The sequence below is a fragment of the Lynx rufus genome, unplaced genomic scaffold, assembly GCF_022079265.1.
Source record: "Lynx rufus isolate CCGP_SWC_20201006 ecotype Redwood Valley unplaced genomic scaffold, mLynRuf1.p SCAF_2, whole genome shotgun sequence".
In the NCBI taxonomy this organism is placed as follows: domain Eukaryota; kingdom Metazoa; phylum Chordata; class Mammalia; order Carnivora; family Felidae; genus Lynx; species Lynx rufus.
This window is the reverse complement of record NW_025814834.1, coordinates 135408794-135552972: the sequence shown is the minus strand read 5'-3', so window position 1 is coordinate 135552972 and position 144179 is coordinate 135408794. Positions and strand designations below refer to the sequence as shown.

Genomic DNA, 144179 nt, shown 5'->3' with positions numbered 1-144179 from the left:
AGTGGTACTTTAGAGTTCCCTCTTCGGCGCTTCCCGACTACATTTTAAATGAGGTTTCCTTTACTTATTTTCACAGTTCCTTCTGCAGCACATAAAATGTATAGTTCTGCCTACTGTTGCAATGTATACTGAGAGTTTTGGTTCTGTGTGGCTTTGAAAGTAAACAATGGGATGGGGGAGTAGCTGAGAGGAGGACAAGGTTCTGGGGTGAATGGGTTAGAATTCTAATTCAGTTGAACCAGGTCCTTTTTTATAGCAAATTTATCCCCTGCATCCCATAATTAGTGATGCTTGGCTGGAGTCACTCAGAATATTTTTTTCTAATGGTTTTTGGACCTTCTATATTCTGATGCGGTTTATGGAATATATTGAAGGCCTTGGTTTCTAATCAGTATCCATCGAGTGTTACCATTAGTAAAAATGTGGTTTGGGAAAAGTGACATTTCTCTTTTTTTATTTTTAATGTTTATTTTTGAGAGCGGGAGAGAGAGCAAGTGGGGGAGGGGCAGAAAGAGAGGAAGATAGAGGATCTGAAACAGGATTTGCTATGTCAGCACAGAGCCTGATGGGGGGATTGAACTGACAAACCATGACCTCATGACCTGAGCTGAAGTCGGATGCTTAACCCACTGAGCCACCCAGGCACCCCAAAAGTGCTGTTTCTAAAGCTTTGATGTATATTGCCATTATAGACTTCTGTCTTCTCATGTATCTTTATAGATTGTTAGTGCAGTGCCTTGCTTCTAGTCTGATATCCTGCTCACCTGGGAGATTTAATTCCCAGCCTGATGCTATATATATTTAGACTCCCTTCTTCTTAGAGGATATAAGATCTGAAGCGTGAGAGACTGTGTTTGGAGAACGATTGGATATCTGGAGTGAACAAATCTGTTGTTCATCAGTTTATCTATTTAACAATATGTCCTCTAAATCTGAAATTTCAATAGCCTTTTAAGTTGAGAGGAAGAGCATGTGCAAAGGACTGGGAAACAATCCAGCACATCGTACTGGGAATGTTGGATGTTGCTTTGAGCATGGAAAATGGGAGTACTGGGAGAGCTACCTTTGGTAAGGCTCTGGATGAAACCAGATGAGTGTTTGAAAGACTTTACCCTGTTGCAGGTGTAGAAGCAATGAAGGTCATTAGTCACCAGCATGACTGGATTCAGATTTGTGTTTTAGGAAGTCAATAACTGAGGTAGCCACGGATGAGCTGGGAAGTAGAAGGACCACAGGCAGAGATACCAGCTTGGGAACTATTATAACTTAGGTGAAAGTGAATGAGAGCCCATGGTACGATGGCAGTGATGTGGAGGTTGGAGGACAGAGGAGGAGGCAGATTTGAGAAATACTTAAGTTCTAGAACAGATGATAGATTTGATGTGGTAAGAGAAAGAACAGTAGAGGACTATACTGAGGTTCCTAGGCATGTGTTAATTCCTCATGGCATCAAGATGTGTGGAAGGAGCAGCAAGGATCTGGAGATTGGTTTTGTGACACTTAAAATTTGAGGTTTCTGAGGGATAGCCAGAGGGTAAAAGGGTTTTAATGTTTACTAACCACTTAATGTGCACCCGGCACTTGTGCGGGAAACTTAGACATACTTTCTTTTTATCCCCCCAACATCATGAAACCTAAGAATTCCATTTTACAGATACATCTGCCTGTGGTCCAGCTTCATTAAACTGTCAAATTCTTATGAATAACAAATTTACATAATTAAGGTAGTGGATCTGTCCGTGTTTCTAATTCACACACTTGGATCAATGAACGCAAGAGTTTGAGGGGTGGGGGTTAGTGGGCCCTGAGCCTGCGTGCCTGGCTTCATATCCTGCCTCTGCCAGTTTTCAGCCATGTGCCCCAAAACAAGATACTTAAACACTGTGTGTCTCCTTTTCTCTTCGATTTGGGGGGGGGTAGGGGGAGACAATAATGGTACTTACCTTATAAAGTTGGTTTTTGAAGTTTAATATGTGTGTGTCATGCGTGTTGTGCATATGTACAATTTTGGGTGTATGTCAGGTCCTAGGTAAGTGTCTGCCAATAATACTATTTTTATTAGTGCTATGACATGTGCATTTAGGGTGAAATTATTTCTTAGAGACTTAGAGGTACAGATAATGAAGCCAGGAAGAAAGGTTAAACACTATAATGTAAGTCAGAGTCACTGCACTAGAAGACACTATGTTCTTTTTGGTCTTAAAAATTATTTTGGATATATAAAAATATGTATTTCTAGAAGAACACTTTTCTAAAATGCCTTATATTTCTGATATAATTCCTCCAATAGTATATGCTTAAGAAATCTTCACTTGTGCTTTTAGTATGGTAAAACTCCCTTTGGTATCTTTGATAAATTGAGTTTATCTAGGTTTTTCTAGAAGTGCTTTTGGGACCTTCATGAGGAGGGGTGGGGGAAAGCAGTTTTTATATGTAAGCATAAAGCACAAAGCAGTCTTTTTCAGAGTAATAGGAGAGATCCATTGAAGTCTTGATGTATTCAAGCTCCAATTCTTGCACAGTACTGCAGAAGAAAATTAGAATAAAGGGAAAGCATGAGAGCCATAGATATATGAAACTGGAATTTGCTTTCAAAATGATCTTCTAGGGGTTGGAACTGGTAACCTCAATTGCCCCAGAAAGTCTAAAGCTCTGTCCAAGCTGTTACGGTAATCCTTTGAACTTGTCATTAGGTTAATTTATTCATTGATTTGTCAAATATCTCTCAATCTCCTTTTTGGCCCCAGATACTGTGTGAAGGGCTCAGATACAAGATTGACCAAGGAACAGTTCTGTATGATAAGCAATTAACAGTCACATGGGAGAGGCCGATATGCCGTGGATTACTAAGCACTTGGTATTCTGTAATACAGAGTAAGGGCTAATACTGTTGAGGGGTAAGAAAGTCTTTCTGGAGGAAATGACACTTTAGTGGAATCTTTAAGGAAATGCAGGGTCAGCCAAGTAGAATGGTGGAGAGGAGGGAATGATGCTCTTAATTAAGGTAGAGTGAAGTTAAGGTAAGAATAAAGTCCTATAGTTTAGAGGTGGCCCCACAAAGCCAGGGAACTTGTAGCCTTTCACTGTTGTTAGAGCATAAAAGGCAAGGCTTGGTGAATTCCTGGTGGGAGGAGGAGAATCTTCTTCTTTTAAGTGTATTTATTTATTTGGAGAGAGAGTGTGTGCAGGGGAGGAGCAGAGACATAGGGAGAATCCCAAGCAGGCTCTGAGCTGTCAGCACAGAGCCGGATGCATGGCTCAAACTCATGAAACTGTGAGATCATTACCTGAGCTGAAATCAAGAGTTTGGATGCTTAACCAATTGAGCCACCCAGGCACCATGATTTTTCTTTTTTCTTTTCTTTTTTTTTTTAAGGGAGAGTCTTAATTAGGCCAGTAGTAAAGATGGAGGCAACAAGTACGGACACACGTTAGAACTATGTACTATTTTAGCGAAGAAGGCTTTCTCTTCTAGACACAGAATTCAGAAGACTAAAAAAATTGCAAAACCTTAACCACATAAATACTTTCCATAAAATTTTGTTCAGCAAAAAAACATAAAGCCATGTGCAAATAACAGATAAACATCTAAATTTCTTGGTATACATAGTGCTTTTAAAAATCAATAAGGGGGGCGCCTGGGTGGCGCAGTCGGTTAAGCGTTCGACTTCAGCCAGGTCACGATCTTGCGGTCCGTGAGTTCGAGCCCCGCGTCGGGCTCTGGGCTGATGGCTCAGAGCCTGGAGCCTGTTTCCGATTCTGTGTCTCCCTCTCTCTCTGCCCCTCCCCCATTCATGCTCTGTCTCTCTGTCCCAAAAATAAATAAACGTTGAAAAAAAAATTAAAAATCAATAAGGAATGCCCATGCTAAAGAGTAGATTATTCCTGCACCTGGCAGGGAGAGCGTTTGTCCTTCTGAAGACCTAAATCCTGAAGCAGGCTTCTGTGCTTACCCTGAGTCTATGGTCTCTTACCTGCCAGTAGCTATACCATGTCATCTGGTTAAGATCATAACTTTTCAGCCTATCACAATAGAAAGCAAAGAAATAAATGGAAAGCTACTTATGTCTTAGCTTATCTTGTCCTCTAAGCTAAGTGATATGTGTGGGATGATGTATATGGTGACTGTACATTTCAATATCAACTATGGGGTGCATTAACTAAGAAATCTTGGAGATTGAAGAGTAATCATACATTAAAGGAACTATTAACTATATCTTTAACCTAGAAATATTTTTTTAAGACTTCTTATTTAAAGGAAATAAAATTCTTCCCACTGGACCAGATCTTTTCTTTTTTAGCAAATATTTCTATATTAAAACAGGAAGGTAATGTCTTTTATAGATTTAATTCCTCTTAGAACTGATATTAACTGACTTTTGAAATTTCCAAAATAAAATTTTAGTTGAAGAATTGTAGAGGTGTTTTTATTGTACCGTACCTGGTGCCTAGGCAAACTTAAACTTCATATGTATAACTCAGAAGGGAGTGAGGTATGTACCCTACCCGTAAACCTCATGCGTGGTCCAGTTTATTCATTTCTCCTCCAGACGAAATATGTAGCTTCTTCCTCCTTACTTACTCTCTAAGATGACTGAGATTAATCTTTTTGTATAGGAGCAGCTTCATAGACAGGACAGTATACTGGATTTTTCATGGCAAGGATAATTTGTCAGAATTTTTAATGTATTCACTTTGGTTTCCTTTTGTAAGACATTAGATACATTTTAATAAAGAAGATCAATTAGAATGGGATATAAAAGGAAACCATACCATTTCCCATTGCACATATTGTATAAATTTTCAATATAGTGTTGTTCTCAATAGAGAATTGAGTCCCCGGGTCCTATTAGAGAATATAGATTGGATTTATAAACTGAAAGTTTGGTTGTAGTTTGAGTTTTACTTAGTTATGAATTCTCTAAACTAGAATCATTTCTATTCTTAGTCTTACCAATGACAGAAACAAACATGTATGTGAAGACTTGCTTGCCATACTTTAGACAGGCTTGAATGAAGTGGTCCAATTCCTGTATAAAAATTGTAATCGAAAAAGAGGAAGAAAAAACAAAACCAAAACAGTCATCCTTAGCAACATTTTTTCAGCCAGATGCTGCTTGAAAATTCAAGAGACTGTCTTCAGAATACTTTTATATGTTGCTGAAAGAAAGTACTGCAGCTAATATAGCTACAAAGGAGAAACGGTTATTCTTAAATGTCCTCTATTTGCTGGACCTGAACTGGGTAAGGATTCAGGCTTGATTCATTCAATTACTGTTCCCAGCAGTGTTCTCACCAACATATTGCTTTTTTGGCTGCTCACGATAGCTGAAACAAGATTGGGCTATATGCAAGAAGAACCACAAGGAAAGAAAGAAGGTTATTGGCTTTAAAAACTACCAACAGTCCATTTTATGCCGGGTGTTACTTGAATGAATTGAAACATAAAGCTTTTTTCCCCCCAGTTTCAGAAAACAGAGCTTATAGAAAGTCATAAAATTGATATTAAGTCCAAAACATGAGGCCAGAGTGTTGTCCTTTGTGGATTTCAAAACAACCCTCTAGTTTTATGATACGTTTATATATTTTATATCATGCAGTGTAGAAAAAAAGTTAAAAACTAGTAAAGTTAGATAAACGTGTTTTCCATCACTATTATGCTCATTTTCTCTTTATACATCCAATACTTGTAAAAATTTCTCCTGCATCAAATATGTTTTATAATATTTGAAATAGTTTGCTGTGTTTCTGGAAAATTTCCTTAAGGTATTTTGTTTCTTAGCTGTAGTAGTAAGCTTTGTCTAGTGTAGTTCTAACTATGTAGTAAGTTTTCTGTCCAATTTGATGCAAATTTACTAATTTGAAAGCTTTCTGACTTTAGACATCTAGTCATATGTTAAATATAAAATTAAGACCATAGTAAAATTTTCTTGAGCTTTATTTGCAAATTAAAAAAATTACCTATTAGGAAGTTATTGACTGTGTGGATTCATTAAAGTTACACAGACAAATAATTATTGGGCACCTTTTTTCTCCCATGTACTTCATGAAATAAAGGTTTAAAAATGGTTACCTCTAACCCTAGAACTGTAAGTAGAGTATTTGTCACCAAGTGGATCTCACTGATAGTGGAATGTTCTAGCTGATTGATGACTGAAGTTATTGTACTGCTCTTTATTTTCAAGACTGTGCCAACATACCCAGAAAGTATATTTTTAAGGAAGCTGAGCCCCTTTGTGATGAGGAAGTACCTCCTGTGAGTCGTTTCCTCTTATGTTCTCCTGTAGTGAGTTTTAGAATTTTATAATTTTAATAAAGTTTATAGGAGAGTATTTCCTTAGAGGGCCATTAGTATATATAAGAATTCTGCTGTGTTTGACAAATGAGTTTAAAAAATCATGAGTAAAATGTATTTATAGCATTTTTTTTTCTGCTTGGTGATTTTTGTGGTGGCTCTTTTCTCAGTACTACAGAGTTTCTCAACACTTAGAAAATACAGATTTGGACCTTAGTCTTGTTTGTCTTATTGTACATCTTCTGATGGATTACAGACAGAATTACATCCACTAAAACATAGTGTTAAAACAAGGTTTAGTAAAAGCCCTTAGAAATCACAGGTGGATTATGAAGTGAGTATTAATCTTCCTCCACAGCCATTTTTTCAAGATGGTGCTCTGGTCTGGGAGTTAAGTAGAAAAGACTGATAATATGACTGATAGTATTTTCTCCATCAGGTTCTCAGGAAAGATGCCTGATGACCTTCAGAGAGTACCCATTACCAGCCCCGATGGAGACTAATTCTCTTTGAGGCACAGCTTCTTTGCCTTGTGCCCCAAATTAACCAGCCATCATTGATTATTTTGATAATTTCCCAACACCCCACAAGTGTATTATACTAACTCATTTTATTTTTTAATTTTTTTTACATTTATTTCTGAGAGACAGAGTGAGACAAAGTGAGAGGGGGAGAGGCAGAGAGAGAGGGAGACACAGGATTGGAAGCAGGCTCCAGGCTCTGAGCTGTCAGCACAGAGCCTGACATAGGGCTTGAACCCACAGACCTTGATATCATGACCTGAGCTGAAGTTGGATGCTCAACAGACTGAGCCACCCAGGCGCCCCTATACTAACTCATTTTAATGGAGTAGAAGAGGGGTACTTGGTTGGTACAGTGGGTTGAGTGTCAGACTCTTGATTTTTGGCTCAGATCATGATACCTGGGTCATGGAATCAAGCCCCATGTTGAGCTCTGGGCTCCTTGATGAGCGTGGAGCCTGCTTGAGATTCTCTCTTTGTCCCTCTGTCCCTTCCCTCTTCCTCTCTAATGGTTTCTCTCTCTCTAAAGAAAAAAAAAAACAGAGTAAAAGAAAACGGATTCTATTTATCTGAAAGAATTAATGAGGCTCCATAGTAAGTCACTATGGTGCCCAAAGTAAGCCAGCTTTAGGAGCCTGGGGAGTTGGTTCAGCACTTTAAGGTCTGTGTCCTAGAACTTGATATAATAATGATTGCATATCTTAATTCTACCTCTTTCCAGGGATTCCTGACACACTCGTGGAATGAACAGAAGTCCATATTAATAACCGTAGTGACTTTATGTCTGGTTTTATGAGACAGGGATGATTGCAAATATTGGATTCTTACAAATATATTCCAAATGTGTTCTGGCGTAATATTAAATGGGATTCGGAGGTCAAATAATTTTGTTTTTCATTGTGTGAATATTTACTCAGGAATTTGAGAACTTTATTATATTCATGTATATTGTGATTCTCCAAGCCTTATTTATTTGACTGTAGATCTTTTTTTATTTTTTAATTACGATTATCCACTTGGGAGGTCTATAAATATTCGACTTATGATGTGGGCAGTAGGGTGGCTGTATACATAGCACATTTTCTCAACTACAATTTCCAAGGCATTGAAAATAAAGAATTCATGATCCCACTTATTGACAAAAGCAAAGTTTGCCTATCTGTGGTTTAAGCGCTACAAACCACACTGTTAGCAATAGATTTTTCCATTTTAAAGTGTTCTAGTAATGAACTGTGTGGTACGAAATATTGCTACATAGCTGTCTTTTTAATTCTCTTACTGCTTTGGCTTCATTCTTTCCTTAAGGCCAAACATTCAACTTGAGATTTGGAAAATGTCTTCATTATGCTAGGATGTAACTATTCTTTGAGTTGTAGAAAGAGGCAATAAACATTACCAAAGATCAAGATAACTCTTTAATAGTATTATACCAGGCCATCAGAGGTCCTCTGAAGTTGATAAAATAGTTCCTGTGGGAATGGAGACCTTTGACTTCCACAGTGAGAACAGTTATAATGTCTCCAGTGAATTGACCCACTCTGTAAACTTGTTTTAAAATAAAAAGCCTAATTTTTTTATTGGAATGATGTTTTCTACCAAGTACGTAAAATTTTACGTGAGCTTAGACCCAAAACCTTATAAAACAATTGAATTTGTAATACTTTCGACTCAATGGCTAATAGCTCGCCTTTTCAGAAACTTCTGGAAACGCACATTTGCTGCATCTGCAATAAGGATGGAGCTCCACTCTGCCACATTGCAAGTGAAGCTTCTTCTCTTCCATGTGAGTGTGCCTCCTCCTTCTGTCCTCTGATTCTCTCAGAACCTTAACCAATGGTAGCATTTTTGGAACATTAAAAGGCAGGGATGGAGATACTTGGGAGCTGGAGATCTGACCAGTGTTCTGAACATCAGTACCTTTTCAATTTATTGTGAGGTGGGCCTGAACAAGGTGGGTGTTTAGTCCACTTTAAATGGATGGCCATTTATTTTTTTTTTTTTAATTTTTTTTTCAACGTTTATTTTTGGGACAGAGAGAGAGCATGAACGGGGGAGGGGCAGAGAGAGAGGGAGACACAGAATCGGAAACAGGCTCCAGGCTCTGAGCCATCAGCCCAGAGCCTGACGCGGGGCTCGAACTCACGGACCGCAAGATCGTGACCTGGCTGAAGTCGGACGCTTAACCGACTGCGCCCCCCAGGCGCCCCAATGGATGGCCATTTAAATGGATGGTCTACAAGCACCATTTTAGCAGCAGCCTTACTATTCAAGTAACTCTTATGCTAGTGATAGTTTCATTTGTGCTTTAATCTAATAAAATAAATGAGCTATTTGAGGTGTTCCACATGCATTGTATTAGCCTCGTAAGGTGGGCTGCTAAGTGAAGTAAAGGTGAATGGTGAAAGGAGGTAGGAGGAACCCAGAATGTGAAGGTAACTTTGTCAGAAAAAGGCCCAGCAGGAAAAGTAACTGTACTTACCAATTATCTCCCCCTTGTGTCTTTGGCTACCATTTATGCCACTGTATTTATAGGAGTTCTTGAGCTCTGTGCTGCTTTCTGTGCAACCCAACATGAGTGTCAGAAGATGGCATGTTAAGGTGACTCGCCTTCTCTCTTTGCCCAGCATTGAAGAATTTCTGGAATGCAGGAAACCTGGGTGTTAAACCAGGATAGTCTGGGGCAAGCTGGCCACCATAGTTAGTAAGCAACTAAATATTCTTTGACCTTAACTCCCTTTCCCACCAGCGTAGAGCTATGGTAGCCATGGTAGCACAGTGGAATGAAGAGATCCTTTAAGATCAGCAAGTTACTGCTTACTTTGTGACTAACTGAGATAGTAAAAGTTAGTGACCCTCAGTTTTTAGATATTTAAAATGAGGATGATAAAGTTTATTTCACAGGATTAAAGGAGCCAACCCTTGGGAAAAGCTTAATACACAGAAAGCACTAAATGTGAACTTCCTCTCGTTTTTGACAAGTGATGTGACCCTTGAAGCTGTAAGAGCCCCCTCCCTTTTTTTTTTTTTTTAACAAAAGACATGTAAATCATGTAAATCCAAATTTATGTAATACTGAGCCACTCTAGTCCTTAATACTGGGAAGAAGAAATAGTCTTCTTTTTGAGAGTTATTTTACAGTTCTTGAATATATCTGACCAATGGCCTGTGAGACTGTATTATATTAGGTGGACATTTTTTCCAGTGAAGTTGTTTTCATAGCATTAGATAACTTTGATCTGGTTAGCCCAGTAGGAAAAAGTTAACTACTCCTTAAATTCCCAGTAGGAAAAAGTCACTTACTGTTTTCTTGATTTTTTTTTTTTTAAACATCTAAGTTTTGTCAAAGTGGTACATCTGGTAACTCTAGGATGAATTTATAGAACAGTTCTGGGATACATATGGCACATTTCAATAAAGACAAACCATTTTATCTCCCTTCCATCCGCCTCCATTTTCCAGGAGTGAACTAGACTCCCGAAGTCTAAAAATATAGCACCATTCTGGTATAGAAAACAAAAATACATGTGCTTTGTGACCCTTAATGATACTTGGTCACATTTGCATTTTTGAAATTTGTGGATATTTTTTCCACATAGTTTTGTTGACCATGGACTTTAAGGCACATGCCTTTTGCACATCATTAGAAATCTTTAAGAACTAAAAATGGAGTTTAAGCTTTTATCACTAAAAACCAATGGACTTTATCATTCTTTAAACATCTATTTTTTTTTTTTTTTGGCTCTACACATACATTTACTTTTAAAAAGTCAGAAGTCTTATCCTCTGGAATCCAGAAATATTAAAAATTTTGTATACATATATGTAATTTGGAAAGCCATTGTGAGGACGCCTCCTATACTCCACTGACTCCAACTGTGTTCAATGTGCTGTAAAACCATAACCATCTCATGCTGGTCACTGCCTCTATGCTTTTGCTGTGCTCCCTTCCTGGAATGCCCACACTTCACACTTAGCACATTTTTATTCATCAGTCAGTACCTCGCTCAAATGATCTCCAATATAAAGCTTTCCCCAGGAAAAATGTAATGTAGTTTCTTTTGTCCACATACCTATCTCCTCAATAGACTGTGATCTCTAATGATAGCCTTATTCATTTCTAATATCCCAGATCCCAGTTTAAGTTCTAGCAATGTATATAAAAGTAAAATAAAGCTTTGCTGAAAGGAGGAGCAAATAGATGAAGACTTGAATTGTAGGTTCAATTCTGCCATTAATTTATTGTATAAACATGGGCAGGTCATTGCCCTATTCAAGCCACAGTTCCTTTGCCTATAACATGGTGGCATTGAAATAAACTTATCCTTTTGGTATATCCTATCATTGTTCCTAGTTAGTTATACCTCCTCCCCATCCCTAGAAGCAGAGTATACATCCCAGGTCACTGCCAGTTAACTCCCGGCTTTTCCTGATAGTGAGGTGTATGTACTTTCCACCCTTGTGCAAGATTCCAGTGGAAGTAACAAAGTTTCGATTTTGTGCAGATGCTTTAACAGGGATCCTAAATTTCCATTAGTGCTTTTGGTCTCACAAATGGAATGTTTGAAATCGGTGCAGCTGCTTGTCTGGATGCTGGTATAAAAGACACGTGGAGCAGAGCTAGAGCTTGAATTAGAGCATAGCTGACCTGCAGCCCTACATATATTATGATTATTAAGCACTTGTTATTATAAACTATTGAATTCCTTAAATTGCACTTTTTTCTCTATATTTTTGTAATAGTACTAGGATTCACTAGAATCTCTCTAGTGCTAATTGTTACTGCTCAGGTATTTTGCATACATTTAGATAAGATGAACTTAGGATCTGTGTGAAGCAACTTCATTAAGTATGTCTTCTAACCAGTTGGCCATTGAACTTTTGGTTAGCCTGTACCATCCATACAGATGCATTTGACGGCCAATAGAAACTTGTCACAGATGTTCCAGTACAATGCTTGGCACACATCTGTTATGGTGGACAGACCCAAAAATGGATCTCCCATGATCCTTATCTCCTGATATTCATGGCCTTGTATAATTCCATTTCCTGTAGTAATTTGCTTCTAAGCACTCTGCCTCAACATTGAGGGGATGCCACTTCTGCTATTAGATTTCAGAAAATTCTCACTTTGGTCTTGGTAGCAGACTTCTTTGCTGGCTTTGATGAAGCAAGCTATATGGAGAGTGAGTCTGACAGTCCAACGGCCTGCAAGAAATTAAGTGTTGCCAACAACCACGTGATCTTAGAAGCAGATCGTCCCCAGTCCGACTTTCAGATGAGATGACAGCCCTGGCTGCCGCCTTGACTGTCCCTGTGGGAGGGAGAGATCCTGAAGGAGCAGACCCAGTGAAGCTGTGCCTGGGCTCCTGACCCTCAGAAACCATGAGATAATAAATGTGTATTGTTTTAATCCTCTATGGTTAACTAAAATACCTCTGATTTATTCACTCAACCATCTGTTCATTCATTCCACAAATGTTGATGGACTATTTTTTATATGCTAGCAACTGTGTTGGCACTGAGGATTTAACTGTGAACAAAGAAAACATGGTTATTGTCTTTTTGGAGCTGATTTTTTTTTTAATTGAAGAAGATATACTCTCAAGTATGATACAGTAGTGGTACAGAATGGGGATTATGGGACATTTTGTGTCTATATGGCAGGAAAAAAAACTGACTAGTAATGTTGGTATTGGGAGGGTTTGTCTAAGAAAGTGACCTTTCATTTGAGGTCTGAAAAATAAGAAATCCATCAACTGAAAAATGAAGGGAATGCCTCAGGGAAGAGGAAGGTACCTAGAGATGAGAGTTTGAGGAAAGGGTAGAAATTCTCTACCTTTGGAATTGAGAGAGATGACCCCAACCTTTTAATGGGCTTATCTTGAAGGACTGATAAGCCCATTTTTCAAAAAGAGGGCTTTATCCTGAAGGAAATGGGGCATCACTGACTGATTTTAACTGGTAGAGGACACACTATGTCCTCCGAAAGAACATTTTGATTGTGCTGTGAAGAATGCTTTTTGTATTGGTCAGTGTAATTGTGGAAGCTGTGCTATGATGATTTTATAGGATTAGAGATTGGCTATAGGAAATGGGCCTTATACAAATGTGGGAGGACCAGGAACAAAATGACTGGAAAGGGAGCTTTGCAAGGCAATCTGAGAAGCTAAGCACTCCCAGCCAGTGGAGGGAACCTGAAGGGGTGGTTCATGGAAAAGTCTATGGAAAATGATTGCCTCTGTGTGGCTATTTCCTCTGGGATCCATAGAAAAGGATCTGATGATGGGCTTTGGGTGGGAAGATGAACTGGACATTTTCCTATTTTCCCCTTTTTATTTTGTTCATAGTACTCATCATCTGCTAACCTACTATATAATTTCTTTCATTATATTTATCTCCTAGTTAGAAATATCTGCTCCATGAGTATAGGGATATGTGACTGTTCTGTTTATCCTTATCTCCTAAGAAGCCTAGATGTAACCTAAAAACAGTGCCTGGCTCGTAAGAGACACATAAATAGTAAACTCATGTAATTTGTTATAAAGGTGTATATGGGTTTTTTTTGAGGAGATGATAATTCTCCAGATTCATTAATGGTCTCTACTTTGCTTAGGTAAAAATAAGTTATCCTGTAATTAGACTTTTAAAAATGTTTGGATACCAGGACTGCATACATCTTATTTTAATTCTTTACATGTCTTACTTTAGAGTTGATAATCAACCTAATTTGTCAAAAGTTTTTTACCTTCAAAAACTCAGGTAATGATTACATATATAAAAATAAAAGGAAATTATGCCTCTGAGTTAATAGTCACATGGGAACAAAGATCATTTTTCTTTTTCTGTAATATTTATCTTCAGTTTGTAACTGACCATCTATTTTGGATGATTCACTTTCAGAAAATTAAGCTCTCTCTGTGGTTCTGCATTTCCATATTATTAGACTGTTCCAACAATGGTAACTTTCCTAATCTCTAATCCTTGTAAAGTTCTTATGCTTGTTTTGCATACTGGGACTTAGATCTGGAAGTAGACGCTTTCTGTTTCCATTAGAGATGATGTCTTGCTAAAATAGAATGGATTTCAATAACTTGTTCTCCTGAGATAAAGCCACTTTGAAGTTTCTTGAATAACTTGCCATCACATTTCTCATTATTGGTGCTCAACAATTTATTCTGCCCTGGAAGTCTTTATACATATTAATGTTGCAAAGATATGCCTAGTTTTGATTCATCGATTCAGGTGTGGTGGCTCATTCCTTGCCCCCTGGGAAGCCCGAAGAAGGCTTTTTGAACATGAGCTTGTTTTCATGCATATACAGTGAGTTCCTGGGGCTGTGTTTGTGAGAATTTTGCTGGAAATGAATGCAGGCATCATGGGCAGGGGTGGGGTATCATTAAGAATGTGGATTCTACTTACATTTTAGATCTTCTTTGTTTTGCTGTTTCTCCTTCTACCTCCACTGTCATCCTAATTGATCTAGTCCTGTACCACAGCTTAGAGCTCTAGACTGGCACTGCAGGAAGAGGCTTTGTGATGAGATAGTTTGGGTTAAATTATAGCTTTGCCATTTTCAAACCACATGGCTTTGGACATTTTACTTCATTTTGTTGACTTTGTTTTCTCCTCTTTAATAGAAATAATGCCTACTTCAGTGTTGTATGAGAATTTAAATTTGTGTGTGTGTGTGTAGATATGCAAAAAATGGTACTAAGGTTAAAATAGCATTGAAAACGAAAATTGGATAAAAGCTTGTACACTGAAAACCAGCGTATTTACTAACTGTAGAAAAATCCACAAAGGATGGAATTTAAGGATGTGGGATTTTTTTTTTACTCCCCTCTTTTTAATTATAATTTTTAAGGAAACATTTCTGATTGGATTATGTGGTAAGCCCAGCTTGTTTTATTTTTAAAAAGCTGTTATGGAGCATTCTTCTCTCGATTAATTTTTTTTTTTTTTTTTTAAGACCTGGCCTTTCTCCCCCTACCTAGCAATCACCTAGTTACTAACATTGAGGCATCATTTGCAATGTGCCTAGAATTGTTGATAGTAAAAAAGTTGGCACTAATTTCTTATCAGAAAGACAATCTTATATGCTGATAAACATTGAACGAAGGGAGAACTAGGGAGGCAGATGAACTGAAACGTCTCTAATAGAGTGATGTTGAGTCTGTAACATAAATTTGATGTTGACTCACATTCAGTTTAAAAAAATATGCTGCCTTCTCCATCCCCTTTATCACCCACTTTTCCAAAAGTGATGCCTCTACAGTTGTGTTGGAATTATGTAAATTCAAAACAGGCAAATTTTAATGGTGCGGTATGACTCCCTACTAACATACCTATGTGTACAAAATTTGAAGTGATGTGAATCACTACAAATAAAATCTTAGCCAGAAATCGCTTTAATCAAAAGTTGGCATGTGGAGTTTTAAAATTTTGTGTTGCTAAGAGAGTAGATATTAAAGAGTTTTAATCACAGGAAATGGAATTATTTTTGCAATATATGCATATATCAAATCATTATGTGCACTTTAAGGCAAGGTTTTATGTCAATTATATCTCAACTGGGAAAAAATTTCCTCTGTTAAGTCACGTGTCAACACCACTTTTACCAATGCATAAATGTCTAACGTGGTTTGTCAGAAGTGCTCTTGAGTTACAGCAGTCTTGAGTTACTCAAATCTTCACAGAATTTGTTTTTTCCTTTGATGATCAACTGTGCTGTCTTCATCTCTCATCCCATTCTCTCCACATCATATCACTAAACCAGCCCTTTCTATGAATTTTATACCATTAAATCTGATGGATTTGGCATTGTTAAATGTTCTCTCTGTCTTGAAATAATATCTTTCCCAGGCTTGGGGTTTTTCTTCCCTTTCTAGCTACTTTGTTTTTATTTGCAAACACATCCTATCAAATATGACATCTATAATACAGCCAACCGTGAAATATTACAGTTTTCCTAGTTTCTGTCCTCGGCTCTCTTCTTTCACACCAAACCTTGCCTTGGGAAATCTCATTCATGTGTTTGACTTTAGTTATAATAGTCAGGCAGGAGAGTTAGAAATACAAATCTCCTATTTCTTTTTTTTTTTTAATTTTTTTTTTCAACGTTTATTTATTTTTGGGACAGAGAGAGACAGAGCATGAATGGGGGAGGGGGCAGAGAGAGAGGGAGACACAGAACTGGAAACAGGCTCCAGGCTCTGAGCCATCAGCCCAGAGCCCGACGCGGGGCTCGAACTCACGGACCGCGAGATGGTGACCTGGCTGAAGTCGGACGCTTAACCGACTGCGCCACCCAGGCGCCCCAAAATCTCCTATTTCTTATGTGCTATGATATCTTCTCATCTTCACTGATGGGTTTGTTCGCTTCTTTCCAATTCCAGCCCCACCATGGTTATCTGAGTTACCATAAACTCTCACGTGGATCATGCAGTAGGTTTTGGATTGGTCTTCTACACTTACCCTTGTTCTTTTTCCAATTCAAAACCCAGAAGCCAGAGTAATGTTTGAAGTGCGAATCTGATTTCTTCTCATGTCTCATCACCTCATTTTTTAAACTTTCCATAGCTGCCAGGATGAAGAACACAATACTTAAAATTTTCTGTACAGCCTTGTATGGTATGTCATTAAATATTTCTCCAGACCATTTTGGTGCCATACTTCCTCCTATTGTATTTGGGACAGTTACCTTAGCCTTAATTTTTTTTTTTATTTTTTCTATGTGCAGATTTTCTTGTATATGCTATTCCTTCTGCCTGTTATACTTGGCTCACCCTACTCAACCTTAGCCTAGCTAACTTTCTATCTTTGGTTCTTCTTGGTTCTTCTTTAGAAAAGTGGTTCTTGACCACCTTAGCCAGATCAGTCGTCCCTATTAAAAGTTCTTAAGTACGATGTACACCTCTGTCTTGGACTGGTGGCTATTGTCAACCAACAGTTATGCAATTTGAGTCCTTGAGAAAGTTTCTCTCTAGTTGGCAATTAAAATTTTAGGGTTAGGGTCCAGAAGAATAGGAACACTCTTCGATTTCTTATTACTGTCAAACTTCACGACTAAGCACAAAGTAGACAGCAGAAGTATTTGAATGAGTGACTGAATGCATTCATTAAGTGAGAACACTTGAGATTCTATTCTTGTTTATAGAATAGTAAGTGTAAATTCCAACTATCCCTTTTTGGCCAAAGCACATGAAAAAATAGAAGCATTGGAAGAAAGTACTAAAAAGAAAAAAAATGAATGGGTTGTAGGTCAGTTGATAAAGGTTTTGGCATTGAATCTTCAATTTACTTGTACCACTTTAAGCAAGATTATGCCTTAATATCTTTAAAATGGAAAGAATAACAATAATAATGGCAATAACAAGAGGCTAACCTCTATGAAAATTTAGTATATGTAGCACACACCAGATTGAATGATGTAAAGGCATCATCTCACTTCATCCGTAGAGTCCCTATGAGCTACATATTAATATAAAAAAGTGGCATCTAATATTCATATAGTACTGTGTGCTCAGCACTATTTTAAGCATGTTATGTACAAGTTTTTAAAAAGTTGTTTATTTCGAGAGGGGTAGAGAGAGAGGGAAAGAGAATCCAAAGGAGTGGATATCCGTGCACTGATAGTGCAGAGCCTGAGATGGGGCTCAATCTCACAAACCATAAGATCATGACTTGAGCCAAAATCAAGAGTAGGATGCTTAACCGACTGAGCCACCAGGTACCCCACATGTTACATATATTATTTAATATTATCTAACAATGTTGTTAGGATCAGATGAAATATTTATGAGAAACACTCATAATGTATATCAGAATTTGGTTTCAGATAATTATATCTGTATAATCTGGTTAAAAGTACATTTTATTACAATACGGGGATTAGTTATGCTATATTATGGCTAGTATCATACTATGTAGGTGAATTTGTTGTAAATTTCTAAAAGTTTCTTGACTAAAACTTTTTCTTTTATGCCCTCTTTTACAATGATCCATTGCTATTCAATTTTCACTTGTGAGAATTTTGGCATATTTGACATTGCATATTTAGTTTTCACTACTCTTTAATGCTGCATGGCTAGAGGGAAATGCTGTTTTACATTCTTACCATATGAGATAACTGCAGAGAGTCGATAAATTATTTTTATACCCTTGAGGCTTATAAAATTAAATTTTAAATATGTTCACAGGCTCAAAAATCAGAACTGTTGGCATATCATAAACAGGTTTCTCTTACATGTATTGAGATATTTCATTAAATTAGAAATAATTACTCATTCATTTTGCAAAACTATTTGGGATAAAAGAGACAAATGACCTATGGTCATTTTCAACTATTGCAGAAGATACTTTAAATTGTGGGGCATCTTTTCTTAGACTGCATAGGATACTACATTAAATTTACTTGTTAGGCACTAAATTGCTTTCTGTGTGAAACCTTATGGGAAATAAAAAGAATGGAGGAAAAGTATTAAAATGTTAACTTATTGCATGAAGACTGCTTTCTATTTTTAAGTTATAAGTGTATAGTTTAGAGCTTTGTTCAAGGCACAAGTTCTTTACTTACCATATTTGTGTTGGCCAGTCAGCCCATTAATAGTTAACTCCCAAGTATTTCCTAGCAAATTTTTCATACTCCCAAATAGCCAGCAGGAGTGATAATAGTCTGTCCTTATTTGGGAAGTAAACGCAGTGTGATTTTACAATCTGAGAACAGAGAGACTTGGTTTTAGTTCTGCTGTATACATAATTGAGTTTTTTATATTTCATCATGTGCGAAACAAGGAAATTGTACTAGAATTTCACTTATTAGTTAAAAAAACAGGTGATTAGTAAATGTTACTATGTGCCAGGCACTGTTTTAGATCCTGGGAAAGACAAAATTCTTCAAGCTTACTTTATCTCTAGTAGAAAGAGACCGAGAATAGCGATAACACTCTGTGATGGAACAGCATTGTTATTCCATGCGTTCTGTAGAAATATTTTTCACCTTAATTTTAATAGTACTTTGTGTTTACATCTATAATTTTGCTTCTTAAGTTTTGTCATATCACTTGTTTATAAGGAGAGTTTCTTTTGCGACTTCCTCAAAAATTGGCATCATGTGTTATTTATTTTTTATAAATTGCAGTACACAGTTACTGGACTAGTATACTTAACGAGAGTTTGTTGAGTAGATGAATACGTGGATGGATGAATTGATTAATGGAAGAGGAGGAAATGAATAACCTTTTCTGGAATAATCTCTGGCCAGTAATCTGTGTGTGTGGAGTCTTCCTATGTTTCTGAAGTCAGACATTCCTTTACCTTAGTCCCTTAAAGTGGAAGAGCGCATCCCACAGATCTCCCTTTATTAGCATTTTACTAACATTCTCGGAGGTTAAAGAATTTTGGTAAGCAGTGAGGATACATACACACAACACACACACATATAAATATATATATATATATATATATATGTATATATGTATAAATGTATGTATATATATAATGTGTGTGTGTGTGTGTGTGTGTATATATACATATATATAGTTGATATATATATATAAAATTTTAATCTCCAAAAATATATATGGAAGGCTGAAAGTCCTTATTTATTAAATTTCTTCATTTCAGATGCTGCTTAAGCTTTCTCCTCATTATACAAGAATTCCTATCTATATGCTATGTGTTTCCTCAATCTCACAGACCACCATTTTTCACATTTTTCACATCTTCACTAAGTTACTTATTCTATTTGCCCGTATTCATTGGTCATAATCGCTTTTTTGGCAATATGACAAATTTAAAAGACTACGGTATCATATAACTGTGATAAATACAAATAAGGGCCATTTAAAAGTATGTGAATTAGAAGTGGGCTTGAAGAACTTGCTTGTGGACAAATAGAATCAACATTATTAAATAGCCATTCTTTTGATCTGGTGCACCAGGAATTAAAACCTGGCAGCCTGTATCAGCCAGGCAAGAGGGCATGGTCATCTTGGTGTTCCCATTGGCAAGAGAAAGGATTATAATAAGGAGACATCAGATGAAATGCCAGAAGGCCTGGCAGCCACCTCCAGTGGATAGTGAGTCCTAAAACATATAACCTGTTTGACGTTTCCCTCTCCATTACATAGAGAAAGACTCTACTTCTCTCTTATCCACACAGTAGTCAATGCTGCCTAGGAGCAAGGGGGTTAATGTCTCAATAGTGTTAAATGATGTCAGAGGGAAAAAAATTTAAGGAGAAATGACCACTAATTAGTTTTATGAATGTATATTTTATTGTTTTTTAAAATGGCATTACTTATTTTTATCTCTTAAAAATTAGTTGGGATTAATAATTTTATGAGACCCTTATTTTGGTATGAAACTTTTATTCCAAATACCTTTTATATGTGTATGTATGTGTTTATATATATACATAACGTTTGTAATGTGTATATTTACCTCACAAATTTATAGAAAAATATACAGTAGGTATTATATTCCTACCTACTCTGAATTGTTTTCTCAAGTAGAGCAATTTGGATGTGTTTTATATCAACTTTTTAGGACTGTGATAACCATTAAAAGAATCCAGTTACACATTATTAAATTCTCACAGAAAACATAACCGTATATCTAAATGTATATCTTAGTACAGATACAGCTTTTCTGTATTCATAAACGGTTTGTAAAGGTAAAGGAGAATAAAAAATTCTTCCATGTTCTAGCACTGTTTAAATTTGGCCTTAATATCTTCCCTGAAATCTAGATTTTAGTTATATTGAAAAGTGAAATCCATAAATCACCTGGGCATTGGTAGAATCATTATCCTGGAACTAAGTTCCGAGTGTCAAATTTGAATGGCATTCTGTACAAGTCATGATGAACCATTTGTGCTTTGCTGGTGCTAGTGGGATGGGGTTTTATCTGAAGGATAGAGTCCTATAACAAATTCAGATACAAAATGGCAAAATCCAAAGTCCTTTTATAGTGAAACTGGGCTTGATTGAAGCCATGAAGAACAATTTAAAGGATTTACCTAGTTGAAGGGGATGGCAGCAGGAGATCCAGGCGATGACTGTATTCGTTTTGGCAAACTCTGGTTTTTATACTGTTTTGGCATAGGACTTTTGTAGGTGGTTAGGATATGGTTCATTATCTCCACAATGTGAGCCATCAACAACTAATCAGACATCCTGGACTCCAATCAAGTGGACTGGCTATCTTTCTTGAGTTGGTTTGTATTGTCACTATTACTTCATATTTAACTACAAATTTACTCATTCTTTTACTCTATTCCTTCTGATGTCCCCAGGTTTCCATCTTGGATTATTTTGATACTTTTCTAGTAACCTCCCTCTAATATTTTTTTTCTGTGCAGTTTTGCTTGGTGACATTGTTTCCTTTGTTTTGTTACATTTGAAAATTTCTTTATTTCATCTTGGTATTTGAAGGATATTTTGTATGTGTGCAGAAATGTAAATGGGCAAATATTTATTTTAGTACTTAAAAGATCTTGTTCAGTTGTCAATTGGGTTCCATCATTTCTATTGAGAAACCTGTAAAATCTTATTTTCAGATTTTCCCATTTGGCTTCATCTATAGAAAAATTGTTTTTATTGGGCTTAAATTTTGAAGTGCTTCTTGAATATGTGGATTGCTATCTTTCCTAGGTTCTGGAAAATTCTCACCCATTTTCTCTTCAAATTTGGCTTCTCATTTTTTTTTTCCCTAATTGCTCTTTGTATCTCTTAGTAATTTTATTCTAGCTATTTGGCCACATTGTACATCTCCTATGTTTCGTCTCAATTTTTCATTTTTTAATATATACTTTTATTTTGATTATCTGCTGTTAAGATCTGTTTAAAGCCTTAACACTGATGGGGCACCTGGGTGGCTCAGTTGTTTAAGCATCCAACTTTGGCTCAGGTCATGATCTCACAGTTTGTGGGTTCGAGCCCCTCATCGGGCTCTGTGCTGACAGTTCAGAGCCTGGAGCCTGCTTTGGATTCTATGTCTCCCTCTCTCTCTGCCCTTCCCCCACTTGCACTCTGTGTGGGTCTGTCTGTCTGTCTGTCTCTCTCTCTCTCTCTCTCAAAAAATACTAAAAAATAACGTTTTATCACTGCTTTTTTTTCATCAGACTTTCCTTTTGAGATCATTTTCTTTTTTTCATGAAGCAAAGTTTTCAAATACATTTAATAACTTTTTGATGGTATATTTTTACAGTTTTTGTCTATTGAAAAATATTTTAAAATTTGTCTTCATTCTCAAATGATTATGTTTGGTATAAAATTAAATTAAATATTGGCAATTATCTTCTCTCAGGACTTTGAAAAAAAGGACTGGAGGGGCGCCTGGGTGGCGCAGTCGGTTAAGCGTCCGACTTCAGCCAGGTCACGATCTCGCGGTCCGTGAGTTCGAGCCCCGCGTCGGGCTCTGGGCTGATGGCTCGGAGCCTGGAGCCTGTTTCTGATTCTGTGTCTCCCTCTCTCTCTGCCCCTCCCCCATTCATGCTCTGTCTCTCTCTGTCTCAAAAATAAATAAAGGTTAAAAAAAATTAAAAAAAAATATTTTAAAATTTGTCTTCATTCTCAAATGATTATGTTTGGTATAAAATTAAATATTGGCAATTATCTTCTCTCAGGACTTTGAAAATATTATTTTACTGTTTCCTGTTTTCCCTTGTTGTTGAGTATTCTTTTAATCTAGTTGGGCATTCCTTTACATATAATCTATTTTTGTTTCTCTCTGGGTATTTTTAAGACCTTCTCTTTATCTTTTTCTTCTTAAGTTTTGATATGAGGTTTCTAGATGAAAATTTTACTTTCTGTGCTTGATGATGGATATTCATTTATTCTGGAAAAGTCTAAACCTTTTAAAACATTGTACTGAAGTATAATCAGGCAGAAAAGCGCTTTTAGGTGTACAATTTAATGACTTTTTACAAACCATGTTTATTGGTCTCTATCAGCCCACAAATCAAGAAATACACCATTTATAGAACTCTACATGACCCCATCAAGTCCCTACTAGTCACCATCAAGTCCCTGCCAGTCACCATCTATTCTGAAGTATTGCCATTGTCTAGAATTCTATAACTTACAGTATAACCAGTTTTCAAACTTTACATAAATGGAATTTCACAGTACATATTCTTTTATGTATGACTTAATTTTGCCCAATATTTTTATCAATGTGTGGAAGTCCACTATACAAATCCAGTCACTGTCTTTTCAAATATTCTTATTTTCTTATGAAAACCCAACTACACATGTGTTAGACTTTCTTATTTTGGCTTCCATATATTCTATCTTAAAACTCATTCTATTTCTAGCCTGTATTATCAGTAATGTCTTCATATGTACTTTTTAATTTATTTTCCCTTGAGCTATTTATTATCTGTTTAATGTGAACATTTGTTTTAATCTAGATCTTTAATTTTAGCCTAACATTTTTATTTCTAGAATTAATATTCACTTATTTTAAAGCATGCCTTTTAAATACCTTAATGCTTTCAATTCCATTTTAACCTATTTAAATATTTTAAAATACTTTTACATTCTGAATCTAATAATTACATTGTATGACATAATAGGATATTTAATTCTGCCATTGGCTATTTCTGCTGACTTACTGATGGCATCTTATTTTCTTAAGGCGTATGTAGTCTTAAGATATTCATATGTTGCATGAATAGTTTGTCTCTGAGAATCTCCAGGGTTCTTGGCATTTTTGTGCTTCTCTCCTGAGAAGATTTGCCTTTGAGTCTTAAGAATGCTACTGTTTTAATTTTCTCTTAGACCTTGAAGGTAGAATGAAATGGAGTTACATCTTTTCAATCACATCTAAGCTTTTTTTTTTTATTTCTTTTCTTTTTTGTTGTTGTTGTTGTTTCGCATGTAGATTCTCTATAAAAGCTAACATTTTTGTTCCCTTTTTTTTTCCCTGGCGGTATTGTATTCCCCTCAGCTACAGTTTGACTAAGACTATACACTTGTGAGGCTTCCATCTTTGTGGAATGATCTCATTTCTAACACCTCACCTTATGAGACCCAAGATTCTGCTACTTGGACCATATATGGCCTAAAAACCAAAGATTCTGTTTTACTGAGATGAATAAATCCTCTTTAATCATGACTTTGGAGTGTGTATTCTTGTTTCCAGTGCTTCCTGCTTTTGCCCTCTTAGTTTAAGAATTAAACCATGTCTTTAAAATGACATTTATTATACTTTAATAAATTTATACATTTCTAATTTTTTTGTGTTGAGAGTTTGTATAGGTATCTATTTTGCCATCCAGAAATAGAGGTTTTCTTATGTCTCATTGAATATACTATTTTATTGGGTAGCTCCTCCAGTAATTAACTGGATGATTGTGGGGAAGTTACATAACTTTTTTCTACTTTGCTGGTTTTTTTTTTATCGATAAAATATATTGTCTATTTCCAATGTTTTAAGGGTCTAATGGTATATGTGAAGTTCTTTGAATATTGCCAGACACCTACCTACTAAGTTAGATGGTACTGTCTGTACCATTACTATTGACCCTTTGAAGAGGTTGGTTTTCAAATACTCAATTATTATATTGATTGATAATTACTATGTTTATGAGTATATTGATAGCCTTTCTATGCCACACCTTTCATGAGTGCTTCAATCCATGTTGCCAACTTTTATTTGCTTTTTTCAGAGTTTACAGTTATCAAAAATGTCCTCTGTTCCAAATTCCAACCTTTTATAATAATGTTAGATTACCATATAATCTGTCTTAAGACATCCATGGATGTGGAATTTAAGGAATGTGTTTGGTTTGTAGTTATCTCTTATAATCTATTACCTATCCTTCTGTATCTGGCTTACGGAAATGATACACTAAGGTAATGAGCCATATATAAAACAAAAGGATGTGATTTCTAATATTGCCCATTGGCCCCTGACACATCATTCCCTAGGAAAAGGGAGAAGAGAGCTCAGTGAAGAAATACACAGTGAACATGTTGGTCTCCTTTGTCTTTGGACTGTTTCAGGAAGCAGCTCAGAATAGTTTCTAGATCCAGTGAGACTATATGCCTGCAGCTCGTGGGCTTATAAAAGGTCAAACGAGAAAAAAGTATGCTCAAGAGTGTGTCTGTTGATTCACTTAAGATTCTTTTTTGATTTAATGTAGAGACCAGGATTAAATATCCTTTGGGATTAAGGTCATAGATATGACATGTTTTATTGACTTCTATCCTTGCTAGGCTAACACAGCAAAACTGGTGTAGTTTAAATCTGATAAGTTTAGGCCAGTTATAACAACTAATGTTTTTGCTTGTCGTTGTTTTACCCTTACCATGGCATTTTCACTGCTTTGCTTGAACATATGAGAATGAGGAGTATAGATTCTATTTTATTTCTCTGCTTCTGGCATAGTTTTAAAACCCTCATAAAATAATCAGGGAAATTGTCTCCATGAACAATTATGAAAAAAGCTATTCAAGCTGAATGCCTCTAAGTGAAGCTTCAAGAATGATGTTAATTTGTTGTAAGATACATTTCTGATGAGAATTATTATAAAGGAAGACAAGACATACCAGAACTCTAGAAGCCCTAAAGAAGTATAAGAGCACTCATATGACAACTTCCTTTTCCTTTTCCTCCTTCAAAATTTTGAATGGAAAATATGTCTCATTTTCACTTATTGTGTTTGAAATGGGCATTCTCAGATGAAGCTTGGCTCTTTTGAACTGTAAGCTCTCTACTTAACCATCGCAGCAGAGATGAAGCCTGCCACTTTTCTGACAATTCGAGCACATGGAGAGAATCTAAGTTTTTACATCAGCAATTCAAAAGTTTCTTTTCCTGGTACAATATTACGAATTTTCAAGGATTAGCAACACTTTTGGGGTGTTAAGAAAATATTTTTTTCTTCAAGGAGTACATCTCTAGTTGTACCCATCTTTTTTTCTTTTTGAGAAGTCCCATTGGTTACCATTGACTCATGAATGATTTGAATTTGTTTATGTATGTATGTATGTATATATTTATTTTGAAGAGAGCACAAATGAGGGAGAGGGGCAGAAGGAGAGAGACCATCTTTTTTTTTTTATCTTTTTTCTTTCAATGTTTATTTTTGCCTGTGCATGAGAAAGCGTGAGCAGGGGAGGGACAGAGAGAGAGGGAGACACAGAATCTGAAGCAGACTCTAGGATCTGAGCTGTCAGCACAGAGCCTGTTGACGGGGCTTGAACTCGCAGACCATGAGGTTGTGACTTGAGCTGAAGTCCCACCCTTAACTGATTGAGCCACCCAGGCACCTCTAGAGACCATCTTAAGTAGGCTTTACATTCAGTGCTGGAGGAGAGTGGGGTTGCAGGGGGAGCCTGAACTCATGACCTTGAGATCATGACCTGAGCTGAAATCAAGAGATGGTCACTGAAGTGCCTGGGTGGCTCAGTTGGTTAGGCGTTGGACTCTTGTTCTTGGCTCAGGTTGTGATCTTGCAGTTCATGGACTTGAGCCCCACATGGGGCTCTGTGCTGACTGTGCGGAGCCTGCTTGGAATTCTCCCTCTGTCTCTGCCCCTTACCCCTCTTATGCAATCTTTCTCTCTCAAAATAAGTAAACTTTAAAAAAAAATTTAAAGGAGTTGGTCACTTAACTGAGCCACCCAAGTGCCCCTAAAAATTTTTAATTTTGGAACTGCACACCTGTGTATACAATGACCTGTTTTCATCCGAATGTTACACGGGATGTAACATTCCTTGAATTCCTTGTCTTTTCCCAAACTCTTCTTCTCTTCCCATATTGGATAAATATTTCAAAGTTGGACACACTTCCACCTACAACACCTACTAAATCCTTTCTGCTTTCTTCCTCCATCATAGATCTTAACCTTGTCTCCATGCTGATCCACTTGCTGTTCCTTCTACAGGATGCACGACTTCACACCTCACTACCTCTTCACACTCTGTCTTTGCCTGGAATACAGGTCTCCTCCTGGGCCCCTTTATGTCTTTTATTCATCCTTTTGGATTCCTGACTTTCTTAGGAAATAATAACTTAAGATGCTCTTAGTTGAGAATGAGAGACAGATAAGAGTATTCTAATATAGAAAAATGTAGACACTGTCACAATAATTTGTGTATGTTTTCTTTACCTTTGAATTTTGAACTTTTTGAGCTCATGGGCTTTGTCTAATTTATTTTGTATATTTGGAGTTTAACCTAAATATCATTGTATGCTTATTGCTGAATAGGAACTCAGTAAGTACTGAGTTACTATAATTCTCATGACCTACAATTAAATATATTACTTATACAAGTGTTAGTAATGTTTCTTTTGTCATTTGTCAGCTCACTGAGAAGATTCAGATTTACATGAAGTTGTAAATTCTGAAACAGAATCCCAGGTGCTTTCCAAAATTAGCATATATATTTCAGATTCCACCACAGACCGTGCTTTTGAAATGCAAAGGTATAGATTAAACTAATAAATGAGTCATTAAAAGTGAATTTTTGTAGGAGTTACCTTTTTCTGTGAGGAAGGCAACTTTATTTCCTTAGTGGACTCTATATGAAGTTCTATTTTGCTGTTGGTTTCTAGTTCTGGCTTTTGTACATGTTAGCTATATAATATATGAAATTTGCTTTTGTGGCTCAGTTTTCTTAATTGTAAACGCGAATAATACTTGCCATGATTATCTCACATAGATATGGTGAGGCTCAAATGAACCAATGTGCATGAAAGTATTTTGTAATATATAGTTGCTGTGAAAGTGTAAAGTATTATGAATAGGCAAAATGCACTAGTTTTGCTATAATCATGAAATAGAAGAAAGTATCTTTGTGTAGAAGATAATGTGAATTTTACTGGATAAAAATTCCTATCAATGCTTGCACTAGCATTACTGGGGCACCTGGGTCACTTGGTTGGTAAAGCATCCGACTTGATTTCAGCTCAAGTCATGATCTCAGTTTGTGGGTTTGATCCCTGTATCGAGCTCTGTGCTGACAGTGCAGAGCCTGCTTAGGATTTTCTCAAGAATGAATAAATCTTAAATGAATACTAGAATTACCATAATACTAGCTGAATGTTTACATGTGTACAATGTGCTAGAACTCCTATGAATTACCTTATTTATTACAAATCTGTTACAGTAGGAATGATAGCCATCCCATAAGGATGCTGAGTATTATAGTTCACTAAATAAGGTTACTCCACACTATTGCCAAACTGTAGCATCTGTTGAAAAGAAGACCACAGGCCTGAGATGGTGTCACTTAGCTTAAAACCGAATTTAATTGCAGTTTCAACCTCCCCCAGAAATGTAGTCTTAACCAATGAGTTCAGGAATTTTTTGGTCCGCACCAGTGTCTACCACGTGGGCCTTCTCCATCTTCCAAATGAAGTTGAAATAATCTGTAGGAAGAGACCCTGTTGCTTTTTCTCCTAAGGGAAAGTGACCTTGCCTGGAACAATTCTTTGCTTTTGCTGACAACTTTCTTGCCCCGCCATCCTTGGATAAAAACCTTCCATTTTGTAACTCCTAGGAGTTTCCCCTCTACTTGCTAGATAATCAAACGATTTGTGAATTGTTTAATAAAGCCAATTAGATCTTCTAACTTAGTTGGATTTTGTTTTTTTTTTTTAACAGATTTAAAATAATTTTATGCTTTTTTTTAAGTGGTCACTGTAGGGACGCCTGAGTGGCTCAGTTGGTTAAGTGTCCGACTTTGGCTCAGGTCATTCATTGTCTTCCTGAGTTCGGGCCATGTGGCGCTCTGTGCTGACAGCTCAGAGGTTCTGTGTCTCCCTTTCTATCTCTGCCCCTCCCCTGCTCAAACTCTATCTCTCCCCACCCTCTTAAAAAAAAATAAATAAAATCTTTAAGTGGCCCTTATTGGGGGGGGGATCTCTAAATGCAAGAGTATATTCTTGCTAGTCGTGGAGTTATTTACTTTTCCCATACTTTAGCAAGCATTATTCTAAGGTGAAGATTACTTTGAGCATATTTACATATGTCTGATTAAAAGGAAAAAAAAGGATTCCAGTTATCTATTCTCAGATATAGTATTACATCAGGGAAGGGGGGGGGGGAAGTGAGAAAAAATCTGTAAGGGATGCTATAGTTTTCCTTAAAATCCTCCCCTGAGGCATTTCTTACTATATGTTTCTTAAATCAGGATGTTCCATCAAATATCTGCCCTCTTATTCAAACTAGAGCCATTGGGATTATTTTTTTTTCTCTCCCTCATCGCTACTTTCAGTCCTCATTCCATTCATCATTTGTCATATCCTGCTCTTCTACTTTGTACGTTTTTCTTTAGTTTTCTTCTGTTTCCTTTTCACTACATTAGTCCAAGCCAGAATGGTATTTTGCCTATAATGTAACAAACATATTTGAATTGGTTCCATCGAATGTACTTTTTATTCCTTCTAACCCGTTCTCTGACAGCTAGATTAACATGCTCTAATTTGCAATGTAAAAAGTTTATACATTTGCTTAAAACAGTTTGTGGATTCTAATTCTTTGAATAAAGTTCAAAGACCTTGACGTAAGCTTTGAGTCTCTGTATGATCTAATTTACTGAGCCTAATATACTATTCTTCTCTCATTGTATGATTTTTAGTCACATTGGCCTTATTTCAGTTTAGCCAATGCCCATGCGTCTTCCAGCATTGGAAACTATGTATGAAAATTCCTGTGCTTGGAATGCTTTGTCACCCCCATCCTGTCACCTGGCAAACATTCACTTGTTCTTTAGGTTGTGCTTTACGTGTCATTTTATAAGGGAGGCGTTTTTTGATCACTCTAAATTAGGTCAGATCCCTCTGTTAGCTGCTCTCACAGCATACTGTGTTTGCTTTTTTTTTTTAATAGTCTATATCACCATAGTTTTTAACTATTGGAGAAATTACCAGTGTAACTCAGGTAAAACACATTTTGTTTTCCTTGTATCCTATTTCTTAGAGCTGGGTAGTGTAAAAATATAATTGACTCTTAGAATGTGTAATAGATTATAAATGTGCTCTAAAGTTTCCTCTGTTATTCCTATGTAATGTGTTAGGCAGGATTTTGTTTATTGCTGTGTTTTAGGACTGTAACAAAGTGCCTGGCACAGAGTGGGTGTGCAATGACCATTTAGTAACTATGTGAATACATGAAGTTTCTCTATGAATCATCTAGAACTCTAGGATTCTACCTAGGATAGAATAAAATACCATGCAGGTATTCCTACTTACATTAGTGGAGACTATCCCTTATTAATTTCTTCTAAAAATTAAGGGCTCTTGTAGATATGCTAGCTAACTTCTATTAATTTGTTATTCTTGATAATTAACGTATGTATTTTCATCATTTAATTTTCGAGATCACAGTCTGAGTTGGATGTTATTTTTACAAATGAAGAAACTAAGTATAGCAGAGACTTCTTTTCACCTTCCATATCCTTTTCTCCTTCCATAAAAATAGAATTTTAGTGGGCACATGGCTAGATCACATTTCTTTGACTCTAACATTGAGATTTGGCTGTATGGCCAGTTCCCTCCAATGTCTTCTAAGAGAAGCAATGAATGCCACTACAGCCTGGAGCTCTTCAGAGAATGGATGTGTTTTCTGCATCCCTAAAAGCAGGAAATAAACATCCAATATACCTGTGCCATTGCAATTAGGAGTTCAGTTTTTCAGCAGTATAGAACTGGACTCAGAAACTTAAGTTACTCCCTGAGGCCACCAGGTGGCAACCAACCTCGACTGCTTGGCTCATAGACCATCCATCTCTTTCAAGGACCTCTCTGCTGTGGACATAATTTGGAAAGGTCTCTAGTTTGTGCACTTGTTTAACCCTGGTCATGTATCCTAGTTCTTACGTGATTTTTTTTTCCTCCAATGTACTTTTTAGGTGTTAGCATGTTTCAATTATTCATTCAGTCATTTCTTCAGTTTACTTTTAATGAATGCCTATTCTTCTGAAGTAGATTTAAAGACCAGTTAAATAGAGTCCCTACTGTTCAGGAACTCATACCTTATTCGTAGCCAGGAGGAGAGATAAAGATTGTTAAATAATGAAAACACAATTTAAAAAATATTGCAGATAGCAGAATGTGAATACAGGTTTAAATGCTATAAGAAGGAAGTGCCTGTCATGTTTCTGATGATTAATTAGGCAGTATCCTGCCTAATTTATTTTCTGCCGTACAACTCAGTAAAGCCAGAACACTTCTGACATCTCTATTTGGGATAGAGAAGGTTTAAGCTTAAAAGAGGAGGCCTGTGATGAGAATCTAACCCTTCATCTCCTTGTAACAACCATTATACATTGAGCTCTACAGGTTTCTAATGAGATCTAAATTGTGTCATTAGGCAGGTAGTTTGGTTTCATTATCACCAATTCTTTCAGTGTGGCAGGGCTAATTTTTCCAATTAACGAAGGAAAATCACTGTCAACCAATCCTATAACTGGACCAATGAGAATGGTTACTGAGAAGTGATTGGTTTAAACCACAAAAGTGTGCTCAAAAGACTTTAGAGGAAATAATTCTAAGGGACATGTCTGGACATCAGTAGTTTTAAAAATTGATCTGAATATTGCATTGCTTATTTTAGGAAAACTCACAAAATAGAATATTTTCAGAGATGTGATGAATTCTCTTGCTCTTCGAACTCTTGTATCTTTTCTGTGATTACGTGGGTATTCTTAACCATAGATTCTTATGTCCCTGCACATATTCACTTCACATGCTCACAAAACACTGATTTTATAGTGTTGTCTCTATTGTCAAGAGAGAATTAGTGCAGGTAAGCCAAGTTTTAAACACATTAGTTGTCTTTAACTGACATTATATTTAAAATTTAAACCAATTTTGTTCCATTAAAAGAGATAAAAGCAGGAATTTTATATCAATTGTCTATGGTGCAATTTCCAGTTTCCTCCTAATCTTTCACATAAGAGCATATCAATTTTGAATTAATAGAAATCTTTATAGACCCCACTTAAACTTAGCTTTAACAAAAATACATGACCTTTGATGCATCAAGTTGTAATCATATTCTAAGGCCTTCTAAAGATAATGGCTTAAGGAATGGCTCTTATTTCATGGTCTTAACTTCAGTAAGACCAATGGTTAATCATTTCAAGTAATAGAAGTACAGTTTTTATAACGGTCTGTTATTCAACCAGTTTCTCTTGTTATGAAAATGAATACCTTGCATTGCTTCAGCATTTAAGTACAGTAAGAGACCATTGAATAGCAAAAAAATAATTTATTTGGCATTAGTTTTGAGTTTTACTGTGTTTTATAAATGCAAAAAAAATTTAGATGTTGAGTCTTTTGCAAATGTAAATTGAGAGAAACAAGCTTTTCTTACTTGAAGCCCTGTGCTTTGTTTATATATGTAAGGTGAAAATGATGACAAATGTTATTACCCCATATCATCCCTTTTCAAATTTATTTTTGTTTATTTAATGCCTTAAGTTACATTCTACTTTTTTCTTTTTTTATATTGTTTTTTATTTAATATTTATACTTAATATAAATTAATGTATTTATTTATTTTTGAGAGACAGTGTGAGTGGGAGAGGGGAAGAGAGAGAGACACACAGAATCTCAGGCAGGCTCCAGGCTCTGAGCTTGTCAGCACAGAACCCAATGTGGGGCTTGAACTCACAAACCGTGAGATAATGACCTGAGCTGAAGTTGAATGCTTAACTGAATTAGCTACCCAGGTGCCCCCCCCCACTTTTTTTAAGTAGGCTCGATCCCCAATATGGAGCTTGAACTCATGACCCAAGATCAAGAGTCACATGCTCTACTGATTAAGCCAGCCAGGTGCCCCTCCACTACTACTATTTAAGATGTTGCTTGTATAATCCTCATTTTTCACATGTTCATCTATTGCAGTTATATAATAATTGTAAACCAAATCTCACATGACTATATAGTGTTAAAATTCTGTAGAAAGAAATGTTTTAGAGTGAGGTCTTGAGTACTATTTTAGACTCACTTGGGACTAACTTCTTGAGAGTCAGCAATTTGTGTGTGTGTGTGTGTGTGTGTGTGTGTGTTAGCAAAGCAAGCCAAAGGGCATGAATTACTTGTATTAAATACAATCCCTTTGGTCTTCTCTATCAGTTCATGCAAAGATTCTGTCTGTCCTATATGTTTAGGCAGAGAGTTAGAGATGATTGAGAGAAAACAAAATGTAATGGTATTAAGTGACAATTTCAATGAGGAGCCTCAGGACAGACCAAGAGATCTGATGGGAATTCCTTCCAAGAGATCTATTTAATTGGGATTTAAACATGTTTTAAAAGCTGAGATGAAGAATTCTCCTAGGAAAAATGTATCTAATAAGTAAAATTACTAATTGAACTGTAATGCTGACCTTTAAAGTAACACACATGATTAAATGCATATTGTCAGAGTGGCTTTCCTGTCTAGATATAAGGCTTTTAAGTGTTTCGTTCTTCCCTGCTTATTGACTTCGGTTAATCTATTCTGCGGATTTATACGTGATGTATTCGGAAAGTGGAAAATAATTAACCACTACTTAGGTTACTGTCAAGAATGATGAAGTAACAGATCACAAGGCTTTCATAGACTACTGGCTTCACAACATTTTAAATCTTTGGGATCTCGTCAGTATTACCTCTAGTACAGCATCTTTGAAATGAGCCTTCTACTTTATGAAAGGGATACATGATGTCTTATAAATTTAACCTAATAGGAACAAATTTCAACAAAAGTAGTGTTTGAGAGCTACATGTGACTGAATGCTAAGAAGCGAATGATTGCTAGGATACTACAGTTTTGGAAAACCAATAGGTGTAGGAGGGGAGAAAGAATCTCCTTGCTTTTGTGTAGAAAGTGAATTAACTAATGATGTTTGTAAGGCTGTGCTACATACCAGGAATACACATTTAGCAAGTAGAACTCTCACAACAACACTATGAAGTAGAGACTGTTATTTTTATTTTTATTTTTTGACAGATGTAGAATCCTGGACTTGTTGGGGGAGGTTAAATAACTTCCCTGAAGTCCTTGTGCTAGAAATCGAATACAGGTCTGTATGGCTCCAAACTGACACTCAGTTCAACACTGTTTGGAAAATGAAGCAATAGATTTTAATCTGAAAAAGAGGGAGGATTGTTACTTGATGAACAGAACCATGGAGATTAAAGGAATAACTTCTACAAGGGTAAGGTAAAGCAGGAAGGCTTCACCACGCGATCCTTTTGAGGCTCAGGGTGAAGGCTATTTTGTAAAGAAACAGACACATTTCGCATTTTCTGCTAGGCTTCATTTTAAAAATGCAGAAAATCTGAATAGCTGCTTTCATTTTCTACTTTGTTCTAAGAAGAGACCCACTTAAAATCAAGTGTCAAGTCAGATATGAATCTGTTTCTACTTGTTTTATATATATTGCCCACTTAAAATTCATTATTTCATACTCATGATTTAGCATTGTTCTTTTTTACATAATTAATATAGGATTCACTGTGGAGCTCATACAGCTACCACCTTCAGCTATTAATTAAGAAATCATTCAAGTCAGAATGGTGAAATCTTGATGCCAAGTCATTTCTCTTTTTGTAAAGATCATCAGAATCACCCATAAAGCAAACAGTAACCTATTTTAAGTTCTGCAATAAAATTATTTAGAATATGATGATAGTTTAGCATTTCAACTAAGACTGTGTCCATGTATGTGCTGGAAATTGGTTTGATTGTGACAATAACAACTCACATGGTGGTTTTCTGATGGTTTAAACATCATGATTTAACACAAATCTGTCATTTGTTTGCTGTTACTTCTTTAAGAGTAGAAAGAATCGTTGTGAACACTGCCTCAGCAATAAGTTTTACGCACGTGCTCTCAATTTACTCATATTTAAAGACCTATTTATTAGTGTAAGAAATAACAAAATGAAAAAATTCCATTTACTTTCACTTAGATCAGAAAACAGCAAACTTTTCTTGTAAACAGCCACATAGTAAATGCTTTTCACTTCCCCATGGCTGGTCTATGGACTCTCATTGGGTAGAGGCAGCCATAGACAAGACATAAACAAATGAGTGAGTCATGTTTCAATAAAACTTTATTTATAAAACCAAATTGCGGGAGCATCTGGCTTCTGATTGTAATTTTCCTGTCCGTAGATCAACAGCTAATCTACTGGAAAGATGTGGTTAATAGAAAAGAGAACTTGAGAAACAAGAAATTTTAGATGTTTTCTGGCATTTGTTACTTATTTTTAAATGAGACAACTAAGGCCTACAAAGAAGGACTGAGTTGCCTAGGACAGCATAGGTATTCAGTCACAAAAACAAAGAAGGAAAATCCTAGTCTTTCAGGTCCCTGCTCCTGCATCATTCTTACCTTGGTTGCCCAGATAGTCACAGAGGAAGACGACCCACCTGAATGTGTGGAAGGACACCTTTGGTAGTCTGGCAGTGCGTTTTTGTGCATGTCAATATATGCAAATATATGCTAATTTAAATGGGATATTTGGCAGGCTTTAGGGAACCCCATTTAGCTGCTAAGGAAGTTATTGCCAAAGAATACAAACTAGAATAAAATTGTTACAAACCTTGATTAATTTTTTGTTGTCTGCATAGAGCTGCCTGCTCATTTATCTAATTCCCTGAGCTGAGTCTCCTCTGTGGTTATTTCTTCATTTTTGCAAAGATCACACAGCAAACATGCTCAGATTCCTCTTTCATGCACACACGCACGCAGCCACAATGGCTCACTCAGGCTTTGTGGTCCCTGGTGTGGAGGCAGATGCATGCTGTAGCTCCTTTCAAGCTGAAACTTTTCATGTTTGGAGTTGAGTGATTTTTAGCTTCGAGTGAGTTCTGTGGATTAAAGGAAGTGGTTTGACTTTGGAAACCAGACTTAGAGTAGGAGACCAAAAGTGGGAGCAATTTCCTTGAAATCTGTTTTTGCAAAGAAAATGCCTTAAATACTAAAGGCAATCTCAGTGGTTTAGACATTTGAATATGAATGTGAGTAAATCAGAAAAAACTGAAAAAGAAATTCTTAAACCATAAATATGGGTCTGATAAAGATATTACAATACTTACAATACCTTATACTTATTATTAGAAGTATTGTATGTCAGACACAGTTCTAAGTGCTTTCATATATATTGCTGTATTAAGTTCTGTACAAAACCCCTCAAGTCTCTTCATTATATACAGAATAAACCCCAAATCTTTACCATGTAGGTTAATATTCATCCACATTTTTAGTATTTTCATTACTCTCTTGCATATACCATATGCCCCAGACAATAGCAAGACTTGGTATTTTTAAAAAGCTTTTTATTTTCTCCATTGGGCCAGACACTGCTTAGGTACTTCGAACACAAAAAAATATAAATTACTTTTCACTTTTGAGAAGCTTACTGTATCACTGGGGAAATAGCTATTTCTAGACTTTATCAGCCTCCATTTCTTCCAGTTGAGTTTATAAAGACCTATGTTGTACCCTCAAATAGTTAACTAGAGAATCAGAGCAATGATACTATATATTTTGATCTTTTCATTCAAATCTTACCTTTCACTTATTACTTGAATGATTTCCAAGGTACTATTAAGTAGAATACACGCTAAAAAAATTTAGTTTTTTTTTTAAGCTTGTTCATGTTAAGGGAAACAGAGGAATAAGCACATATGGAGAAGCTTTTCCAAATGTAGATGGAGTATTTGCATAAGAGAAAGGAAAGCTACTAGAATTAAAAATATGGTTAAAAAAAGACATTGAAAGGATGAAAAAGAATGAAGACTGAGAAAAAGACCCTTTAATTTGTCAAGAAAGAGATCTTCAAGAAAGCATTTTTAGCAGATTAGTAGTAATAGAAGACAGATGTCTAGTAATTACAGAGGAAACAAGTAAGCAGATTCTACCATGTAGTCATTTAAGTAGTTTACAGTGAATGGAATTAGCCCGTAGTAGCTTTAGGAACAATAGGCGCTTGTGATGTCCAGACTTCAGAGTTGCCATTAGTTACCTGCATTATCCCTAGGAGGATACTTGGCTCTGTTTATATTAGTGTATCTACACGAAACATCAGCATTTGAAAAATTTCTTATTTTGATACTGTGAAGTCACTCTGGTCAACAGACAGAGTATATTTTTAAGGAAATGAACCCTAATGGACCTTTGAAATCATTTTAATAATCCAAAAGCAACTATCTTTGGGGATATGCAAGAGCTTGAAGCAGTCCATAGAAAACCTAGAAGAAATAGTAGGATTATTTTGAAGGCCAGTCTTGGCTCCTTTTTCATGGGTTCATATACCAAAGAGTTCTTTGTACCAATTTTAAGTTACAAATATCATTTTTAATAAAAGTGTTCTCAATTCTTAAAGAATATCATAACTTTAACACTTATTTACTTACCAAACACAGAGAACATGCAGGTTTCAGATAATATCAGGTCTATAACTTGGGCCTCTTTCCTTAATTCAAGCATAGTCTGATTTAGGAGCAGAGCTGGCATGATGGCTGAAAGTTCCTTTTTCCTTTATTCTCTCATTTTTGATAGGAGTAAATTAAAATTTAGATCAGAGACCACATTTTTAACATCTGGTCTGCCTTTGTATTTTAAAATTTTGGCAGGGGGAGTTTAATGGACATGTTTGGATATTAGTGAAGAAAAGTTTGATTTTGATGTATAAATGAGAAAAAGAGCAGGCAGTATCACACTGTTTATTTTGCTTAGACAGTTAATTAACTTTGCTTAGATTTCCAAAGATTTTTATTACTACTTAGTAGGAATCATGAAATTTTACTCAATCTTAGGGCATGTAGTCTAATACAGCAATTTCTAGCTTTGAGGATTTAAGGGAATTATAATTTTTTATGAAAGTTAAGAAACTGATACAGCATTATCAAGGCATCATTTTGGCAAGACTAGTGGATAGCTGATGTTCTGTTTAACTCAAAATTATTTACCTTCTCTCTGGTAACGTATACCCTGATTTTCTTAGAGGGTCACCTCTTCCTCATGACTACTCCATTTTGTTCAGAGGGTCTGACTCTATCTTTGGGTTTATGAGCAAACGGACCATTGTTAAAATGATTATATATATGTATAAAATTTATATTTATATATATTTATATTTATATATTTGTATATATATATAAAAATATATATAGAATGTTATATATAAACACAAAATATATATATTATATATTTTTTTCTATGTGCCAATAAATTCTCTTTAGCTTAAACTAGTTAGAGTGAGGTTTTACATATGTGCAACAGAGGGAGTTTAGACAGATATAGCAAGAAAGACCATTTCGAAATACAAACAGCTACCATTTTTATCACAGTCATTTAAATTTTTTAAATAAATTTTATTTATTTTACTTTCTAGAAAGCATGCAAGTAGGGTGCAGAGGGGTGCTGAGAGAGAGAGAGAGAGAGAGAGAGAGAGAGAAGGCAAGTGAACATCTCACCACAGCACACCTAGGAATGGCTGGTCCATTAGGATGGTAACAGATCTGAGACTCGAGAGCAGGGTTAAGTTTCACTTCTGTGAGTAAGTATTGTATTTTATCAGGGAGTTACTTAAATTATCTTTATCTTTACCCCTCAGTTTTTAACGTGAGCAAGTGATTTCTGTATAGCTGCCTCATATTCTATTTGTGAGGGGAAAAGTCGGCTAATTTATAGAAGAATGTTCTAAAGTTTCTAATCCCCATAGTGCATAGTTATTACTTACCTATGATTATGACTTGAGAGCTAGAGAAGTTTTAATCTCTAGTGACTGGCAAACTAAGCTGTGTCTCTGCTTTTGTGCAGAAGTTTTCAAAGATTAAGACATTCATACCAGTCACTACAATATATGGTTTCAATTTTTTTGCTAATATTTTGGGTTCAGTTTTACTTTGATATAAAACGCACATCCATTGAGAATGTTGGAGTTAAATAAAATATTTTTCAAGAATGTTCACATTGTGTGAAGAAATGAACATCTGTTTTATAGGCTAATTATGTGATGTGGAAGGCTTTTTGTTGTTCATAGCTATGTTTTGAAGGATTGGTCAACGAGCCATATCATAAACACTGTTAAAATGGGATTTTGGTGGATGAATAAATCAAGTTCTTTTGTATATTCTCAGCAGATTTTTTAAAGAGCCCTGTTTTAAAATGAATTTTGTAACCAGAATAAAACAACTGACTTGAAATAATTTCAGCAGATTAAAAAGTCTGATTTAGTGAAGCCCAGTGCTTCTTTAAGAGGGGACTATTCTCTTTGATTTTTGTTATTTTCAGTTCTGGACAATAAACTGAGTTTCTGTGAATTTGGGGCCAATGGAGAGAGATGGGGTATGTTTCTGTGAAAGAAAACCTTCATAGTGGAAAATTTGCATCACATCCAATCACATTTGGCAGAAGAAAGAGGAGAAATAGGAAAACACACAAAGCCGTTGCTCAGAGGGGTCTCCAGGCCACCAAGCCCCCTCCTTCCCTGAAGGGACACACGGTGTGTCAGTTTACATTGTCGGCTTACTGGCAGCTTGTCATTCAGATTCGTGTTTCTCCTTCTCCTCTCAACTTGCCTTAGAAGTTGCCTATTGTAGGGACCAGAAGTAATGGGCCATTTTTGCACAGTTTATAGGAGCAAAGTGAAAGCAGCAATTTCTCCTTCAGAAAGCTACTGAAATGTCACCTGCAGTGAGCATATGTTTGGCAACAAGAAGGTCATGTACTTGGCCATTTAAACAGTTTGATCAAAACAAAAGAGTCATGGGTTTTTGGAAGGGCTACAACTTTATTGGAGGTATTATGACTCGGCCCAAATATGTCAGCACCTTTTTTAGGCTGGCAATCAGGTGGACACTACTTCAATATTTTTCCGAATTGAACTGATCCACTGATTATACCTGTGCTGAATGTCTTCCCTAGCTGTGGCTTTGCTAGATAACATCAATTTACCTGCTTCTAAAAAATACGGTAAATGAAGCACGTGGACTCTGGAGCCTGACTGTCCTGAGGCTCAAGTCCTGGTCTGTCATTAGTTAGCTGTAGGACTTTGGGAAACTTACATAACTTCCCTGTGCCCCTGTTTCCTTACGTGTAAAATAGGGGCAAAGTTTGGTTGTGAGGATTAAATAAATTAACATAGGTTTAAGTGCCTGGCATATTGTAAGCATTCTATCAGTATAATTATTACTTTAAATTATAATCATGATCCTTTTGTTTGTTTTACTAAGAGAGAGTGTGCACACTAGTGGGGGAGAAGGGTAGAGTGAGGGAGGGAGAGAGAGAATCCCAAGCAGGATCCTGTCAGCACAGAGCCCGAGATGGGGCTTGATCCGATGACACTGGGATCATGACCTGAGCCAAAATCAAGAGTTGGATGCTCAACCGACTGAGCCACCTAGGCACCCCTAAACTTTGATACTTTACTCAATCCTTTTTTTTTTGGCTGACCCAGAAAAAATAATGGTATTGCAAAATTTATTCTGAAATACTTATTGACCATTAGTTCTTGAAAATCTGTGGTGATGTCTGACATAAGGATGTGTGTGACAAAGAATAAACATTGGCAGCTTTCAAGAGACCTTTGCAATTTGTTTTGACTGGATCAGTTAACAAGCAAGCAAAACATGTATAGCACTTGATGCTATCTATATTGAAGGCACTGAGCAAGGCATTGGAAGGTCAAATAAGTTGAGTCCTTTTTGGATGATTTGAAGCACCTTGAATCTTAGGGTCACATTTCTGTGCATCTAGGTTTAACATAACATCTCGTTTCTAAGACAGTGCCTGACACATAGTAAACATTTGTTGAGTAACTATCATTTTAATTTACAAAGTAGTTTCACATATAACATCTCATCAAGAGTTTCTCAAGCTTAGAACTATTGACTCTTCTTGGCCAGATAGTTCTTTGTTGTGGAGGGCTGTCCTGTGCTTATAGGAAGTTTGGTAAAATCCCTGGTCTCTGCCCACTAGATTTACCCTTCCACTTCACCTCAACTATGATAACCAAAAATAACTGCAGACTTTATGAAACCTCCTCTGGGGGTCAAAATTACCTTCCTTTGAGAACCACTGATTGTCATTTTATCCTCAAGCTTTCTTATGGGAGCGATGATCATTATTAGGTTTCTAGTTTACAGCTAAGCAAACTAAATTTTAGTGTTCAAGTGGCTTATGCAGTATCCTTTGGCTAGTGATCTATAGAGCCACGACTTGAACTTGGAAGGGGTTTTGACTGAATCCTATGCCCTTCTGACTTAAATGATTGTACACAGCATAAAGGTAAATTCGATTGAAGCAGGTAGAGTTTACATGGTTCAGTAGCATTCAAAGGCCACCTGGCTGAGGTGGGTCTTTCTGGTGTAGGGACCATATAGCAGCTCTTCAGCTAGGTTTCCATTCTCAGGGTCATCTTTGGCAAGAATAAAAATAGCCACAGTGATTGTTGCCCTGTAGTATAAGTAAAGTAGACAGAATGTCCCCTTTGGGAGTATCCCCAGAAACAAAGTGTCTGTCTTGTTTAGAGAGTTGGGAAGAATAGCTTACTTAAGTTTTCTTGGTGATGGACACAGCTTGTTGATATGAAAGGACATTCTGATTGTTTGTATTTATAGTAGTCTAATTTCCTTTCCTTTCTCTTAGAGAACAAAATATTCAAATCTTTCCTGGGGGAGGGAGTAAGGTAAGGAAAAGAGCACCTGCTGTCTAGAGTTTGGTCTAAATCATTTGTGCTGACCAACCTGTGAAATACAATTGCTGCCTCTTCCAGGTGGGTTGTACAGACACAAGAGATCTAAATTTTACATAACTGTGAAAATAAATTAGGGCTTCTCCAGATGATGCTCCCTGAACTATAAATCTCCTTTGCAGTTTCAAATTCTATCTAAACAACTTGGCATTAAAATTCATTCATTATGATAAGCTGGGCTACAGCAGGTGTAAGCAATGATCACGATTCATATAAAGAGGCCAGAAAGAGAGAAAGTGGGAACAACAGATATGGAATGAGGAAGCTGAAGAGAGAGTTGGAGGATACCACGAAAATGAATGCATGAAAATGATTTATATGAAGAATTTAGTTAAAAAGAGAGCTCTCTGTTTTTAAAACCAGATCTGTTTATATGCATCACTGTGAACCTAAAGACACTCAAGACAGATTTTAACTAAGAAAGTAGACAGTGACAGAACATGATTCGACAGGTTTATTATTTCCAGAGTTATTAACATTATCAATAAAACATTTATTACATCAACACCAAAATCAAGATAGTTAAAGCAAAGATGGAACTCAAAGCGTTCAAACCAAGGCTTTGCCATCATGACGTATAACTTTATGAACTTAGACCAATGGTTCTCAGATTTTAGCTTAACATGAATTATATGGAGGACTTGTATAATCATATCACCAGGCTTCAACCCAGAGTTTGATTCAATAGGTCTGGGGTGATGACACAGGATTTGCCTTTATGACAACTCTCCTGTGAAGCAGATGACAAGGAGGCCATACTTTTCCAATCCTGGGCTTAGGTCGTCATTGGACCTACACAAACGTTGTTCTCCTTGCACATAGAATGTGACTGAAGACTATCTACCACCACAATATTTCTGTGTGGGGAAGTCTTATAAAAGTATAAATTAAAAACAAAATTCTTTCAGCTGCAATCTAAGACTATTCCACTGGTTTGACTTATTTTAGTGGGAACATAATCAGATTATTCTAGCACACCAAGCCTAGCAGCGATAATTTTATTTTTTAAAGTTTTAATTAATTTTGAGAGAGGCATGTGTGCAAGGAGGGGAGGGGCAGAGACAGAGGTTGAGAGGGAGAATCCCAAGCAGGATCCTTGCTGTGAGTGCAGAGCCTTATGTGGGGCTCTGTCTCACAAATCATGAGGCTATGACCTGACCCCAAATCGAGAGTCCAACACGTAACCACTGAGCCACCCAGGGACCCCCCCAAATGGATTTAAATTTATTTTGGGGGAACAGAATATTGGCTCTCAGACCTTTTAAGATAGCACACCTCTGGCTATGTTTTCCTTTTGCTTCCTGATTACTTTTGACAGTTAGAAAATGGGAAACACTTTTGTAACAGACAGAATATGGAAATAACCCTTCCACAGATTATTGATAATCCATTTTCAACTTCTCAGAATTCTAGAATTCTAGATAGCACTAGCAAGTGCTATCCCTCTATATAGTGTTAAGTTTTATACTCATATAGTAACTTATAAGCTCCCTTTACAAATGACCCACGGAGACCCCTAATTGAGAGAGAGTAGCTAACCTGAATTATATGGATTTCCAGAAGACAAATATGTTATCAATTAAAACGTAATGGTGATTTGAGTAATTTGTAATCTCCTCCATCCTTTATGTAGTTACATAAACAAGAAGAGACACTTCAGACATCTGGGAAATTAAATTATTATTCACAAATTAGGAAGAATTCCTACATGTTTAAACAAACATATTGAGTCATGCTATGTTCTAGGCACTATGCCAGTTGCTGGGGAAACACATTTAAATGAATAATTGATTCTAGTTTTTAAGAAGCTTACAATGTATGAAGAAGACAACTTACAAATAACTAATTATGTATAATAAATACAAATTGAAAACTGCTGCAATGGGAATACATACAAAAAAGTATGAGAACAGATAAAAGGGAGTAAACAATAGAGTATGAATGGGAAACTGTTTCTAGAAAAAAAAATGCCTCATAAGTTACCAAAGAAGCTTCTAAAACTGTTTAGCTGTTTAAGACCATAAAAACTATATCTTCAATAGAGCTAATTAGCAGAAATAAACTGGCAGAAATTTCTAAGATTCTTGCTTTACATATTATTCAGACCCGAATAAGTATACTCATACTCTATTATCTTTCCATACATCCTTACATATTCTGAATGGTTCTAAATGGTTCACTGTATTTGAAATAATGATCATTTGCTGATGAGTAAAAGGATATCCTGAGGCTGGTAATCATTTACTATTATGTTTTACTACTGTTCCTCAAATACATATATCAAAGTGCTTGTTTTCTTTTAATCATAGATATTTTTGAATCTGGATTTAATAAAATACTGAGGTTGGAAGAGAAAGGTTATAGTGTCACTGAATGTGAGAGCTGGGACTCAGTTTCAGATCTCTTAATATGAGTGACATTTCTGCTACATGATATTGCTTCCTTTTGAAAGCTGAAATTGAGCTGTGTTTTGAACCTACTGAAGGAGGAGTAGGTTTCAGGTGAGGAGTTTCCTCGGCTTGGAGTGGCAATTGTGTTGGTGAGTGGGTCTGGGTAGGGGTACATGGAAAAGTGGAATTTAAGTTAAACAGTGAACCCCAGAATTCCTTTTAAGAGAATAAAGATTTTAAAAAATGTTTTACATGTGTATATATGTTATGTCCTTCCTGATAAGAGTCATCCCTGTGTCTGTGGTTTCCTGGACATAGCAGTAGGGTCTTTTCTGTTTTATTGACTAAGATGGAAATTACTTGTTATTGGCTGAATTGGATCTCCTCAAAATTCATAGCTGAAGCCTTCACCTCCAATGTAACTGTTTTTGGAGATGGGGTCTTGAAGGTTAAATGAGGTTCTAAGGTTTGGGCCCTAATCTGATAAGACTGGTATCCTTGCAAAGAGAGGAAGAGACCTCAGATATCTCTGCACACAGAGAAAAGGCCACGTGCGAACACAGCAAGATAGCAGCCGTTTGCAAGCCAAGGAGAGAGGCATCACCAAAAGACAGCCCTATTGTCACCTTGTTCTTGGATGTCTGGCCTCCAGAACTGTGGGAAAATAAATTTCTGTTATTGACCCAGTCTGTGCTATTTTATTATGGCAGCTGGAGCTAATACCTTACTTAACAGTAAGAAATCGCATATCTTGATTCTATCCCTTTGACCTTACTGGTCTCAAAATCTATACATCATGTAACAAGATGAAACTGGAAGTTACATTTTTCCAAATGGATTTTTCTAAAATATTACTTTTGAAAGGATGTATAAGCTCATTGTCTGAAAGGTTAGAAAGAAATGGTCAGAAAATGCCTTGTGACAAAGATGGAGTGATTCTAGGGGCGCCTGGGTGGCGCAGTCGGTTAAGCGTCCGACTTCATCCAGGTCACGATCTCGCGGTCCGGGAGTTCGAGCCCCGCGTCAGGCTCTGGGCTGATGGCTCAGAGCCTGGAGCCTGTTTCCGATTCTGTGTCTCCCTCTCTCTCTGCCCCTCCCCCGTTCATGCTCTGTCTCTCTCTGTCCCAAAAATAAATAAAAACGTTGGAAAAAAAATTAAAAAAAAAAAAGATGGAGTGATTCTATATCCTAATTTAATACGATGATGGACTGTTTGCCCTTGAAGATGTCTAAATATTCATTTAAATCTACAGATTACTTCCTGGTATATTTTAACGTTGTTTGCTCAATACGCTTCTTAAATTCATGTGTGGCGTGTACTGTGACTAATGCAAACAGAGCAGCCATCAGATCCATTTCATTAATAGAAGATTAGGTGGAGATTCTGAAAATTTCCCATGAAACTTTGCACGATTTATTCCTTAATTAAAAGCAAACAGTGTTGCTTTCTGGGATTAGACCACTTAATTATGTAAGAAAAAAGAGGGACTATGTTGATAAAGGAGTGTTTGGGTAAAAATGAAAACATAACCAAAATTTGCCCCAAATGAATGCCGTTCAAGAAAGTGTGATGCAGGAATGACAACCATAAGCATTTTTGAATAATCTGTGGTTCTTCTAACTCCTGAAGAATTAAAATCTCCAGTGCTCTAGCAGCAGGTAGGGGTTGAGCTGCTAAGACTTAGGCAAGAGTGCAGAGACTTAGAGACTCTGGCTCGAGACTATAGAGAACAATCGGGGTTTGTTCTCACCTCTGCTGCTGCTAACTCACCACATAACCCCAGGCAAGTGAGTTAATCTTTCTGTGACTTCATTTGCGCCTTTGTCAAATGGAAATAATAACACCTACTTCATGGGAGTATTCGGAAGTTTAATTAAATTAGTGCTTTCAGCTTCTTAAATGAAAGTTGCTATAGAAATGCAAAGTGCAATTATTGAAGTCATTTTTTTTCCCCTTTTCTTGTGTGGAACATGATGATTGAAACACATTTATTTTAATTGGCAAATTGACTAATTGCCTAAAGGAACCTTCCCTCATGGCATGTAATACATGTGACAATAGGTCATACTTCTTTATAATGAATTGGATCATAATCTAATTCTTAATTTAACCATAAAAAAATCTAATCTGTGTCAAAACAGTTACTTCAAAAATCATTTAATAGGTAAAAAATTTTACACTTTGAGGTGGTAGCAGTGGAATCTGGCTTATAGTCTAGTCTAGAAATGTGGTGTTTGTGTCTCCCATACCACTATTTGGATTGGTTGAATTTGCCAGCTCTTTTTCTGGTGAATTGATTAATTTTTGCTTCGCGGTTTAAACAAAGAAATGGTGGTGCTTAAGAAAAAAAGGATGCCAACTCTTTGAGGAGAGGAAATTTCCACCAGAAAACTATTTGTGTATATATAGTCTTGTCTGGGGTATGACCATGTGGGCAAGTGGCTCACTGATGGAAAAGAAGTCAAGGAATTGAGAGGCACCAGTATTGGAAGATTATCTAGAGTGGTAGTGTTGGAGACAGTGATGATGAGCCAGGGCGCAAAATTCTGAAAACAAGGAGTGGGACCTGAGGGTCTACAGATGATTCTATAAAGAGGTATAATGAGTAGTGAGGTGTGATAAGAGATTTAAAACTGAGTCGTGGCACCAATTCCCACTTGGGCACTTAGTTCCCAAGAACTAGGACTGCAGGCAGGTTTCAGTTAGATCAAGAAGGCAAAGGGAACATTGAGAACAGAGGTTAGAAAGGTAGGAGGTTTTGCTTAGATGGATTTTGAATACTAGAGGACACTTAGTGGGAGTGAGAAGTCTTAAAATTCTGAGATTTCTGAACCATATAGAGGTTAGACTTGATGACCACAGTTGTGAACATTGCATACTGGGGTGGGGGGTAGGCAGGGAGTCCTCCCCAGGGGTGTGTAGAGTTCTCTGGCCTCCCTTTCTCTCTTCACCATTGAACACAAGGAGGATAGGGGAGGGAAAAACTTTGTTCTTAGCAAGAAAAGCCCTCTTGGCTGCCAGTGGGACTGGTGATGAGTACACAGTCCAGACTACCCTTTTATTGATTTTGCTTTATTTCCAATATGTTTTGATACCTAAATATCAGTCTTGTCATGTTTTTTTAATTAGCATTATTAATATACCTTATAAAAATTGTGAATTTTTGTTGCATGGTCATTTTTTATGCTTAGAAAACCTGTCTCATGCAGGTGAGTACCTTAGGCTTTGATGAATGAGGAGTCAGTAGTGGCTAGTATATAGATGACATTCAATAAAAGTGAAATCATCTTGACACAGCCTGCCTGTTAATGACAGAAAGGTAGAAGCAGGCCTCTCTGGGGGGGACTAAAACAATATGATTCTTCTGAGGCTTAAATTCTGCAGTCTGGCCACTTGAATATCTGTAAGTTGCTGGTAAAATGAGACTTTATGACTCCTGTGTCTTGGTGGAGAGAGTAAGTTACAGAAAGAAAAATCTACATCTACATGAACTGAAGACTCTATATGTTTGACTTAAGAATTTGGGAAGTCAATAAAGTGAACATACTATTTATATGTAGAGGATAACTTTATGGGACTTAAATTTTCTTATCCCCTTTTTACACTACAGTACTTTTGTGGCATTTAGGAAAAACAGAACTTACACAGAATGAGAATCAGGAAATGTCCCATTATATCTAGTTTAATCGGAATAAAACCTATGTCATATACACCACTGCAAATGTTATGCCTTCTTTACCTGACTATATTCTCTTCCTTTAGACCATTACATCACTCTCACAAGGAATTTATCTTTTCTTGTTGAAGCAGTGGGTGTAGGCAGAGCTCTGAAGGATGTTCTGGGGAGACTCTAAAGGCAAGTTACTTTTGACTGCAACAGATGTTGCTGATTTTTAGGGAAATGCTGACTTTATATTGTGAATCTCTATCTCTCTTAGGAAAAAATAAGGAATTTCCAATGGCCTGCTAGCTGTAAGAACAGAAGGGCTAAACAGCCTAGCTATAAAAATGGAACACTAAAATTCTGCAAGGAAAAAAATGAAGACATCTTAATGCTTATTAGGAAGCAAATTTCTCTCTCAGTAGTTCATTAATTTGGTAACAGCTCCACGAATATGATGAAAGAAAGAGGTAGAAATTTAACCCTTAATTCAAAATACTTGTCCCTATTATTTAAAACAAAACTAAATATAAAGGCTGATCGTAGAAGTGCAGACAGACATGATCTTCCCTGCTGTTGTTAGTCTAGTGTTATTAGTAGTAACAATTGTTGTAGTAGGAGTTGTTACGGAAAGTCTAATAAGCATACTGTTGTACTGTTACCTCATAGGTAAAAACATGGGGTATTTGGCTTGTGTTATTGCAGACTCGAGACTTGGAATTTCTCTTAACCAGTTAATCACTGTGTTTAAACCAACAAATATTTGATCTTATGGATATAAATATAAAAAAATTGAAAGCAATTCACAAGTTATTGAGGAAATAAGCAGCTACTATCATGTTGAAATATACAATCTGAAGTTCTGAGTGAGATAATTGTTGATATTTTTAGACAATTGGTTGTTTCATTCATTCAACAGTTACTTATTGGGAAACCACTTTATTCCAGGTACTGATTTAAGCACTGCAGATAAAAACAGGTGTAAGACAACCATAATCCCAGCCGTGATGGAGTTTACTTGCTGTTTGGCATTATATGAAAATTAGAGGAAATAAGCAGATACAGGGCATGAAATTGAATCTTGCAACTGAGTCAGAAGCAACAGCATTTAATGAAGTGAGGAATGTCTACCTCCTGTTCTTAAGAAATTCAGAGTGCACCTAGCCAAGTACTATGGACTGCAAAGTTCATAATAGGGCCTAAGTTGGCCTTTAATTTCTGCATCCACGGTAACTAGTACCTAGTTACCTAGTTAGCTGAGAATAAACTTGTGTATAACCTAAACTTCTTGTGTTATTATTAAAAGCTTTTTTTACGGGTGCCTGGGTGGCTCAGTTGTTTAAACATCTGACTCCTTGCTTTCGGCTGATGTCATGATCTCCCTGTTAATGAGATTGAGCCACGCGTCAAGTTTCTCGTGGACAATGAGGAGCCTGCTTGGATTCTCTCTCCTTTCTCTGCCCTGCTTCCACTCTCATGCATATGTGTGCATGCTCTCTCTCAAAATAAACACTAAAAAAAGTGCTTTATTTTTTATCTTACCCTATTGCCTGCTTTCTTTCCTTCTTTCATTAAACATTCGGATTTGAACTCCCTTGTTTGGGGGGAGTTGAAATACTCAGGTTCCAAGAAGCTTTCATTGGGTATAAGTTTCAAAATCAGTCTAAAGGACATCCCAAGGAGGTTAAGGCTCCCAAAGAGGAATTTCAACACAGTTCAAACCAATTTATGCTATAATAAATACTCAAATTTCCTTTCCTTCTATTTCTCAGGAGCACTAGAAATTATATCCTTCCTCCAGGGTAACATACCCAGTGGGAATTCATTCAGTGACATGTTGGTTCAACTATGGGGTTTATTGGAGGAGAGTTGATAGCATCATTAGTCAGCTTCTACAGAGATTTGGTCTAACAAAATAGCTCAAACATATTTGGGAAAGTAATTAATTGGACTGTAGGGTCAAGAGCAAGGTCTTAAGTCTGTTTGTTTTATAAACATATAAGCTAGTCCTTCCCTTAAATTTATTTCACCAATACCACTATATACTTTGGCAGAGACAAAAACCACGTTTCCTTGCAAATTTCTGATGCCTATTTTCTATTTTTTTCTTTTTTTAGTTGAAGTATAGTTGGTACACAATATTACATTACTTTCAGGTGTACAATATAGTGATTCGACAAGTCCATACGTTATGCTGTGCTCATCACAAGTGTAGTTAACATCTGTCACCCTACAACACTATTATAATAGCACTGACTATATTCCCTATGCTGTATCTTTTATCACTGGGGCTTTTTCCGTAGTTGGAAGCATGTAGCTCCCACTTTAACTCACCAATTTTGCCAGCCCCTCTACTCATTCTCTGGCAACTACCAGCTTTCTGTATTTATGGGTCTGTTTCTGCTGTTTTTTTTTTCTCTTGGTTTTTTTTCTTAGATTTTACATATAAGTGAAATCATGTGGTATCTGTCTTTCTCTGTCTCATTTCATTTAGCATTTCATTATACCGTCTAGGTCCATCTATGTTGTTGCAAATGGCAAGATCTTATTTTTTATTACTGAGTAATGTTTCATTGTTTATGTTCACCCCCATCTTCTTCGTTTATTAGTCTATGAATGGACACTTGATTGCTTCCATATCTTGGCTATTGTAAATTATGCTGCAGTATACATAGAGGAGCATATATGTTTTTGAATTAGTGTTTTCATTTTCTTTGGCCATATGCCCAGTAGTGGAATTACTGGATTATACAGTATTTCTATTTTTAATGTTTCAAGGAACCTCTGTGCTATTTTTTTTTTTACAGTGGGTGCAATAATTTACATTCCCCTAAACAATGAGTACATGAGGGTTCCTTTTTTTCCCACTTGTTACTACTTATCTTTTTGATTTTATCCATTCTGATAGGTAAAGTGATATCTCATTGTGGTTTTAATTTGCTTTTTGCTGATGTTTAGTGATGCTGAGCATTGTTTCACATGTCTGTTGGCCATCTGTGTCTTCTTTGGAGAAATGCCTTTTCAGGTCTTTCCCTTTTTTCAACAGATTTTTTTTTTTTGGTGTTGTGTAAGTTCTTTATATATTTTGGATATTAACCCCTTATCAGGTATATCATTTGCAAATAGTACCTTTCATTTTGATGATAGTTTCCATTGCTGTGGAAAAGCATTTAATTTTGATGCAGTCCCAATAGTTTATTTTTGCTTTTGTTTCCCTTGCCTCAGAAAAGTGCTTCTGTGGCCAATTACAAAGAAATTATTGCCTATGTTTTCTTCCAGGAGTTTTATGGTTTCATGTCTCATATTTAGGTCTTTAATCTATTTTGAGTTTATTTTTGTTTATGGTATAAGAAAGTGGTCCAGTTTCATTCTTTTGCACGTAGCTGTCTAGTTTTCCCAGCACCATTTATTGAAGAGACTTTTTTCTATTGTATATTCTTGTCTCTTTGTTGTAGATCAATTGACCGCATAAGTGTGGTTTTATCTCTGGGCTTTTTGTCTTATGCCACTGATCTATGTGTCTGTTGTTGTGCCAGTGCTGTACTGTTTTGATTATTATAGCTTTGTAGTATGGCTTGAAATGTGTGTTCTCTCCTATCTAATATTGATGCTCCTTATGGAATTATTTGGGCTGAGTGGGCTTTATCTTGGGCTGAGAAACATAAATAAATTCAGAATGTGGATATAAGCTTAGAGGAAAGAAAAGTTATGTATGTGGTTAAGGAGGGGGGCTTTATGACTGGACTAGAGAAGTATGTTAGGTAACAATAGAAAATAAAGTCAGAAATGCCGGGTGTATTCAGTCAGAACAGCCTGAAATTGATGTAATGGGAAGCAGAAAACTATGGTGTGCTAATGAACAGGGAGTGTCATAATACTTTGTCAAGATGAGCCTGACAGAAGAATGCAGATTAGATTTTGTGAGGACAGGTTGGAGATAGAGCTATCTATCTGACAGTAGAATTTTGCAGTACCTTTTATAGATAGAAGATGAGACCTTGTATCACTGTGGCACTGGGGTGAGTCAGTAAGATGGAGGAAAAAGTCTTTTTAAAGAAGAAACAACTGATTTTTGTATTTTAGTGAGTTTGAACATAGGGACTGAAAGTGATGGAAGAATTAATGTCTAAAACAGTGATATATTGGTGAAATGTAATGGTTTGACTGGTCAAACCAGCAACATAGAGAACCTAAAATTTACCAGGGAGTAGCAGGCTAATATAGATACGATGTATGACCTCAAGAAACTTACAGTCCAGGGTGGGAAGCAGACAAGGAAATGAATAATTTATTTGTAGGAAATGTGCTATAATCAAGGCAAGTACAAGGTAATAATGACAGTATAGAAAGAGATCAGATAGCATAGCTTAGGGAATAATTAGGAAAACTTTCTAGGAGAAGCAAACTCTTAAGCTTATCTTTGAAACACAGGCAGGAATTAATCACATTAGAAAGACACTACATGTAGTGCTGTAAGAAGCAGGAATAGCAGGAGAGGAATGATGAGAAGTGAAACCTAAGTGTTTCTATGTTGAGCATTATAGGTGGTTGTATTGTTGTGTTAAGGAGAGTAGACTTTATCCATCAGGGAAGCTATTGTATGAAAGATTAGCTCACTTATGGATATGTTGTCTTTAAGGTAATGGAGCATTTGTGTATAGGTATCACGTAGATAGCTTGAGATCCTCAACTTGGAAACATGAAATGGATTTGGAAGTCATTCAGTAATAGCTGAAACCATGTGAGAAGATAAGTTCTAAAAAGGAGTGTAAAGAGGAAAGAACCATGGGTTTTTAAGTAATTTGTAGAAGGGGGATATCCCTAGATAGGTAGCAAGTTTTAGTTTTGGAAACTGAGTTAGTAAACTTTTTATTTTTATCTCTTTTCCTTCTTGTATTTTCCCTTTGAGTTTGAGCTATACAAGGATCTGAGTCTCAGTTCCTACACAGCCTTCATGGATCATTTAGAGTAACAGATTAGCGGAAAGTTAGAGCTAAAAGGAACCTTGGGGACCATCCAGTTAAGTGGTTTTCATACTTTTTTTTTTAAACATCAGAAAACATTTTCTTACAGTAAAGCTAATAACATAGGAACATTTTAAATGGTAAAAGTGAAGTTGCTTTTATTGGAAGTGGTAGGGAATGTGGTTCATTTTCCCACCTCAATTAAGGTTGTCTGGTTTTTTTTGTGGTAGACTCCAAAGAAGTCCATAGAAACCTCCAGCTCTAAAGGACAGCGTTTGAAAACTTCTGACAGAGCCCAGTGCTTTCACGTACAGAAACCAAAAAATTTTCTCAAAGGCGTACAGTTAGACCTACTTTAGAACTAATATTCTGCCTCTCAAAGAGAGAATAACTCATCTTTACTAATGTTACTTAGAATCACAGGCACATTAATGCACATCAGGTTTCTTGTTGGTGCATCCTTTGAAAACATAGGATAAGGAAGAGGGGGGGTAGCATTGAGAAGGGAGGAATGTCTCCTTTACTTTTCCCTGGCCTGGTAGCATTTACTCTTTTGAGAAATCTTGTTTTGCCAAAGACAAAGTATACTTCTAAGAGAAGTCTTTACTTACAGAGGAAATAAAGGCAAAATAAATCATAAGTTGGGTAGGTGAAAATGTAAATGCTTTTTCCTTTAAAAAATGAATGTGAAGGAGAGAAATAATGCACATAACTATGGTAGCGCTTTTAAGGTATTTTGTCCTATAATAAAATTCTATATCATGGAGAGAACAATTCACCTGAGAGTAAATGAAGCAATTTTTACCTTTTTTGTACTTCCTGTGTTTAAAAGCTTAATTTAGTAAGAGATGGGAATTTATTTCCAATACAGTACATTTGGAAAAGTTAATTTTTCATGATGTTCTTAGAATGGAACCAAGTGGTTCGTGTTTTTAGGTATGAGAAGATATTCCATCTTCTTTGGTTGTTAACATTTATTGTGGGATTATTCGGTGTCAGACACTGTGAAGATGTATAAGGGAAATAATTGCCCCTACGCTTGAGAAAGCCGCACTAACTTGGAGGAAACAAATAATGTTATGCTATAATTTCAATAATACAAGATTAATACTTTGGGAGCACAAAAGAATGAATTTTTTTTATAGACTGCAGATATAAAGTAATATTTTAAGTGAATTGTGAATGATAAATAAGAATTTAATGAACGAGTAAGAGGCCAGTCTTGAATGTGGATTATGAAAGAAGGTATAAACTTTACTCTTTAGTCTGAGTTAGAAGGTGAAGGGCTTGCTTGGTCATGGAGCATTTCATAAAGCCATAGCTGATTGGAAGTGCCCTTGGCCAAAGCAAAAAGTAAAACTGGAGAGGAATCAGAGGTCAGTATTCAAAAGAAGCATTTCCAAACAGGGTACTCAATTCTGAGTCTAGAAATGGAGATGAGAGGGTGGATTGAAGAGAGCTAGGAAACAATGAGTGAACAGAACAAATTGGGAGGTAATCGTTTAGAACAAAACTGAAATAGGCATTGATTTAGATTTTAGACATGTTTAAGTTTTATCGTATTTTATTTATGGAAATGTTGTATGAGTGAAGGTACATGTAAAGAGCCAAAGATATAAGAAGGGAGGCTGAGGATGGGATGATATTTTTGTTAACTGAGGTTAAGAAGGAAAAGCAGAGTTGGCGGGGGGGGGGCAGGCGAAGGAAAGCTAAGTATTTTGGTTTGGAACATATTTAGTGTAAAATGGAATATCTGTGGAGAAACATAAACATTTAAATGTAAATGCTCTGCTTTGTTACTTGTAAAATAAGGATAATAACGTTAGCCCTCCCTTTTCTATAAGGATGTTGTAAAGCCTTACTTGAAAAATAGAAATGAAATTGCCTTGAAAAGCAGAAAGCAAAGCAATGGACAATGGAAAGGGTTCTTTTGGTTATGGTTTTTTATTTACTTTTTAATTTTTTAGTGAACATTTTTAAAGAAGGGCAAGAAAAGCTAATTGCAAATTAATTACACATTTTAGCCACTTTGATGGGCCAAACTTTACCTGAAGGGCAGAAATATCATATAGATATAAGAACTCATTACTTATATAGAGACATGTTTGGTTTCTTTTTCAGCGCATACTTCGTATTCCAAGAGTAGTTTCTAATGGAGTTTAATAAAGACACTGGAGAGAGAATAAAAATACTTTTTTATTATTTTGGTTCATATTGAAGTTGAAGCTAATGAATGTCTTAAGCTCTTGGGGGAGGGGAAGAGAAACTTCACTGACAGAAGTGGCACTGACTCTATTTGTCATGACTTTATAAATGTGACTTGAGTTTTTTTTTAATAAAAAATCTTTTTATTTTTTATAGCTGTAGATTGCATGCATATCAATTACAATAACGTCTGAACCAAGGCAAGTGTTAGAACCTTTCTTTTTTGCTATTTCTGTGTTGCCGCAGTTGCTAATTTCAGAAGAGGAGTTTGCAGTTAAATTTGATGAAGCACACCACATCTGCTCAATTTCAGTCAGATTCTAATGGGGCTGCCAAGAGGCTGCGTTAGAATTAAAAAGAATGTTTTCCTGACTCAAATAGTTATAGGAGCCTTATAATAGACACTCTGGGTCACTGAATCTGGCAAGAAGGTGCCCTAAAGACTGGATTGTAGAAAAATAGTAATATTTGTAAAATATTAAATCCCTTTAGAGTTGTTATAGAGAACAACTGAATCTTGAGTTCTGAGGAAAAAAAAATACTGATATTAGGATGTTGATAGAAGCAAGTTTTCCTCTCTGCTGAAATTCTTGGATTACAAGACAGATAACAGACTTTCAGTGCTTGTCATAAAGATGTTAATAAATTTGGGATTAAATTAGATTGCATTGACATAGTGGTGATCTTTTGGGTCATGGTTCTTTGAGAATATGATGAAAGTTGTAAATCCTCTACATGAAAGAATGTATAGCCACATATAAACACTAAATTTAGCACATGTTTTCAGGGTTCATCCATCCCCAGAAGTGTATCCTTAAACTCTGAGTTAAAAAAAAACAACAACAAAAAAAACCTTCTGTAATAGAGAAATATTAAGAAATATTTGATCTACGGATAAATAGGAACATAAGGAAGAGGTTACATTTTGTATGGGGATGGGATTGTGACATTCCATTCTTTGACTGAATTTACCATGGTAGGCTGCTTCTAAGAGAGATCTCTCTTCACTATTCCTCATTACATCACTTCCTACCCACCTCTGCCCTAGTAAACATCCACTCACTTTTATGACTTAAAGTATTTATTTCCTTCACAACAACTAGTACAATCAGAACTTATTTTTCATTGCAGCCTGTTCTAACTAAAATTTAAGCACATGAAGACTTTGTTGACAACTGTATTGTCTAGCACATAGTTTTGTTCAGGAATTATTTTTCAAATAAACGAATAATGCAGTATTAACTAGTTGGAAAGCCCATAAAACTATATATTGGTAATATATATGAATTCATGTGAAGTTAAGAGTGATACAGGGGCACCTGGGTGGCTCAGTCAGTTGGGCATCCGACTTTGGCTCAGGTCATGATCTCGCCATCTGTGAGTTTGGACCCACCATCGGGCTCTGTGCTGACAGCTCAGAGCCTGGAGCCTGCTTGAGATTCTGTGTGTCCCTCTCTCTCTGCCCCTCCCCTGCTCACATTCTGTCTTGCTCTGTCTCTGTCTCTGAAAATAACCTTAAAAAAAAAAAAAGAGTGATACAAAGAGCTTAGCTGGTTTTGTCTTACCAAGCTCAATATGATAAATTTCTCTGACATTCTTAAATTTAAAATGGCTAATGTTTCTTTTAGTCAGTCTGTTTCTTGAGATCTCTTCAAGACCTTTGTCATAAATATTCATTTTTTGGAAATGTCTGCTGATAATGTGATACTTCCAGGTCTGGCTGCAGTAGGGAATGATATATTATGGCAATATTTTAGTTTATTTTCTTTAAGAAAATGGGTGCAAGCTCTTCTAGGCAGACTATGGCACTGGTAGGGATGCAAATTAGTACTGAACTGCATTTGTGTGTATGGTTTATCAAGAAACTTCTTGCAGCACTAAGGTATTCCTGGTAACTTCTCCACATTTACCATGCTGTTTCACATCTGTAACTAGGATTAATGTTTTAAGATGGTTGTAGTTATGAAAGGTACTGTGTACTTTTGGCAAGGTACAATTCTATGTCGTTATATCGTTTCCAAGTTGTGTTTAATAATAATTTATACTTGTAAAGCTTATATGGCAATCAATAAACTGAGCTTCAAAGGGGATAAGTTTTCTGCCATCTGGTTTGACATTTTGGAGACAAAGCAGGCTCTAAACAGGATTAAAATTCCTCTAAGCGTAATGGAATTGTTCAACCCAAAGGGATAAACTGTATAACATAATTTTAAGATGGGAATCAGATAAATCAGCTTGGTAAAGTCATTTTGGGAGGCTTTCTTTCTGATTGGTTAAAGGGTAGAACAATTTTCTATTCAATAGACTGTCATCAGTTGAATTCATTATTTTATAGAAAAATAGCTAAAAGAATTTGAAGTTAGTTTTTCTCCCATAAGCTAATGTTTTCATTGTATTTTTTCCAGTGTAAGCTCAATTCAAAAGAATATATTTTATAAAGCCCCCAGACCTTCTCTGGAGAGTCACTCATTATGAAAAAATTTTAGTTAAGAGATTTATTTATGCTGAGCTTGCTTAATTGTAGAACCAGAAACCGTTCCATGATCTTAATTTCAGTATGGATACAGCCTACTGAATTGAGTGATATTTAGTGCCTCTGAGCCTTTTGAGAAATGACTATTTCTAGCTATGAGCAGTCAGAGATTAAGGCTTGGTGTCATCCTATAACAGCTAAATTTTAATTTAATGCTGCCTGCCTATAGTGAGAGGTAGACCACTTTATAGTAGTTCTTCTTGTGGTCGACTTACCATGTGGTGATGGAGACGGCAAAGTAAATATCTGTAAATGTCCATTGTTTTATAGTGCCTTAGGAACTCAAGGTGTACATAAAGGATATAATCATACCTTCCTTGTCAAGTCAGCAAGATGCCATTTTAAAATTCTGTTTACAAAAGTATCTGATATATATTTTTAGAAGGCATAGCTTTTAGAAACTCTGAAATGTCTGTATCTTTCATATTGATTCTAACTCAAAGGGATACTTTAAATTTTGCTATCAATTACATTCAAATTTAACATTTGCAGAAATGATTTGGTAATCCTGAGTGGTAGGGAGACCAGTAGGATTTTTCTTTTTAATTTGTTTTTGGGGGAAAAAAAGGAAAATAAAGGATTATAATATTAACACTTACCTTAGTAGGAAAATACCTTTTTATTTTTAGGAGAACATAAGAAAAACTTTATATAGTTACATTAAAAAATAATTCTTCTGTTGGAAAAATTTATACTTGTAAGTTTGGTAGATATTTTCCGGTATAAAGACCATTTTCTTAGGAATAAATTATTTCTGAAGACAGTGTTGCATTAGAAGGAGTACTATGGATTGCAAAAATGAAATGACTGAGTATGGTGATAAAATTCAAAGATTGTGAGTTTACGGTAAATCTTATCCAATTATAATGTTATATTTAGGCATCTACCATTATTTTCTTTTATCCTACATATTGATAATATACTAAAACACTATCATTTTATGAACTAATAGATGTAAGTTTAGATAATAAGTGTTGTGATTCAAGTGCCACAAATCCAGATGTCACATAAACTCAATCAGACCATGATTCTGTTGTTACTTGAATGACATGGCAGTTTGTTAATGATCTGATTAATTCAGAAAATACCAGTTGCACAGTTCATTTAGGATTAAGACTTCTGAGCTCGGATTTTTTTACTGATTGGATTATGTAGGTGATTTAAAAATATTATTTCCCTCATAAAATTTGAGATTAAAAAAAAGTGATTAGAGTAAGTTCTTATTTCAGGCACAAAACTGATAATTTATTAAGAAAAATGCTTTTGAACTGTAAATGTTTAATGCAAATCACATTTTAAACTCTATGACAATAATAAAATCTGTGCTTGCCCTAGCAGCACATACACTGTAAATTGGATATGGTGATGAAACCTTACATAGAAAACAATAGAGTGCTTTACAAGCTGCACATCTCACAAAAAAGCTGTGATCATCCAGGTTTCAAATGTGTGTGATACTATATTACATCATTAAAAAAAAACAAAAACAAGTAATGAAGACCCAGATATCCATCAGAGGCCATCTCCTTAAAAATTCATTCATTTTTGAAATTGACTTTCTTCATACAAACTCTTGATATACAAAGTACTGGCTGATTATATCTGTGATGTGTATACAATGGCAAGTGAATCCCCTAAATTTTCTAACTCTGAAAAACAGAGGAAAACTCATACAAACATTTTGAAAGAGAAGACAACCTTGCAAAAGGACCCGAGTGGTCACTAAGTCATGCTAACTTTTTGTAGGCAAAAAGGAAAAGAAATCTTTGCTAAACTTTCACAGTCTAGAGAGTGAGTTATTTAATCCTATGACTTTGACAGTGAGATATTTGAGAAGTATGTTTTACTTGTGACATTTGAAATGAATTACTCTTAAGTGTTAGCATTTTTTTTACACAATGCTTTATCTGAATTATTATATCCTTACTTTAAAAGGAAGTTGTTAGTATGTACGTGTGAAACTAAACATTTACCACAATTTAAGTTATACATTATTTGTTATAGAATATACTTTTTAAGTTATGAAACCAACCCACACTAGTTTCTGCAAAACTGACTTAGGTAAGTATTCTTAATATATGGAAAGTACGTCCAAACTCAGTGAAATGTGTGATAAATACTGATTATGTTTTTGGAGTTATTAACATAAAATATTACTAAAGCTTTCTTTTTTGGTTACATTATTTTGCACACATAGCGAATCAGGGTAACAAAGGGTTGCTTTCTCATCTTGTTTTCTGAATTGTTTTTTTGTACATTTAAACTGCACAGACAACTTCCAAGTCTTGCTATTTTTTTTCACACTGATATTGCCAGTAACCCTCTACAGCTCATAATGTAAATCTACATGACATCACAGGAAGTTTCTTTCTAAGAGTCTTCTTTATGTGCTTCATGTACTTTCAGATTCCTGACACAAGTTGGAAGTTGTGTGTAAAAACTTAAGTTACAACACTATATATTAGGAAGAACAAAATTTGTTTAGTTGAATAATAAATGAGTACAATCCAGTCAAATCCAAATTTTCTGACTCTGTTGCATTTTTTGCGAGCGACAATAAGGGTTGCTTTCAGTGAAGTGAACAGAGTAACTCATCCTTACGGAATCAGTTTTAGCATTCAGTGTTAGTGGTCTGATAAACCTGGGGTAATATAAATATTCTACGTAAGGGATTTAGTTTGATTTTTTTTTCTTGTGGTTTATAGTTTTAAATAAAGGGTTAAGTTGAAGATGTTTGCTTCTTGACCACACTTGAAAATTGGCCCATAATAATTACTGAGATTAAACTTCAGTGTATTTTATAAAAAATATTACTTACTTTCACAGAAGTGAAGAGATACAATTGCACAATGGTGGTTGCAATGGTAGAAATACATATTGCCAATAAAATGTTAGCAAGAGATTTAAAAATGACTGTACAGCACCGCATCAGAGAATTCTAGAACAGCAAAATGAGTACTATAATTTTTCCATATAAATAAAATCCTTAAATCTTTTTTAGAAATGGGAGGAAAGTGCTTTTTTTCCCCTAATTCCCACCAAAATAGTTCCTGATGTAGAGCAAAAGACAGTAAAAAATGACGATTAAAAAAAAATTCATGCATTTAAGCCATCATTAGTCTCTGACTCTAATATAAGGCAGATCATTAATCTTTTGCAAAACTATGACTTTAGCCATTTAAACTCTTTTTAGTGCTTTTCATGACAAGGACATGATAGGCCCTGTAAATTTAGGAGTTAAGATGTGTTTCCAACAGGCTGATTTAGACAGGCTCAGCTGTATTTTTGAAAAACCAACTTGATAATAAAAAAATGCTTTGGAGAAATGATGAGAAGTTCTAATAAAGGAACAACAGAAGGGATTCTATAGAGTTTATCACAAATGACACTGTTTAGATAAATGAAAACAAATTACATTTGCTTATGTGTCATCCTCAGTCTTAATGATGTGGAAAAGTGTGACATTGAACAGGACCTGGTGACCGTTGTTCCAGGCATAAAGAGCTCTATCTCTTGCATTGTAGTCAAGCATGGATATGTGAAAGTATTGGTTATGAAAAGGAATGTCCGTGTACTCATATGTAGAGGTTTTGGTGGAATATGAGTAATACACCTTGGCTCCAGTTAAGTGGGAGTTGGTGACATATAGTGTCCCACAAATCATAAAAGATTCCCCTGCACTTCTTTTAGGATAGCCAGTGCTCCAGCTCTTCATCACCTCCAGGGTATCTTGGTTAAGTTGACTGATGACAATATTGCCTGCATTCTGGTTAGTTGCATACACAGCCCACAACCCAATTTCATCAGCCATTAGGTCGATATCAGAGAATCCACCCCATGTATAGGGGTAAACATTGTGAAAACCAGCATACTCCAGACTTCGTTGGGCAAGCACTCTCCCCATATCAAAGCTGTATTTGATGATGATGTTACTCTGATACTTGTTAAAATAGAGTGAGCCGTTGTAGACAACATGGTTAGTTCCCGCCCATTTGAAAGGGAGGTTGTATGTCCTTGATTCAGCCCCACTGACAAAGTCTGCAATTGATTTGTACTCACGAACAATTTTATTGTTAGTATAACTGTCCATGTACCAGACCTGAGGAAAAGGGGGGAAAAATAAAAGGAGTGACTAAACTCTGTAATTTTCTGAGAATTCCAAAATAGAGTCAACATATATTAATATCCCTGTTCTCAGGATCTGGAAACCACATCATCTTACTGGTGACCTCTTACAATGTGATAGTACTACAGGCAAAAATAGTGGCATTTTCCATGTGGAAAGTAAACAACTGACTTTACTGCTTTGAAGTTGATTTTCTTTTTGCCCTTTTTATTTATTTGACCATTCAGTGCATATGACCGAGTGAACTAAACACGTGTCAATGCAAATCACACCACTTTGTTCAGTTTTACAATCCGTGCAACGTGATAACTGCAAAAAATACCAACTGCAGCAAATTTATTCCATCTTTTGCTCTGAAAAATATATGGTCTAGTTTTACACATTTAATTTATTTCTCCTTTATTGATACCATAGAAACTTCTAGTAATGCTTGTTCACTGGATCGCCTTATAAGTACAACTACTCTTTAGTGAAACTATTTTACTAATTTAGCTACTAATCTCATTTGGATGTAACCCTTGAGAATGTTAATGTAAACTGAATTCTGTAATAGACTGTAAGTAGAGCTGTGGTAGGTTTCCAGTATGTTGATTTGCCTAATACAGGCATTGTGAGCTTATGAAAATGCACCCCAAAAGTTTCAGTGCTATTGACTTTAAAATTACCTTTAGAATCCAGAGATGCTTCACCTTGTTTAGCAAATTGGTTAGCTCTTGAGTTTGTCATTTAGTGTTATTTTTTTTCTTACGCTAAGGAACAGGTTTTAGAAGGAGTATATAGAAAATTTTGTATACTTGTAATAAGCATTTTTTCCTAGCATAAAACAGACTATTAGAGCAATTAGACTGACTTGTGAATTGTAAGATGGAACATTTTACCAAAATAAGGTTGCTGTAGATATGCTAATGTTATCAAACTAAGAATACTTGCAAACAGTGTAACACTTTTCAAGTTGAAACTAATATTCCTGAAGAAAACAAATAGTTCAATCGATATAAAGTGCAAATAAAACATAATCCTAAGCAAAGACATTTGTGGAAGCAACATACTCGGTTATTTTTTTCAGATGCTAAAGGATCTGTCATCCAAGCACCAAATCGGGTTCCAGATGTCTTGACTGTAATTGGGCCTGTGATTTTCATCAATTTGCCACATGCTGAAATTAGAAAAACATAAACATGTTGGGTGAACATGAACAATGATTGCAACACACATACTTAAACCACAGTCAAACTCCCACCACACTCATAGGATTTTCAAGAGTAAGAAAGGGATCCTGAAACAAAGCAAAACCATGAGATTAATATCACATATTCTGAATTAATGATCATTCATGTAGGGTACTGTGCATTTAACTATAATTTGAACCATGAGTACTTGGCTTTTTCAGGGCTCTAAATCTCAAGAATGGGTGTTTTAAAATGGGAAATGATTTGTACAATCTGGAAAGAAATAGTGAGGAAAGCCATTGTCTTTATACCACTTTAGCAGCTGCTTCATCTTAATAAAGAAGTCAGAAAAAATAAACAAATTTACCACGGGCCTGTTTACCTGATCACCTGCTCTCCTATCCCTCCTCCACCCCATGCCTTGAGATTTTGGACAATTGATACAGGCCAGAAAGAACTCTGTAAGCTGATTTAAAGTTTGTGTTGGTGAATGAGCAGCTCCTCTGGAAGATATATTTATAGAATATACAATAAAAATTCAGTCTACCTGAAAGAGGTAGAGTTTTGAAGGGTATGCCTTGTGCAGATGGCAGGGCCTGATACAGCAGCCATTGAAGGTGCAAACAAACACAAAGTCACAAAAAACTCAAGCCCTCCAGACCCTGTAGGCACATGCAGTGAAAGATAGAGTATCAATCAATGTAATACACATGAAAAATTAATGACTTTCTTGAAAAATTATATTTTTATCACCCTAAGTGTAAGATTTTAGGAAAGCTTCAGACTTCATAAATGCCAAAACATAAACCAAACAGAAACCCAGGCATTTTAAAAGACTTTAAATAGCAAAAATTAAAAGTGACCTTTACACATTGTGAAGGGCAATATGAATGCCTATCGATGTTGACCTTTAGTCTAAAAGAATATCCTATCCATTTACACCCCCTTTTCCCCCCTTTATGTTTTTTTTACCTACTTTTTCTTTGTTGTTCTGTTTGTTCAGTGTTTCTTCCACCCTTCTCTGCCTATCCTTGGAATTTATAAATTTCTAGTTAGTTCCTATTCCCATGTATTTGGAAGATAACAGATTGCTGGGGCCCCTAGGTGGCTCAGTCAGTTAATGACGGACTCTTGATCTCCGCTCAGGTCCTGATCTCACAATTCATGAGATCCAGCCCCTTGTTGGGCTCTGTGCTGACAGTGTGGGACCTGTCTGGGATTCTCTTTCTCTGCCCCTCCCCAGCTCTCTTTCTCCCTCAAAAATAAACAAACTTCAAGGGAAAAAAAAGATTCCTAAAGCAAATCAAGGACATAACTAACTCTCTAGCTTGGAGTTTATTTTGACTCTTTTTTCTCTATATATGCTTCTGGTAAGAATAATTAGTAACTGGCAGAATAATAAGCTGTTCAGGTAGGAAGATGATGAGTGATAACATTATATTTTGTATTATTTCAGTGATAACTGCAAATTTAATAATCTCTAACACTTCATGAAATCTGAATGGAATACATTTTTTTCTCCTTTTGTGAAAGAAATTAGATATGATGGCATTTTTATATACTTCATATAAATGAATTTAGTTTCCTTATACATGATAAACTAGGCAGATAATTAAACAGATTTTATGACATTATCTATATTGAATAGCAAATTGTTGGGTTAAACCTGTTTAGACTGTATCAACTCGATGTAAACATAGGAACAATATATGGGTAAGTGGTATCAGCTTGAACGAGACAAAAACAAATGCATTCTGAATGAATCTTGTTGAGTATGTTCTCTTAAAGCACAGTAAATGAAAGTAATATGATCTTTAATGATGTCCTATGTAAATATTTCTAAGTTCACGGATGATAAGTGCATGAAAATCTCAAGTGAATTGAAATCGGAAGATATCCCATCTCCTGAAAAACACCACAGAACATATTTGCCCCCTTAGGCATGAATAATGAATTCTTATTAAACAAAATAGAAGTAGATAAATTAGGTAAAATATGAAAGTAACTCTGGCTTAAATATGATGGACTAATAAATGTTTTCATCTCCTTTCTTGTCTAAGATCTAATTAAAATGATAATAAAGGCGAAACACACGGGTGGAAAAAAGCCCAAAGCAGAGAGAATGGTATAAGAGACAGTGGAGAAGAAACTTCAACCAATTTCTAAAAGGCAGAAGGTGATGGAGAGTGGTAATTAAAGATGTAGGATAAGATAAGATGCATTAGTGTCCAGGCAGAGGAGGCAAGTGCTAAGAAGGGAGCTGCTTTGCTTTGAAGAAGAGAAAGGACTCCGAAACGGTTCCTGTGAGGGTATTGGTGATATAGGGCCCTGAAAGCAGGCCACCACTGAAAGCATGCCTGAGGAGCAGTTGATCCTGTCTTCATCCCTAGATCCAGGACCCCAGGAGGCAGTTTTAAAAAATCTGCAAATCTGTGTTAAATACTTGAAAAGGATTAGGGCAACGAATGTAGGCATTGGAGCTCCAGAATGAAGGCTCTTGCATTCTGACATTGGTAGTCTCCTACCTTACTCACTAGGGAATAGAGTGACAAGCCCTACCTAAATACAGTTTCCAAGTAGATTTATTGTTCAGATCTTTAAAAATGAATGGATAAGCAAAGGTAAGCACTCGTTTTCAAAAAGCTTACAACAAGAATGACTAGAAGTGCAGAGAAAACAGACCCCATAAGAAGAGAGATAATACAGAGAGAAGAGATCCTAGTATCTGTAGAGTTTTGCATACTGTAAACTGTTCACTGTAAAAGGAAAACACAAAAGAGCTACTGGCAATTAAAAATAGTACATTTTAAAAAATAGGTTGGAAGATAAACATTGGTCTCAAATCAAAAAGATAGACAATACAGAAAAAATATGGATGCATGTAGAATCAACCCAGAAGCTCCTACATCTGAAGGCCAAGTTTTTAGAATGAAAGGAGAGAGAAAAAGTAAATTATCAAAGAAATTGTACAGGATATTTCCCTAGTTACCAAACCTAAAAACAGGTATCCTCTGCCCTTCAAAAGTTTGTGTTACCCCTAGAAGTGAGAATGGCGTCACCAAACTCCCTGGGAGTTCATACTACCATATGGTTCCCTGGGAACCACACTTGGCATCTTACCATCAAGCTGCCATAGCTTTGAACTATGTCTAAGAGCATCCATGCTTTATCTGGATTTATTTTGAGCATCTGTTAGCAAGATGTGCCCTAAGGGATCAGAAAAGCCTGAGAGATTATTTTTTGGGTCTGGAAATGCTTAGAAATTTCCATATACATTAATAGTAATTGCTTCTTTACTTTCTACCATTTTGGCTTTGGAAAGTTTTCATAGGAATTCTGTAGTAATCTGAGATAGTGGGGGAAACCTTTGTTCAGATTAAAAGGTCATGCCATAGGGGCACGCCTGGGTGGCTCAGTCAGTTAAGCATCTGACTTCGGCTCAGGTCATGATACCTATATTTGTGGGTTCGAGCCCCGCGTCGGGCTCTGTGCTGACACCTTGGAGCCTGGAGCCTGCTTCAGATCCTGGGTGTCTCTCTCTCTCTCTTTCTCTCTGTCTCTCCCCACCACATGCTCTGTCTCTTTCTTAAAAATAAACCTTAAAAATTTTTTTATAAAAAGGTCATGCCCTAATGAATGGAAAAAGATTTACTCAAAAAAATTACTGAAATTTTAGATTAATAATAGAGAAGACATTGGAACTTTTTCAGAGAAAGAATGGGAATTGGTCACGTGCAAACAGATGGGATTAGACTGGCATTGGGCTTAGTGATACTGGATGCTGGAAGACAATAATCAGTATATTCAAGGACAAAAAAATCAGAGGAAAATAGAATAAGGATCTGGTCTCACATGAAAACTTTACAAAAGTTTACCTACAATGTACTTTTTCTTAAGAAGTTACCTGAGGATATACTGTAACAAAATAAACAGTAAGCCAAGACAGGGCAAGGCATGAGATCAGGAAAACAGTAACTTCTTGCCCAAGAAGGACAACTGTGCAGTAGATCTGGAGAGAGATTAGTCCAGAACAAACATCTGCAGGAAGGAGGTCTCAGAAGAGGAATTGATACAGAAATATTGGGTGAGATCCTCTAAGGAAAGGTGGGTATAGTGAAGGCAATTACTGAAGTACATACGTAAAAAGAAAATTTATTTGAACTTAACTGTAGTAATTTTCACTTTTGAATGACACAGATATGACCTTGGACTTTTAGAGAAAAGGAATATATCAGAGTCTACCACTGAGCTCCAGAAGAACAACATGAGCATGGTCATAATAATGACATAAATAACAAATAATAAAACTCATGTTTGGCTTGTAAAACCAGCCCATGAACTAGTTACAGAATACTTAATAAATATTTCATCTATTCTGTGATTATAGAAACGACAAAATGTTTCCAACCATGATAACCCAGAAGAATAAACTTCACACTATGAAAGAACTAAAAATTAGGAAAGGAGATGAAAGAAAGAATGGAGATGTAATTCACATCATACTTAAAAATAGGGTGTTAAGAGCTTTCCTGTAGTTGTTGAAAAAACAATAAAGTTTTAAATAGGAGGCTTGAAGTTACAAAGTTGCTAAGGGTTGAACTGTGAATAGTCCTAAAAGCATATAATGAGGAGACAAGGAAGTGGCTTTGGCTAAGTGACTTAAGTCTGCATTTTGCAGAGCAAAAGTCAGTAAATGTTGTCCAAAATTGATTAAAAAAAAAAAAAAAAGGAAAAATAAACATAGCATTAGAGGTCTGGATTTCACCACCTGAAGCCCTAAAGTTAAACTGAAATGTGGTTGCTCCTGGAGAAAGGAGGCTTGCTTTTTATTCTAAGCATATAATTTTCTAGTCATGTCCATACAGTAATTAAATTATAATTTTAAAAGTTAAAACAGTTGCAAAAACCTAATATTAGTCATTAAATTTAAAAAAGTAAAAATCACATCTATATATATTCTATTGAAAAATAATTTCCAGGTTTTTAAATGCCTTGCTTCCATGCAAGTTCAGGAAGTAGATGGAAATTGAAGATAGAAATAGTCTCCAGAAATGAAACCTGTTATTATTCTGATTTTTAATTAGGCTTTAATCCTGTAAGGACCAGATTGAAATTGTGTTTTTTAAACTTGCATCTCCTTCTCACAATGGACATGGCAACCTTTCCCTCTAATTAGTTCAATCCTAAAAAATTAGGATCCTTACCAGGAATTACATTCATCAGTTATTTCGTAGAGAGGTTAAAAGTTAATAGGTGATTACATTTGTTAGTACATGTGTAGGAGCTGTACTAAGAGGTATTATGCATGTAATTCAAGGAGAAATGGTGTGCATTTTATTTCAAACTAATGACTATGACCTAGGAAAAACATGACCCACTTTGCACAGGAGTCTAAAATTTCTTGGAAAATATCTTAATTTTATTTTTTAACAGTTTTTATTGGAAGTTGTATATAAGATTACTTTTTTCCTGTACCTCTCAATTGTTTCTTCCTTATATTTGCCCTCTTCCTTTCTTACTTGGTAAGATTTAGCTTTATTATGTTCGAGAATCTTTATCCACTTTTAGTCTACTGATAAGCACCTTGCTAGTGTGAGTGCCCACACGGATAGTTGTGCCATTTGCCTCTCCCACTGTACTCATTCAGTGTAGGTTATATATTTCTTCCTGTGAATCTGCACTACTTTGTCAACTTGCTGACCTTATGTAGTGTCTTCATACAACCTGCACCTTATCTCTTTGTAAGGGCATGAGTTGAACATTGTACTTATGTCTGAGCTTTTGGAAAGAGGGGAAGACATCGTCTTCCTGCTGATGTGTGAAGGTGCACTGAAATGCCTTTTACAGTTCCTGCTGTAGTCAGAAGTCACAAAGGGATTCAATTTCATTTTGGCCACTGGCATTCAGTGATGGCCACAAAAGGGAAGAGTGAAAAGTATCTTTTAAAGATGAATGAACTTTTGAAAAAAAAATACCTGAAATCTCAGAAGTCAGTTAAAACTTACCTGGATATAGATCAGTATAATGTCTCAGTATGAAACATGAACATAATGGAATGTTCATTTCCATAACACCTTATATCCAGAGGAAATGGCTAAGTGAAAACACAGTAAGAAGTTACACTGATCTCAAATTGTATTAATACTGAAAGTGAATGGAGAATTTATAGTTACGGAGTTTGACTTAACATTTTAGATGGCCAGACTATATCATTAAAACTCAGAGTGAGATTTTTAACCTTTATCAGCAAAGTCACCTCCCCTAACATAGGTCTACTGCCTGATGACTGAAGCACAGTTTGGACAAAGCAGGACAGTCAATATATGCCTCAGATATGTGTGTATTTCATATGCTGATTCATTTTATGGGTGTGAATGAGCCTCTGGACTCAGTTTATGTAACATAGCTTTAATATGAATTGAGTTGGATAGATAAAACCTGTATAAGAACTATATTTGGGACTAGGAATCATGCCAAGAATCTCATATAATCAACCTTTCCCAAAACTGACAGCACTTGGGGTGTCTTGGCCTCTGTGGTGTCTGGATTTACCCAGCATTGTATCCATATGGCAGAGGGATACTGCTGAGCCTAGATCACTTAGACGAGGAATTAAGATAGAATTTACACCAGGACTTAAAAGCTTCTGACACATAAACTAAAAATGATTTGGCTTCCTTCTTGTAGCAATGGACATTTTATCTAAATACATTAGAGAATAAAATTAATATTTAATATTTATTTATTTATTTATTTGAGAGAGAGATAGAGCAAGAGTGGGGGAGAGGGGCAGAGAGAGATCGAATAGAATCTCCATCCCACAACCCTGGGATCATGACCTGAGCCGAAATCAAGAGTAAAATGCTCAACGACTGAGCCATGCAGGCACCCCCAATATTTAATATTTAAATGTAAAATAATTATTCATTTAACAACCATTTCCTGAGAGCTTAAGTACTAATACTGTGCTAGGTGCTGGGGATATATGGGGAATAGGGAGACAAAATAGGGCCATATGTTGTAGCTTCTCAAAATACCATTGCTTATCCTTTCCATTTCTTATTTTATTCTTTTTCTTTTTTCAATCAACAGACAAGGAAAGTTAAAGAAGTTATTTTAGACTAAAACTACATTGAGAGGAAAAGGATGTAGCATCAAGTGCACCGAATATCTGTTGATATTAAATAAGAATTCTAGAAAGCCAGCCCTGAGTACTAAAATTTATAATGGCACTGTTTCCATTAAGATAATCCTCCTTGAAATTTATCTCATTTTAAACCACATTTACCTTTAGTTTCCTACAAAACATACTTGTTAACTGTCAAACATAGAAACAAGCAAGTTCAGTTAGTTTCCCATGTTTAATTTTCTATAAAAAAATGTGAGGGTCTAAAAGGACACATTTAGCAATTGTATTGATTAGACCTATTTGGTCTTACGTATGTGTCTTATTGGTAGTTGTCTGTGTGAAGGAAACTTATCTCTATTATTTAGTAAATCAATACAATTTTGTAAACTTTGAGATTTCAGTGAATGGTTTTTAAGTTAGAGATAAACTTTTTTTTTTTAATGTTCTAATGTTTGTTTTTGAGAGAGAGAGAGACAGAACATAAGCAGGGGAGGGGCAAAGAGAGAGGGAGACACAGAATTCAAAGCAGGCTTCAGACTCTGAGCTGTCAGCACAAAGCCCAACTCAGGGTTCAAACCCATGAACTGGGAGATCATGACCTGAGCCGAAGCCGGATGCTTAACTGGCTGAGCCACCCATGTGCTCTCAGATATAAACCATTTTAAAAATATGCATGTGAAACCATGTAAGCTCTGGTTCCAAATAAAGATATTTTATATATAAGTCTCTGGCCAGAGATATTCCTGTGAACATTTATGAACTTTGTGTTTTACATTTTTTGATTCTTCTATGTGACTCCTCTCTCCATCATTTTCCTCCATGTCGGTCACCTATTAGCTATCTCCCATCTGCCCAGTGACTCACAGTGTGCAGTGCCAGCCTCTATATTCCTGATGCCACCTGCGTTTGACCTGGGTCCACTGTAACTTCCCATCGCACAGTGACATTCTTTGAGTAAATGAAATTTTATAGCATTAATCTACAAAGCACACTTCAAAAGAAAAATTAAAATCCTAAAGTTATAAACATTTTAAAATAATAGCTTAAATGAGTTATTTACTCATTCATTTCATTAGTCATTCATTTATCAAGCTGAGATTTAATGATCATGGAGCACTGTTCCTATGTACTAGAATTTCATTGGTAAGAAAGAAAGGACACCTTTTTTTCTGGTGAAGCTTCCATTTTGATGGGAAGAAAGAGGGGACAAAAGAAAGAAGCAAATAAGGAATATATCAGGTAGGAAAAATTTTAGTGCAGATATTTAAATAGAATAATTTGATAGTGACTCTGGGGCTGTTTTAGATAGGATGAGTAGGGAGGACCTTTCAGAAAGGGTGATACTTAATCTGAGATCTAATTGACAAGAAGCCCTGAAACCATAAGTTGAAGGAAAGGCCATTCAGACAGTGGATCAGCTAGGAGAAGGCAGCATCTTAAAGCTGGGGGTATGAATTAAGGAGTCTGACTGTCTAGATTTGGATCCTGATTCTATCACTTACTCTCCAGGGATCTTTTACAGTTTTTAACATCCTAGTGTCAAATGGATAACAATAGTAATAATATCTATTTCACAGGGTTATTGGTAAGTTTAAATTACACACACACACACACACACGTGAAGATACACACGTGTGTGTGTACAACTTTAAAAAATGTTATTCTTACTGTTTTTGCAGAGGCTCTATATCTGGGCATACTTGGTGAGCAAGAGAAGCAGAAATTAAAAAAAAAAAGGCCAGTGTGTCTAGGGCACACTTGGAAAAGTAGAAGAGGTTGGAGAGGTGTTCCAAAAAATAAACTTTTGTAAAATCAGAATATTTGTATTTTATTTAAGCTATGATGGGAAGCTATCAGAGTTGTAAGAAGATGGGGGGGGGAGTGAGAGAATGTGAGCTACATTGAAAAAAGATCACTCTAGCTAGTATAATGGTAATTAATTATAGAGGGAATACAGTATAGGCAGAAAAGACCAATTAAGGGATTGGCACATTTGTCCAGGTGAGAGATGATAGAAGTGGTGATGGGGATAGAAAATAGTAGATGGCTTGGGTTATGGTTTTTTTGGGATAAAGTTGATAGGACTGGCTTCAGAAGAGATGCTAGGATGTAAAGTGAAAAGAGAAACTGAAGAAAACCTTAAATTAAAAAGCTAGTCCAAGATAACATCCAAATTTTGGCTTGTTCAGCTGGGAAGATTGTAGTGCTGTTTACTCACATGAAGTGATTAAAGAAGAAATGGGTTTGAGAGAGAAGATCAAGAATTCAGATTAAATTGTTCATGATTAGTATGCATGCCAGTGGAGGTGTAAAGAAGATAATATAAAAATCTAGGGAGCAGAGACACCCTTTGAGACACAGTTTTGACAGTCTAGTGAAAGGCAGAGGCTAAATACTGCCTTAGAGGGAGGGTATATACAGAAAAGACAAAAGACATTTAGAACAGAGCTCTGGGGCATTGCAACCCAGCAAAAGAACCCCAAAGAAGCTACAAATGGGACTTAACAATAGTGTCGTGTTAAGGGAAGAAAAGACAACCTTTTAAGAAGGATGAAGTTCTGACTTGGGGGGAATACCACTGAGATATCTAATAAAAATAAGATAACAAAAATGACCATGGAAATTAGTAACAAGAAGTCACTGGTGATGACAAGAATCAAATGAAGACAGTGTTAAGAACAGAAGCTAGATCACAATTGGTTTTGAAGACTGTAAATCAAAGCTGCACTATTGAAGATTCTTTCAAAGGAGAAGCAACAGGGAGATGGGGGTGGAGAAATATTGGGCCATGGGAACTTTTTATTGTGCTGGTGCTACTGTTTATTCCTAAAGGCAAACAAACTTTTCTTAATCTAGTAGAGAGGGAGAAACTGAGATGGAAAAGAGAATAAACAAATGAACCCCATGAGTGGATCGTGGTTTAATCTATTCAGGCACCATGAGTAACCATGCTCTGTCCTTCTATACTTTTTTTTTTTTTTTGGTTGGGGGAGGTGTCTGTGTTTTTACTTCCACAAATTCCCAGAAAATTTCCAAGGAAATGTTGTTTGTGTAGTATATTCCATTCAGGTTAGAATGCTGAGGTGGGTGTTAGGAAATCTGGTTCCTAAGCCAAGCTGCAGTGTTAAATCTCATGTAAAATTGGATAATCACTTACTCTGTGGAGTGGAGTTTCCTCATCTCCAAAATGGAAGTTCTGAGGCTTGCCATTTTGTTATTCTAATTAAGGGAACTTTGGACATGGAATGAACAGACGTTTTTTTATATGTTGCTGAGAAGAAGGTGGTATTTGTGGTTGTGGTAAAACACAGACACACCATCAGGGTGATCATGGTTGTTGCCATCATCATCTACTCTTGGGAAGCAAAAAAAGCAGGGCTCTCACTGTTGATTTCTTTCCAGTTGAAGTTTATCTTCCAAATAGTTACTTGATTCCAAGCTAAAATTCATCCAAAACTTAAGGTTCAGGAATTTATAAACAATGGCTGGTTTTTTAGATATAATTTTATGGATCTTAGTGTTAAGTAAACAAAGGTGTTTTCAGATTCTGATGGAGTGCGAAATTGTAAAAGTAAAATAAACAATAGAAGTCATTTCTAGTTCTTGGCTCCCATAGACTAGTTTTTGTTCAAATAAATCATTATCTTTCTTATTTCATTCTCACTTTTCATGAGGACAAAGCCAGATAGAAAGGATAATTTCCCCAAATGCCTGGAAGACAAATGTTCCTGCAAAAGTGGATGGCAAAGAAGGAAGTTAAGAGTTTTGCTTCACTGATTTTTATCCTGCTGTGCTTCTCCGTCTACAGTGAGACACATGAAAATATTAGCATTTTGTAATATATTGCATGTGTATGGTTATGTATGTTCACAAAATATGCAAATAACTGAGGAAAGTGACTGTTTTATTTTCTGATGACTTGTAGATCTTAAACTTTTTATAATCAGTTGCGATCCGTATTTATCAATCAGTGGCTTGGGGAAAGCTATCATTTGGGATTCAGCAGATCTGTTGTTTGGATCAACGAAGCATAAAAACCATCTGTCTTTTGTTTATTTCTTTAATATATAATTGTATTTTTAATATCCTGGACTAACAGTTTCTGGATTTAAATCCTAAGGCTATGCCCATGTAAATAAATTAAATGGAGTAGTGAATATATTTATGACATTATGTTGTTTCTTTTTACGTAAGGCCATTGGGGAACTCATTTAGCAAGTAGTAGATATGATTTGATCTTTAAAGTCTATTAAAGCTACTTAAAATAAGTTTGTCCCTACTTTACATAGTAAATTCAGTAAAGTATAGTAAAACCTGTGTGTATTACTTAAACTTTTATTTGCATATTTAATCCTACCCTTATACTGCTGAGAGAAAGGTGGTGATCATGATGGATATAATCGATGTAGTATCAGAGACGGCACTCGAATGAATTTTCAGTGGTGTCTAGTAAAAAAGATCAAGAGTAATATATTTCTAAATACTTTCACTTTTCCAAAATTAACAGTTTTAAACTTATTAATTATAATTGACGTTTATGCATGTGTATGATTCTGTATAATGATAAATATACTCAATAGGTAGTTGAGCAAAGTGACCATTTTATTTGTCTTGATTTGTTTCACGAAATATTTTTAAAATTGTGTCAACTTTTTGTGGAAGAGAGCTTATACTATGAACATAGGTTTAAGGAGAAGCCTATGTAACATCCAGATTGAATGAAGAACTAATTGTATTATGAAATCCCAAATAAATTGGCAGCTGATGCTTGCCTCTGAAAGCACAATTTTTATATCCCTGAACGTCTTATAATCTAGTTATAATTTAGGGCAAAGTAGGACATAAAAAGGAAGATAAATAATAAATAAGTTTATGGTAAAATATACCTATTACCCAAAAATGTGCTAAAATAACTAGGTTCTGGGATTCTGGAAGAATGTGTCATCACCAAGTACATGGGTAGGAGCAATTGCATTCTGTGTTACAATCTAGAATTTTAGGGAGTGTAGGGCTGTCCTTGGTGAAGGACTCATTTGAAGATCTCAGTTTAATCCATGGGATTATTTTTGTTAATTTCCCCTATTAAACTTCCAAGTTAAATCTCACAGTTTGACTTTTCTGTTAATTCCTGCTTTCACTGAGATTTTCAATGTCACTTGTTTTAAGTGCTAGGTAGACCACAGTTTCATGTGTTTTATAGTGAAATGTTGCATTGCCACGAAGAAAGAACAGATGGCAACAGAAACAAAGGTGAAAAAAGGATGTGCTTTTGTTGTCTTTTTTTTCCCCAAAAGATTTTTGGTTTTGTAAAAGATACAGATGTTTTATATATTTGACATATCCTCATTTATTTGTTGAAACTAACATAAAGCTTTTTGCTTTGAAAATATTTGCTCTCAAACTCTCTGTAGACACTAATTTTTACCCATTATGTTATGGGTGTTTTATGATACTTTATTCAGCTGGAATAAGACCTAGATGGCCCCTGACCTCTCAGAGAAAGGACAACTTGTCTTTAAGGTGGTAAAGATTAAAAAAATTTAAAAAAATGGCACATTTTTTCAGAAAATTTCCAAGTTTCATGAGAAGTGGGACAGGGGAATGTGGAAGACTATGCCAGGAGAAGCCAGCCATATAAAGGAGCAGTCGGAGAGGGCTCCACAGAAAAGTTGGTGTCTCGTGTAAAATGCAAAATCATTAGAATTTGGATAGGTAAAGTGGAAGGAAGAGCATTCCATGAAAGGGGAGAAGAAGGTCAGTGTCCGGATAAGAAAGCACGCATGACTGAGGAACTGAAAGATTGGGATGGTTAAAACTTACAGTGAATACATGGGAAAAACTTGTGAGAAAAGGGCTAGAGAGTTAGGCAGAAGCCATGTCATCAAGACAGACCATGAAAAGCTATTTGGATTTAATTTTTAAAGAAAATCATTTAAACATAGGTGTAATATGACGAGATTTGCATTTGGAAAAGACTACTCTGAACACCTACTGTGGTGGAGAGGGAATAACTTCAGGTAAAGGGGAGTGGGTAGGACGCCATTGTGGCAATGCAACTGAGAGCATGAGGAAGGCCTGTCTGGATTAGGGTGGTAGAAGTGAGGAAGCAGGAAAGAGGTGTTTTTGAGAGATTGGTTGGAGAGAGGAATGATGTGTGAGTGTATGTAGGTGAGGTTTAGGGAAGAATGAAAAAGGACTCTCTGGCTCCTTGCTTTCTACATCAAGGAAGAAAGCTGGGGAAGAAATCTGCCTTTGAACTCAGAAGGGCTTGGATTTAAATGTGTTGCCTCTAACATGCACTTGTGGTAAAATAATTTAAACTGAGTATAAATTGCCAGTAATATTGCCTAACCCAGAGTTCTTGCAGCAGTTAGACTTAAAACATTTAGAACAGCTAGCCATACTGCTAGTCAAGCAGTATCTCTCAGTACTGCTGTAATGAGCTACTTCTGTGCTCCTTGTTGCCACTGAAATGCAGGTTTCTTGACTGTAGAGGGAGACAGTCTGCCTCTCATCTTTGTATCACCAAATACCTACCAAAGTAGCAGCACATATCGGAGAGTCAATAGATACTTGCTGAATGAGCAAATAAGACTATTGACACATAGACAATTTGGTTTCCCTTTTAAAATTTAATTTGTCATAAACATGACAAAGACAGTAACCAAATGTCATTATTTGTGACCTAAAGTTTTGAGTGCTATGGATATTTCTGTTGAACGTGAAGCCTCAAAACTGTTAGTGTTAATAGAAAGATGGCATCCTGTGCTTCACTAGATGGCACCACACCATTGCCCTAAAGGAGAACTAACTTGAGGGAGTAGGGGGGCAGGGGGCTGATTGTAATCCACATTAAACACCTGTTGATGATCTCAGGGTGTGTGTGTGAGCTTTAGGTGTGCTTTTTCCATCAGATTCTCACATGCGTATAATTATATTTTGCATGTCTAAGAATGGGATACTTATAAGATTAAGCACAGGGGACTTTATTCAGTCTCTCATAGGAGAAAATTAAGCGCTTAAGAAAGAACATTACTTCATTCAGGCCCCTAGAGTGCATTACTGTTGAAGCCCTCCCCTCCCCCCGTAATTTCTACTTTCTCCAAAACTTTAACTCTCTAGTAGTAATAAGCTGAATGGTATCCTAGTGCTCTCAATGACTTGTGATTCCTTCAGCACCTTATTTACTATTTAAGAGTAACTTAGACCTTGCAGGCAATGAAGCTAGTTTGTCTTTTAGTATCTTAAAATTTATGTGATCTACAGTGTGACATTTTCCCTAAAAGCAAATTCATTGAAAAGGTGAGTGGAAATGCATTCATCATTGTTGAAATTTTATTCTGTTTCCCCAGTCCATTTCTGCCCTCTGCTAATTGGTTGTTTGTGTTGAAAGGCTTTTGTGAAGAATGAAGATGCCGCTGATGGATGAGCCTTCCTGCTCTTCTTACTATATTGAGGATACTATAATTATCCAATGTCCCACTGCAGATCCAAAAGCAACTGGATTTTAGATGCTTTTGGAACACTCAACCCCTGATGTTTGTTTTTTCTTTACATGTCCTGTTAATGGTCCTGATGTTGATTAATACCTGTTTTCTGAGTCAATGTGATCTGATATGTTGATAATTGGGCATTTAGTTATGAGTTGATAGTAGGCATGGTGTTAAAAGATCATTTGATCCAATCTTTATTAATTTCCAGCAAGTATAAATACTAAGTAGTATTAAACTAGATCTTAAGACACCACTCACAATCATGTTTGTTTTTCTTCTGGAAATATATGTATGAGATACTCCCTTTCAAACTGGAATAACTTTTAAGTGGACAATATGAAGATTACTTAATTTTTCAGGGACCATGTGACTTCATACTTCATAGCATTAGGGCTGTCTGTCTCTACCTGAACATGTTTTTTACTTTGTAATTAACGATTATGATCCAGTTGATAAATATCATAAATATCCTCATTGCTTAGGATACTCTCAGTAGGTAGGTTTGCTATTGGACATAAAAATGATGTGACTGTTTACTGGTGTCTAATATTTGTATTAGTTGCTAGATTTTGTTTTTGATTAGTTAAAATAAAAATATTAACTAATTAAAATAAAATATTAACTAGTTAATGCAGTTAATTTGACAGTCACATTCTTTCAACTTTGTTGTTTATGAAGGAAAACTAATAAAAAGAACCTTTGTTGTTAAAAAAAAATCTATATATTGTAGATTGCAGTCCTAAGGTTTAAGGACACCATAGAGACATTATCCATGGTTCAGTAAGGAGGAATAGGATGAATTTGTGTCCACTTAAATTAAAACCATTTTTCCCAAATATCATTTTCAATATTGAAGGAGGCTGTGTGTAGGAGGTATGTGTAGACTAAAAAACAAGCAGAATTATGAAAGAGCTGAGAGTTGTGTAGATTTCATTTCCTAACTGTGGTAGACATTATTTCCAGCTGAGTCAACTCAGAATGTATGTTAGAAGTGAAATTCATTTCTAAAATTGAATAAATTCCAAGAATGCCAGTCCCTCAAAAACCTGACTGGCACCCTTTAAGGTTCAAGGTGTTTACTAGCTAGAACTATTCTATTACCTGTCCTTCTTTTAGTTTACTGCATGTATACTTAGCAGATAACTGGTGTCAGTATACAAAGTTGATGGCTTTGGTTTATTGTGAGATGCTAGGAACAACCAAGTGAATTGATTCTCAGGCTCTAGAGCGATTCATCTGTAAAAACCAGTCCTCTTCCAAAGCAAGCCAAAGCCCTACACAGACCAATCCTATGCACTGTCATTTACAGAAAATATATATTTTTTTAATTAAAAATTTTTTTAAATGTTTATTTTTAAGACAGAGACACAGCATGAACAGGGGAGGGGCAGAGAGAGAGGGAGACACAGAATCTGAAACAGGCTCTGAGCTGCCAACATAGAGCCTGGCGTGGGGTTCCAACCCACGAATTGTGAGATCATGACCTGAGCCAAAGTTGGACGCTTAACCAACTGAGCCACCCAGAAAATCTTTAATCAAATATTTTCTGAGCTAATAAAAATGCATCTGGATATTTTTTTTGTAACCCCCAAAGTAACTTAGATATTGAGGGCACTCAAACAAGTCTTGCCTTGAGATTTTCTTATCTAGTTTGGTGGAGACTTCATCTGGCAAACTATGTAACATGTACAGTGAGCCAAAGGTATTTCATGATTTAAAAATAAAATACAACTTGGGGCACGTGGGTGGCTTAGTTGGTTAAGTGTCTGACTTGATTTTGGCTCAGGTAATTATCTCAGGGTTTATGAGTTTGAGCCCTGCCTCAGGCTCTGTGCTGACAGTGTGGAGCCTGCTTGGGATTCTATCCCTCTTTCTTCCCTTCTCCCTTCCCAAAATAAATAAATAAACATTAAAAAATATATAACAGAATTCACTTATGTCAGTAATATTTACCTAGTGTATATTAGCAGTAAACTTCATAGCAATTATAAAAGAACATATAAGGAAATATTTAAGTGATACGTCAAATAACTTTTGCTTAGCTTAGTCTTAGTAAGTCCTATACCACCTGATTGAAATATGTGGCTAAGAAAGCTTTTTTTTTTTCCAAATAAGACTTGAAATAGCTAATATCTATTCTTTGAAATTTATAAATTGTTACTATATGACTCCTTGTAGGATTAATTTATTCAGCAAATACTCATTGAGTAATTTTTCTTTGTTAGGCAGTTTTCTAGGTATTGGGGAATATGCGATTTAGAGCGAGTATCATAGACATTGTTCTTGTTCCCATGGAACAAAAATCTAGGAAGATAGCCATCCAGTTACACATGCAATGATAATGAAGCATGAAAAGTGCAATCATTGGTGACCTATCAGGGCCTGGGAGCACCTAGCTGGGGCACATAGTATACATCGGGAGAGCAGTGAGGGAGTGTGGCAAGACATGACATTTAAACTGAGACCTGAAGAATGAATGGGAGTTTGTCTCATATGGCAAGTGTGTAGACACAGAAAGGATAAGCAAGGGGAAAAAATTTTCAGGAGAAGGGACAGCATCACAACACCTCCCTGCAATGAGAAAGTAGAGAACACACATGACTGGGATGTAGCGTGTGAGGGGAGGAGTGGCAGAACGTAAGGTGGGAGAAGTAGGGAGGGCCACATAAGCTGTGGACTGTATCACAGGATGTAAGGGAGTCTAGGAGATTTTCCACAGTGCAAGGTAATTTCAGATTAAGGCTTCAAAAAATCCTTTTGGCAATAATGTGAACAATGTGTGAAGGGGTGCAAGAATGGGAGTCATGGAATCCACTGGAGTCATGATTGTTAGTAAACTAGTTAAGGTGAAAAAGTGGGCCTTGACTGATGAGGAATAAAGATCTGAGGGTTCCTGTGTTAAGCTTTAGGGCTTACGTTAATTGCCTTCTGAGTAATTTTGTTGGAATCTCTTGGAAACCCTGGGATAATGGTAGTGGGGCCTCTAATGTAGTGATTCCCCACATTTTTAACTGTACTGAATGCAACTTTTTATATCTTCACTCTTTTTTTTCATTTGAATTGCATTTGTAAAATAGTCTTTAAAATATTTGTCAGCCATTCAAATTTCAAATGTTTACATTTATTCTCTGGAGGTGTCTTTAATAGAAATTGATGATCTTTTCCAAATTCTTTACTCTTCTTTTTAGCTTATTTTCTATTTGAGAAAAGTTTTTCTTTCCTTTTGGAGAATACTTTCCTGTGGTCATTGACTTGCCCTCTTTGTCATGTTACTTCATGTCGGCAACTAAAATAATATTCCTAAATGAACTTAATAATTCCTCTTTATTCAATTTGTGTACACATATTTATTTTGCATTAAGTTAGAGACTAGTCCCAGGATGATTTCATCTGAAAAATTACTACCTCATGAATAAAATGGAAGAGTTTGTGAATTTAGACCAGGTTGAACCATTAGGAGTCAAGAGCTAGAGTCCATATCTCATGTTACATGCTTGGCCCTTTGCAAAGTAGTGAATATGTATTTGAGTAAGTGTTTCCCTTTTATTTCTTGTGGATCAGAACAGCCAAATGATGGCCACTGTCTATAATAGAGGAATTGCTTTTGTTTGATTTAATCACTGCTGTTTCATATTTGGTCCCAGGGTAACTTTTTTCCTAGCCTCTAACTTTCTCCACTACCAAAAATGCCTCTCCTCCCCTCTAGCCAAGCAATGATTGACCATCCCATATTATCATATAGCCAATAGAATTGTGTTATTTCAAGTCACCAAATGGTAACAGGGTGCTCTGAAAATTAGGCAACCTTTAAATAATACTGATTACATAGGCATGCTTAAGTCATTGAGGAATACTTACTTTACACTTAGAAAGCAGGCATCGGTTTCCCTGTAATAGGTATTCATGACTATTTGCAGAGCGTAGGAATGCAGTTTTCATTGAAACCACTTAAAAACACAACATGTTGTTGTACTCACTCAGCTTTTTCATGCAGTCACGAAGCCTGGTCTCTAGGCTAAGCACCCTCTGGTGCAGTTCCTCATAGTCATAGGCACCAATTTCCTCTTGAATCCCAGTGAGGACAGCAGACAGATTCCGGATTTCCTCTTTAAACTGGGTGATTAACTTGGCATCTGTTTTGTACTGTTCTAGGACTGGAATCAAGGGCAGGAGTTCATCCATCTTCTCTTTCAACTCCTGCAAAAAGCAGGCAGCTGTTTTTGAGAGTCATTTAAACAGATCAAGCAGCTACATTCTTTTTAATATACCTAAAGGGGATTATTAAAACAGATTTAAAATTCCTTTTTTTTTTTTTGAAAATTAGAAGAAAAATTTTACTGATGTATAATCAGGATGTAACGTTACATTAGTTTCAGGTATACAACATAATGATTCAATATTTGTATATCAAAGTAGATCAAAATCGTACTGATTTTTGGTTGAAATTAAGTACTGTGAAAATGTAAGTGGCTACTGTGATCATTAGTAAATCCATTTATCTCAGTACTAGAACCTCTCTTTAAATGGTTAGGTGCTTTTCTATTAAATTGATCCTTATCATAATTACAAAAACTTCTTACAGTAGCATTTAAGAGTTTGTGTTATTTCACTTTCTAGGAGCATTTTATAAAAAGAACAATGCAGTATTTAGCAAATAAAATCAGGATCCATCTTCGATTATGAATTACTAGAAACAGGTCAAATATCCTATGTCAACTCTAATTACCCAATGACTATCTCTGTTATGGGGGTACTTACAAGAAATTTTGGATCCTAGAACAATAGCTTTTCTGTAACACTTAGAATGTTTCCATCTCTGTCCTTCCAGAGTGCTCAGGTATTCCTCACGCTTCTTAATATCCATCTTACCACAGTATCATTAGGAAGGTAAGTTCAGCAAGCATAATAAATCATGAAAAGCTTCTCAAATCTCAAAGAAATGCATGTTGCTCTTTACCATTTTGAATTATTACCCACACTCTGACTCCATTTGCCTTAGCATAGATAATTTAGAGCTCTGTAAGGAAGGCAGAGTTGCTTACCCAGGGAGTGAATTAACTCTCAACTCTTTCAGGGACCAAAGTGCTCACAGTTTATGTAACACAGGACCTAGTCATACAGAGTTGTTCGAAACTGCAAAGTTGATTTTCATCTGGAGAACAAGAAGCATATTTGGCAACATGGTGTCTCTCATTCCTAGCATCATGGAACTGAGCCCCACCTGCAGTTTTTACTTTCAAGTTCTAGGTGTGTCACCTTTTCTTCTTTTCCTTTCATTTGGTGGTGGTGGTCAGTGAAAATATTTCATGAGTGTGATTCAGTTGTGAGTTTTTTTACAGATGGTCTCATTTGTGGAAAGAGCTGTCACTGTGAGGATCATTTGAGAATAATCCATACGTGCTGTCAGGAACCATGTTGTACACTAACTAATTTAAGGAGCTGAAAATTGCATTTTAAAATTACATTTGGAAGATGTTATTACTATAAACGCATTAAAATAGCAGGAGCTCCCATTGCTGCCCTGATTTATGGGCTTAGGTTTCTTGTGGGGAAATTTCCACTCGTTCCGTAAGCTCAGAATTTTTTGAATTTGTATATATGCCCATGTTGAGTGGGAGGGACAAAGTCTTAATAATGAGAAAGATTTCATAAATATCACAATGAAAAGGTGGAATTGCATAGCTTTACTCATTTTGGTGGCTCATTTTGAAGTAAACTTATTAGTTTCAGCATTCTGTGGCATCCCAAAAGAAAAACACAATTGCTTCATTATGATTTTAATAAGAGTTCTGTTGGTAGCCTTTGCTGCATATTATAGCAACAGTTACTATGAAGAGTTTTATGTTACACTGTGGGAATACTGAAAAGAGAGCAATTCAGTGTCACAATTTTGGTGACTTTTTCTTCCCCCTGAACCAAAAAAACAAACAAACAAAATAAAACTAGGTAATTGTATTTTTTGGATCTTTTCAAAAATTCATAATTGGATTATTGGTAACGAGTTTTGAAACCCTGGATGCTAGTCAGGGAACAGTGGAAAGTTTGACCAATATACATGTCAAATACTTAGAAGGTTAAAGGAGAATAGCATAGATCTTTACTTATTAATTTCTTCTAGAATTTGACCTTCTGCTGTGTTGTTCTTACAGTAGCAAAGGTTGTAGCTAGACTATTTTGCCCAACCGTGATCTCTTCATATAAGAATGATAGTCTCAAGTATGATACCTACAACAAGATTTCCATCTTAAACAGTATAGAAGAGGGTGGCTGGGTGGCTTCGTCAGTTGAGTGTCAGACACTTGATTTAAGCTCAGCTCAGGTTATGATTCCAGAGTGGTGGGATTGAGCCCCGCATTGGGCTCTGCGCTGACTGAGGAGCCTGCTTAAGATATTCTCATTCTCATTCTCATTCTCATTCTCATTCTCATTCTCATTCTCATTCTCTCTCTCTCTCTCTCTCTCACTCATGCATTCTCCTTCCACATCTCTACCCCACTCATGCTCTCTCTCAAAGAAGTATAGAAGACAAAATCTCAGTATTTTTGATAAGTTGAAAATAGTTTACCAGAAGAAGATTTTCTTCAATCTAAAAGGATTCTTTGATGTTAAAGTGACTTTTGGAATGTTCTAGTTCTTCTTCTCAAATATGACACCTCAGCACATAGTACCAAATCTGACTGGATATATAAATCTGACTGAGCCGTCAGGCTCAGGGAATACATAAATTCAGCAAACACATTGAGCATGTCATTATTATCATTAAATTTCATCTGTAATCTACTCAGAGGCAATACAGCACTGGCATTAGGAGGTTTACCTCTAGAGCTGGACTTTGTGGTTCTGATGCATGTTAGATATACAAGGCTGAACAAATTACATCAGTTTCTTCATCTGAATGATGGAGATAAATATAGAACCTACTTTATAGTATTGTTGAGAGGATTAAATTAGTTACTATGTATTTAGGTTTGTCAAAACTGCTGAATATAATTCTTCAGAAAAATAATAAGATTGCTATTTGGATTTTTGAGTATAACTCAAGTATCTACTTGGATTACATGTAAAATCAAAATCATTACTTCATATGGTGCTGCCTGAAAATTAAGTTTTCTTACTGGCAGCCTGCCTGCTACTAGGAAAACTTCTAGAAAAGGCCAATTATTGCCTTGACTTTGTCTCAGCTTTGTATCTTTCTGTTTCGATGCTCTTTCAAGAGTTCCCACAGATGCACATGTTTCATCCCGCTTCCAACCCTGCCAGGCCTGGCATCCTAAAACTGTCCCTTGGCATCGCAGAGTTCGGCACTGTCCATCTGAGCTTGAATAATTTTTACTCGCGCCCGACACCCTGAGCACCTCTCCTTGTGTCCTTCTTCCTTTCTGGGAGTGCTCCCCCTATGCTGTCAGTGCCAGCTTACCATTTCCTGCTTTGTTGATGGCCTTGGCATTGGGCTCATATTACCCCTCCACAGTCTACACCCTAACCCTGAACACTGAGAATCTTCTGATCTTCTGTTTTTCTCATATCCTCTGTGATTCAGGTGGTTGTTTGTTTGGTGTGTGTGTTGGGGGGGACTGGTCCAAACTGCTTTCTTAAAAATTGCCAAATTTTATAACTTTTCCCCGATGTTCTCTAAATGAAATTAAATAAAATTACTCTTTGTGCTGCTAAATAATATTTATGCTTCTATTTGCTGTCAATTTCATGTGCCTTGTTTTAGTTGTATTTTATAGAAGAGAGATCCTTATATATCCAGCAGAGGGCCCAGCACTGCCTTGTACACAGTGCATGCTCAATAAATATTGGTTAGCATTCACTTATTTGCTCCTCAGCCTTATTTTTTGTTTTATTTTTTTATTTTTTGCTGTTTACCATTCCCCCATAAATTCTGGACTCATCCAGTTCACTCATTCTCTCATTTCCAATTGTGTTTACATTTATTGTATCTTCTAAGTCTTGCTCTAATTCTAATTTCTTAACCTACTAGCTTTGTTTTTCAATTTAAACTTCATGATTCATCACTTGAGCCTCATCTCCTGTCAGTACCCTCAACTTTCTTACTCCTCTGTTCCTTCTGTTGTACCTCTCTGGTAAAACTTTATGTATTTATGTATGTTTATTATTTATTTTTGAGAGAGAGACAGAGTGAGCAGGTGATGGGTAGAGAGGGAGACACAGAATCCGAAGCAGGCTGCAGGCTCCGAGCTGTCAGCACAGAGCCTGAACCAGGACTCGAACTCAGGAACCAGGAGATCATGACCTGAGCCCAAGTTGGATGCTTAACTGATGGAGCCACCCAGGCACCCTCTCTAGTATAACTTTAAAACTGATTCAGTGAAGAAACTGCTTCCTGTACATCCCTACTCAGTCTCCTGAGCACCAATGAAGACAATTACACAGCCATGAAAACATCTGCCATAACAAAATGTGCTGTGCAGAGATCCTGTTACATCCTAGCTCCCTGCCCTCACGATTCTGTGTGGAAAGCACTTCTGATGCTTAAACTCAGGCCCACTCCCTCACCATCAGCAGTGAATCTCACTCATGACAGAAGGGAGGGAAAACAAACCATTATGTTTATAAAACCACAGGATGTCCTATAAATGATGTGCTATCCCTTTGGAGGCAGATAATTTGTTTTAATAGAGATTCAAATGGTAGTATCATAGTCAGATTCTTAAAATCTATGGCACTGTCACACATAGGTATGAAAAGTCCACATAGCATGCTTAAAAACACTATTCCTCTATTTTCAGTGTTTCCGGATAATTGCCAAAAATAACTTTAAAGTCTAAGAGAAGACTTTGTATAAAATTAGGAAACAGCCCTCTTTATTTTTGTATGATATTAATAATGGTATTGTTGCCTCTGTTAATAATTTATATTCTCTGTCTCCTCATATTAGCAGGGCATTAAGTCATCAGAAAAAAACTTTGATAAATTTAGTTATTTTCCTTGAGATTTCCCCTTGTCTTAGATATTGAATGGCCTGTAAATCTATCCAGAAACTCCACCAAACTCTAGGAGGATTATGCTCTTTTTATAGCAAGACTTCTATGCATTCCTACCAGCTAATGGTCAGTTTCAGTGAAGAGATGATTGATGTCCCCAGTGAGTCTTTAACCTTGCACATATGGGCAGATGCACAGTTATTTCTAGCTGATTGCCATGCTGGCTGTCCATTGCACTCAGTGTCTGATTTGGATTGACAAGATTGCAGAAGTCAAACCTACTTGAAAATGCTTGGTCATTAGTGTCTTCCGATCATCTTCAATCTGCCGAAACTTGGCCTTCAGCCCTTTCATTTGGGTTTCCATTTTTAGAACATATTGGAAATCTCTCTGAGTTCTCAAGTTTAAGACTTCAATAGACTGGGACATGTTCTGAACCTGTTAAACAAGAACATTTGACTATACATTATTGTCTATTTACAGGTATATGCAATCACTACTGAAGTAGCAAAAATGACAAAGAACTATAAGTGCCAAATCCGTATTTGTATCCCCACATGATAGGTTTTCAAGACAATTCTTTATGATAAACATTCAAAAAATTCAGCAAGGGAAAATTAAACTGAGGCAAGAAATAATAATAAAATTGACATCCTAGGATTAGAGAGAAATAAATAACTTCAAATAAGAATTTAATCAGAAAAGTAAATTTGAAATACGGAATTTTCATTCTAGGACTTTGCAAGCTTATGATGTCCCAACCCATTAAATGTTAAAATAATTTGTTTCTATAAGTACTAACTCTGATTTCTTCAAGATGTGGGATGTTTAGCAATTGTGGATGATAGTGACATGTCCAACAGAATTAGAACACATTCATTCCTGTATGGTTTCTTTGACATCCTAAGTTCTCCCAACGGTGAGATTGAATTGACCGAGAAGCATGGTGGCAATGCTGGGACGCCTCCAAGCTTGGAGAGCATACTGTTTAAGAGACCTGGAAAACAGCAGCTCTGTCAAATGGTTGGTAGGTAGGCAATAAACACAGATTAAGCTGATGGTACCTTGTAGGTTTATTGGGCCCTAGGCTATGTAGAAGTAGGAAATGGATGACCTATAAAAATGAGGAAAGAAACATGCTCTAATTTTTGTGTCAGCAAAAACCTCAAAACAAAGTGAAAACCTCTAATAGTTGGAGAGCTGTTAGATGAATTGTGGAATGGAGTATGAATACGCTATTTTAAAGGATAGGCTAGATTTTTATATCTTGGTACTCAAAGTATTGTGTACAGAGCAAGTTTGACATCACTTGGGAAACTTAAAAATATAGAATTTTGGGGCCTATGCCACAGCTACTGAGTCAGAATCTGCATTTTATCAGAATCTCCAAGTGATTCCTGTGTTTATTAAATTTTGCTCAACATGGAGAAATTTCCATGAGAAAAGTGAGAAGAGCTTGTGTGTGTGTGTGTGTGTGTGTGTGTGTGTGTGTGTGTGTGTAACATACACATAAAAGAAAATGGGGCGGTAGGTGATGGGTATTGAAGAGGGCATCTTTTGGGATGAGCACTGCGTGTTGCATGGAAACTAATTTGACAAAAAAACTCATTTAATAAAAAAAAAGAAAATGGGGCATATGAGCAAAAAATCATGGTGGAGAAAGGTATTAAAGATTAGAAGAATACATACTGGGTTGTTTTCCTTTTTTAATGTTATTTAGTTAGAGAGTGAGTGAGCAGGGAAGGCACACAGAAAATCTCCACACTGATGGTGCAGAGCCCAATGCAGGGTTAGATCTCACGAACCGTGAGATCATGACCTGCGCTGAAATCAAGAGTTGAATGCTTAACTGACTGAGCCACCCAGGCACCCCTGGGTTGTTAGTTTTCTGTGAAATGTGGGTAAGAGGAGAAGTAATAAATATTGTAGAAAGGAGTCCCTGTTAAACAGAATATATATAAATCTGCCTAGAATTATATGTTTTATTTTTATGAAATGGAAACATGAAAGCACCAAAAAAAAATTGTGGTGGACTTTGAGATGAATTTTACTTTGTTTCATAGATTTTTATGCATTATTCTATTCTATTTATTTTTAAATATGTATTATGCAATAAGTAAAAAATTTTTTTCATTGCAGCAATTGTGAGTTGAAAATAAGGAAGGAGTGATTTATTCAGACACAAATTTTTGTCATCAGGTATGTCACAAAGCTCAGTGGACTAGCTAGCTATGAAGAGCCCATTGTTGGTACATTCCTCAGCTTGGAACATTCCAAGAAGGCAGAGCATTCTGCTGCCTTGGCTTGCATACTTCCTCTATTTTTCTTTTTAAAGAAGATTATCTTTTCCTGTTTTTTTTTTCTGCTGTTTTGATCCATAGTCCTGCCCTTTATAAATCCTGTATTCTCAAGACATGTGATAGTCTAGCTTATATTAAAACTAATTGTGTAATATATGTTGGGTGGGAGCACAGAAGTGACTGCCTTTCTGTGAGCTCCAAAGGTTAGAAGCTGCATCTTATTCATACTTTTTATTCCCAACACCCTACACAGAACCAGGCACAGAATAATTGTTCAATAAATACCTGTTGGTTAAAATTATCTTATGCTTCCAATGCTTGTAATAAGTAATTAATATTTTTTAAATTTGAGAGAAAGAGCATGCACAGTGCATGAGAGCTCATGAGTGGGGGTGGGGTGGAGAGAGAGGGAGAATCCCACGCAGGAACCACACTCTGAGTGCAGAACCCGATGCCAGAACTCGAACTCACGATCCATGAGATCATGACCTGAGCCCAAATCAAGAGTTGGACACTTAACCAACTGAGCCACCCAGGCACTCCAGTTACTAGTATTTTAAGGAAAGTTCCTTCCTTCTGTCACTGTGACACTGTAGCAGTACGTGACTCCCAAATATTTCTTAATTTGCTATCATTCCTACTTAGAAAGCTTCATTCTTTTAAATCTTCGGTGGAGCACAAAATTACTGAGACAGCATTGAAACCTGGAGATGTAACTGCATCTTGGATAAATGTAATGCTTTCAAAATAATCTTTAACTTCATTACAGTTAAGTATGAATAAAGAAAAGCCATTTGTATTAAAGAAACCATCTACACATTTGAATATGGCATTCATCTCTGAAGCTGCCCATCGCTGGCATGACTGATACTTTCCTAGGAATGCCGTGGGTTGGGCAGAGTCCATACAAGTAGAAAATGATAGGCAAGTGAAATATTCTGTATAAAATTAAAACAGCCTCTCTTATCTTGCCTCTGCCCTAGTAAGGTAATTTTCAACTTATTTGTGTTGTGGCAAATGCACTGGGAGAATTGTGGCCTTCTATATTGTAGAAATAGGCATAATTATAAGAGCTGCATTTGGGATAATGGATAGAGACAGAGCTGTCTAATTGGAGAGGATTTGGGTCTGGGCTGTCTTTTGCTTTGTCTGATGACTATACCTAGGAATGTTTAGTTTTCCACTGTTTACAGAGACCCTCCCACCCCCAGGATCAATTTCCTGATGATACCCGATACTAGATCCCTATAGTTACACTTGTAGAAAGGAGACCCATCTGCTGTGGTTCCTCTTTGACTCTGTTTATCTCTGATGTTTTACAGTTTAGTTTTTCATATGTGTCCCTGTGCTTAGACCCTTCTCTACATCGTTCAGCAAGCTCATTGTCTCCCTTCATTAATAATTTTTGAAACTAATTATCTTGGATCTTTGTATAAATAAAATGTTTGAGGCCTCTCTGAACTTAACAAATTAACTTAAATTTTCACTCTAATTCATAATTAAGGTAGAGATTACTCGGGGGGGGGAAAGACTACAGTTCAGTATGTTTGCATAGCCTTGACGTTAACAAAACTAAATAGAAATTCTTTGCTGTAGGTCTTCACAGAACCTTTAGTATTAAACTGTGTGGTAGAAATCTTCAAGAGTGAAATATCATGAATAGAGTTTATTAAAATCATTTTACTAGGAGGATGTCACTGGTATCCTATTCCAAAAATCACACTTTAGGAGAAACTGTCCTAGACATGCAGGACATCTTCAACTGTACAGAGAAGCTACACAGCTAACAAACTTTTTAATTATTGAAAAAAAAATTCATTTAACGTTTTTATTTATTTTTGAGAGTGAGAGAGAGACAGACTGACAGACACACCCAGCATGAGTGGGGGAGGGGCAGAGAGAGAGGGAGACACAGAATCCAAAGCAGGCTCCAGGCTCTGAGCTGTCAGCAGAGAGCCCAGTACGGGCCTCGAACCCGTGAACCACTAGAGCATGACCTCAGCCAAAGTTGGACGCTTAACCGACTGAGCCACCTAGGTGCCCCAGCTAACAGGCTTTTAAAAAAAAAAATGTTAATTTGTTTTGAGAGAGAGAGAGTGAGAGCACAGAGGGGCAGAGAAAGAATCCCAAGCTGACAGCACAGAGCCACACATGGGGCTTGAAATCATGAAATGTGAGATCATGACCTGAGCAGAAACCGAGAGTCAGATGCTTAACCAATGGAGCCACCTGTGCCCTGCTAACAAACATTTTTTTAAATGAACAGTTGTAGTTTGGGCATATTAAGACCTGAAATATTGGGAAAACAATTGTAATTCTTTAAATATTAAGTAATGTAGATATGGTTAAAAATATTTGACAGAACATTGCTTAAATTAGTATGGGTACCACCTGTGACATTCTGGATGACACTAGCATGGTGTTGAGAAAACACAGAACTGATCTGGTAAAGCCCCATAATACACTGGTTGAGTGACACTGGTAGGTTCTTTAACCTCAAAAAGCAGTTTCTTTTTACGTAAACTTAGAAGGGCAGGTTCCTCAGCTGTGAGGATTGAATGGAGTGGATACAGATATGGGAAATACTGTTAGCAATATTGTTGAAAACATTTCCTTAGGGGCACCTGGGTGGTTCAGTTGGTTAAGTATCCGACTCGATTTCAGCTCAGGTCATGATCTCACGGTTCAGTTTGTGAGTTCAAGCCCTGCATTGGGCTCTGCGCTGACAGTGCAGAGTCTGCTTGGGATTCTCTTTCTCTCATGTGCACACTGTCTCTCAAAATAAATAAATAAATAAATAAATAAATCTTTAAAAACATTTCCTTATTATGTGACTAAATTAGTTCTTTGGTTAATGGTGAGTGGGCGGCCTAAACTCATGCTCCGGTTTTCCATCCGGTGCCTTGGATATTTGTGAAACTATAGAGAAGTCAATAAGAAAATCTGGCTCATTCTGAATAAGGAGTGCTTATTTCAGATGGTTTTTTTTTTTTTTTTTTGGGTCATTGCAGCAAATCAGTGCTACTCCCTTCTTCAGCCCACTCCAAGTAATGTACATAATTTACTATTACTATTCCCTCCTATATACTATTCCCTTTACTATTCCCTCCTATAATACTCTCAAATGGTAAATTTAATAAACATAACTTGTAGAGACCTAGATTTTGTTAATAAATTTTGTGGGGTTTTTTGTTAATTAGATACAATGACTTTTTAAAGGTGTGATTTTTCTAGAATTTCTTTAAATCATTAAACACATTGCATATTAGATGGGGTGGTCGTATCAGTGATGGCTTGTGGTCAACCTCCTTGGTTGTATTTTTTTGCCTTCTTCATCCTACACCAATTCCCGGTTTTATCATAGTTCTGGAGTACATTTCACTTTGGACCTGTAGAGGGTATTATCCACCTTCTAACACTTTATTTGAACTTTCTCAACTGATTTCAGAAGAAATCTGTGTTTTTTTTTTTTTCCAACAGGTTCAGAAGAGATGTCTGAATCTGTATGGGGGGAGGTATGGGTATGAAATGCTATATTGAAAAACAATAACAAAAATAAGGGTAGAGTATCCAAGAATGTTTCTCACCATAGTTGACATAGAAAAAAGATGCTTTTGCACAGAAAAAGAATATAGGATCAGAAAGTCTATAATTTGAGGGGAAATATTTAATAGAAAAACAAATTTAATAGAAAAGCAAAATTGGATTTAAAAGATTAAATCTTTTTACTAATGTAATATCCCTAGTAACCAAACAATATTAAACTATATATTTGGAGTTTTTTTCATAGAAGTAAAGAAAACCAAGATTGGTAAGGTATACCCAAGAAAAATCACAGTTCATTTGTCATGATTTCTAATAGCTGAGAGGCACATTAGCTAGAGTCGTTAACTTGAATGAAAATGACATTTGCTTTTGTCTGGGGGACAGATATTGAAGGAGCAGGGAAGATAGGATCTTATAAAAAGAGACATAAGAAGAGAGAATCGATAGATTGATGATAGCTCTGAGGAGAGGGGGAGGGAAAACAGGACTAATCATTTTATAAAAACAAGAAAAAAGCTTTCTTAAAATTTTAGAGCATCAATAGACTTCCAAATAATGTACATGGAGGAAATTTATTTTCAATTATATGGCAGTAGAAGAAAGTTATTGTTGCTAAGCTTGAAATTGCATAAAGTAGGCATGTCTATATTAACAAATTTGATGCTTTCATTTTTCTGGCTTCTCTTAACTTTCCTTAAAAAGTTCTTATTCAATGCCATCATTGTATGAATGATCATAGAAATGATATTGCACTGAATGAATGGTTGAGCATGATGTTCTCTAAAAGCACATACTACCTAATTTATCTTATTATCCCTGAAGGTACTTAAAATTCCCACATGTTGTCGTCTTACCATCAGTCTGGCCACCCAGCTGTCCTACTATATTCAGAGCCCAACACAGTGAAATTCTGAATGAGAATAATTGAAAGAACCATTCATTGTTTTTTTTTTCCTCCTCAAACTAAACATAAATAATGTTTCATGAGCTGACTTTTATCTGTAAAAAAGAATAAATCAAGGGCATTCTGCATTTGATTGTTATGGATCGGCTTAAGTAAATTATATGGAGAGATTGCTGTTGAATGAAATTGAAGAGCTTAATGTTCAAAGGAATGACTTAGAGAATGATGATAAATACTTGAAATTATTCATTATCTGTTCAGATAGCTTGCATATTGCATTCCATTATTTTAACTTCCTTGCAAGGTTGTTAATGTGATTCAAATGCATGAGCTCAAACAGCCTAGTGTGATCCTGGGAATTGAGGATAGATTTCTGGCATAGGAATAAGACTTTTTGCCTTTTTTTCCCCCTTAAGAAGAGACCAACTGGATATTAAGGCATATGATAGATATCCAGTCTTAAGAAGGTAAGATTGAGAAAAATAAAAAGTAATACAAATAAACAGTAGAGCAGGAATCTTGAGGTACTCCTTTCAAGGAAGGAAAAAAAAGTTTGAGAAAGGGGGACAAAAATTGGAAGGACCTTCCTCATTATTGCCTGCTTTCCTGCATTTCCTTTTCAAGGAACGGTAGATAAAAAAAAATGGAGGACAGGACACGTACCTTTTCCAGAAGTTGGCGAAGCTGCCTGCTTTTGGCATCCCTGGAACACAGGTTTTGTTCTGGAGCCACCACTGTGCAAATGCATCGTCCATCAGGGTCTTGTGCTGAACTGTACACTTGCCACCCTTCTTTGGGACTAATCTGGGTCTGAGGAAACCAATAGCAAACACACAACACAGACCCCCATTACAGGATAAAGAGAATGTGGGTTTGTAACATTTTAAACAAAGGATCCTCTTTGATAAAGTCTCTGTTTTTATTCTTTAAAAAGAAAGATTAAACAACTTCTACAACTTCTATAGGCAGCATAACTTCATTCAGTTACACCTTCCTTATCTGTCCCCAGGATAGTTTTTCTTTTCTTTAAAATATTTATTTTTGAGAGAGAGCGTGTGTGCACGAGGAGGGGGGGGGGGGGAGAGAGAGAGAGAGAGAGAGAGAGAGAGAGAATGAGAATATCCCAAGCAGACTCCACACTCAGCACAGAGCCTGATGTAGGGCTCAGTCTCACAACGATGAGTTCATGACCTGAGCTGAAATCAAGAGTTAACCCACTGAGCTACCCAGGCACCCCGAATTTTTCTTTCATTGGGCTATATTAGTAACTATTTATTGACCCTACAACATTTCCTAATGCTTTTTGTCATATTTGGACATTGCAGTGCAATTTAGAAGCATCTGATAACCACTTAATCACATATCATCAGTCTCTCTACATAAGATCTGTTAGCTTGTCTTTCTCAACAGTAAATGATAGTAGTGTGTGTGTGTGTGTGTGTGTGTATGTATGTATATATGTATGTGTATATATATATATATACACACACACACACATACACATTTCTGATAATTATTCACTTGTGATATTCTGAAGCAAAGCCCTATGCCAGGGCGCTTCCCATGTATTGAAGAGCCAATTATTAATAAAGTTGGAAAAGTAGCATGTAAGAATACAGGGTAAAATGATTAGATCAGCACGGTTTTGCAAAGGATGCAGAGTCCCAGAGAGGTTAAAGAGTATTTTGACATGGTCTGCGAAATCCATCTTCCCAAATTACTTCTGTGTACCCTACCTCCCTAGAACTGTAGCTTAAAGTGGCCTTCCCATCTAGGAATGAGGCGGCTTAAAGTCTGCCTCCTATTTATGTTTCTAGTTTTACCTCCTGGATCTTCCTATAGGAAACTTCTTTCCAACAAATTGGTCCATGTGTGTCCTGAAAGTATGTTACCTTGATTCATTTCTTTATATGCTACTCATTTTGTTTCTCCTTATTGGAATACCTCTTTCATAAACATTCAACTTACTAAACCCTTATGGTTTCTACCTATTCTGTGTTATTCATTAGGCATTTCATGTGTATTGTCTAGTATTGCTATTTGCCTTTCGTATGTCTTATTTCAACACTTAGTTTATATTCATCTACTAGACATATTAGATATTTTCTATTGTATTAAGTATATTTTATCAGGTACAAAGATAAGTTTCCTCTTTTTTATCTAGTTACTTTTCAGGAAGAGTTTAAGTGTTTATTTTGAGAGAGAGAGATGGGGAGGAGCAGAGAGAGAGAGAGAGAGAGAGAGAGAGAGAGGAAGAGAGAGAATTTCAAGCAGACGCTGTGTTGTCAGCTTGATGTCATGAACCATGAGATCATGACCTGAGCTGAAATCAAGAGTCAGACGCTTAACCGATTGAGCCACCCAGGTGCTGCTAAACATCCACTCTCCATTGTATAAGGAGAAGTCATTGTGGATGCCATGATGTACTGCCCAGAGAGGCACTCATTCATTCCTCCAGCTGCTAAGATTATTAGTGGCTTGGCTTTCAGTTAAGTTTCTCTTTGGGGATTGCCTAGGCTGAAGAATGTTGCTTACTCAAGGTCAGGCTCTATTCCAAGGGACAACTCACATGCATTGACTTGATGATGCAGCAGTACAATGAAGCACCCTAAGAAGCAGGAATTATTATTTCCATTTCACAGAAGAGGAAATTGGTTAACATGCTTGGGAACAGTTAGCTCGTATGAAGCCAGGCAGTATGTTCCAGAGAAGGACTGTCCAATGGAAATAAAGTAATTTTTACTTTTTTAAGCCTATTAGAAAAGTTAAAATTACTATCTTCAAAATTGTGCATTTTATACTTATGACTTCAATTTGAATTAGCCACATCTTAAATGCTTAATAGCTACATGTAGCCTCTTCACTGGACAGTGCAGCTCTAGAGTCTTGCTTTTAATTATGCTATGGCCATATCAGTATGATGCTGAACATCCAGATAATTGTTTTCAAGGGTCAGTCATGGATATTGAAAAAACTACCTAACAGATGTTGTAGACAAACCATCCAGTTTGATCCGAATTTGTTTTTCCTGTGGAAATAATCAGATAAATCAATGGGCCTTTTCCTAGCTAAGCTCTGGCTTGCTTCTACAGCTGGGATCTGAAATTTGTCAGCCTTTCTCTCTGTCCTTCTATGTTGTCCAGGGATTCAGCAGATATGTATTTCTTGTATGATCAGGAGAAGAAGGAGATGAATTTAGTTTAGAAAATAAGGTATTTCATGAATCAGGTTGGAGGTGTGAGGCTGAGGAGGGTGAGAGAAAGCCTGAGGGTTGGGAGCTGAGATGAGGCTAGGAACCAAGAGGTGAAGTGAGGCCAGCAGAGGACTGTCTTGCAAAATGCTCAGTGTTACTGGGCTTGGATATTTGCCCATAGACTGGAGTGTTTTACCAGGTTAAAGCAAACCCTTTAAAGGAGTAAACCAAGCTGACTTCCCTCTCCACAGATCTGCTATAGCCTGTGAGATCTTCTGTCTCTGGAGTTCACACCAGAACAGATATAATCTCCAACTTATTCTGTCCCAGGTCATTGCATATCATCCACCAACACACAGCTCTTTTTCTTTTCAAGGGCTTTGGCAATAATCACTACAGGGTGCTGATACGCCTTCCAACAACAATCATGAACAAATACTGGGGAAGCTATATGTTATAAACTCAGGAAACTCATAAAGATGTCATAGTCCTTGTCCTTGATCTATAATGAGAAGCAGTTGGTGCCAGTGCTCTTTTTAATCTCCCTTTTCATATAATTCATGGAAGTGTCCTATGCTGCCTTTTATTTCTGAAGCATTGGATTCATTACCATTTCTTTTTCATTCTCCTACTCCTTCTAACATTTATGCCTGAATATCCAGTTAGGATAGAAATAGGTACTTAGAGTTATTATCAGAATCAGAAAGCATCTTAAAGATTATCATATTATCCTTTTCGTATTAAGGAAGAAAAATGCAGAGATTACAGAATGGAGATGGGAATAGTTTAGCAGAGTAGTTTCAGTGATAAAATTAAAGGTTTAAGCTACATAACGGTATGGGATTAATATATCTAGACATGGGTCCTATAGTTTCACCTAGGTTTCACCTAACATTGGACACAAATCTCCAACATGTAAGAAAATTAAGTCTTGTTACTAGGATAAATTTAGCTTTTGGATAGAGGACCAGGGGTCACCCAATTATAATATTATCTCTTTAACAGCAGTGCAAACACTGATTATTAAACCTGGCAGCATTAATATTGGTGTTCACTTGCCAAGTGTTTGGCTAACTAGTGAGGAGCTTATCATGACAGGGCAAGGTGTCAGTTGCTTTCTGGAATGAGGGAAACAGGAAAGGTGAAGAGGGTCTGATGTTCATTTAGCATTCTCCCTGAAGTGTCAGCTTAATAAAAGTGGACTCCAGCCTTGTTTGTACTTCGAATTGTCTTCTTGTAAGAATCAGTGAAAAGAGCCTTGACCTTATCTACTACAGAGTTAGTTTGAATGATCCCAACTATAACAAGTTACCTCTTTGGCAAGACAAAGGTAACTCAAAAGAGAAAAAAGCTAATATAAAAGATGAGTGCCTGACAGTTCTATGGGTTTTGATATAGACCTCTGTGTCAGGGTCAGTGATAAATAAAGGAAGTTTTATGAGTATCTCTGGTGCTCTCTTTTAGGGCATCCATACTGGCATTGAAAAGAGGCTCAAAATAAAACCAACCAAGACCTCAGGTGGAAGGAAATATTTGGACAGATTTTGGATACCAATGGAAAAAGACCTCCCATTTTAACTTGTAATAGCAATTATTCCAGTGTCTGTAAAACTCCCGTAATAGTAATAGCAAACATTTATGGAGCTCGAGCCATTACTTGGCAGTTTGCATGTACTGTTGCCTTTGAATATTACAACTTTATGGATGAGGTTATGTTATACTGCCCATTTTAGAGGTGAGGAAACCAAGACAGTAAGGAACTTGTTCAAGGTCATGCAGGGGATAATCAGAGCTGGGATTTGTACTTCGATGTCAGAGACTGAAAGTTTAACCACCACCCAGCCCACCAGTTGTCTGAAATTCCCTTTTATAACTGATAAAGATAACCCTGGAAGCATTTTCTGAACTGCTATGAAGGCCAGTACTTGGACCTGGAGGGTGCATGTGGTTTATTACTATCCAAAGCATGCTAATCACAGTGGTTACTGATGCAGCTCTCTTTGAACCTTTTGTGTTAATTAGAAGAACTAAATGAACTATTTAGCAGTTTTTAATATTGCAGAACTCATGAAATATTTAAGAATGTTCTAAATAGGAGAATTAAAATGATAATTTTAACAATTGGATTTCAAGTCTGGATTCTTTGCTTATAATTTAATTACCAAGCCATGCTTTATAAATATAAAGCTACTAGGTGAGAGTTCTCCCAAAACTCCTGGGTCTTTGTAGCAGAAAAGAAAGATCCTAAGGACTGAGGTACATGTACAAATAAATACAAATATCTTGCATTTCAACTTGTTTTTACGTTTTTAAAATCCTACCCTTTGTATTAGTCTCACTTTTTTTTTTTTCAATCAACTACTCTTAGATATACACACTATCTTATGAGGAAGCTGAAACTCAACATAAGCAATTTTTTTCAAGTCCTCCATTTAGTAAATGTCATGTATAGGACTCAAACCAGTTTTCTTCCACTTTCAGCCCAGAGCTCTTTACTCTCATCCTCTACAGATGAATGAGTCAGATAGTCTATGTCCATTTACCAATAGCCAGAAAATTTGCTTTGGAGGAAATGCACCCCTGCAGGTGAAGGGCTTTATCTAAACAGTATGGAAATAAGTAGCAATTAGCACCTGGAGGAGTTGTTAGCAGTAATGGCTCAGCAAAACCCAACTGGATATTCCTATGGCGGACCCTGCAATCATTTCTTAGGGTCCAGGTGGAGAGGCAGGCAAGGGACAGAATTCTGATCCTTTTAAGAGAACCAAATCAGCTAGTGGAACATTGCTAGTCTTATGTTTTATCTTGAGTTTCTAGACATTTCATAGAAGTACAGACTGAGGCAAAAAAAAAAAAAAAAGAATAAGGAATCTACTTATTGAGAGTGGTGTGTAAGGTAAGGGAAAATAAAGCAGCAAAAAAATCCATTTGTTAGACGCTATTCAATTTAGAGTGGAGATGCCTAAGTGATGAAACCCCTTATAAATTTTTGTCTGAGGATAGGTTTGGTCTCAGAGTGAAATGTGGCTTAGCATGCTAATGGCTTTCGTTGTGAAGAGAGGAGAAATGTGAGGAAAGGAATGAGAGATGTTGACAGACCACGCTGAAAGAAGCTGTGCTCTGGAGGATGTGTTAATAAAGATGTCACTGCATAGCAGCAGTTTTCTTCCTATTTCTTATATGAGACTAGTTGGAACTGAAATCAGAAATGCATATTCTGTAGGAGAGTCGTGATTTTCACCTCTTTAAAAGCTGTCTTTATAACAAGAAGTATAACAAAATAGAATAAAAAATGGGAAGACTCCTTCCTGAACCCTTGGAAAACCACTAATGGTCTGGTAATCCTGGAGAGCAAGCTGGTTAAGAGGTGGTGACCAGTGAAAGGCCACTCAGCATGCTGCCCCTCCTTCTGGGGCTTGTCCTAGAGGTTGTCCCCAGGGCTGTGCCCAGTTTTCTTTGGTGCAGGACTACCTGAGTTCAGTTCATGGCTCCACCACTCAAACTTCCTGTGCTTTGGCGTCCCTTAGGGAAATGAAAATAGGTTTTATTACTATCTGGTGGGGCTGTTGTAAAGATTAAATGCGTTAATACTTGTAAATCACTTGAAATAGTGCCTGGCCCAATGGCAAAACCAAGTCTTAGCTAACATTATTTGTCTGCATGACTGGTCTATTTTCAGGCAAACTTCAATCTGAAACAGTATCAGTGCTCCCCAGTAAAGTGGTATTTTCTTAAAAATAAATGCATATTCTTCACTCAAAGAAACCTCAAGCCTCTAAGAAAAGTAACCATTAAAACAAAGCAACAACAACAAAAACTCGACAAACAAAAAACAAAGATAAAAGTTTAGGTTGGTTGGACACCTCATGTTCTGGAATAAAGAGACTTAGTGCTGGGAAAGACTCGGAGGTTGTATCTGGTCCTGTGTCTTTCCACTCTCATGCTTCTGTTATCGTAGTTCCATTCGAGCTCTGTATGGTAAGAATTTTGCTGCTCTCTAGGCAGCCCCTTCCACTGGGAGAAACCCAAGGGGCTTGACCTGAATTCTGTCTTTGTAATTTTCCCCTCTTGGCCCTATTTGTGCTTTAAGTATTTAAACAAGAATAAATCTACTCAATAAATAAGCCCATGTCACAGTTCTTGTCCAAAAAGGCAATTATCTCTTTCTCTGTGGCTCTCAAGATTTGCAGTTCTGTTCTCTCATCCATCTCCCACTCTTTAATTTGTTTAGTTGTCCTTTCACAAAAGGGATATTGCCTAAGGATTTGAGGGAGAAAAGCAGTCTGTAAAATACAGAAGTCTGGTGTCTTCAGACTGAAAAAGGACAGTGAGCTGAGAATAGGATATTTAGAAAAGTATAGGGAGTTTGCATCAGGGTATTCTACTAATTTTAAGGAACTTAAAACTGACTAACTCATTAAAGTGGTTATTTATGGAGAAAAGTCAGCTAGATGAAACTGTAGCAAAACAAATCACTTCTGCCCACAGGTTCCCTTTGAGGCCTCTTGCCACCACAGGAGCACAGCTGACTGGGGACAGCTGGTGTCTGCTGAATGTCCTCTGCTTGTCTAATTGCTCTTTTCCAGGTTCTTCATGGTGTGGAGTCCACAGCAGTGGGGGGGGGGGGGGGTGTGGATTTCTCAGAAGCTCAGCCTCAAGGGCCAGTTCTCTGCATCAGAGAGAAGTGCCAGAGGGAGCCTGAGCTTTCTCACCTCTGCAGACACCAGCTTCTCCAAAGGCTGATGGGCCCAGTGATAAATTGGAAGGAAAAAAGAAAGGAAAGAAGAAAGCAAACAGGGCTACAGAGGAGAATAAAGAAATGTTTCAAGATTCTAACAAAAACAAGAGGGAGCATATTCCTTTAACAAGGAGCTGTATTTAACTACTTATTAACAAAAACATCCTGGAAATTTAAAAACCTCTGAGCTTTTGAGACCATCAAATGGACACTATTTCAGAGACACTTGCTATAAACAGATTTAATCGCATTTAATTATTAAAATCCGCTTTTTTTTCCAGCTTTTTTGAAACTACCCTTCTAAAGATTTGATATTTGTGTAAATCTCTACTTTTTACCATCTCCACATCCCATAAGCACCCACAAAACAAATTTTAAGACATCTTTTTTTTATGTTTACACAATTGTAGGCTCATCCCATTCAGACTGTATAAAGTGAGAACATAGATCAAGAATGTTGAAAGGTGCAGGACATCCTAACCAAACCTACGATGAAGTGTATGGTTAACCATTCTGTCTAAGGGAGGTAGAGTCCAGGATTATGGGAAACCACCTGAGCAGAGCAGAAAGAGCCTACTGTGACACCAGGGCCAGGAGGGGCAGGGACTTATGAAGAAGGAGACCATTTCTCTGAACAGGACTGTGGCCAGGTGACTTGCGTCCACCCTTGCCTCTGTCATTCACCAGCTGGGGGAAATCTGTTCAGTCCCACATTTTGGGTCATTCTTCCTACTTGCGGCATGAGGCTGTTGGATTAGCTCATTCATACTTCCAGTTCAGCTTTTGAGTGCTATAAGATTTCTCTGGAGGAATCTCATTTAGGGCAAGGGATTGATTGTGTGGGGAAGGAGCCGATGGTAGAAGCCCAATAAATGCCTCCCCCCATCCTTTATTATTTGACCCATGATCTGCCTTACAAATTGGATTTCCACTTCAGGTTTGCTCAACAAATACTTGTTCAGCATATATTACATTTAATTCTGGGGGGAAAAAGACACTGCTGCCAAAAATAATGTGACGATAACTGGCCTGGATGGTTTCAGAAATCCTTTCCAGCATTAACATTTTATGATCTTAATCTAGGAAATACAGATTCATTCATTTTTCACCATGGGAATTGTAAGGTATGAGCAATTATCTTGAATAATTAAGGTAAGGAAATGTCATAGACCATTGTTCTTCTATAAAGTACGCTACGTCTATAAAGCATTTTAAAAAAAGTTTGCAAGCTGGTTTCTTCTTTTTAGTGAAGAGTATAAACTTTCCTGATTTTTTTTTTTCTTTTTTTGGCACTCAAAGGAAAATTTGATTGTATCAGAAGCAAATATAGCAATGCTTTACATTTTTCAAACAACAGATTACTAATCAGGAAGTAAAGAAACTGAATTAACTGTAACTTTACATAACTAGAAGTCCTAAAAGAATCATGCATATTGTTAGAAATTTGATTCTCCCCCATTAACAACAATAGGAAATAACAAAACCAGTGTTCATTATACACAAAAAAATATACATATCAGATCCAAGGTACCAAGTTTGGAATATGACTCATTTATGAATTTCTTAGATTCATTTTCTGAAAGAATTCAACTAAGGTGCTGAGAACTGTAAGGTTCTTGAACATTGAGAAAATTGGGCACAGTATATATTATATAATGTAAATTGATTTTATAATGGTTTATTGATGACCTATCATGCTTTCTTTGTAACTAGAAATCTTTTTACATTCCTCCTGCCATACATACATCATACAGGTAAGGAGGGGAAACTCAACCATAGAGGTGCTGAGGTGACATAAGTGACCTAAGGGAGGTACATAAAAGTGGGTCAAAGTGTGCCTCATATGTGCTCTGCTGGTACCCTAAGCACTGGGTGAATCTAGTAAATTATATAATTAATTTGATTTGACTCTCCTCAGTTAATTGCACATTGATAGATTAGTTATTAGTAATGCAAATAACTCTTGAAAATGTAGGGTTACCATTATTTTAGTATCTGAGTTTTTACTACTGACAAATAATCCAGTAGTAAAAATAGATAAAAATAAAACGAGAAAGAGCTCCAAATACTATTTTCTGCATCCTTTATTTGATAGCAGGGAAATTATTTTCCAAAGATATTCCTTCTGTTTGAATTTGTAACTTCTGTCTGAAAAACCTTTTGTTAGAAAGATTTTAGAGTATTGCTAAGTAAACCATGGTTCAAATTACCAGAAAAGACTTTGCTATATTGTGGGAAGGGCTAAAAAGACATTAATTTTAGGTAAACAAAGACTATAGGAGCTAGACTTATGATAGGAGGTCTTTATAAAAAAAAAAAAACAATAAAGGGAGATGATCTTATCAAGTGAGTTATATATTGCTTGTGTTTCTTAGCTCTCTTAAAGTCTTTTTGGCAGGCTTTAAATTGCTGAGGTTTTTTATTTGTGTTTAAAAGAAGTTGATTCTCAGACTAAAGGCATTGCAAACAGTCACAAGAATTGAATTCCAAGGAAAGAGACTGCTATAGTAAAATTAGATTACATAGAATGTATTCTATTAGGGGAATTTTACAGACATTAAAAGAAGTAAAATAATAAAAAACAAAACATATTTCTTAAAGAATCCTTCCAAACCTCAGATTAGTATAGTTAAATTAAAGCTTATCATTCTTGAGAATTTAATGACTCTAATATTTCCTTTCACAGCTAATTTCTCAGACAGTCCATTTATTTTTTTGGTGTAACTTTAAAGTGTTCACAAAGAAATATCCATGACTAAAGTTAGCACATAAATATTGTATCATTGAAGCTGCCCTGTAAATAGAGAAGCATAATCTCAGCCTTTGCAGTTTACAGAAACAAGCCCACTGATTTAATGCACTTACTTCCCAAGATGGCCAAACCCACTGGAGTGACTTACTAAGGTATCTGGCGTCGACATCCTCGTGGTGTTCAGTCCTACCAAGGATGGGAGAGTTTGGGACATCCAATTTGAGATCATTGCCATGGTACTAAGCACAGCGCCAAGCTTCAGCAGTGGAGGACTCATTGCTGTGGAGCTAATGAGTTTTCATAGTGACTGATTAAGATCCCGGTGCTGGGCTGGCAGCGGGAGGCGTGACTGCAGCACGCCTCATCTACAGCATGAAAAGAGATCAACTTTCCCAGCTCTAATCAGTAGGGAAAGCTCACAGAACCTCTTTCCCCCACCCTCGTGGGAAGTGCCCTGCGCTTCCTTTTCCTTTGCTGGTTCATCAAATGAAATATTGTTGGGAGGGCTTGGTTGGTAATTATCAGAGCAAAGGTTGGAGGGAGAGGGAAACTTGAGCTCTTCCTGCTCCACTGTAGGCAGTTACCATCAACAGAGTCTGTTTCCTCTGGGGTTTTTGTGAGTATAATCAGCTGCTCTTAATCCTTCATAAAAAATACACCTTTAGATGGAGGTCTGCCAAAGTGCACATTTCAAATATCAAACTTGATATCTACAGATTTCTCCCAGCATAGACAGAGTACTTTTAGGCAGAGCATGAAAACAAAGTCTGCAATTTCCAAGATGATCAGTTATTGAGAGTAAGAGGTTTTTTTTTTTTTTTTTTGGTTTTGTTTTTAGCAGTAACCTAAAATTAACTTTGTTGACTCTTAATAAAAAAAAAAAAAAGTCAAAGATTAATAGCTACTGCCTATAGAGAACATTACCCTAGGCAGCTTACTTGTGAATAGAGAGAAAATGCAGCCTTAGAGGAAAGCTTCTGTTATGGAAATTTCATATGTTCCCAGTTTTGCTTTTAAGAATGAGTGCTTCCTAGTTGCTCAGACACAGGACAAACCCAGTTAACTCTATTTTTACCTTATGAGGAATGAAAGATACCAGAAGTCCGTGTCATGAGAGAACATGTGACTTATTAAAAAAGATCCTAGAACTTGGATTCACAGTCTGCGGGCCTAGTCCTATTCTCCTCTGGTTAGTTGAGTGACTGGCCAGTGACTTAGAATCTTTGGCTTACAGTTTTTGAGTTTGGACTCCATGCTCTCCAAGGCCCGTTCCAGCTTTAAAATTCAATGATCTGTTTATTTAGAGTTCCATTGGCAAATGTGTATATTAAATTTGGGCCTTAGGGGTAGTTTTATTATTATTATTATTATTATTATTATTATTATTTTACAAATACTACGAATTGCCCATATATAAATCTCAGGTCCTGAATGGAATAAATCAGAGGCCTTTGTCTTGCATGTGTTTTAAAATAAAAAATGTAGAGAGAGGCATGAAGGGAAAAATGAATGAAAATTAAATGAAAAGGAACCTGTTATAAGAAGGAAACATATTATTTTGATTCCTTAGGAGAATTCTGGAATTGTTTGTAGCTGGAATTCTCAGCCAAAGATATATATTTTTCATAAGCAGTTTTGGCAGGAGAAATAAAGAAAATGTCTAATAAAATTGAAAGAGATACATATTTACACAGGTGTGTATGCCCTTTATTCTCAAAAAGAGCTTTAAACTAAGATGAATACTGAGACACTTTTCAAATCTTCCTTGCTTCTATTACTAGGAATCTAGGCTCTTTTTTTTCCTTCAAAATCTATCCAAATGATATTAGTTGACTCATATTTTTTTAACCACAGGCCTAGAAAACCAAGTATTACTTACTTGTGTCTTTCAAAAATCCTATCATATGAGAAATCAACAAGGATAAAAGTAAATTAGTTTATATATTACACTTAGCCTTGAATAGGGTATTCATACAAAGGACTGAAATTTTACATTAGTATTAGAATGTGGCAATAACAAAAAGCAAAGTAGACTTACAAATGTAATTATTAGAAAAATACACCTGGAACAATACCTGATTTAGGAGAGGAAGTGTCTTTTCAAGAGCTTAATTTCCAAAATTGAAAACTAATACATGCAATTGCTGGATAACTTAAGATGCAACATAGCAGATGGTAATTACAGTTATTAATGAACTAGGAGTCAACAAAATAATAGCATCGTTAGAAGAATATAGGATTGAATATTGGGGGAACCAGTGCTCTTATTTGCACATTTTTAAGAAAGGAAGAGGGGCACCTGGGTAGCTCAGTTGGTTAAGCATTTGACTCTTGATTGCTGCTCAGGTCATGATCTCACAGTTCATGAGATTGTGCCCTGTGTCAGGCGCTGACAGAGTGGAGCCTGCTTGGGACTCTTTCTCTCCCTCTCTCTCTGCTTATTCCCTGTTTGCACACCAGTGCATGCATGCGCTCTCTCTCAAACATTTTTTTTCAAAAAGGAATAAAGAAAAACACAAAACAAATGGAATGCTTCTTGTAATTCCCCATAGATGCAAGTAATTGAGGAATAGAAACAGAACAAGAGTGAAAATTTATGATTCAATGGTGTTTATCTACAACATCAAATCTATAATGTGTTGTTTTTAGAACAGGTTTAAATGGCACACATTGAAATAATGCTTAAGTTACAGTGATTATTAGTTGTGGGAAATAAAATAGCTACTCTTTGTAAAGAACTAAATAGTTTGCTGTGCTCTCATAATCTAGTGAAGTGATTATCATTATAATTTCCATTTTGGAAGTTGAGTTCTAGTTTGCAGATGGGGGAAGTGATTTTTCCATGTCACAACCTATTTTAAGGGAAAGAAACTCCACAGTTACAGAAGTTTCATAAGAATAGTGTGAAAGGTGGTGATGGAACAAGTAGCAAGAGTGAGTCTGGAAATGTTAGCAGTGACCAGCTCCCAGACCTTCAGGGTCGTCCAAAGATGTTTGTGAGTTATCTTCTCTGTACTTCCAAGAATTTTAAGCAAAACAGTGAAGTCATTAGTCACTGAGATTTATATCTCAAATTATTATTGCTTTGACATTTTTATGATGCACGATAGACAAATGGGTGTTGCAGGAACAGCAAAGCATATCAGAGACAGGAAGGTCACTTAGGGGCATATTCTCATATTTTAGGCAAGAGGATGGGGTCCTGGAATAAGAAATTTAGTGGAGTTCAAAAGGATGGATTTTGTAAAGATTCAAGGTAGAATTGACACCACTTAGAGACTGAATAGATAGAAGAGGGAGAGGAATTTACCCGGAGGAATTTCATTCAGATTTGGGGTTTAGGCGGTGAATACTCTTCAGCAGGATAACAAATGCAAGTAGGGGTGCCTGGGTGGCTCAGTCTGTTAAGCGTCCTTGGCTCAGGTCGTGATCTCAAGGTTTGTGAGTTTGAGCCTCACGTCGGGCTCTGTGCTGACAGCTCAGAGCCTGGAGCCTGCTTCAGATTCTGTGTCACCCTTTCTCTCTGTCCTTCCTGTGCTTGTGCTCTCTCTCTGTCTCTCAAATAAATGTAAAAAGAAATACAAGCAGAAGTATGACTTGGGGAGAAGATAGAGTTCATTGTCACACACTGGATATGAGTTGCCTATGGTAGAGAGAATCCCTGGTTGTTAATATACCTACACATGGAGTTCAGAAAAGAGTCAATTTCACTAGACCACAAGGGCCTAGTAAAAATAACGTGTCCTACGTAGATGACAAAAATGGTTAATTTAGGAACACGTTGTCCTAAACTACCAACAATTTTATTTAGACATTTAGATAATGTCTAGATTTAATTACCTATATATGATATCCTATATACTTTTCTTGAAAAGTAATAAAAAAAAAGTTCTGTCACTAGTAAATGGTGAAGATATTACTAAATTTAGTAACCTAACAGAAAATGTGACCTGACTACACACCTACTTTCCTTTCAGAGTTTCAGTGTAGGTCAATAACGATAAAACCTACAACAGTGCATTACTGCTCATGGACTGCTGCTAAATATTGATTAATATATTTATTCATTAGATTTTTTATGTTACCCTGTCTTTTTATTACCTAGAGGATATTTCATGATAAACTTATATAATAATTAGAAAGCAAATATTGACCAAGGAAGATTTATAGGTAAGCTTAAATAATATTGGCATATTCTGTCATTAGAATTTTTTTCCTTGATTTGGAGCACAAATGTTTAACAGTGCTTTAATGCTCAACACGCTTTCTACTTTGGGGGCTATTTGGTGGTTGTGTGTGGGTTTTTGGGGAACCCAGCTTAGGCAGACCTGAAAAAGTAAACACGTGAAAAGACCTGATGGCCACATAAAACATGATAGAAAACCAAAAAGTTTGACTTTAGGCAAAATGAGAAAGTGGCTGATATTACATGTTTTACAGTAGAAACTTTAAGAAAGAATAGACTACTTGTACTTTATTTTTGTAGTTTAAAATATTTAAACTTTGTGGATGGTTTAAGAGAGGAAAATGACATATTAGATGTAGTTGTAAAGATACAGTAGGGAGTAAAGAAATTGATGAAAGAGGAGGAGGAAGGGGAAAAGAGAAGGGAAATGGCAGGGGGAGGTGAGGGAGGGGAAGAGAAAGTAACAATTGAGTAGAATACTGAAAGATGCATTGGTTGGTTAAAAGAACACTTAAACCAAAGTGACCTCTGGAAAAAACAAAATGGATTCCTGTTAGCAACCTAAGTAGGAAAAGTAGGAAGAGTGGCATAAAATTGAGGAAAATAGAGTGCTTGTGTTGAAATCACTTTGGTGATGCTATATACCCCGGATGTCATGGTATGTAAGTGTTTAGGTAAGTAAACAGTTTCATTTATGAGTCTACACCTTCTCATGTGTAAAATAATGGATAAATGAACCTATGTGGAAGGACTGAATGAGAGAATGAGAATATATTGAAAGACTAAAGGAGAGAATATATTTGAAAGTGCCTGTAGCATGGCAGATGCTCTGTAAATGGCAACCTTATTTTTGGTGAGAAACGGCATGATTGAGGCAGGGGCAGAAAGTGTAGATCAGTTTAAAGAAGATCAGGCCCTGAAAAGGTGGGAAGCATATCTTTGCAAGGATTAGCTGATTTGGACTTGGAGTGTATGAGGAGATTAATACAACTCTGCTATGCAACACAAAGTCACTCTGTGTCTCTGGAACTAATAGTCCAACTCAAAGCAGGAAAAAAGGGACCAATAATCTTGCTTCCTCCTTCATGGAAAAGTCAGAGTAATTAGAATTTCCATAAGGTCCCACTACCATATCTGCTTAGCTACCTCACCAATGCCCACATACACCACCTTTCCTCCTGTTAGAGATAAATTGTCTGTGTTCCTAGGTAAGATTGATCCCTCCCCTTTGCACTAGATCAATACCTTTCATACTGTCACGTGTGAGAATAACCTGGAAAGCTTGTGAAGACAGGTCCTTAGGTCCCACCTGAGACCCTGGGTGTTTTTCTCTGAGATACTTACTTATTTGGCTCTAGCATAGGACCACATAATTTGCATTTCTCATGGTCTACCAGTTGATGCACATGCTGCCATTTTTGGACTACCCTTTGAGTAGACTGCCCTAGATCACATTCATCTGACCTACTCAAAGACAGCTTTCTTAATTCTTTCTGACATCAAGAAGTCTTCCCTCTTTAATGGATCACTTCCTTATATCCCTTATTTTATATACAAACAGTACTTTATTGATCCTACTTCTATCCATTTATTCCTGTTTCTCACATCTTTACCAGCATACCCCTTGAAAGAGTTGTCTATAATCACCATTCAGTTTCTTTCATTTTAATCAAATTTTTGTGTGTACTTCTGCATTCCACTGATACTACTTTAATCAAGACTATCAATAATCCCATATTGCTAAAAGATCCCACATCTAGCAGTCAAGTCTTAGACCTCAACTTTCTTGACCGATGAGCAGCATTCATTAGACTCGTACTTTCTCTTCCTTGAAGTAATTTCTTCACTTGGCTTCAAGGATACCACACTTGCCTAGTTTTCCTCCTACTCTCTGACCTATCTTTCTCAATCTCTTTGTTGATTCTTCCTCATCTATATGCTAATGACTCCCAAATTCATTTCTTCCTAGCAGACCTCTTCTATCAATTCAGACCTGTATATCCAATTATCTACTTGACATCTCCACCGGGATGTTTAATAGACATCTTAAATTGAACATGTTAAAAAAATGAGCTCCTTCCCCATCTCCAGCAAACAAAACAAAGCCAAAAAAAAAAAAAAGCCAAAAAAAAACCCAAAAAACAAAGCAAAACAGCAAAACAAAGCAGATGCATGCTGATATTCCTATAGTCTTCCCATTTGAACTCTGTGGTTCAGTTGGTCAGACTAGAAAGGTTTCAAACTTAACCTTATTTTATTTCTCCTACATCTCTTACCAGTTCCATCAACAAATCTTCTAGGCTCTACTTTCAAAATATATCCAGCATTTTACACCATGCTCACTGCCACCGTACTGCTCCAAGTCCCCATTATGTCTCATTTAGTTGATTATAGAAGCCACTGGTTTTGACCTTGTACTACATCAGTCCATTTTTAACTCCCCAAACCAGAGTGATTCTATTAAAATATGTCTGATTATGTTATCCCTCTGCTTAAAACTCTTTGATAGATTCCTATCTAGCTCATGGTAAAAGTCAAAATGTTTAGCTTGAACTGTAAGGTTGTACGTAATCTGGTTTCCTCTTATCTCTCTGATTTTGTTTCTACAACTCTTCCCTTTGTTAACTTTACTGGAGCTACTCTGCTCTTCTGGGTGTTTTTCTCTGAGATACAAGATAATCCTCCAACTCAAGACCTTTGGACTTGCTCTTTGGTGAAATCCAATCTCTCTAGCCCTTTTTGTTTTATTTCAAAGATCACCTTTTCATAAGGTCTTTGCTGACCATGCCATCTCAAGTTTCTATTCTTTTTATCTGGTTACTTCTAATGTCTTTTGATGTTTATTTTTTTTTCCTTGTTAGAACTTAATACAAGTTAGATTCCCAAATATTTTATTTATATTCATCTTCTTTATTATTTGTCTTCTCCACTAGAAATGAAGATTCGGGAAGGAAGGAACATTGCCCATTTTGTTCACTGGGGCATTCTCAGTGCTTAGGACAGTACAGAATATAGTAGGTTCTCAATAAGTATTTATTAAATGGATGACTAAATGAAAATGTTACTGTTTTCTTCCTGACTTGCCCTTGGTTTTAAAAGACCATTTTCAGTGTGAAGTTAAAATAGAGCCTATTTTATTGCAAAACAAATCTGTGTAATATACACATTTTGCATGTGTTTTTATGTGAGTGATGGATGTCTATGTGACTAAAACAATTTTGTAAAATACTGAAACTTTATGCTTATAGTTAGGAATGCTTTTTCTTTCCCAATTTCAGATTTAGAATGCACACACTTTGGGTCTAAGCCAAGAAATAGAGTCTCTAACTCCTGTTATGTCTCCTCTTGCTAAAGGGCTCAAATCACTGGAACCCTAAATAAATGTGGAAGTGGTTTTCTTTTCCTCTTGCCTTTGGCTAATGAAGTTTGTCTTTAATAACCTAGGGAAGGTGGAAGAGATCGTAAGTTTGGAAAGGATGTGTTTAAATAAAATGAGTTACAGAAGATGGAGACCTGAGTGTCCATTCACCTAACTCCCCTTCATCTGGCCCTTGGCAATCAGTTAGGGACCACCTGTAGCTCCTAGAATTCAGTGTTTTGCTATTCTTGCCTTGAGCTTTCAGAGTTGTCTTAAAAGTGTTCACTAATGAAAGAATGAATTTAGAGTGAAAAACATTAGCAAAGTTCTTTAAAGGAGGGATTCTGTCTTTTCATCTTTGCCTTCATCTGTGAAGCCCACTGATGCTCTATAAGCCCGGGGGATCATGGTTGGCAGCTGTTGTTGCTACTTCAAAGGAGAAAAAAATGGATGTGTGGGGGAGGAATATGTTCAGGGCAAACGTGTTTTTTTTTTTTCCCCCTGACTTTCTACTCAACATTGAAGAAGTGGGGAAATACAAATCCAGGATTAGACTAGAGGAAAGAAGGATGCAGAGTGGTGTGACAGAGAGGCCCTCGGACTAAGTCCCCCAGACTGATTTTACACGAGCTTAGTCACTGTCTTGCTGTAGATTCTTCACCTGGGAAATGAGGGTATTAAACTGAATTTCCCATGCAGTCCCTTCCATAATTAAGTGCCATTCTTAAGAATTCAGCTTCTGTCTCTGTAGTCACACAGACAGCTCAGTCTCTGCTCTGTTACTACTGGCTCTGTGATCTCTGAGTCTTGGTTTCCCTGTGTGTAAATTGGTGACAATAAGAAAACCTGATTTCTTAGGCATTTGTAAGGATGAAATAAACTTCTACATATAAAGCACTTATAGGACCTGGTAAACCAAGCGCTTCCAATCTATGTTAATCATCATTATTCCAGTGCAAAAGATGTTTATCTTTTCTCCATCTTTGTGGAAGAAAGATAGAAATTGTTAGTGATAAAATGGTGAAGATCATCAAACTTTGTGGTGAACTACCGATATAAAGGCTTGTCTTTAAGAGTTTTAAAAATGCAAAATACTCTTGATTATAATGTGGTTGGTTCACAGAGAATGACTGCTAATGGTATTCTAGGAAGGGTCTAAAACGTGTACCCATCCTATAGGCAGCCTTGAGCTGCCTATGTAAGCCTGCCTGATGGCACTGTTCTAAGAACTTGACTTATATGAACTTGTTTAATGTGTATTTTTACTAAAACCAGATGAGGAACTGGGGCATTGGGAAGTTAAGCTAGCTGAGGTCACACAGCTAATAAATGGCAAGGCCATTATTTGAACCCCAACAGTCACATTCTAAGTATGATCTTGACTGTTGTGCACACACACAAACACACTGTATTGTAGCAAAGGCTGATTGCAATTCTGTCTCTTAAAAAAAAAGAATTGGTATTATTTGGGGGAAGCATTACAGTTTAGTCAATGACATTCTCTTGGTAAATGAATCCTTAAAGCTGAGCACAAAAATGGAAAATAACACATCTCCACTTGTGGAGTTTATTTTTAAGTGTGACAGAGCAAAGCTTTCACCAGGAAGACGCTGACTGTCAGGTAAGTTCAGCCTCTGCTCATTTTCACTGGAATCTGTTTTCAGGGTTTTTTAAAAATTTACTTAAATCACCAGGGCAGACTGAAATGTTAAATTATGGCCAAAACCTTTTCTGGAAGAAATAGTCCAGGTAGAGAAATCTCAAAGAGGTTACAAAAATGCCTCGTTATCAGAAAGAAGACTGATTTCAGGGGTAGCATGAAAGAATGAAATTCGGTCCTTAAATGTGCAATTTTCTGAAAAGTTGTCATAAGTTGATAAAGCTTATCTCTGCTGTGAAATTTGAAATGTACGTTTGGCAGGAACCAAAAATCTGGTGGTGGTAAATAACCCCAAACATCAAAGTATCAAAGATTATGTTTGTAGCCTGGTTTTTAACAAATTCACGTCAAATTCATCAATAGCAGGAGTTCTGCAGAGCTAATTCTCATGTAGCAGCATTAGCCATACTATTTGTCAGCATTGCCCCCTCATCAGTATGTGTGGTCAAGGTTGTTCTGTGATTTGAAATCTCTGGGCAGACAAACATAAACATAAATGTCTAAAGATCTGGACTTGAAACAAATCAGGCGTGCTTTGTCATTGAAGGTGTTGTGAGAGTTATACAGTTATATAAAAGGGGGTCAGAAAAACAGAAGAGGGCAGGTCACTGAAACAATCACCACATAGATGAAGCTGTACAAACTCATTATTACCTCATTGCCTTGTCCTTTTTTTGTCTCGATGCAATTAAGAACTATTAACCTTAAAAACGGTTTTAGGAGGAGGCATAAATAGTAACTTAGAAATAGCTCCCTTTGTAAACACTCATCTAAAAGTGCCTAAGTGACACATATAAAATACGAACTTCACAATAGATAAGTAAAGGAAAACAGTGTTGACAAAGGTTATCTCTTGTTACTGAAAGTAAATGGATTTTTTTCAGCTTTGTAATACTCTGCATGTTTTCCAGTTTAATTATGTATTATTTTCTGTCATTAGAAAAACATAAGCAGCAGTAGGTTATTACTTTCATTGACTCTTAAAGGTTTGGATACATTAAATGTTTATTAAGTTCATTCTTTGGGCCAAGAACTGGACTACACTGAAAAATGAAAGATGAGTATGATATAGCCTCATCTTTTGAGTAAGTTACCAATCTGGGACTATAATCGTACATAAAGAGTTATGCACATTTGAGTTGAATGGCTCCAGTCGTGTAAGTATGAACATATGGTGCAGTAAAAAGAAGGAAAGGGTTAGTACCACGTGATACAATGGTCAGGAAAAACTTCACTGGAAAAAAATAGTGCTTGAGCTAATTTTAAAAGTCTAGTTCTTAATTTCTTAATTTTTTATTCCCTCAGGGAAATGGACTGTAATTTATTATGGGTCTTTTAATAATAGAAAATTTAAGCCACAAGGAATTTGGTTCTGTGCTTCAAATAGTAGAGATTTATGTACTTCAGCCCTCCCTTTGTCAGTATGTATCTTTTGTCATAGTATTTTAATACATTTTGACCTCTCTTTTGATTAATAAAATAAAATCATGATATTTACCCAAACTATAATATAGGGTTACTGAGTGTAAAGAGACTATGAAGAGAAAATGATGTTATTATGAAAACAGCATTTTTCTTGAGAAGGGAGACAAATAGAAATATCAGAGCTTCTGAAGGACCTTGCATCATCAAGAAAATAGTATTCAAAATTTTATGCACACATCAACAAGGAGTAGTTTGAATTCTAATACTTACACATAATCTGAGTGGTAAAGTATACAGCTAAAAATTTAATTCTAGGGTAGAGTCTTCTTGTTATGTATCTGCATAGCTTTCTGCAGAGACCTCACTTAAGAAAATGTTGAATATTTGCCATTATTGGAAGTAGATTGTCTTTGTAATGCATTTTCTCTCTTTCTGTGCCCTTCTTTTCTCCCCCTCCACCCATCCTCTTTTCTTTCTTACCCCTTTCCCTTTTTTTTCTTTTTTCTTGTGCTATTTTTCTCTTTCACTTTCATTGAACTTGATTGAGCCTTTCTAGGTGTCCTGCACTGAAGTAGGATCTGAGTATGGTTTGCAAAAGCTCCCTAGGAGATACTGAGGTGTTCCTTTTTTTTTTTTTTTTTTTTTTTTTTTAAGAAAGAGAAAAAGGTAGTGCTGGAGGGAGGGAGAGGTAGAGGGAGAAGGAGAGAGAACATCTTAAGCATACTTCACGTTCAGTGCAGAGCCCATTGTGGAGCTCAATATGGAGCTCAATATTACCACTGTGAGATCCTGACCTGAGCCGAAATCGAGTTTGACGCTTACCTGACTGAGCTACCCAGGCACCTGGATGTGTTGTCAATTTTTAACTATTGCTTAGGTTGTAGGTCTGCAACTTAAGCTTGGTTAATTCTAATATTTTGTACTTCACATATGAAGTTTTATGTTTTACCTCTGTACACCTTCAGTTTTTGAAACAAAATTAAACAAAATTTCCTGTAACATTCAAGCTTAGGCTATAGCTTAGACATGCTTAGGCTATAATCGACCTCTGATTACAGTCCATATGGTTTTTAAGAAGTTACTGAGTTTAAAACTGGGAACAACTCTGGGGCGCCTGGGTGGCTCAGTCGGTTAAGCGTCCGACTTCAGCTCAGGTCACGATCTCACGGTCCGTGAGTTCGAGCCCCGCGTCGGGCTCTGGGCTGATGATGGCCCAGAGCCTGGAGCCTGCTTCCGATTCTGTGTCTCCCTCTCTCTCTGACCCTTCCCCGTTCATGCTCTGCCTCTCTCTGTCTCAAAAATAAATAAACATTAAAAAAAAAACAAAACTGGGAACAACTCCTAACTTTATTCAAGAATGGTGGTACATCATCCATCTGAACCTCATTAATTTTTCTTCCAAGAGTGATGAATATATACATCAGTGATTAAAACTAAGTTTTTTCTCCTATATATTTTTGCCTTTAATAATGTATTTATTAGTACCTATCAAAAAACATATATAAGTTAGTCAAAGTTTTCTATAAACGTACATTTAAAATTATTTCAGGAGCAGGGTTTGTTTCATTGTGAATCATTAATGCATCCAACAGGGATTCATTGATCATCCTCTACATGTTAGACACTAAATGCTAGAGATGAAAGATTAATAGAATTAACTCTCATTCAAGATCTCATGTTCTGGTTGGGTACTGATAAGAACAAGGGAGAAATATATCTATAAACAATATTTCAATATAGTGTGATGTATAGTATGTACAAAATGCAATGGAACACAAAGCAGGTTAGCTATTAATTCTGTTGTGGGATAGAATTCCAGGTGGGATAGAAAAGGCTTCAGGGGAAAATAGGGTTAGGTGGACTCAGTAGAATTTGTCACATAGATCAGGAAGGAAAGGCCATTCTACTCTGGGGAGAGAATGTGAAAATGTACCACTAAAGTCACATATCATTTAGGGAACTCTAGCTTGGAGTGGGGCAATGTAGAGTACATGATGGGGTGGAAGAAGGAGAAGATGGGATTGGGGGAGGGAGCAAGAACCAGCAGATGCTTGTGGTTCTCCAAGGAGGTCAGATCTTACTACTACTAGCCTTTGAAGAATTGCAGAAAGTGGAATGATGCCAGGCCTCTTTAATATTTAGAGGGAGATCACTCAGAAAAGATGCAATAAATATCGAGGAGAGGGGTGAGAAGGAAAATGACAGCTGGGAGAGAAGGATATTTTGGTGTCCCCATAAGAATTAGTGGAAAGATAGAGGAGGGGGCACTTGATAAAGAGCTTTGTGAATTTAGATGCAGAGACAAGACTGTCCTCTAAATTTCACAAAATTGCAGAAAATGTGCTTGGGAATCTTCTAGAATAGTGGTTCTTAAACATTAAAGTACATATGAATCATTTGGGGATTTTATTAAAATGTGGGTGTTGCTTCAGAAGTAGGGGGCAGGGCCTGAGATCCTGCATTTTTAACAAGCTCCCAGGTGATAGAGAAGTGCTGGTCTACAGACAATACTTTGAGTAGAAGGGGCCAAGGAAGCCCACTCACAGAGGGTAGAACTAAGTGAAGGCTAATGTGTATGGACAACATTAAGGAAACTCAACAGAAGAAAGGAGGAAGGGGAAGGAAAAGACAAGGACAAGTTCAGTTCTGCTAGAGAAATGAGAGTGAGAATCTCCAAAACAAACATGTTTCTAACCAAGGAAGAGGTTCAAAAGTTCTTACCATTCAGAGACTATCACTACCGGGAAACAGAAATTTAAAATTAATCCACTTTAAATGAGTACTAAAATTTCTTAGAAGTGAAGAAAAGTTGTATTTGAAATTTCATCTTGAAAACAATGAAGATGAACACAAAATAAATAACCATGTAGTTGAGAGGATGTGTTTACAAGTATACATTAACTCAGCATGAGCAAAGAATACACGAATGTTAAAGTGTGTGCGTGTGTGTGTGTGTGTGTGTTGATGTGATTTAAAACAATCTCATTTGGTTTCACAGTACAATTATAAAAGAGATTTGGTTTTGCAAAACTCTTCAAGAACTTCCATTTTTTTTCCAGGGCGCCTCTTATTCCTTTGATATTGAAATCATCATCTTTTGAAGAGCCTAAAATTTCTCTCTTCAATTGTTAAATGATATAAATCTGCCAGTTGCTCTTTAATAATCCCTTTGCATTTAAACAGAGCAGTTGCCTTTTAGCGCTTCCATCAGTTTCATGAAAGCATGTATTTTTTTTGTATGATTTTGACTATCGTATTTGTATTTAATAGCATTAGATAGTTGCAACATCCCAAAATCAGTGACTCAGGATAGATGCTACGGTAAGGCAGTGAGAGATATTGTAGTGAGATTTGAAGGGGTTCACTAATTAGTGACTATTTTTGAATTTTGATGGCTGTCGTTGCCTTACACAGCTTCAGAATGGCAGGACTTGGGGTAACTATCCTTGGATAATGATAACTCAGGGTTGACCAGAGACTTAGGCAGAATAGGCAGTCAGCCATTGTACTCTGATTTGGGGATTGGGTGGAAAAGGAAGGAAAAAGATAATAATTTCACACAGTTCACTTATTTTGGGAATTTAGTCTATTAGCTATACCTAGGAGGTTGATGCATTGGGTTTCAGCACCTGTGGACACTTTGAAAGGCATTAGTTTGATTTGGTTATACTCTTAGCTGTCAGGGGATAATCAGGAAATACCGGGAATTCTGGGTACCGCCTCAAGTTACAAGCATTTGAGTCTTAGAGAAGGCTCCTACTGTCCCAAAAGCCCCATGAAAATACTGGGTCCATAGAAGGTGCAGACAAACAGGAAAGCCTGAAAAGTTCCTGACTGGCAAATGAGTAAAAACAAAACTACCTGTGTGATGAGGGTTGGGAGGTTAGGATACTTAGATTCCAGTCTTAATTCTTTGTTTAAAGTTACCAGGATGGCATGCCTTCGTTACCTTTTCAGCTCTGGCATTCTAGGACTTTATGCACTTTGTATTAGGAGCATGAAGAGTTTGAAATTAATTGGACCTGGGTTGGAATCCCAGTTCTGTCACTTACCATGTGATCCTGAGTAAGTTCTTTTCTGCATGTTATTTTACCATTTCTGTAGTAAATTAAGGACTACAGTAGTTACTGATGAAGCCCATCTGATAAATAATACTAAGGATGTGCATACAACCCAATAAAGTTGGGCTTATTAACTTATTGCATCAAGAAAGATTGCACATCTGAGGAAACATGGAACATTTCAGTAAGCAAAGGAAGATGCATGGTTAAAAAATAAGTCTTGGGAAAGATTAGAGTTTAGACAATATTTAATAATTAAATAAAGTAGAATTTATGCTAAAAAGAGCAAGGCTATAGTGTAAAATAATTAATATGAAGCTTGGATTTGAGTGGGGGATCTCTGGATTCTGTTTCCTTGGAAAAGTTAAGGTAAATGTTGAACGTTGTGTCCGAAAAGCTCTTATCTGAAGTTTTGCACCTGGGTTGAAAATTAAGGCTGCTTCTCAGTGTCACAGTGACTCAAATCTTCCAGGCAAGAGTGGACTGCTCCATTGTAAATGATCTGATTTTAAACAGCTAAGTTTCTGAGCCTATGGTTTTAGAGAACAAAGTGTCTCAGCACTACATCCTTCAGCAAAGTAACAAAAACCGTACTTAGAAGTTGACCTAACAGGCTTGTACTAGTAAAATTAGATCATGCATACGAAGTGCCTACTGAGCACAGTGCCTGTTTTATAAGCAATTACTGCTATTATTATTAGTAGTAGGAGTACTACTGCTTAGCTGTCCTTTGACGAATATACCTCCCCATAATAGAATTGGCTGTTGAGTTAAAGTGGCACGTTAGTCGCTAAAAAGCACAATTTTGAAAACCTAACCAACCAGTAAACCAACTAGACCTTAGGAGCCCTGTGCTTCAAACAGTGATCTGGATTCAGCACAATTGCCTGTTGCCTTTGAAAATACAGATTTCTGGCCCCACTTCGCCAGAAATCCTATTCAAAGGGCTTGAAATGGAACATGTATTTGCACTTTTCAAAAGCTTCTGATTATGATGTACAGCCAAATTTCAGAAACATTCATGTAACTAAATGAGCATGGGGAAGGATCATCACAGTATGTATGTCACTCCCAAATGGTTAAGAGTAAAGGTTTACAACATCAAAGAATGTGGTTGAAAAAGATCGTCTAGTCCAGTTTTCACTCAATCTTGAAATGCATTTTGCAGCATCCCTGAGCCATTGATTTTTCAACTTGTATACTTTCAGTGTTAAATCAATTCTGTGCAACTAGATGCTTTGATATCAGACATTTCTTTTTTTTTTTTTTTATTTATTTTTGGGACAGAGAGAGACAGAGCATGAACGGGGGAGGGGCAGAGAGAGAGGGAGACACAGAATCTGAAACAGGCTCCAGGCTCCGAGCCATCAGCCCAGAGCCTGACGCGGGGCTCGAACTCCCGGACCGCGAGATCGTGACCTGGCTGAAGTCGGACGCTTAACCGACTGCGCCACCCAGGCGCCCCGATATCAGACATTTCTAATCATGAATAAGTCCTTGTTACCACTCATTCTGTTCATTGCTTAGTTCTGCCTTCTCAGTACCAACTGAAAGGTCTACTTCTCACTGTTGCATAATGGCCCTTTAAAACACCAGGTTTTTTTTTAAACAGGTCTTTTTCCAAGAAGAATATGCCCAGATTTCTTGATTGTTCCTCTTATGACACACTTTCAGGGCTTCTACCTTCCTGGTTATTCTCATCTGAGTACACTCTTGTCGGTCAATAGTACTATGCTAAGAACAGAATGAAATTCTTTGAAATACTCCAGGTTGGTCTGATCAGCCTAGATTGGAGAAAAGTAAAAAGGCTTATTCATGATGATATATTTTTCCTTTATACGATTAATGAAGTGTATCACAATGTAAATATATCTTCTCCTTAAAGCATTGTGATTATGATTATAAGAATTATAAAGAAACATTTTTAACTCTAACAACTGCTGTACGTTAAAAGTCAAGTCCAGTTTCAGAGAACATGGTAATTTTGTACTTAGGATAATACATAGCTTACTGATGAATTAGGTTAAAATTTTCTCATCAGTCCACAGGATGATTTAAAATATATTTCATCTTTAAATCCCATTAAGGAGTCAGTAGATTAGGGTTTCCCAAATAGCTGTTTACATCTACAGAGAATTTCAGAGTCCTAGATTTTAGATCTCCGAGCGTTTTGTGGATTTAGAAGTGGATTGAGACTCAGACCAGCCCAAAGGGCACCAGTGCCTCTTCTGTTTTATGGCTTTGAACTTGATACTCAAATTCAATACTCTCCCCCATTTCCTTACTCTCCTAACAAACGCAAACATATTGGGTTAGCTGATACACAACTGATTAATTCAGGAATGATGTTAGTATAATGTGAATTTGTTCATACATGTTTTTTCCAAGTCATTAATATTTTGCACGAGAAATAACAGAAGCAAAGTATAGTAAAACAGGTGAACATAGCAAGCTGCAGAATTCTATAGTTCTGTACATGATGATACTTGATCTGATGTCCGTTTTCCTGACTTGATGTGGACATACACTTTGTCTCTTCTGTTTGTGGTATTTCTAGATTGTGCATCTTGCTCTTGTCTCTAGCTTTGCAGCCTCAATAGATCCTTACATCTTCTTCCATCAAGTTGGTTTCAAATTTTCTTGAAAGTTAAATCCTATATTGACTGAAATACTTCCTTATTTATTAGAAGCTATTTTTTAACTGTGCTAGTATGCTAACACTGTTATTATTTTTGCTCTCTAACCAAATTATATAGGTTTGAGTGGTCTGATATAATCTATTTATTCCATAACCCTTCTTGTTTTTAATACATGCCTTCAGGAAACATGTTTTCTTCAGGAATGTATATTTTGCATTTTATTTGCAGATTGATCAGGAGTCTCCCAAACAGAACTGGTTGAGAAACTATGTGGTTTGAAGGGTTTTATGTGCCTGGGGTCCTTATAACTTGACCCAACTTAATGCCTATCCCTCCTCTAACTCAAGCATTGTGCTAATATGCCTTATGTCTATCTCTCCTCTAACTTGACATCAGTGCTAATATGCCTTGGTAAATGAGAAATATGAATAGCTGAAAAGATGACACTTTTTTTCTCTCAGGAATTTTAAGCTACCTCATACCACTACATATAGAGGCTGGCTCTTAAAAACAATTTCTCGGAATTCCCACATTTGTTTTCCATTTCAATGAACTCTAGCCCATTCTACTTAGTCTTATCCAATATAATTGTTCTTTATCTTTACTCCTTGGCTTCAGTTTCTTGTCTCAGACTCCCATAGTTGATCAGTATCTCTGTTCCCTTTGTATGTGGAATTCACCTTGCCTTTCTTCATATATTTGCATTATGGACTTTGTGCAAGGTTTCATGTTTATTGTGTCATCCTTGCTCCAGTTCTAAGCACTATGGAGCCAGATCAACCAAGCTGAGTTTTCCGCAGTGTCTCTGATTGGAACAACTCGAACCAATCCTTAAGAGGAAGTTGATTTAGAAGGAGTGTCATGGGAGTGCATGATGACATTTTTGATATTTTTGATCCTGCATGCTTACTTTCACAGTCACAATTACTTTCCAATAAAACTATGCCTTTTTGGTCTTCATATTTGCAAAAGTAATGTATTTAGTGCAAGGCCAAAGTGGAATTCAGTCTAAACTGCCTTTCATTTTTCTTTCATAGTGTTTTTAAAAGTTACTTTACATTCTGGTAGACTGAGTACATGATATTATTCTACTTTGGGGAGGAAATTTGTATAGAAGGGATATTAATTCCTTTAGATCAGTGGTAGGTCATTCAGCAGTGTTTTGTGCCAATGCACCATATAACAACTTCTTAATCTAAAATCATTAGTATTTATCCTAGCATATCTAACAGCCCTATAAAGTCACAGCCTAGACAAATCCTGGGAGACACTGACTGTGCTGCCATCAGTCCAGGGTAAGTAATGTTCACATTAACTCAAGAGTTGGCAAGTTCAAGGACTACGAGATGAAAACATGAAACTTTAAAGCATTTATCTCTCCTAGATTTACTCTTAAAAAGAAGATAAGGAGTTTTTATTGAAATCTTAAAGAATTTGCACATTTCAACTTGGTTGAATGTTCATTTGTTTGGTCAGAATCTTTCTCAAAGAGAAACTCGAGTCATATGCCATTAGACATAACAAAGCCTTTTGCATTTCTAAATGAACACAGAAGAGAAAATAGCAATCATATTTCATCAGCTGAAGGAATCTATCAATACGTAGAACACTAATGACCATTCATTTGTGTATTTAAGATATAGACAGATGAAATGTCTCTGATTCCCCAAAATTGTTTCAACAGTCAAATGTATTTAAGGAAACATTATTTATGTTTGGTAAATATAAATGAATACAATACAATTATCTCTACTTTGAAAATGTAATTGCTCTTTTGAAAATAGAGGCTCAGTACTTTTTTCTGTTTTAGTCAATAGAATCATTCATTTGGATTAAAATGTATTTTTGTGCTGGTATTAAATTTAATAAAACTTCTTTAACAATATATATTCTATTTATACTTTATCAAAATTAAATACTTTCAGTATCATTGTTCAAATACTGTAATTTGCTTGTTGAATCAATAGATAATAAAATTTTAAAACATAATGCCATATCTTTTTAGCTTACAGTGATGAGTACCTTAATTTAAATGCTTGGCTTCATAAAATTGTAAGTAGTGGTTAAATGTCATAGTATATTAGGAATGCAGTCTGCATTCCAAAATCTGGTTAATGTTAATTTAAAAAATAGCTAAAAAAGAATGTGGGGAATTAAAGAACATTTAGTAGTACTTAATGTAAATTCAGTAAATTATGCAAATAAACATTCAGCTATTCATATTAATGTTTTTATATATGCATTCTACATAAAAAATTGCAAGTTAGGTAATCATTGAGATGCAATATGTAATAATCACTTATCATTTATTCAAATATTTGAAGTGTTTTTTTTTTTTAATTTTTTTTTCCACGTTTAATTATTTTTGGGACAGAGAGAGACAGAGCATGAACGGGGGAGGGGCAGAGAGAGAGAGGGAGACACAGAATCGGAAACAGGCTCCAGGCTCTGAGCCATCAGCCCAGAGCCCGACGCGGGGCTCGAACTCATGGACCGTGAGATCGTGACCTGGCTGAAGTCGGACGCTTAACCGACTGCGCCACCCAGGCGCCCCTGAAGTGTTTTTTAATAGTAAGCATGGCTCAATACTGGAATATAGATAGCTTCACTAATATTAGGTTTTGTTGTTGTGTATAATTTAAAATATTTATTTGGCTTTACTATATGTTGTGCCAGAGAGAAAGCAAGCAAGGGCATTATATTTTGCTGATGTTGGAGGATGATACCATTCTTGCAAATTGAAGTACTTGACTCTTTGCTGAAATGGGTAGCAGTGACTTACAGGTCTGCCTCTCCTGCAGTCATGGGGATAGCGGTATGACAATACATTGCAAGTAGCATGTTCGTTCATTTACAAATGCCTCACTAGAAGTTGCATTGCTGATACTTACTTTTGTGGTTGCTTTGTATTGTTAAATCTGTTTTAATAATGAACCCACGGAGGTTAAAGACACTGTTACAGAGCAAGGTAGCACACAAAAATCAAACCTCTGGTTCTTAGATGTGGAGGTTATAGGTATTAGTAATTTTATTCTTTGTGATCTTCTATGACTAAAGTTTTTTTTTTTTTTATCAGAACATTGTCACTAACCTAAATATGACAGCTGCCATTTCAATCTTCCTAAGGCACTGATGTTCTTAAATTCCATGGAGAGTGCCACTGAAGGATTGTGATACTCTGGCAGCTACACAGTCTTATAAAGGGAATCTAGACTAAAATATTACTCCAAACTCAGTTGTTTTCATGGTAGGCGGTATTCTGTTCTTTTAAGAAGAGTGAAGTTCATAATTATTTTTTCCAATCATATCAGTATATCTCAGTGATAAAGTGCTTGTAGTCTAGTGTCACCTACACCTGGTTGTGAACTCTGGCTCTGTTACCTAACAACTGTGTACTCTAAAGAAGTTAATTAACTTACAAATTACTCAGCCACCTTATCTTTGTAATAGGAATAGTTACGAGTACTTAGCTGATAAAGTTACTGTGAAGATTATTGTGGAATAAATGACCAGCTAAAATGCTGAGTGTAGTGTCTGAAATATATTAATATTAAAAATAATAGCTATTACCAACATGAAAGAGAAAGATAAGAAAGGATCAGAAAAAAATCTTCACAAATAACGAGAAAACAAGTAATAAAATGGCAATAAGTGCATATCTATCAATAATTACTTTGGATGTAATTGGACTAAATGTTCCAATCAAAAGACACAAGGTGACAGAATGGATAGATAAACAAGATCCATGAATATGCTTCCTACAAGAGACTCATTTTAGGTCTAAAGACACCTGCAGATTGACAGGGGATGGAGAAACATCTATCATGGAAACGGATGTCAAAAGCTGGAGTCGCAATACTTAAATTGGACAAAAGAGACTTAAAGCAAAGACTGTAGCAAGAGACAAAGAAGCACAATATATAATAATAAAGGGGATAATCCAACAAGAAGATACAACAATTACAAATATTTATGCACCCACCATAGCACCCAAATACATAAAACAGTTAATAACAAACATGAAGTAACGAATCAATAATACAGTGATCGTAAGGGACTTTAACACCCCCCTTACATCAATGGACAAATGATCTAAACAGAAAATCAACATGGAATCAGTGGCTTTGAATGACACACTGTAACACTTGAATTTAACAGATACATTCAGAACATTCTATATCCTGAAAGAGAATACACATTCTTTTCAGGTGTACACAGAAAATTCTCTAGAATAGATGACATATCAGCCCACAAAACCAGCCTCAACAAATTCAAGAAGATTGAAGTCATACCATGCAACTCTCTGACCACAACATCATGAAACTAGAAGTCAACCACAAGAAACAATATGGAAAGACCATAAATATACAGAGGTTAAATAACATGGTACTAAACAATGAATGGGTCAGTGAGGAACTAAAAGAAGAAATATAAAAAAATAAGTGGAAACCAATGAAAATGAAAACACAATTGTCCAAAACCTTTGGGATGCAGCAAAAGCATTATGAGAGGGAAGTTTATAGCAATACAGGCCTATCTCAAGAAGCAAGAAAAATCTCAAACAACCCAACCTTACACCTAAAGGAGGGAGAAAAAGAACAACAAAGAAAACTTCAAACCAGCAGAAGGAAGGGAACAATAAAGATTAGAACAAAAATAAATGATACAGAAACTAAAAACAAAAACAAAAAAACCAAAACCAAAGAATAGATCAATGAAACCAGGTGCAGATTCTTTGAAAAATCAGTAAAATTGATAAACCCTTAGCTAGGTTTATCCAGAAAAAAACAGAGAAAGGACTCAAATAAAATCACAAATAAAAAAGGAGAAGTAACCAACATCACAGAAATGCAGACAATTAGAATAGTCTGAAAAATTATATGCCAACAAATGTACAACCTCGAAGAAATGGATAAATTCCTAGAAACATATAAACTACCAAGACCGAAACAGGAAGAGATAGAAAATTTGAGTGGATCAGTAACCAGCAAAGAAATTATATCAGTGATAAATAACAAAACAAAACAAAACAAAAACTCCTACCAAAAAAAAAAAAAATCCAGGACTAGAGGGTTTCACAGGTGAATTCTAGGAGACATTTAAAGAATTAATACCTATTCTTCTTAAACTAGTCCAAACAATAGAAAAGGGAGGAAAACTCCCAAATTCATTCTATGAGGCCAGCATTATCCTAATTCCAAAACCAGATAAAGATATCACTAAAAAAGAGAAAGACACACATCCCTGATGAACATAGATGCAAAAATTCTCAATAAAATATTAGCAAATCAAATATAATAATACATTAAAAAATAATTCACCATAACCTAGTGGGATTTATTCCTAGTTTGCAAGGGTGGTTCAGTATTCTCAAATCAATCAACATGATACACCACATCAATAAAAGAAAGGTAGAGAATCGTATAATCATTTCAGTAGACACAGAAAAAACAATTGACAAAGGACAATATCCATTTATGATAAAGACCCTCAATAAAGTAGGGTTAGAGGGAACATTCCTCAATATAATAAAGTCCATATATGAAAAACCCACACTAACATCATCCTCACTGGGGAAAAATAAAGCTTTTCCTCTAAGGTTAGGAACAAGACAAGGATGTCCATTCTCACTGCTTCTATTTAACATAGTACTGGAAGTCCTAGCCACAGCAGTCAGAGAAAAAAAATAAAGAAGACATCCAGATCAGTAGTGAAGAGTAAAACTTTCACTATCTGCAGATGATGTAATACTCTGTAAAAAACCCAAAAGGCTCTACCAAAAAACTGCTATAACTGATAAAAAAAATTCAGTAAAGTCACAGGACACAAAATCAAGTCTGTTCATTTCTATACACCAATAATGAAGCAGTGGAAAGAGAAATTAAGAAAATCCCATTTGCATCTGCACCAAAAACAGTAAGATACCTAGGAATAACCCTAACCAAAGAGGTGAAAGACCTGTACTCTGAACTATAGAACACTGATGAAAGAAATTGAAGAGGACACAAAGAAATGGAAAAACATTCTATGCTCATGGGTTGGAAGGACAAATATTGTTAAAATGTCTATACTCGCCAAAGCAACATACACATTTAACACAATCCCTATTAAAATACCAACAGTGTTTTTCACACAACTAGAACAATTTTAAACTTTGTATAGCATCACCAAAGACCCTGATGAGACAAAGCAATCCCGAAGAAAACAAACAAAAAACAAAGCTGGAGGAGTCACAATTCCAGACCTCGACTTACACTGCAAAACTGTAGTAATCAAAACAGCATGGTACTGCACAAAAATAGACACATAGATCAATAGAACAGAATAGAAAACCGAGATATGAACCCACAACTATATGTTCATTTAATCTTGGACCAAGCAGGAAAGAATATCCAATGGGAAAAGACAGTCTCTCCAACAAGGTGTTGGGAAAACTGGACAGCAACATGCAAAAAAAGAAACTGGACCACTTTCTTACACCATACACAAAAATAAACTTAAAATGGATCCAAGACCTAAGTGTGAGACCTGAAACCATAACAATCCTAGAGAAAAACACAGGCAGTAACCTCTTTGACACCAGCTGTAAAAACATTTTTTCTAGACATGTTTTCTGAGGCAAGGGAAACAAAAGCAAGGATAAACTTATTGGGACTGCATCAAAATAAAAACCTTATGCACAGTGAAAAAAAAAAACAACAAAACTAAAAGGCAGCCTATGGAATGGGATAAGATATTTGTAAATGACATATCTGATAAAGTGTTAGTATCCAAAATCTATAAAAATTTTATTAAACTCAACACTCAAAAACAAATAATCCAATTTAAAGATGGGCAGAAGACATAAGCAGACATTTCCCCCAAAGATAACATCCAGATGACCAACAGACCCATGAAAAGATGCTCAACACTCATCATCAGGGAAATACGAATCAAAACCACAATGAGATACCACTTAACGCCTGTCAGAATGACTAAAATGAACATCTCAGACAACAACAGATGTTGGTGAGGATGTAGAGAAAGGGGAACCCTCTTAGACTGTTGATGGGACTGCAAAGCCACTCTGAAAAACGGTATGGAGGTGCCTCAAAAAGGTAAAATAGAACCACCTTATGATCTAGCAGTTAAACTACTGGGCATTTACCCAAAGAATACAAGAAAATTAATTCAAAGGGATACATGCACCCTTATGTTTATAGCAGCGTTATTCCCAATAGCAAGATATGGAAGCAGCCCAAGTGTCCATCGATTAATGAATGAATACAGAAGATGTGGTGCATATATATGCAATGGAATATTACTCAACTATAAAAAAAGAATGAAATCTTGCCATTTGCAATGATATGGATGGCTAGAGAATATTATGCAAAGTGAAATAGGTCAGTTGGAGAAAGACAAATACCATATGATTTCACTCATGTGGAGTTGAGGACACAAGCAAAGGGAAAAAAATAAGAGAAAGAAATAGACTCTTAATTACAGAGAAGAAACTGATGGCTTTCAGAGGGGAGAGTTGTGGAGGGCAAGGGTTAAATAGGTGATGTAGATTAAGAAGTATACTTATCCTGATGAAAACTGGGTGATGTATGGAAGTTTGAATCACTATATTGCACACCTGAAACTAACATAACACTGTATGTTAACTAACTGGAATTAAAATAAAAACTTAATATTTGCATTATGTCTTTGGACAAATATTTACAATAAATAGCATCTAGTCGGTGAATACGTATGAAATTTTACTCAGTTACAGAACGATTGCTTCACCTTCCCCGCATAATGGAGATATTATCTCTTTGAACCTGGACATTCTAGCTCTAGGGATGTTGCTCACTGCCTTAAAAGTCTTCTATAATTTATCAAGAACATTAGGCTCACTTTTGCCTTTCCCAGTCTTCGCTGACATCGGGTTTCAGCCATACTGCACAACCGTGACCTCATTGGTTTCCCCCCATTGATATCACTGAGAATAGCGAATATGAATTATCTCTGCTTGAATTATCCACAGACAACACAGTTGTACCAGTGTGGGATTTCTAATTGTTCATAAAGTATCTGTAGTCCCTGCCTAGCTTTTTTGTTTGATTTTTTTAATTTTTGAGAGAGAGAGAGAGAGTAGGGGAGAGGAGGAGAGGGAGAGGGAGAGAATCTTAAACAGGTTCCATGCTCAGAGCAGAGTCCAACACAGGGTTCAAACCCACGACCCTGGGATCATTACCTAAGCCGAAATCAAGAGTCAGATGCTTAACTGACTGAACCACCCAGGTTCCCCTTTCTGCCTATCATTTTTTTTTTTTTTTTCCAAATCCAAGTTAGTTAACATACAGTGTAGTATTGGTTTCAGGAGTAGAATTTAGTGATTTATTACTTGCCTATAATACCTAGTGCGCATCCTAACAATTGCCCTCCTTAGGCCCGTCACACCTTTAACCTTTCCTCCCACCAAATGCCCCTTCAGCAACCCTCAGTTTGCTCTTTGTATTTAAGAGTCTATTATGGTTTGCTCCCTCCCTCCCTCAGTTTGCTCTTTGTATTTAAGAGTCTATTATGCTTCCTTCCTCCCTCCCTGATTTTATCTTATGTTTTCCTTCCTGTGTTTATCTGTTTTGTTTCCTAAATTCTGCACATGAGTGAAATCATATATTTATCTTTCTCTGACTTATTTTGCTTAGCATAATACATTCTAGTTCTATCCATGTTGTTACAAATGCCTGCCTAGTTTCTTAATTTTTTTTTTTTCAAAATGTTTATTTATTTTTGGGACAGAGAGAGACAGAGCATGAATGGGGGAGGAGCAGAGAGAGAGGGAGACACAGAATCAGAAACAGGCTCCAGGCTCTGAGCCATCAGCCCAGAGCCTGACGCGGGGCTCGAACTCACGGACCGCGAGATCGTGACCTGGCTGAAGTCGGACGCTTAACCGACTGCGCCACCCAGGCGCCCCAATGCCTGCCTAGTTTCTAATTGTATGGTGTACTGTGACCTCACACATCCAGTATTAAGGTTTGCCCCAATTACTAAGTTTTTGGTTCATCTGTGCCCTTAATGCAATTTCCTTCTTCCAGAATGCTGGTGAACTTCTTACCCTTAAAAATTCAACTCAAAATTTGTTTCATCTTTAAAGTTTTTCTCAACTTCTGCCCTCCAGTAAACTTAGAGCAGAGCTGGGGGGGGGATCTCCTCCCACCCCACCCCCCACCCCCCCCAAACACACACAATGATTCCCAGCGGAAGTAGTAAAAGTCAGAATTACCTAGGGACTATGGAGGGGGCTTTTTGTTTTGTTTGACTTTTGTATTCATAGACTGGGGGCTTGTCTTCCCTCAAATGCTGTGATTATGGGCACAAGAATTTGTAATATAAAGGGACTCCTGGGTGGCTCAGTAGGTTAAGCATCCAGCTTCAGTTCAGGTCACGAACTCCTGGTTTTCAAGTTTGGTTTGCGAGTTTGAGCCCCACATCAGGCTCTCTGCTGTCAGCGTGGAATCTGCTTCAGATCTTCCGTCGTCCTCTCTCTCTGCTGCTCCCCCACTTGCACCCATTTTCTTTCAAAAATAAACATTAAAAATAATATATAAAAAATTTCCCGGGTACTTCTCTTTTTTTATTTTTTTTTAACGTTTATTTTATTTTTGAGACAGAGAGAGACAGAGCATGAACAGGGGAGGGTCAGAGAGAGGGAGACACAGAATCTGAAACGGGCTCCAGGCTCTGAGCTGTCAGCACAGAGCCCAGCGCAGGGCTTGAACTCAGGGACCGCGAGATCATGACCTGAGCCGAAGTTGGACGCTTAACCTACTGAGCCACCCAGGCGCCCCCCAGGTACTTCTAATAAAGCATCCACTACTTAATCTTCCTGTTGCCCCACAGAGAAAGACTGATTCTTGATGTTACGGCTTTTTTGTTTGTTTATTTTTGAGAGGGAGAGAGAGCATGAGTGGGAGAGGGGCAGAGAAAAAGGGAGACACAGAATCCGAAGCAGGCTCCAGGCTCTAGGCTGTCAGCATAGAGCCTGACATAGGGCTCAAACTCACCAACTGCGAGATCATGACCTGAGCTGAAGTCGGACGCTTAACTGAACTGAGCCACCCAGGTGCCCCAATTTTATGCCTCTTATATACCTGGCTAGGGTGCAGTCACCTCATTATATAATATCTTATTTCTATATTTGTCACCCTACCAAACTTTTTGAAGACTTTTCACCTTTTTTATTCCAAGAAAGTATAGTTCTAATCACCTGATGGAAATTAATAAGTAGACAGTTATCTGGATATATTTTAAAATGGACCATATAATGTATTTATCATTATCACCTAAGTGTATGTATATATACACATATATTTATGGTCTATATATATCTATAGTAGATACACATATATAGATAGATATAGGTAGATATATATCTTAGATCCAAATAGAGAAAAAAACAGTCTGAGAATTAAAGTGCAAACACTTTGTTTCATAAAAAAGCCCCCACGCCATCATCTACTTTTATTGTATACAGCATTATAATAAGGTTAGTTTGCTAGTATGGTAGCTCACGGTAAATTGAATAAAATTTCTGAATGTTTGGTTGAAGTATTTTGCAAAAAGATGCACCGATAGCAGCAAGAATTCATAGTCTCACAGGCTCTGAAGAGGCAAACCCTAAAATAGACACCTTAAAATAGCTGAAAAGGTTTGTGTGTTCTAATTCAACAAGCATTCAATAGATATGTCACTCAAGAATGACAAAAACAAAACGTATACATGTATATAAACACTCTAAGTTGTATTAAAATATGAAATGGTTTATAATAGAAATATTGAAAATTGAATTGAAAATAGAATTTTTTTTCATTTATTTTTTTTAATGTTAGAGCACGTGTGTGAAAAAGGGAGGGAGGGCAGAGAGAGAAAGAGAGAGAGGGAGACATAGAATCTGAAACAGGCTCCAGGCTCTGAGCCTGACACAGGGCTCGAACTCAAACTGAGATCATGACCTGAGCCAAAGTTGGAAACTTAACAGACTGAGCCACCCAGGTGCCCGCAAAATAGAATTTATATTAAAATGAGAAACAGTATGTGTCTTAGCTCTCTGTCTTAGAACCTATGTAGCACACAGAAGTGAGGTAGATGTGGGTGCATCACATAATGTGATAAATGTTGCCATAGAAGAATTTGTTACTGTGGGATCACAAAAGGAGTTACTCACTTTGAGTTGAAGAGTTATAAAATGCATTAGACAGATGATAGTTAAACTGGATCTTTAAGAATGGGTAGCTTTCTGGATAGCATTTCACAGGGGTGAAGTCAGAAGCTCAAAGGAGAGCCTTGAGTGTATAGAGAAGGTAAGAAGCAGTGTAGCTGAATCTTAGGTGAGGATTAGAGATGACCTAGGAGAAGTTGAAAATACACGGAAAGACTCATAGACCATCCTGAGGAGGTCTGAATCAACAGTAATAGTCATGGGGAGGTAGCAAAGATAGTTAACAAGGTGAAGATGTGATTAGATTTATTTCTTTGGTTTGTTAAAATTAAATACAAAAGGGAGACCAGATTTGAAAATTTCCTGAACAGACAAAACCAGGTAAGCCACATAAGGAAAACCTAATTTAGCTTATCCTGTAACACAAGCGAAACTTGACTTAGGTCACTTCTGGTCAAAGCCTCTGATAATAATCATCAACAAAACCTAAATTGTTTTCCCAAACCAGCATGAGACAACTGCTTTTAACCAATCCCCTCCCATTTGTAGAAACTCCAATGCTACAACCATTCATTACAATGTAGAAGAAACAGCTCTGCATTCTCACTCTCTAACCTTTCCTGTAACAGTAGCTTCATTCTGCCGTTGGTTTGAAAACTCCCAGTTCCTGAACTTTTCTTCAATGAACAGTAAACTCTTGCTAAATATGGTTTTGTTGATCTGGTCTTATTTTTGATAGCTTCTGGATTTTGACAGTTTGTTTTGTTTTTTGAGAGAGAGAGTGCAGGAGAAGGGAGAGGGAGAGAGGGGAGAGTGTGAGGGGGGAGAGGGAGAGAGAGAGAGAATGAATGAATGAATGGTGAATGAATGAATGAATCTCAAGCAGGCTCCATGCTGTGTGAAGCCTGATGTGGGGCTTGATCCCACAACCCTGGGATCATGACCTGAGCTGAAATCAAGAGTTGGATACTTAACCAACTGAGCCACCTAGGTGTCCTGATAGTTGGTTTTATTCAGGGAACTTGAATGAATGAAGAGTGACTTTGGTGGAGTAGCTGGTTACGTGGTCATTGGCAAGAGTTCAGGAAGAGTTTTTTTGTTTTTTTTGTTTATTGTTTATTTATTTGTTTTTAAGACATAAAAAGGCCTAAAGAGAAATGATGTACTAGAAAAGTTACTTAGGATTGACTGGAGTGGGAAAATTAAGAGATGGTTGGAACTACTGAGGATGACCCTCTAAAGGAGATAAGAAAATCAAGATGAGGTGTATAGGTTTTGGCAGAGAGAAATGTGGGCACCTTTGTGTTAAATGAAATACCAATGGGACATCCAAGTGAAAGTGTTTCATAAACAGAAACCTGACCTGGAGACTTAGGAATTTGTTGGAGCAAGTGATTCAGATTTCATCACTCTTGATTATGGAAGTTGATGGGCAACTTGATTATGGAAGTTGATGGGTTGTTCTGCCGAACAAGAACATACAGAATTTAAACAAAAAAAGATGATTACAGACAGAACTCTGAGATGGCATTACTTTAGATTGATTAGAGAAAATAGGATGAGCCAATGCCAAAAGAAGCAATGTTGTGAAAGGTCGGAAGAGTAATAGAGTTTTATACTGTTTGCCACAGAAAGAGGGTCACAGCATCAACAGTGTCACATAGTGCAGGAAAACAGTATGGGGAACTGTTACTCCATCAGTATAGAAGCCACTTATTAGTGGGCTAGCCTTTCAGGGGATTAGTAGAGCCAGCCATCTAAATGGTGCAGATTAAAGAGCAGGTGGAAGCATCAGAACACAAACAATACCCAGTCCTTTTTGCAGAAGTTTGACTGTGAAGGGGCTCCAAGGGAAAATCAGATAAAGTTAAATTATATGTGGGAATATTTTTTTTTGCTAAATAAAATTTTGAATGATTCTGAAATTTGAGGTTTTCAACAGTTTATTATCCTGTATGCAGTTCATTCAACTATAGTAAGTATATATCTTCTTGAATTCAGTGCTGTACTTATTCTTAGGATTTGGTTTTAAAAATAAAACTTGAGCTTTTCACCTTTTAAAAATAGTAAGTATCTGCAAAAGCTGTTTGTCTCTCTTCCCTGGAAAGATCTTACTTGTTCTGGTTTAATCTCATTTTCCTCAGAAGTTAGATTTTCCAAATTAAGTGATGATGAATGATAATTGTTAATGTGTCATCAATAAGTTAGGCAGCATAGGATGTGGATTAAATTGTTGTATCTGATTACTGTATTTTAGTGATTAAGATTAGCACTTGGATACTTTTCAGAATTCAGAAGTGTTTTATCATTTTTGCATTTGTATCAGTTCTGTTGAAGATAGTCTCTCACTCTGTATCCTACTGAGTACATTGAGTACATTGTGAGAAATAAAGAAATTCCAGAAGATTTGGAAAATGAGTGATTTTCAGAATCTTTTTGTTTCCAGAAAGGCTAATTTATATGGGTTATAAGGTTGTAGGACACTCAGAAGCTGATAGATGAAAAATTATGGTTCAGTGAATATTGGGGAATTTTTTAGATTTTCATAAACAAAGAGAATTGTTAAAATAAGATTGTCTCAAAATATCACTATAAAATAGATTTATTTCAGTATGAATAAACTTGAAGTGGGACCAAATAAGGCAAATGTGATAAAAGAAATATTAGCAAGAGAAAGTTGTCCAGTGTCTTTTCACATCTGCAAGCTCCCCTTCAGACGCTTTTCTTCCTGAGACCATGTGTTCATTTACGGGGGTGTGAGGGGGAAACATCAGCTTCGAGAAAATCCCTGAGGTAACAACATTTTATTCCTGTTGTTGACCACAATTTATCTTGTATGGGGAAATTGTCTTTGATATATCAAGTTCAGGTTTGTAAGATGATAGGCTAATAAAATCATAAGCTTTTATATTAAAATAAAAATACAAATATGGTCATGTAAGTCATTTGTGGAATGTCCTTTACACAGCAAGAGATTTTACTGCTGAATGTCAAATTAGAAACTTTGCTAGAATATATTTGTATGTTCAAAAGGATTAATTCCTAGAGGCAATTATGTACACACACACACACATGCACACACACATGTACATGTACACAGATGCATATCACAATAATTTTCCGGCCTGTTATACACTAAAAATAGATACATGTCAGACTACCCAGAAGGAAACCAGGAAAAGTTCTACAGTACCACATGTGGTTCTTTGAGATAGATGTGTGTGTGTGTGTGTGTGTGTGTGTGTGTGTGTGTGTGTGTAATGCTGATGACCTATTTCCTCTTGCAGCTTTCAAAGTCTTCTCATTTGATTCTCAGAACAATTCTACGATATTGGTAGGATCCCACTTGAAAGAAAAGGGTTTCAGGAGGGTTGCCACTTTTCATGCCACGTGAATCGTATGTGCTAGCTCTTGAGATTGCATTTAATTCTTCTGATTCCTAATATATTTTTCTTCCCTAGCATGATGGTATAGGCGAGTGCAGGATCTTTGTAACCTCATGCCCTGGTTTCAAATTCTGTTTGCACCGTTAACTAGTTTAGTAAGTTACTAGAAGGTCTTTTTCTGTATTCTCTGATATAGAATGAAGAAAATAATGGTACTCACAAAGTTACTGTGTTTTGGTTAAATGATGTAATACTTGTTCAGCAGTTTAATTTGGTCAGACCAATTAACCTGTAAACATTAACTATTCCAAAAATAATTTAAATTTACTTATCAAAGTAAGTGTGTCTCCAAATTAATGATCTAGAAAATAGAGTATTTTGACTTGTGAAATGTAATATGTCTTCTCCACTCTTCGGTTTTTCATTTCTTCTTCTCAACTACCTTGATAGTATAGGCTTATCCTAAAAAGAGGGACGATCATCACAACTTTGTAATTTTCTATTTCTTAAAGTTGGAGAAAAAAAAAGATTCAGAACTTTTAAAACAGAGTTTTGTTATCAGTAGTTGCTTGTGACAATGCCTTCTTTTCTACCTGTTTACCATGTGATTATTAAAAATGAATTGCAACTAATTGTAGTAAACCATTAGATAGTAAATAGACACATGTTAATTAACCTAGAAGGATGCCAGGAGAAATTCCAATAACTATTTCTTGATTTTAATGCTGTCCCACCACTAACATGCTAAATTATGCTGGCTATACAGCCAACACTATTCATATCTGGGATGCAAGTTCTAATACATTTCTTGATCATTTTTTGCCTGTGCTGCAGGCAGCTATTGCTATGGTTAATTGGTTTCTTGAATCTCCACTGTATAATAAAATTTATAATAATAACATTGTTATTGACAAATACTAATTGAGCAGCAGTCAGATATCAGGCACTGTGTTAGGAATTTGGAGTACACTAAGTAATTTGGTCATTGAAGAAATCAAGTGAGGAAAGTGTCATTGTGAGATAAGGAATTTGAGGCTCTGCAGTACCAAGTACATCACCCAGAGTCACCCTGTACAACTGCTACTATTCCATCTCCAGTGTCAGACTGTTGTTCTGACTGCATTGCCAAACTATATGAGGGAAGAATGGGAGGAGAAGGCAGATTTTCCACAAGCCTGACTGGAAGAGATAGGGAAAGGGTAGGGATCTGGTCTTACCTACCCAGCTGCCTACGTAGTTTCTAACTGGCTGACCACCATGTAAACTTTTTCAACCTGATTTAAGTAACGAACAGACATTAACTGAAAGTCATTCCAGGGGCGCCTGGGTGGCTCAGTCGGTTGAGCGTCCGACTTCAGCTCAGGTCACCATCTCATGGTCCGTGAGTTCGAGCCCCCCGTCGGTCTCTGGGCTGACAGCTCAGAGCCTGGAGCCTGCTTCCGATTCTGTGTCTTCCTCTCTCTCTGCCCCTCCCCCGTTCATGCTCTGTCTCTCTCTGTCTCAAAAATAAATAAATGTTAAAAAAAATTAAAAAAAAAAAGTCATTCCAGAGGTCTAAATCCCACTTCCTCTTATTTGTGGATTAGACTTTCTGAATCCCAATGACTGTGAATCCCCTCATGACTCACAATTTCATTAAATAGAATTATTTCTGAACTCCTAGTTCTGGGTGAAACTAGTTTATGAAACATAGTCATCCAATTCAGTAGTAATGAAGAAAAATGGGATAACTCTGTATACACCAGAATTTTTAAATAATCTCCCCTAGACTGAGAGGAAAAGTACCGGGGTGGAAGTTAGTGAGCAACCTGAAAATGCAATTTAAATTATGTACTGTATTAAGGAGGTGAAGTTGTTCTGTACAATAACTTAATGGTGGATACATGTTGTTACACATTTGTCAAAACCCAGAGAATATACAACAGATAGTGAAGTATAATGTAAACCACTGACTTTAGTTAATCATAATGTATCAATATTGATTTGTCACTTGTAAGAAATGTACTACATTGTATTAGTTAGCCTGCGCTGTTGTAGCAAAATACCATAGACTGGGTGTTGTAAATAACAGAGATTTAGTTTTTCACAGTTCTAGAAACTGGAAGCCAGAAAGTGCCAGCATATTCAGGTTGTGATGAGAGCCCTCTCCCCATTTTGCAGATGGTTGCCTTCTCACTGAGTCCTTGCATGACAGAGAAAGAGTTCTAGTATCTCTTCCTTTTCTTATAAGGTACTAATCCCATCATGAGGGCACCATCCCTCCTGATCTCATCCATCTAAACCTGATTATCTCCCAAAGGCCCTATCTTCAAATGCCATGACATTGAGGGTTAGGGCGTCAACATCTTAAATTTGAGGGGGATGCAATTCAGTATGTAGCGTATATTAATGCAAGATGTCAGTGCATGTGTGTGTGTGTGTGTGTGGCAGGAAGGTGCATATGGAAACACTCTGTACATAATTCTCAGTTTTTCTGCAAGCCTAAAACTGGTCTAAAAAATAAAGTATTGATTAAAAAAATTGAATACATATTCTAGGACACAGGAAGAATTAAGTGAACAAATGTAAAGTGCATACTAGGAGTGGTGGCTTATAATCCCTATAAATGAATTTTATAAAATTATTATTTTAAATATCCTTTTTTTCTGTTTGGACCACTTGTTCCCATTTTGAAGCTGTGGAAAACCCCCAGAATGTTCACATGGAAGGGGATTGGAAAATATCATCCACTGTTACATGTGCCTTCTAGTAATCTAGCAAAAATGGCCTTGCCAATTTTGAAATAACTACAAGCGAAGACTTCAACACCATCGTTTAAGTGAGCGTCACAAACTAGATTTTAGATGACAAGCAAAACAATTTAACTTTGCTTGAAAAATAATTTGTACAAAAATGAGTAAACTATTTATACAAATGACTGGTTTGCTCCTGCTAAACAGGATCCATCAGAATCCTCTGGCAGATTCAATGTTATTCTCCTAATGTATTTACTGCACTTCAGATTAAAGGACTTATGAAGTAACACAAGGAGGTTGTAAATATTTAAAGATGATGCCTTAGATCAGTACTCTGTTTAAAATTTAGTTTTCCCTTATACTTAAAATGAAGATTGGGATTGTTCATAAATATTCATTTCGTGGATATCTTTCCACATCTCTCTTCCTACAGCGGAAGCCACCTGCTCCGAACAGCCTTCGTGTGCACGGTGCATTGGAGGGAGTTGGCAAATGCCAGAAGCCAGTAGTGCCAAATGTGGCGTGGCTTCTCCTTCCTCCATACGGCAGCTCCCAAGACACCTGGGCGGTGAACACTCAGAGAAATGCTGGCTGCTGGGCCACTAGATAATGGCATACTCTCTAAAATGCTTTTGCAGACTTAAATTTACTAAAGTACCTGTATGTCCTCCGGGATGAAGAGTGGGTAAAAGATAAATGTTACCTTCAGAACAGAGCAGTCAATTTAAATAGCTCTAGCTCTGTTGTTGTGTTTGTGTTTGTTTTAGGATGAAAACAAGCTTAAGTATGACCAGAGTGAAAGATAATGGTAGAATTCCAAATCAAATATTGCCACTTACCATGTTGGTTAAGCTTTTTTATATTTTGATTTCCTTTCCCCCCCCCCATAATAACCATCCTATCCTAATTCTCTATGTCAAAATCTTTTAGGAGACTGCATGGTTTGTCGAAGGTTTCAGTATAGGCTGTACAAATCCTTGCATTGCATTGTTTTCATATTGTCCTGTGAGTCATAGTGTCCTATAGCGGATGAACACAGGCTGGACTCACCATATTAGCATCCCATGTCTACTAGTCCTGTCACTCTGTCAGGTGTGTGGCTTGGGTTAAAATTTCAGTTTGTCAACAGACTTAATTACAGGATATTGGAAACATGTTTGTTGGTGATGGAGCCTTCATTGAACCACTTTAAAGAACAGACAACTCTATGTGAAAGTTCTTTGTGAACAATAAAGTACTATGCAAAGACTAGTTATTAAATATGCAGATAATTGCATTATTTAGTAATCAATGTTATAAGCCATTATTTTTAATTCATTGATAATTTGGAGCAGCCTAGAGTTGAGCCAAAACCTTGGAAATGTTAACCCTTCTGTTCATTTAAGATAAACCCGCAAGAGTGGCACAAGCAGACCTCGTTAGCAAAAATTAGTTTCCTCTCTTTTCATCCACTTTCCTCCTTGGTCCTGAAAGACTTCCTGAGATTGGATATGGTGTCTTGACCTCTATTTTATAAGCTGGAGAGCTACCAGTAGGTCAAAATACAGAAATATGTGTTTTGTTCTGGTTAAAGATGTTCAGATTTCATTGATGCCATTATTACATCTCAAAAACTAGTTTTTCAAGGAGCTCTATTTCCAGAATAGCATTAATAAATCAAAAAAAATCACCTGAAGTTACCTTTGTATATTTTATTGTTTGTGAGAAAGTGTTGTATAATTATTTTGGAATATGAGAAGACAATGACAAATAGGTAAGCCGTATTCTAGACTTGTAATTTTCAGTACTACTTTCAATATTAACCTATTTTTCTTTTTATTAAAAGCAAGGGATAAATTACTAAATGAACAATCTTACTAAAACATGATCTTAGTTTAAGTATTTCAAAGTAAATTGGTTACATGGGCTTAAATATTTAGACTTTAATGAAATACATTGCTTTCAGATTTTATTTTTACAACACTTTTTCATTAAAGTTTAGTTGTGACTTTAATATTGTTGCAAAGGCTTAGGACTGTTACGATTTCTTCAGAGTTTGCTGGATAAGTTTTCTCTGTTTGGTAATTAGGAAACTGGTTAGGATGTATATGGCAGGTGAATCACTTTAGATGCAGCCAAGGAATTGAAAATACCTCATGAGCATTCACGCGTAGCACAGTGGGAATTTAAGTGCCTTCCTCTGTGGAAGCCTTTTGTTTCAATGCAAGACCAGGAGCTTCTGGAAGCTGACAAGTCTTTGGAGAGGCTCAAAGCTGGATTTTATACTTGAAAAGAGACATAATATTACCTAGAAAGAGAAGTCTAGATAATAGCTTTTTAAGTTTATTTTTTGAGAGAGAGAGCACAGTGTAGGAGGGGCAAAGAAAGAAAGAGAGAAGCCCCAGCAGGCTCCCAGCTGTGAGTGCAGAGCCTGATGTGGGCTTGATTTCATGAACTCTGAGATCATGACCTGAGTGGAGATCAAGAGTTAGATGCTTAACCGAGTGAGCCACCCAGGCACACCTACATAATATTTAAAAAAAAATTGTAATGTTTATTTTTGAGAGAGAGTGTGTGTGCACATGAGCAGGGGTGGGGCAGAGCAAGAAGGAAACAAAGGATCCTAAGTGGACTCTGCCCTGACAGCAGGGAGCCTGATGCAGGGATTGAACCCAGGAACATTGAAATCAGGACCGAGCTGAAGTCGGATGCTCAACCGACTGAGCCACTCAGGCGCCCCTGTAGACAGTATTTTTAAGGGGATAATATGGAGGATTGTTTATTCCAAGTTTTTGGGTCAATGCTTACATGCTTCTTGGGGATATTGGCCAGTATGCAATGGTAGTACATCATCCCTGATCTAACCTCTGCCCAGATTGTTCTGCTATGGATCTCATCGGTGCCGGAGAAAGCAGATATACAGTTACTATGAGGAGCCTATAACGCACATAGGCATTTATATATGTTGGTCAGCCCATTGAATTATACCAGAGGGAAATAGACTGCCCAAAGCTGATAAATTTGTATCCAGCATCAACTACAATGAAGAATAATGGTGGCATCTGCAGCATTAAGGCCCTTGTCTGGCTTGAGATTGGTTATTGTAGGTAACAGCAGGGGTGGAGATAATAGAGGCAAGATTTCTGTATCAAACTGGGCTCATGCCAAAAGCCATTACTTGTGAGCTATCAGTGTCCTTAGTAGAAGCATATCTTATGGGTAATCTTTTGAGACAGGGCAGCAGAATTCTAGGAAGCAAGCTCATAATGGCAGCAGAAAATCTTACATGGAACTTTAGAAAACAAAGGCAACCAGGATCCCTGAAAACTGATTCTGAATTAGCTTAATTGCATATTTGTGCTTTTAGGATCAGGTGTAGTTTATTTAGCAGAGTGCAGTTCTGCAAATAGCATTTGAATAGACCTTATTGTGGATTTTAAATCAGTAATCATTTTCCCTCAGAAATTTATCACCTGCAAAATGTGTGTGTGTGTGTGTGTGTGTGGCTTAATCCTATTTATTGACATATTGACCAGCAGTGATTGTGAAAGTTCTGAGGAATATCACCAAGGGAAGGAAATGTAAAGGGGTAAGTTGGAATGAACTGAATTATCCCTTCAGCCATGAACGTCTGGCAAAGTTAAAGAGCTTTGAAATTCTTTCAGAGGATGTCATGCATCCTGGTAGACTGTGGTAGCATTCTTTTGTCAATGACTAACAAGAATCCATTTTTGTCTGAAACACAAAGTATGGTTAGGGTTTGTCTATTAATTGCTATATTTTCCTTTTAATATCTGCTTTCATGGTATTATTTATGTGTGTGCTGCTGACCCTACAACATAGTTTGAGTGGTGACCTTCTGAGTTTATTCCTATTTTTTCCTCTTCTTGATAGTATGTCTGTCTTACCTAAATGAGAAACTATTGCTTAAAATAGTAACCTTCTTTCAATTCAATGCTTTAGCTGTTTGCTGTATCTTAAATTATTTGATGCTGTGCTCTATATCATTTCATCTTCTCTTTGTAAAAATTTTGTTTGGTATTTGTTGGATATTTTATATGTCTGTCTTGGATTTAATGAGCTATTTTGCTTTTTTGAAGCAATACATTGTGTCTGGTTCCAAAATCTTTTTCTCCTGTCTTTTATCATGGCTGGAACATTACTAATTCACATAATAAAAGTAGGTTTATACAGAAACCTAGATTTAGCTATGGACTGATTGAACACCATTTTGAGAAATAGAATTCTGGATACCAAATGGCCAGATATCTTCTATTCCGAATTCAGGAACTTTTAATTTATAGAACACTGATACAGAGACCATTTGGTAAATGCATTTCCTGAATTTTTTAAATATTCACAGAGTCAGAAGTAGCATATATTTGTAAGACGCGAAACTACTTCAGTATCAGGTTTTTCCTAAATTACATCCTTATTGTAAGGAAGAATAGTTGGCAGTAAATGAAAAAACTCCATTTTAGGGAATAAAATCTGAGATTGTAAAAGGAGCAGTTGACACAATAAACATTCAGACCCTTTCTGTCAGAAATCCCATCTGTTTCTCTGTACTCTTGCTTAAATATTCAGTATTGTGTCTAGCTTTCTGATGAAAACATGTTGAGGTTATTGACATTATTTCACAAATTAATAGTTTCATTAGTTTTATGTACAGTGCATAGAAAATGAGTCTTATGGAAAAAATATATAATTTATTTGACTTTAAGTTACCATTGATTATAAGATGCAACATTAATAGTGTTTTTGAAGAAAACTGTATTAAACAAGTATTGATTGTGAAGTAATAGAATTTTCAGAAATGTTGTATCGATGAAAATAGACTCAACAAAAATAACACCATGTTATTTCTACCGGTATTAGTACACATATGTATTTCCTGCTAGTTCTGATATTGTTAGGTAATCATATATTCGATATCCATATATGTTGGATTAGGGTAGCACTGAAAAATCTCAAGCAAACTTTAAACCAAACCTCTTTCATGTCTGTGCCATCAGCAGTCAGTACAGCCTCCCAATCCTGCAGTTGTGGCTGCCTGTAAGCTGATACTGATCTGGCACCACGTGAGCTTTTGGAACTTGGAGACTTTAGCTGCAGGGACAAAACTCATGTAAGTCTGGAAGGGCATGAGGAGGTAGAGTATGAGATTCTTGCTATGAGTTTGACATCTGCATCTTTGTCTAAAAAACCTCCAATAATGTAGACACGGTAGACAATGCTGGATGCCACTAATCAGTTACAGGTGCTGGTAGTGAGAAACTTTATGAAGGACTAATCAATCTCAATAAAGAAGGGATGATGACCAGAGATGGTAAGGTCCAGGAAAATATCTGGAGATTTTATAGAGTCCAACTTCCTATATAAAGGAGTCGATCACTCTTTCTACAGTAACACCAGTGAGAATGACTCCTATAAAGATCACACCGAAGACCATCTGCCCTGTGGTGAAAGTCTAAATAATACTAATGCCCGGTCTTACCATTTTAGAATGAATAAATGGTTTCTAAATCAAGAAGGTAAGATGGGTACTGATTGTAGACTATTAAAAAGTCTTCAGGAAATTGTCAGATATCTGGAGTGTCTCTTTGTAGAAAACATCATGGGGCTGAACCTACCCATTGGTATTCTAGTTGTTGAGTGTTATATTAGTTTCAGGTGTACAATATAATGATTTAACAATTCGATTTATTACTCAGTACTCATCAGATATGGAAATGCAATTCATGGAACAAGAAATGAAAATAGGAAATAAATACATAACAATGTATTTAACTTTAGTAATAGGAAAAAGAAAATTTGAAAACATTTCTTCTAACCTTATTAAAATGATAAGATCTAAAACATCTCTTAAATTAGTTTAATGTGGGAAGATGGAAGTCTCTTACCCAGCTTGGTTTGCAGGGATAGAGACAGAAGGCGTGTGAATTACTAAAATCTCTTGTAAATTAAATAGTG

General features: G+C 36.5%; 1 protein-coding gene and 1 pseudogene across 2 annotated transcripts; both read right to left on the bottom strand.

Annotated features, from left to right (window-relative positions):
• Positions 1-60706: 60706 nt before the first annotated feature.
• OLFM3 (olfactomedin 3) lies at positions 60707-103863 on the bottom strand. Of its 2 annotated transcripts, XM_047084992.1 has the most exons (7): positions 103735-103863; positions 103123-103136; positions 93567-93702; positions 86436-86591; positions 81180-81399; positions 62461-62567; positions 60707-61384 (listed from the first exon to the last, which is right to left on the bottom strand). In XM_047084992.1, the coding sequence occupies exons 1-7, from the start codon at positions 103861-103863 to the stop codon at positions 60707-60709; spliced, it is 1440 nt and encodes a 479-aa protein (XP_046940948.1). The 2 variants fall into 2 exon arrangements, with proteins under 2 accessions (XP_046940948.1, XP_046940950.1); XM_047084994.1 differs by lacking the exon at positions 103123-103136 and having other exon boundaries at positions 93567-93713.
• Positions 68007-68468, bottom strand: LOC124515722 (60S ribosomal protein L26-like; annotated as a pseudogene).
• Positions 103864-144179: the final 40316 nt, after the last annotated feature.

Bases quoted from the DNA above. Each gene is read 5' to 3' on its own strand.
- OLFM3 (XM_047084992.1), bottom strand. From the start codon at position 103,863: ATGAGTCCTCCACTGCTGAAGCTTGGCGCTGTGCTTAGTACCATGGCA. The intron at 62,568-81,179 runs GTGAGTACAACA...TTCTAATTTCAG, and splicing joins TGACTGCATGAAAAAGCTGA to CATGTGGCAAATTGATGAAA. The intron at 61,385-62,460 runs GTATGTTGCTTC...CCTTTTCCTCAG, and splicing joins CATCTGAAAAAAATAACCGA to GTCTGGTACATGGACAGTTA.